A 144,179-nucleotide genomic window follows, 5' to 3' on the forward strand; every position below is an offset into this window, starting at 1 on the left:
ACTGGTGACAGGAAAGAGCTAGACCAGAATTGCAAGCTCCATTTAGTCTCTCTCCTCAAAATACACCAAATGGAAAAAGAAATTTGGTGCTAGGAGGTTCCCTTCATGTGTTAGCCCCCAATGCTTTTCTTTGTCTCTGTGCGGCTTGTAAAGCAACTTTTTTCCACCTGCTTAGACATGGCTGTAACTGGTGACAGGAAAGAGCTAGGCCAGAATTGCAAGCTCCATTTAGACTCTCTCCTCAAAATACACTAATTGGCAAAATAAATTTGGTGCTAGGATGTTCCCTTGATGTGTTAGCCCCCATGCTTTTCTTTGTCTCTGTGCGGCTTGCAAAGCAACTTTTTCCACATGCTTTGACATGGCTGTAACTGGTGACAGGAAAAAGCTAGACCAGAACTGCAAGCTCCATTTAGACTCTCTCCTCAAAATAGACCAAATGTAAATATAAATTTGGTGCTAGGATGTTCCCTTGATGTGTTAGCCCCCAATGCTTTTATTTGTCTCTGTGCGGCTTGTAAAGCAATTTTTTCCACCTGCTTAGACATGGCTGTAACTGGTGACAGGAAAGAGCTAGGCCAGAATTGCAAGCTCCATTTAGTCTCTTTCCTCAAAATACACCAAATGGCAAAAAAAATTTGGTGCTAGGATGTTCCCTTGATGTGTAACCCCCAATGCATTTCTTTGTCTCTGTGCGGCTTGTAAAGCGACATTTTTCCACCTGCTTAGATGTGGCTGTAACTGGTGACAGGAAAGAGCTAGGCCAGAATTGCAAGCTCCATTTAGTCTCTCTCCTCAAAAGACACTAATTGGCAAAAGAAATTTGGTGCTAGGATGTTCCCTTGATGTGTTAGCCCCCATGCTTTTCTTTGTCTCTGTGCGGCTTGTAAAGCAGCTTTTTTCCACCTGCTTAGACATGGCTGTAACTGGTGACAGGAAAGAGCTAGGCCAGAATTGCAAGCTCCATTTAGACTATCTTCTCAAAATACACGAAATGGAAAAAGAAATTTGGTGCTAGGAGGTTCCCTTCATGTGTTAGTCCCCCATGCTTTTATTTGTCTCTGTGCGGCTTGTAAAGCAACTTTTTTCCACCTGCTTAGACATGGCTGTAACTGGTGACAGGAAAGAGCTAGGCCAGAATTGCAAGCTCCATTTAGTCTCTCTCCTCAAAATACACTAATTGGCAAAAGAAATTTGGTGCTAGGATGTTCCCTTGATGTGTTAGCCACCATGCTTTTCTTTGTCTCTGTGCGGCTTGTAAAGCAGCTTTTTTCCACCTGCTTAGACATGGCTGTAACTGGTGACAGGAAAGAGCTAGGCCAGAATTGCAAGCTCCATTTAGTCTCTCTCCTCAAAATACACCAAACGGAAAAAGAAATTTGGTGCTAGGAGGTTCCCTTCATGTGTTAGCCCCCAATGCTTTTCTTTGTGCGGCTTGTAAAGCAAACTATTTCCACATGCTTAGACATGGCTGTAACCTGTGACAGGAAAGAGCTAGCACAGAATTGCAAGCTCCATTTAGTCTCTCTCCTCTAAATACACTAATTGGCAAAAGAAATTTGGTGCTAGGAGGTTCCCTTCATGTGTTAGCCACCAATGCTTTTCTTTGTCTCTGTGCGGCTTGTAAAGCAACTTTTTTCCACATGCTTAGACATGGCTGTAACTTGTGACAGGAAAGAGGTAGCCCAGAATTGCAAGCTTCATTTCGACTCTTTCCTCAAAAGAGAGGAAATGGAATAAGAAATTTGGTGCTAGGAGGTTCCCTTCATGTGTTAGCCCCCAATGCTAGTAGTAGTGACATTTTAGCAAAGTCAATTCCCTGCTGGGAGACATTCCTTTAATTTGTTATCATTTTTTGTATTAGAAAGCAACAGCCAAGAAAACAATGACTTTTTATAGTTATTTTGAAGTGCTCACGCATTTAACAGTTTATAAGCAACACAAAATGGAGACAATGGCAAGATGAAAAATTGTAAGGACTCTCTAACCGTGCATCAACACTGAGTTTGTTACTTGCTAACACAAATGTAGGTGCTAATGCCTGCATTATCACACAGTGATGAACGCTTCTAATCCTCAAGTCTCCCATAAGGTAGCTTAAGGAGTCTTTATACAAAACAACAGACACTTTTATACTTAAAATACTTGCTAGGAATTCCTCAGAAACCTTCCAGGCAACCATACAAGCACCAAGAGCAGAATGAAGAATGCCTAGGAACCTACTAAGTGACCCTTGTAAAATCCCTTACTGAAACACCATTTTTATACATGAACCACTTCTGAAGCACTATGAGTGCTTTACTTACAATGAATAAGAGTTGACAGGTAAAGCAATCATAAAAGCCACACTTCTGGAATAATGAAATGTGCAAATAGTGGAGAATATGTTTATCTACTTTAATTAAAAATGTACTTAGAAAAAAACAACCATTTTTTTCCTGGTTTTTTTTTTGTTTTGGGGTTTTTTTTTTTTTTTTTTGGTGTGTATTTCACCATGGTATCTGTATTTGACTTCTTGGAGGGTTTTGGGTTTTTTTTTTCAGCAAACCACACCTGAAATGGCTCATCCTGGGTAAAAGCAGATGATCTGTCAAAGCCTCATACACTCAATGGATGTGGCAGAGTGGGTGATGCAATCATGCGGGCAGTGACCTTTTCAGTTTAAATCCAATGCATCTTGGGAGGCCAAAGCTGGGTTTGTCTTTCAGTTCCTCTTTCCGTGTTTTCTACCCCCTACTGAGACAAAATTATGATCTTTATTTTCAGCACTCAGTCTGAAGACAGAGTTGCATGCAAATCCCTGTCTGTGGGTGACTTTCTTTTTGTCTCATATGGTTATTTGTGATGATTATTTTTGCTGCTGGAACAAGACACTGTTTAGTATTTTGTAGAATACTTCATACAGCTCTAGTGTAGCTACAAACCAGAAGCTTGATTTAACCTGGCTGAACAAAGAGCTCAACTACAAGCCTTTGAATGAATCCATATTTCTCCAGCACATGGAGTTGGTATTTTACATGGAGCCAGCCTGAATGTTTCCCAAACAAACTCCCTGGGGAGATTTTCCTGCATCACTAAGACTGTATCTGCCTACTCACGCTTTTTTGATTACTTAGTTCAAACACTTCACAGGTCAAAATTTCTCCTGTGCCAAACTCTGCTAAGGGCAGGTTATGGTTCCCTGAGTCTGCAGTGCACATGCAAGTCATGGGGCTGTCTCTGCTTCTGCCAGCTGGCACAGGGAACCAGTGGGACAGCTGGCAGCTAAGGCTGGCTGGAATGCAGGCACCCCCCAAATATCCCTTTTCTTGTTTTCTGCTCACCAGGAGACTTGAGCCAGCTCCTACCTGCCAGAGACCGATCAGATGCAATCTCTATCTGGCAGTGCTGATTTGCCCCAGAGGGGTTATTGCTGGAGGTAATCTGATGTTAGACTGCTGCAATAATGAAAGGGAAGGCTTTTGAAGCTGTTCTAATGGGATATTTGGATTGCAAGAGAACTAACTGCATGGATTTACGGATTGCAAACATCAGTGTTGCCTAATGCTGGTGTGAAAATTCAGCTCCTGAGGCCAGCAGAAAGTATTTTCATGTACTGCACTTTGGCTTCTCACACTGGAAAATAATTATAAATTACAAAACCATGTGAATCATCTCTGGCTTACATCAAACCACAAAGACACAAATATCTTTCATTGGGGGGTGAGTCTTGGGCCAGTTCTAGAAACTGATAGAGGTCAGAATTCCCATAATATGCTATATAAATGACTGCAAGGTCTCTGGAACACCCCTTTTCTCCAAAGCACATTATTTCTTGGACACAGTCTACTTATACTAAGTTTTAACAAGATTACAGTACAGAATTGTAGACTAAACATGTTGTGATCAAAACTTCTAAGTTTTTTTTTTTTTTACTTCCAAGAAGAAGCACATAAACAAAATGCAGTGCTACAGCCTAAAATGATGCTGCCAATATCAGTGTTAGGGTTTGTTTGTTTGTTTAAAAAAGAAAAAAAAAAAGAAGATTGAATGCTTAAATTTTTAGTTTTTATTTTTACTTAAATGCTTAAGTAAACTCTATACACAAGTATAGCTAGTTTACAGTGAGGTCTACCTATAGCAAATATTTTAGCAGATGTTCACCTGTACGTAATGGACTATGAGGATGACAAACACAGAGGTCATTTCAGTTCAGGGTCACTCAAAGTAAGATCTTGAACCTCTTAACACCCACACCTTTGAACAGGCCTACTGAGTTTAAGACATCTCTGACATGTTAGCACTTCAGATTCAGCACTTAGATTTAGTGCTGTTGCATCCAACAAACAATGCAAGGCAATAGTCAAGACTTGGTACAAGAAAGCACTCTGGGAAGAAAATGGTGTTTAGCTTTCATGAACTGTAACAATAGCAAAGTTACTTAAAGCAGAGTGGACTCCATTTATAGTGTTATTTAGAAACAGATAGCTTTGTATTTTGATGTTATTATCCGTTTTGCTGTACTGCAAGGTGAGTATATAAACCAGGCAAAATGTATCCATAACTGAATGTTTAAAAGTTGACATCAAATGCCTTGTTTAGGGCCAGCCCACTATCTCTGTCAGTTTGCAAGTGCTCAGGGGATCAGACATTGGGACCCAGCAAAAGATTTGCACAAAACCATTCCTAAAAATGTAGTCAGATTTATAGGAAGAGAAAAATACTCATTTACACAATTATGCTAGAATATCAACTATTCTATTCCCAGTTTGCTTCAGCTCCAATTTATGCTCCAATCTTTAGACCAGGTAAGGTCAGTAAAGGCTAACTTCAACCTGTAGCATAACCTGTTGTGAGAAAATGTCATCCTGTATGGCACCACACTGACTGTGTTAAAAAGCTGCCCTTAAGAGTATACACAGTAGAGAATATCCTTCTTGAGAATACTGTTATGTGTGTTTATTATGCAAAGACAAACACTTCTTCTGTCTGGATCCCAATGTTCTGGGTGCTGTACAAAACTAAGGAAAACACTGCCTATCCTAAAAGCTTTCTAAATGAGACTGATAACATACATATCTATTTAGGAAGCACTGTGAATGTCACTGTGAGACTGCTTATGTAAATAAGCGACACAGGTTGCTGACTCAGAGAACACAGAGTACTAGAAGAAAATTAACAGAGAAACAGAAGCAAGTAGGAAGAAAATGCAGCAATAAAGCTCCCATCTGCATAAATCACACAGGGGTTCTCCTTAGAAAATTCTTATTTTGTATGAAAATGCTGTACATTTACAGGCATTTTCTTTATTCACTCGTTGTAGATATTGTTTTAGATTAGACAAATAGTAGTAGCAGCCAATGGAATTGTTTAGAAGGGGATCTTTCCCAAGGGGCCTCTCTTCCAGGGGCCTCCCCCCAGACCCTCCTGGCAGAAAGCAGTGTTAGCTAAAGCAGAAAGTTGTTAACTTAGCTCGCCAAGGTCAGTGTGTTATCTTTAGCCAGAAGAGAAGAAGAAACAGCAAGAAACAGCAGCCAAACACCCCAGCAACTGCCCTAACTGCAGAATGTATAGTGCCCACTTTGTTTTGAGTAATACTTCTTAAACATTTCTATCTATCCAATGGAAGTGTTTAGAACAATCATTATTTTGCTTTCTTACACCCAATAGTGACTTATTTACATTCTTTCACTTTCTCTGTTTGAACTTGGCAAGGAAAAAATTAAAAAAACAGTTTCAAACCATCACAACATTTCTTAATAAGTATGTCCTTTCTGAAACAGAGGTAGATGTATTGTGGTGCAAGTTCATTCATTTTAACATTTGCCTAAGAATTTTGTTTCTGACAGTTATTACGCTGTCAACACACCTCCTTCTGCTTTGCAACCAGATCAACCTGGAGGAATAACCCTGGATGCTCACAGTACCTTGAAATTGCTCAAAGTACACTTTAACCAAATACAATAGAAGGATAATGCTGGACAAAAACCTCCAGAAATTATACAAAATGTAAAGCTTTTGGCCATTAATCTGTAATTAAAAGTCCTAGTGATGATTACCTAGTGATTTTTCCTTGGTAGCCTGTAACAATATTTAATTGCTCTTACATAATTTCTTACTTCAATTTCTACATCCCCTGGCTATGAAGTCTATTACTTCAATGGGCAATAAGGAAGTTTTACTTTTCTAACAATCTGCTATATATTGGAAGACAAATCATCACTCCCCAGACCTTTCTTCATGAAACAGACAATTATTTTGACTTTGCTTCACTGGTCATCTGATCTTCACTGTTATAAGCTTTTATGATCACACATGGATATTTTGCACCCAGTTTAGAGCTCACAACTGGACAAAGGGTTTCTTCTGAGGGCATGTAATTACTTACTCATTAGTAAGCTTCCAAATCTTAACTCTTCTTAGAACATTTTAAAATAGTGGTCTGCTATAAACCCCCAGGACTCCCCAGCCAGCTTCTGTTGTACCAGTTAATCCACACTTTGCATTTGTCAAGGGTGTCCTCCTTTTACTTTTGAGATGATACACTTTTCATTTTCTTTCTGGAATTTATGAAGTTACATGTTTTACTTTTTTTCAGTTGCAGCTAAGTCACAGCCTTCCACTAAAGAGGAATTTCTGCTGGTCAGTTGCACTTCTTCTGAACAACTTATTTCTAAGTCTTCAACACTGACTGTAGCATTGCACTTCAAACCTCTGTTTTTGTATTTATGAGATAACATATAAGTAATGTTACTGAAAACCAGGAATAAATTTCTCAATACCAATGTGCCATTAAGAAACAGGAATTCTTTATTACAGCACCGGAAGCACAGGGGATAGCTCCACCTATCATGCATAACAAACTTGCTTTAAGCTGCTGATTATATAGACCAACATGTTACATATTCATTAGATTTCCTAGAACATACAAGCAATTTACAGGAATAATTTCACATAAAACCCCTCCTCCTTGTGTGTGCTCTTTTCATCATCAGGGGTCTTTAAGGTGGTCTCAGGTGGTCATGGCCCCCAATGTTCCAGATGACCGCAGGTTGAACCTCTGGTTCTCTCTCCTCCTGATATGGAACAATGTTGGCTATTTTATAGATTGGACATGTAACACTCTTCTTTGCTTCATAAATAACTCTATCTCCTTGGTTGCATGTCCTTGACTACAGTTTAGACTAGACATAAACAAAAGATACCTTGCATCTTGTTTTAATTTTGGCATCAGGAAGATCATCATATTTCTACCACAATCGTCATAAAGACCTCAAGAAAATGCCTTCTAAAACTTCAGTTTTAACTCCTTTAAAGTGTGTTTTGCAATATCCTCTTCTTAGTGACTTTTATGTTTGTCTTTGAAACCCAGCCAAGAACGGGAGTCTTCTGTGTGGCAGGCATTGCAGAAACAAAGAAAATATTAACCCTACAGAGCTTTGTAAGGAGTATGCTTCAGAAGACCACAGGATAGAGCAATGGGGTATAAAACAAATGAACAGAAAAACAAAACAAAGCAAACAAACAAAACCACCACCAGCAAAAAATATAATGGTTTCATGTGGAACGAGAGAACAAGGCAACCAGGAGAAAGAAAAAAAAAAAAGTCAGTACTGACTGCATGGCGGGATGGGGAGCATGGCACAGGAAAAAACAAAGGGTTATGAGTCGAAGGAAACTGAGATAAACATAGTATGAAAAAAAGGAATGGGCAAAAAAATGTGACCAAGCAAGGACAGGGCAGTTTAAGTTCACTTAAAACTACAACATTCCCGGAATGCCTAAGCCTTTCTGCTTGTGTATTCTTGCGGCCATGCCTGCCTGCTGGTGTCTGCAAACATAAACCTCTGATTTACTGACCACTTTATCGCCTCCCTCTAAGCACTTCCATTCTCATCTCAGCAGTTTGCAACGCGGCAAAATACCTGCTAAATAGTACTGACCTCACCTGCTGACATCCTTCTTTGTTTACAATGAGCGTCCACATGGTTACTAGGAACGACAATTAAAAAGTGCGTATTCTTTGTGAGGGACAGAATTTACCCTCTGATCAGAACTGAGGTAAAGTTTCTGCGTGTACCACTTTTAGAAGGGGTACAAATAGAGCAGCCATTAGCAGCTCCCAGCAACTCAGAGGTCAGGTAAGAACTGAATACTACAGCAGTTAGACCCAGAATGAACGGTGTTTCTTAACCACATTTCAGAGATCGAGTGTAAAGCAACCAGGAAATATTAACAACCAGTCGATTTTTTAAAATTAGGAAAAAAACCTTTAAGCAGAAACTCAAGAGAAGCTTGCCTGAAGAGGGAAGCAACTTTTAAAGCTCCGGGGCTAAACAAGCCACAGAACACAAGATTTAAGGAGAAACCTCCACAGACAGAAAAGTTAGGAACATAGATCTGAAGATCTATAAATCCGATTGGACAAGAGGGTCACAGTGTGTGTTAGTAACAGAGCTCTGTGCACTGTTTGTACTAACAGATGGAAAAGGCAAATATTTTAGGAACTTTTAAAAACTGTCTCTGACCAAATCAGCTACGAAGGAACAAATTAGAATGCATCCAAAAAACGGGGAAGGATACTCTTACTAAACTATTAGGAGCCTGCAGGACAGCAAGTAACAGTGGGATATTTACCACAGGCAATATAGGGGAATTTCAAGGATTTTATTTTTTAAGCAAAAGAGGAGAGCTTTTCAAAAGGGCTGCCAGGTAGATGCTGCAATAAAAGACTAAAGGAGAATGGGTTTTGTGTTCTAGGATTAAAGGAAACATTAAAAACACATGGAGTCACTGATGGGATCTAACGCATTTCGGTGCCAGTTAAAAATTTTAATGGCACAGTAATTGTCCTATATTTGACAGTAAGCTATACCAGATACTTAAGAAACATTTAATTTTAAATTCAAAGTATTAACATAACTTCATTATGCCATGAGACACATTTTAAAGTAAGTGCATGTGAAATCCCAGGAGGGCAGGTAAAATCTGAGTTTTCCAAATTACTACCTGCAAATGGTTCAAAATAGTTGTACACTTTCTAAAGAAGCAAAACATAGGGTGAAAATACATTGATGGAAGGTTAAAGCTAAGTAACACAACCGGGGAGTTGGTGTGTGCCTCAGGAGTCAGATAAGAGTAAATATCAATACCTCGTAACTACTGTTAATGGAAGGTTTTTCGTTTGTTGTTGTTTCCCCCCTCCCCTTTGTCATTTAATGAATTTATACACTTTAGAAGAGCAAGTTCTCTATTCAGGGTGTTTCAGTCAGCAAGCGTGGCACCCCAAGCGGTACCTGCAAACCATCACCTAAAACAAGGCATGAGAACTGCACGTTTTAGGTCTACTCCGATTAAGGCGCCTCAACGTTTACTGTTACCGTTCCGAGGTAGTACACGATTGCTATACATGATGCAAAACTGCTTGGCAGTCGCCATCTCCAACCTAGAACTACAGCAGAGGTCGTTATGTTCTGTCACTTCGCACTGGCATCAATCCCACGTGCCATTATACCGCGGGGAGAAACGGTAGTAAGCGAGCCAGGGCTTTATAGGTCAGTCAGGCACACAGCCTGGCAAACTACTTCTGCCGCCGTGAACCAAGTCAGAGCAGGACCTGCTCCGTGAGTCAGCAGCAGCTCCTATCGGCCGGGCGGGCGGGCGGAGGAGAGGAGGCGGATAGAGCTAGTGCACGATACGCGCACGTTCCCAGCCACGCGTGACTCAGACACGCCTACACCACTGTGCGCTGCCTAATTTGAGGTCTAGAAGCGCCTCAACACCGCCAACCCCGACAGGGCCAGCCCCGCCGCTTGACACAGGCCAGCACCGGAAGTAACGTGACGACAATTCGAACAGCCGGCGCGAGACCCAATGCCTTGAGAGCATGCGCGGCCCGGCCGGCCTCTGGCAGGGCGAGCCTGGCCATTGGGCCGCGGCAGCCACGTGACCCGCGCCCCAGCGGCCGGTAGTAGGGCTACTGCCTCCGCCCTTTTCCCCCCATCTCCTGCTCTGCAACGCCGGCCGCGGGAGCAGTGGGGCGCATGCGCGGTGAAGGCGGCTGTGGGGACGCGGGCTGGACCGTACCTCTTTGGTTTTTCAAACAATTTTCTTCCCCGTTTTTCGGGAGGGGTAAAATGGCGACGGTCTGACGCCGGCTTAAGCGCCACCAACTAGCCGCAGAGGCAGAGAGAAGACCGTGGGATGGTGAGCGGGCTCCGGGCCCGGGCAGTTTACGACCAGACTCCGCCTCCTGCCGGCCGTAGCTTCGGCCCCACAGCCCAGCATCGCGTGGAATAGCCGCTCCGCACCCGCGAGAGAACGCACTGTGGGGTAAGTGGCAGCTCTGTCCTCCCTTCTCCGTTCCCCCGCTTCCATTCCTGCTGGGATCGCCCGCTTTGGTGCCTTTGACGTGCGCGGGAGGGACGGGACGCACCGCATCGCGGGGCAGGGCTGAGGCCGGCAGTAGGCCCAGATCTGGTGCTTGTGGCGAGCAGGCGGACGTACCGGCGTCCCAGGAGAGAGATCGGCCTCGTTCCCGTCCAGTTGGTGCCCCCCTTGGGGCGCCCGGCTGTGTGCACTTCCCGCCGCAGGCGGGAGTGTCCCCGCCCGGGCGCGCTCGCTGAAGAAAGCGCGTGGATTTCAAACGGGGCTGAAGAGAAGGGATGATCCGGCTGCGTGTGTCACCTGCGGGCCTCAAACAGGACTGCCAGCCAGAGAGATGCCGAGTAGGGAGGGAGTTTCCCCTTGGAAACTGCCGGCTCTCTAGGAGCTGGATCGCGGTGCTGGGGGCGATGGCGTTTTGGCGAGTTACACTGGGGCGGGGGAGCAGAAATGCATTCAGTTGTAAAAGCGCAGAGCTGTGTGCGCTGGGAGGGGGGAACTCCGCGTGTTACCGGGAACGGCAGCTAGCCCCTCGGAAAGGAGGCAAGCGGGACTATGCATATTAAACCTAGCCGAAAACGAAGATCTTCGGAGGAAAGGAGAAACGTGGGTCAGTGGCTGCCAGGCTTCCGCAGGCGTTTCCTGCCTCAGTGACACAACGCGGGACGGAAAAGTGTCTGCAGCGTTAGGCGTGCACCGCTTGTTTAGTCTTGTCAGTATGATGAGATACCAGTGACTTCTTTCGCTATCTTGGTTTTAGGTTGGTTGCTCCAGTAGTGCGGGGTTTGTAGCCTCAGAGAGAGATAGGTGACAGTGGTGGAACGCAAACGTTAAATTCTTGTCTTCAAATTGCTGCATTAAGTGGGGCAGCTGTAGTTGCTATATCGATTGTAGTAGTTCAACAATTTTTCTTTTTTAATAAAAAAGAGCTGTTTCTCAAAATCGTAACTCCTTCAGAGCATTTGCTACTAAACGTCATTGAAGGCTGTGAATATCAGAGGTGGTTTTCTGTTGCTTTTTATTTCACAGGTTAGAAAAATGTATCAAGGATTCTCTTGCTTATTCATACCTTAGATTCTGTTTTCTGTTTTCAGTGTTGATGTAGAGAAACCATGTAAACACGGGTAGCTGCAAAAAACCTGGCGTCAAGGCCAACGGGTTTTCCCCCTCTTCTATTAGTGGAGAACAGGCTTTCTAGTTAACGTGCTTGTCACGCTTCAGCGGCTAGGTTAAAAGTGGTAATTTGATCTTCCGTGGAATCCCATGGTGTAATTGTAGGTTTAACTAGCCTTTGTGCTCTGGCTGTTACGAAAGAGATGAAGTCTTGTCTTCCTCTGGTTGCAAGTGTTTGTATACACTTTATACCCTTGTAGGAAACTGGACTGGGGAGCCAGTATAACTTTAACTTTTGAGTTTTCTTGTTCCTTTGTTTTTGTTTGTTGCTGGGTTTACTGTTCTGTTTAAAAATATTTCACCAGCTAAAGAAGATTTCTGTAACCATGCATCATGACCTTTTTCAGCTCTGAAATTCAGCAAACATGTACTGTTACAATTTTCAGTTCCAAAATGAAACTATTGGTGGATTCTTTTTTTCTTTTTTTTTTTTTCCTTTTTAATCTGACCAGGCTGTACTTTAGTAAAATGGAATTCAGAAGTTAATACTGTTACAGACATTCCTTCTCCAAAGTTGATTTTCCTTTACATTACAACCAGCAGAACAATTATTGGCTGCTTACAGTAATTGCTGTAACATTCATGATATTCCTTGTTTGTGCTCTGGTGGAAAACCAGTCTGATTTATTCATAACAGAACTTTTCAAAGTCTAACTAGTAATATTCTCCCAATCCTGTCTTTTGTAGGAAAGCATTGATTGTAATCCAGGCTTTCTGTCCAAGTTGCTTCAGCAGGTCCTCCTTGCTGTTTGAGATGCTATAAACCAACTTGCCTTTCTCTTGCTGTTTACAAAGATATCATGAGGCAAGATGGAGTAGAATGTGGAATGTTTTAACCAGATCTTTTTTTCCATCTTTTAATTTTTTTGTCATCTATTCAGAATAAGTGGTGACCAGATACATAGGTCATGGGACTGAATTTCTCTAGCCAGCATTGATGAAGAAAATGTATCCCATGATTGAATTGCATGTTTCTGTTGTTTAAATTTAAGATCAAATATGACTTACCACCACAACTTCAATCTCAAGTGCTGTTGATTGTTGTTTCCATAATTATTATTAGAAACACTTAGTTTTCAACTGTCCTAATTTGACCTGCTTCTGTATTAACTCTGATTCACATTATTTGTTCTAAGTAGTGCAAATTGAAGATCACTGTTGCTTACACTGTAATTTCTATGCAATTAATTCAGTGTATTTTTTTTTCTATGCAGGTGTGTAAAAATGGCAAAGAGAATTGCAGAGAAGGAACTGACTGACAGAAACTGGGATCAGGAGGATGAAGCTGAGGAGGTAGGGATACACATTAGATTCCACCATCCACAGTCCCCATCCCTGTCCCCTGCAGATAGCAGGATAGCTAAATGCTTGTTAAAATGCATAATCCTCTTGAACACTTAAATTCATGATGCATATTTACTGAGTTCACAAGAAAAGGATTTCTTGAGACACAGTTCCTTCATGTCCTAGGGGTTTTTCTTTGGTTGGATTTTTTTGGTTATTTTGTTGTGTCTTTTCTTTTAAGTCAGCAAGAGTATTTTTTCAGCGCTATCTTAATTTGGAGTGTTTAGCTGAATGTCCCTACACAGCCAGAGGAATGTACTAAACAGTCAGATGTTCCATCTGATTGTAAGAGACCTTCACATTTAGTGTCTCATACTTAGTTATGGCTATATGGCTCATGTATTATCTCTAAACAAACTGTGCTAGCTCCTGTGGTAATAAAAGTATTTAGTGTAAAAAAGAAAATGAGCAGTACTCTTCCAGAAATGTGAATATAAGAAAACTCAATTTCCTCATTTACAGGGTAGTAATAAATGCTGCCTTTGATAAGACTTGAACTACAGCAGGTTGCAGGAGTCTGACTTACATCACACATCTCAATATACTTTCTCCAAACTGAAGGTTGTATGTAACAGTGTAACACTGACAGCAAAGATATCTTCAGCAAAGATATCTTACAGCTTTTTAAAACAAAGAAAATGTGGGATAACTTACTGTAATAAAACTGAGAGGGCACAAGGGAAAATGCAGTACAGAACAACACAAACAATTCTGAAAGCATCAACTCATGTCTCAGTAGCTGGCAGGCTAGTCACAGTACTGTATTTTCTGTGTTTGTCTTCTTTTTAAACTTCTTCCTGTATTTGCTAGAGAGCAGTGTTACAGTTCTGTTCAAAACCTGATCTTAGCCATCTCTGCAGACAGACTTCATGCATGCCAAGAATTTGACTAATGATTCTATAACTTTCTCCTAAAGGTGGGAACATTCTCAGTAGCTAGTGAAGAAGTGCTGAAGAACAGAGATATTAAAAAAGCAAAGCGCCGAAATGTCGGATCAGAGGTAATGTAAACATTGGAAGCAAAAATAATCTGAGCATTGGTGGTGTAGTTTGTTTGACTTCATTGCAAAATAGGACAGCTATGCCTAAGGTTTTATTTATTTGGGCTTGCAAAATTAGTATATAAAGCTATGGTTTAGAAAGTGTATGCCATACAGTCAGGTCATCTATGCAAACTAATTTTCGCTTGATTCTTCACAGCAAGAATAAGTCTAGAACAAAATATGGGTAATACCAATACTGGGTGAAGAGAGATGAGTGGTTTTTAAGTATAAATGCAGTGTTTCAGACACAATATCATCTGCAGATGGGTAAAATGACATTCCAGTTGCCCCAGTCTCATTCTTTGCAGAGATGGAAGCCTGGAAATTGAAAGCTACTGGTTATCCATACTGGAGGTCCAGGGTATGTCTCAGAGGCTAAATAAGTAAAAGCCAAAATACTAAGCTGCTCCGAGAATGGATAACAAATCTTTTGTTAAGTGTAATACTACTTCTTTTTTTTATCCACCCTATGAAGAGCTTTAGTGCCACCTACTCTTTGCAATAACAAATTGAAAGGAAATTGGTCTTTGTTACAGGTTTAGTCCCTGTGAAAGCATTATCCCAGTCCAATGAAATTGTACTCCTTTCAAAAATTGACTGATGCTTTGCTGAATATATATCATTCTATGAAACATTCTTTCCACAGGGCATCTTAGAAATAGGACAGAAACTTTACCTAGCACTTAAAATTGCTTTTGGATTGAATGGGACTAGGCACAATTAGGGACTAAATTATTTTCTCCTATGCTTTTGATTTTCTGTTTGCTGCCCAACAATGTAAATGAGGAAACTGTCTTATCCCACTTCTGCCTAGATAAGTTTTAGCCACAAATGTGGCAGACGGTGCAGTTAATGAAAGGATTGTACTGGGAGCAGGTGATGAAAGAAAGAAATCACAGCTTTGACAGGAGGGATTCAGCTGAGAAAGGGAACCAAATGATTGTAGAAATAGTCAGGAGGCTGGGAAGTCACCTGTTAGACATCAAAGCTGGAAGAAGAGCTAGGACAGGCTGGGCAAAGTCTAAAAATCAGAAGAGATGGAAGACGAGCTGAGGTCATGTAGGAAACCTTAAAAACATTTACAAAAAGGTGAAATTTAATGAAGTTCCTAAATGGAAGAGAAAGACTACACTTTAGTGTGAATGTCCAAAAAGAGAGGTAGGTAGGACTGATCAGAGAGGGTGAATAAAAATAGTTACCTGGAAATGAGAAACACAGGACTGCATCAGAAGAGGTAAAGAATGACAGGAAAGAAAAAGAGCTGATGTCCACAAGGCCAGATACTGGAACAGAACCTAAAATTGTTAAGTTTTACTGTTTCAGTGGCAAAAGCAGATGAAACTCAGAAGCAATTATTTTCCTCTGATGGCTTTCCACAGATCCTGAAATCAACTTCTAGTAATAAAACCTCATTACCCGAAAAGATATATATACTGCCTAAAATGGGCAGTGCTTGTTAATCACACTGTAGCTTTGAAAAACAGGTGAGAAACCAGTTTCTTACAAAGATAGTCTTCAGAACTAGGTAATGGAAAGGCTGCAGAAAGCATACAGATGATGTTATCAAATACACTCTATCTTTGCTTCTCTCATCAGTCACACTGGAGTATTTTGGGTAAATCACTGAAACATTACATAGGTGACTACGAAGGATGCTCTTTTGATGAGTGGCTTGAAGTGTTGGATTCTTAATTGCAGTTGTAACTGCTGAAAGTTGCCAAAACCAAGCCTGCAATTTTGTATTACTGTGTGATTATTTGAGGAGAACAAGACACGATAAATGTCTCAATAGGTAGTCAAAACACATCTGATGCTCTGAAAAACTTTTATGTATCTACTACCTAGATATAGTTAATTTTCATACCAGACATCTGAATCCTTTCAAAATAGCAGCAATATGTGTCGTAAGGAAGTTATTAAGTTTGTTTACATTGCTGACTTAGAATAATGCACAAAATGGCACACTGAACTACAGGAAAATAAATGGACTATCAAGTGGGGGTAGGATTTTTGTGTGGAGATGTATGTAACTGGTTCTCTCTTTTTCTTTTTTTTTGATCTTGTTGTTCCCCTCCCTCCTTTTTTTTCCCTACTCCCCAGTCTGAAAGCGGAGGAGCTTTTAAAGGGTTTAAAGGCTTTATATTGCCTTCGGGAAAAGGAGGAAGTGGCTTCAGCGGATTTGGTAATGGTGCAGGCATAAAGCCTTTAGAAGGGCTGTCTAATGGAAGCAGTAGTGTCTCTAGCACTCCTTCTTTCACCAGTTTAAAGACCACCTCTGAAACACAATCAGCATTTGGTAAGTTTACATAGCATATGACAAGAAATTCAGCCATAAAATCTGTAGGGTTAATTTAGTGATGGGGAAAAAGAAAATAAAACAAATTTAAATAACCCTGCGGTTCAGTTTTAAGGTTTTGAGACTTTACTCCTCTTTGTAATATTTCTTTAAAACATTTTAGGCTGCTGCTGTGGGACAGCTTATCAAATGCATGAAGTTGTAAGGGTAGAAAACTATATTTGACTAGTACTATAAATAAAAGCCGTATAGACACAAGTAGGGATGGAAGACATTGGCATGAAATACTCTCTGAATAGTATGAAGCAGCTGATAACATGTTCCAGTTAAATAGTCATCCCAGTTAATTGATTTAAAAACCCCAACAAACTAATGGAAAATGCCCATTTAGTAGGACTGCAGTTTCTTTGTGTAATTTTTTTAAGGCCTTATTTCTGCAATTTTTTTGCAGTCTTTGGTAAATACATGCTACATAATGTAGTTAAAAAATTAACCTTTTTTTGTCCTGTACATCTTACATGGCAAAGTCTTACCAGAATTTTGTCTATTACATTCGTAGCTACATTTTAAGGTGCTTAAAATATTTTTGGCAACTCTTACCTCCAGTCTTATGCTTTGGTAGTCCCTCAAGTCCTATCTCATTGTGTTGGAAATACAAAATATTAACCATGCAACAGTGATTTAGAGTCAGTGGGCCACAGAGTAGAAACTATTAGAGTAACTTAGATTTCAGTGAACTTAACTAAATTAGGAGAAACTCAAATATTTAGTGAGGATATTTTTAATTTGCTTGTAATGGCTTTTATATGGAAACCATGCCAAAGTGTGAAAATCCATGGACTTGAAAATTCAGGGGTTTTTAAAACACCATTAGTCAAGAAATGACTGAACTTTTTTGGTTTTGTTTTACTAACTATTACTGTTACAACTTGGTAAAGCTTGAATTCAGGTTTTGTTGAAATACAAAACTTTTTTTTTTAATGATATTCTGGAGAATGTTTCATTGGATTTGTTTTTATACAACTGTGTGCTCCATCTGCTTTGTCTATCCCTGAACAAACTTGCTATTCTAAACTTAGGAAGCTGAGATCTGTTCCCAGCATTGCCTTTACTTGTACCAAGGTATCTGGTGCACAATGTTGTGATCCAAGAGAAGGTACAGAACTGAGCAAGAAGGAATGATTTGATAAGTATAAAGAACATCAGCTAGGCTTTTCTGAGAACTCTGCTTTCTGGGGAAAAAAATGTTCTAATCCATGTTTCCTTGTAATAGGATCCACAATGTCAAATGGTCCCACTGCTACTACATTCACTGAGAAAAAGGCTACGAGTCCAAAGGCTAATGGAGGCAATCAACCATCCTCATCTGGCTATGCTCAGAGTAAAGTTTGTAGCTCTAGTGTTTACCACAAACAATTAGCAGCTTTAAACTGTTCTGTGCGTGACTGGATAGTTAAGCATGTAAACACAAACCCACTGTGTGACCTGACACCCATCTTCAGAGACTATGAGAAGTACCTAGCAAATATTGAACAGCAGCATGGAAGCAGTAGCGACAGTGGCTCCGAAAATGAAAGCAACAAGACACCTGGCACTGAGTCTGTTTCTGCATTTGGGAATTCAAAGTTACAGCAAGGATCATCATTTCTGTTTAACAACAACAAAAGTGGGGATACCTCAGAGAAAAAACCTGATGCTGCATCAGAAAAAAAAGAGCCATCATCAGAAGCTACATCGAGCGTCTCGTTTAATTTTGGGAAGAGCGTTGACAGTTCTGTTTTGGGTTCTCTTGGTTCAGGAGCACTCAGTAGTTTCTCCTTTTCTCCTGGGAGTTCAGGTTTGTTTGGAAAAGACACGAACCAAGCTAAGTCTGCCACTGCAGTATCCACCAACGTATTGGAAGCTCAGACAGAAAGTGGCAACAGTGATGACAAAGGTAAGTTCTATTTAAAATGATGATTTCAGTGGGAAGCTGTGAATGTATGGGACTTCATACTGCAAGCATGAAATAATCCTAAGTGGAATTGGATCATAATTGTTCTTCAATTTGAAATTGCAAAACTGTACTACTAACCTGGAAATATCTCAGTCTTGCATACTGTTTGAGTAACACTAAAAGGACATTGTTACCAAAACCTATGTATTTCTCAGATTTATACTTTAAATAAGAGAATATAATTCTGTAGCTGAGTACAAGACTTGAAATGATGAAATTTAAAGAAATGTTCATCTTTGAGCCTGCAGGACATTTCAATCCTGCTGCTTTTCCCAATAGGTTTATCAAGAGTTCCCTTCAGTAAAATGCATAGATACAGAACAATTTCATAGACCTCACTTAATAGAATGTGAAGCCAGAAAGGTTACACAGTAGTGACAGTTTTACTCTACTGTTTACCTAAGGTGGGTACAGTAAGCTGATACCTGCAACTATTTCCCTTCCCTCAAGTTAAATCTGGCTGGTAGAAGTATTGATTATGCTTTACTAGGACCCATTTGTTGAGACTGTTCTTTGAAAAATGTAATAGGTTCCAACCGAAGATTTTGACTTGTTTGACTTACTAAGCTGTTTTTTTTTTAATTATTTTTTTGTTTAATTGTTAAGTTGGGGTGTTCAGTATTTTCATCCCATTTAAACGGAGCATGAGCATAAAGTTTCTTGAAGAAAGTGGCTGGATGGAAAGAAAGTCAGCTTTTTCTGTAGATGAAGTGCTTCAAAGCTCAGACTGGCTTTAAATATATTTTGACAATCATTGCCAGGCCACAGGTCAAATATAGTTCAAAGAAGCTACACCACCAAAAATACAACTTTAATGTATTAAAATTTTTATTTAAAGGAGAAGAGGAGGAAGAAGAGCCACCAAAAGTCATTGTTAATGAAATAAAAGAGGATGATGCTTTCTACTCAAAGAAGTAAGTGACTTTAACTTTGAATAGTCAACAGAATTGTAACTTGGAGAAGAAAATTCATACCTGTGTATTGGTATTTACTGGAGAGCATAATTAGTGATGTATGCATTGTATGCATTCTTGATTTCCTACTTAATAAAGCTTGCTAGAAGTCAGAAAGAAAAAGAAGTTCCACTTTTCAAAGAAGCTAATTACAGACAGAAGTGTGTAAGATCTTACTAAAATTTTTTTATGTCTTGGACACAGCAGTAATAGCTAGTTTGGGTTCTTCTGATTTTAACAAATGAAGGTGTTTCTGCCTTCAGGGTTTTTTTAAGTTTAAATTGTAGGGCTTGTACCACAAAAATAACATACTGTACTGCTGAAATCAATCAGGTGCTCAGCCTGTGTTTTTGAAGGCTAAAATAAGACACTTCATTTGGAAAATGCTGATTGTTGTATGAAGGAGTGAACAAGTTGTACTTTTAAGTCGAAAATGAGACTTAGCTTTACTGGAAGCAGGCTTATTAGAGCTTTTGTCTTGGGTTAATGGAGCAAGACCAGCTCTAAAACTACTCTAAAAGTAGCTAAAGACAACTCCACACAGGATTTGGATAGAAATACAGAATATATTGCAAGATTAAATGGAAGGTGCTATTAATAACTACAAACTACAGTGAAAAACATATGAAATAACACAAATCCATATTCTGGGCTTAACACAGAACCCCCTCAGGCCAAAGCTTTCTCTAAAACCAGGCCAAAACCCTAGTGCTCTTTCTTACCTCCCCTATTTCTAGGCTAGTTTGGTCTGGCCAGGCCCAAACTGCCCTCCCTCCCTGCTTGCTCCCTCCCCAAGGCTCATCAAGGCTGCACTACACCCCCATGCCTAAGCCATGATTGCACAGTAAAAATACCAGGAGATAAGAGAGGTGCCTCCCTGGGACAAGAGAGGGAAGAAAGAGAGAAGAGCTGGCCTTGCTGCCAGCTTAAATAGAGTAAGATAACAGAACCATAGAATTGTCAGGGTTGGAAGGGACCTCAAGGATCATCCAGTTCCAACCCCCCTGCCATGGACAGGGACACCTCTCGCTAGACCAAGTTGCTCAGAGCCACATCCAGCCTGGCCTGAAAAACCTCCAGGGATGGAGCTTCTACCACCTCCCTGGGCAACCCCTTTCTGGTGTCTCACCACCCTCATGGGGAAGAATTTTTTCCTGACATCCAATCTGAATCTTCCAGGTTTGCTCCATTCCCCCTAGTCTTACCACTGCCTAACACCCTAAAAAAGTCCCTCCCCAGCTTTCCTGTAGGTCCCCTTAAGATACTGGAAGGCCACAATAAGGTGTCCTTGGAGCCTTCTCTTCTCCTGACTGAACAGCCCCAACTCTCTGAGTCTGTCTCCATAGGAGAGGTGCTCCAGCCCTCTGATCATCCTCATGGCCCTTCTCTGGACACACTCCATATTATAAACAAAAATTTGTCATATCCTGGGTCCACCCCTGGGACTCTCTACCCTTCCCTGCAGGACCCTTCTCTATGGTTAGACATCCTGTCTAAACCTACGTCAGCTTCACTTAAAAAGAGAGTTTTATATTTTACATAAAAATCCTATTATAACTTCAGAATGATATGACAAGTTCTTAATGGCTTTGTTGTTAGTGGTTTCAAACAGTAACTTACAGTTGCTACACCTTGTAGATCCTGAGAACAGCTTCCTGTGCACTTTACTTTTCACTAAAAGTCATTTCACTACCAAAAGAAATAATTAGCTTTCTCCTTCTGAACTGGAAGTACTATCTGTAAGCACATTAAACAAGGTCTGTAATGATACAGATTTATGCTACTCACAGCATGTTAACTCCTGATTACTGTGAGTCAGATGTATCCAGACCTATATGTGTGTGTGTTTGGGAGGTAGGTATCTTTGTATTTAATCTCTCGATACTTGTGCAAACAAGGTTGTTTGGATTGTTTTGTTGTGTAGTTTGCTGGGTTTGTTTGTTTGTTTGTTTTCTACAGGTGCAAACTGTTCTACAAAAAGGATAATGAATTTAAAGAAAAAGGTGTAGGAACATTACACTTAAAGCCAGCAGGAAATGAAAAAACTCAACTCCTAGTCCGAGCAGATACCAATCTAGGTAAGCAAGTTTCTTCCGGCAGCAAGTGTTGATGTGAGATTCCCTGCTAAGCATTAGGATTTGTTTTGTTCCATAGCACAACAGGCTCGATTAGTGAAAATGTTTCTATGTTTTTTAAATGTAAATTGAGTATTGGGACAAGCAATTGAATGCCTCTAAGGAGTATTACAAAGTGGTGCACGTGAAGCAGTGCAAGGAAGTAAAAGGTTATGGTCTATGTTTGGGTATTCTTCCTCCCCCCTTTTTTACTAACGTTTCTCTATCCCTGACTTGAGTGTTGCTTTCAAGTGTGGCTTAAGAGCCACTGTGAAGTACACATTAGGTGTGATGAATGAAAAACAGCAAAGATAGAATCATAGAATTGTCAGGGTTGGAAGGGAGGGACCTCAAGGATCATCTAGTTCCAACTGCTCTGCCATGGGCAGGGACACCTCCCACTAGATCAGGTTGCACAGAGCCACATCCAGCCTGGCCTTAAAAACTTCCAGGGATGGGGCTTCTACCCCTTTAGTGATGCAGGCCCAGTTTAATTTGTTTGCAATTCATCCTGAACATGCAAATATTTGTCCGTGCAGGCCTACATGCCTTGTACATGGGGGTAAAGGGCAGCATTACATGGATCAGGCATGCAAGATTCTGCTGTATGCATTGCTCTTAAATGCATGCTGATGTCCACCTGTGAGCTTCAGGTGGATCACAAATGGTAGATTGACTCTACAGAATTGGAACAATGTGTATGCAGTGTAATAGTTCCTCAGAGTATCTTTAGAAGTTAACATTAACATAAAGCTACTCTAAAAGAAAAAAACCACAAAACATTTCTTTTAAGCATTAGTGGGACTTGATGCATTAAGGTTTTTAAGGTGCACTGTTCTGGCTGAAGAGTGTTTCTACCCTCAAACTGTGCAAATCAATATTCTGATATTTGTTTTTGAAAAACCTTGCTTCTCTTCAGTACCTAATTCCAATAAACATGCATGTGAGGGTCACATGCACTTAACAGCTTCCTTAAAATGAAATAAACACTCTGCTTATACAGGATTTGAGGACTAAAGCCACACTGTGCTGTAGACCATTGGTATATGTGGCATCACTTCCACTTTAAAATTCACTCTGGGAAGTCAATTGAAGTCTCTGCCAGGCCCATTAGGGGCAATTTTCAAAACTTGTAAACCATTAACTTCTTTCAGTGGAGATTAGGTATGCCAGCTAAAGGACACTTCTAGGCAGTACAGCTGGAGGTGGTCAGGTCAGCATTCCTTGGGGTATTTGGATGTGTTGAAAACTTGCTTTCCTGGAATTACCTCCTCTTTAACACAAGTCTTGATTCTTCACTCAGCTGATGCTAGTTGTTACGGTGTTGACTTACATTCCCTCTACCTTCATCCGAGGTGATGTATGAGGAAATCTTTATTTTTTCTTCAGCTCATCCACTAAGACATTTCAGCTTGGTGTTTCCAAGCATTGGTTTCTGGAAGCTTCCGCAGTCATAGTGATGTACACTTACTTTCCTTTCTGCTATCTTCACACAGTGCTCTAATCCTTTCCTAAAAAAATCTCACTGTGTTGAAAAACTGAACTGGAAGGGAAGGTGAAGAGTGACTTTTCCCTAAATACTACTCCTGTGTTCTGAACCTTTACCAGGTTTACAAAACGCGTGCATCTTCCGTGGAAGCAGATTTGACTTTGTTTGCAGCTGTTTTAATAGACCACTAATACCGAAGCTGTCCAACTCACGATGTTGTTAGTAACCTGGTGGTAGACCCCATCAGATGCCTTGCACGATTTGAGGACACAGAATAGTTTTCTAGCATAGTTAGTCCGGTTTAGATTAACACGTCTGTAGCTGTGTTAAGGCTAACTTTTTGCTTTCGCTTATGACATGTGCGTGGTGGTTAGAATGAGTAACCTGCACAAGCTAAGCACTGTGACTTGATTCCTCATTTGCTGCTTCTCCCTTGTCCCCTTCCCCCCAGCCCGGTGTGTCCCTACTGTCACTTGATACTCTTTAGCCTCCTCCCTTTAAAAAAGGAGGACATGGTATTTTCAGACATTTCCTCCTTCATAATGAGGAAAGAAAGCTGTGAGAGCAATGGCCATGAGCAGATGGTTAGAGAAGATTAAGACGAGTGTGCCATGACACTTGTGAGTTGCCTTCCTGCCAAACACAAACTTAAACCCCATTTAGTAACTATACTAACATTTATACTGCAGCAAAAGCTGAGAAACTGCTAATTGTCATTGTTGGTTTTTTTCTCCCTTCCCCTCCTCATATGCAGGAAACATACTGTTGAATGTTCTCATTCCACCTAAGATGCCATGTACAAGAACCGGGAAGAACAATGTTCTTATAGTTTGTGTTCCTAACCCACCAATTGATGAGAAGAATCCATCTGTTCCTGTTACTATGTTAATCAGAGTGAAAACAAGCGAGGATGCAGATGAGTTGCACAAAATCTTACTGGAGAAGAAGGAGGCTTAATTAAGTTGCAGTCAGTGATTTGAGGATTTATTGCCAAACTGCTGCTGCTCTTTTTTCCCCTTCCATAACTTCACTTGAACACTTAACTCTTTACTCTGATATTAAGAACTGTTAAAGGAATTCTGGAAAGATTCTGTGAGGAAAAGCTAAACTAGCTAATAAAAGCTTTAATAGAACACGAGCCTTGGACTGTGCTCCCTCATTTTTCAATATCTATCTGTGTGTAGGACCTCTTCTGGATAAAGCACATTGATTTTAAATTAAACCATATATTTTTAACACTGGTCAGTTTGACTGAACAGACTGAAATCAGAGTACAAAATGATGGTACCAGAGCTTCCTCACAGACTGCAGTGCAATGCAATAACCTCCTCTTTTGAGAAGGGAGGATGGTGAAGTTGAAACTGTTGAAACTGTTTCTAGATTACAGATTTTTTTTTTTTTTTAAATTGTGATTGGTCTGTCATATTCTGGTAAGACTCAATTTTTCCAACTCTGTGACAACAATGTACCCCACCGCCACCAACAGCAGCGATATGATTATATATTGTACTGTGTTTTAACTCTTAAGAGATGTGTGCGCTTTGAGGACTCGGAGACTGCAGCTCCAGCTATTTCAAAGAAAACTTGCTTGCATAGTCTTGTTCACAGTAGCATTTTGTAGAGAGGAACTGTCAGTTCTGTCCTTACTGTAGCAACAAGGTCATGATGTGCAATAGTACAAGCAGACAACTGGAAGACTGTTTATCTTGGACCATAACCACAGCTGGTGTTCGCGGCCTTCTGACAAGTCAGAGGCAAAGGGTTGCACTTCCGTTGCAGTGTCCCTCCAAGGTGTTCTTCCCTAGTCCTTTGGGCTAAAACTGAAACCCGGCAGAGGCAGAGTTGTAAGTGTTGTATTTGTCTTGCTACTGGTACTTTTCTGAAGCTAGCTCTTTTCACAAACAGATTTCAGGATTTTTATAGGTCTTTATATTGCCTCTGGCCCTTACCAAGTATACATGCATAAGGGTGTGTGTCAGTAATTATTTTTGCCCTGTGCTAAAACTGCAGTACTTTACTGCATTACAGTAAGTAAAGCAGTAGTTTTCAGCTTTAGGAGAAACTTTCTGTGGCTAGCAGGGAGCACTGGGGTTTATTCATAACTTAGTTTTCAGCAGTGTTAATCAACCATGTGGCAATAATTCATGGATAAGAACATCATTCTGTTCTCAGTTTCCATCTCAACTTTATCAGACCTCATTTAATTATTTAATCCTTTTCTTTCTCAAGTCTTGTTTGCTGGAAACTCCTTCTTTAATAATTGTTCTGCTTCACTTCCAGCTCTGGTAACTACCCTAGAGCTAGATAATAATACTAACTTGAACTGCTCCTGGATCTGTCACACAGATCAGCTCTGGGGAGATGGAAGAAATGTGCCAACCTGCCTCTGGCTAATGCTGCACAGAGGGGAAAAATCCCATTCTTTAAAGAAGCAAGATGATGCAATTGTCAGAGAGGACCTGGAAATCCACGCTAGTATGCTGTGGGTAGGGACAAAGGAGTTAGTTAGCACCATTTGATTAGCTGCAGCACAACTTACCTGCTCCCCACTGCTCTCTGTGGCAGGACAGACAGCTGCCTTTGGTCCTAAATTCAATGCAAAATTCAGTTTATGGCCTTCTTTTTCTCCCCCTCTTTAACTGAAATGAGGAAAACCTTTCTAGTATCCATGGCTCTCTTGACCAAAGTTCAAAAACAAAGGCCTTTGTTCCTATTTCACCTACACTGAGATCATATGAATTGCATTTCTAACAGCCAAACCTAAAGGGAGCTCAGATACAATTTCAAATATTTGAAATACAAACTGGTGCCTTTTTTTGGTTGTTGTTTTGTTTGGGTGGTTTTGGTTTTGGGTTTTTTTTTTTTTTGCATCTGGCTCAGTACTTAAAAGCAAGTGACATTACTTTCCTCAAAATAACGTGCTTTTATTTAAAAACAAGTCTTGCTGATAGCTAAATCGGGAGGCCAAAAGCTGAAGGCATGCCTGTTACTTGTGTGTGAATGAACACGGCCTGAACATTTACTACAGGCTCAGGTTAAATGTCCAAGGGCTCAGTGAATTTTGCATTTGTCTGTTGCCTGGGTTTGTGTTTGTTTACGTCTGAAAGCTCACGGGTATGTAACTTTCTTCCTTCATTCAAACATGGACCAAACGAGTGAGGGACAAACTGAACTTCCTCTGTAGCCTTAGGATTTGCCCCTGCAGTGAGGCAGGCTGGGGGTTTTGCACGCACATAATTAGCCCAATTCTAAAGCTGGCAAAGTGATTAACACCCTGGTTTTAAGGGTGAGCTCAGACGGCAAGGAAAAATAAGTAGCATCATAATAAAGTGTGTTGGAAAAATGAAACCTTACAGCTCCATGGTAGCAAGTAATTCTTTTCTATTAGGTGTGACAAAGGCTAACAGGTGAAACACCTTAATTCCTCAGCAACATATGTACTTATCAGCTAGGGGATGGTATGTCAGTGGAATTTGGAGTTAATTAGAATGTCAGCTATATGCATAAACATAGGCTTTTAAACGTTTTAGATAAAGGAGGTTGCTACTACAAGAGCAGGGAGGGATTTTACTGCGAATCAGAGATTTTTAAATCAACACCTTTCATAGTGACCCTGCAGTTATCTGGACTATGACCCAAGAAAAGCTAGTCATGCACTTCCACTTGGTGTTCAGTTATAAAGCAGGAACCTTCTCCAGGCCTGTTAGAAAACCGTTTTTGAGGATTTTCAGTTTCTAGTTAAGAAAGACTAAAATACATAAATACTGTAAAAGGCCAGAGATTATTGTGAAGAGATACAGGCCTAAAATCAGTTAAAAGCAAAAAATTAATGGAGAGAGAGAAATCAATATACTAATTGCCTTTATAAGCAGGTGGCACTTACTATTAAAGCAAGGAATTTCTGTTGGAATTCCAACTGGGTGAGGCATTCCTCTGTCTTGGTAGATACTTAACAGCTGAATGTTAGATCCTGATGTTGAATATGCAAGCTTCCTCCCCAGTTTGAGTTAATGCCATCACTCTTTCAGCTGTACATCAATGTTGGAGTGTCTTATGGATCGTGCATTCTTCCTTCAGCTGTAATGTTGAAGTTTTCAGCTGCTTAGCATTCTTTCCCTCTCACCTCCCTCAAAGAGAAAAACCAGGATCTCTGCTTCTTTTAATTGTTAGACTCATCTGTAAGGGAGATCATTACAGTTGATTTTTATTTTAAAATAACAAATTGCTAAATGCAGGGTTGGGTTTTGGATTTGTAATGTACTTCAATGATCTATCTGGGAGCACAACAACATCTTACAATCCCTTTTAGCCAATGCATATGAAAGATGAAAATTTACAGTTCAAATGAACATGTAGAATGTAAACCAATTAGGAGGTATGCTTTACTCTTAAGAGCTCAGCTCCCTTTGCAGCACTGTACCAGTTAAAAATGTCCTTAAAGACTTACTTTCTGATGCCTTAACTTATTTGCATTTGCTAAAATTTTGTAGCTGGTGCCTGTGTGCAGGAATTACCTTTAACATTAAACAAAAGTGGCATGAGCTAGTAGAAATCCAATGGAAATGCTGAATGTGACGATTTGTAAATTGTTAACAGATTTCAAACTGCTCTGAATTTTTCATTGGATACTCAAGTTTCGCATAACTTGTCATGTAATAATGTTTTCATTAGTTCTAATACATTGAGGAAGTGTAAAAAAAAAAATCCATGGAAAATGTGAATAAATGAATGGGAGATAAGTGTCTTGTGTGCATCATTTTGACTGTGTTAACGCTGTACTCAAAATCAGTTTTACAGTCAGTGCCTTGCAGGTGAACTGCCTACAAAATCTTGTGCACAGCTTTAATGCTGCTAAAAAGAAGCAACGTCCTCCCCTGCCCCTTCCTCAAGCCAGCTGTGAAAGGTGTCATTGCTAAGAGCCAGCTCAAAGTTCTTGCAAGGCTCCCTGAGCTGCTTCAGATCAGTGGAAGGAGCTACAGCTGCTGAATGTAGAGATCGACCTCTAAAAATCTTTCCATTTGAAATGAGTTAAGATCAAAAGTAATCTGTTCTTACAGGCCAAGAGGATGTAGAGATCGACCTCTAAAACTCCTTCCATTTGAAATGAGTTAAGATCAGAAGTAATCTGTGTTTGCCTGATGACATATATAGAACATAGTTTTACATCTAGCCTAAAAGCACTGCTAAAATCAGTCCACAGGGTGATTCTTCGCTCTGTTGGTTTCTGACATTTTGACAAACGGAGGGGAGGGGCGGGGGGAGGAGGGAAAAAAAAGTAAAAAGAATAAAACTGAGACAGACTTTCATGAGAAGCACCAGATTGCCAAAACCTGAAACAAGTAACAGATTTGTTTCTGCTCTTGAGAAATGTTACTTTACTTGCTAGCTTTAGGGCTGCTGAAAGCTAAGGAGAGTCTGTAAGTACGAAGTGTCATGACAGTGCCTATTGCAAACTACTTTGTGCTATTTATCAGCCACTGTTGTACTGCTTAGCCCTACCTTCATTCGCTTTAGTTCTGGAACTACTCACTTTGTGCACATACATGGGAGCTACTTCTTGCATGAGGATACCACTACTGGTTAAAGATTACTTAGACAATGCCACATCACTATCCCCACAGCTACAAGGATCAGGAAAACCAAAAGCCTGTGCTTTAAGCAGGCAGCTGCTATCAATGGAACACCACATTTCTAAATTGTCCAATGCTTAAAAAAACCCCACAAAACCAAAAACCCACCAAACAAAAGCCCCCCCAGACTCCAGCTTCATGCAGCTGTATTATTGTGCATTTTGGACATCCCTTCCTTCTCAAAAAGACAGCTGACAACTGCTGGCAGACTCTCCTTAGCGTTCAGCAACCCTAAAGAAAAGCAAAGTAACACTTCTCAAGAGCAGAAACAAATTTGTTATTTGTTTCAGGTTTTGGCAATCTAGCACATCTAATGCTTAATGCTTTGCTAATCACCAAAGGTTTTAACCACTTGCAGAGCAGGAAGGGGCAGAAGTAAGAGTCATGAAAACACAGACTAAGAAAATGCAGCACTGCAAGAACAGTCTGCATTCATCAAAATCAGACTTTTTCCATAATCCAGCCAGTAAGAAAATGCTCCTCAAAGCAAATGAGTTCCAGCAACCAAGTCATACAGCAGTCAGAGCAGATTTACCTGAAAACACACATCAAGTATAAACTGAAGGCTATGTACATATCATCAGCTAGAAAAACTGAGAAGGTGACAAGTAAACCTTAGTCATGTCCCAAATGCTGCAATGACAGCAAAGTTGCTTGCTGTAATCCGGCTCCAGCTAAAGGCAGAACTGAAAACCAGATGAAGAGCAACAGCCAGCCAAGTAATTTTAAGTAGCATTGTCTTGCCTGTGGCACTTTATTTGAAGCTGTGAAGGACTTCAGTTAGGTAAACAGCTTGTTTTAGTAAAATACTTGCATCACAGGAAGGTCATATGACAGGCAACTAAAGCTGAGGTGGAGCAAAGCAACACTTTTGGAATTCAGTGTGTGTTCGCTGGATTGCAAAACTCTGCACTACTGCACAACTTACAGCATGTGACTGTGTAAAGCAGCCACAACTGACTGGCCATGGGGAAAACAGAAGGAGTGGCACACGAGAACCAAAGGCTGCACAAGATGAATGAAGAAGTGAAAGCAGAATTGACACCACTTCTGAAGATACCCACATTTCTCCTAGGGTAGTATACTGCTCCCTCTTTTAAGGCATCATACTCACTTTAGAAATTCTTCTCTGCATCTGAGCATTCTGAGTATTGTAGTAAAAAAAAAAAAAATATTCATGTTTAGCACTTTAGTGGGTATGACTGTTAGGAACAACATAACTTTCACTGAGAAGTGGATCGCCTCTGGAAGTCTGCAGAACCTTCAAAGACACCAATGGAATTTGCTGTCTTGGGCAGAACTGTAACAATCCCATCCTTCTGTGCTGGGGGGGAAATGGGAGGTGGAGAGCATAGGTGACTGAGTTATGAAATAGTTATGAATCACCAGAGCAATGTTGGCATAAACAGGTAACAGGGATTTTTAAAAAGCAAACAAACACAACAAACAAACAAACCCCCAAACCAACCAACCAAACAAAAAAAAAAAAAAGAAAATAAACAGGAACAAACACTTGAGACCTCTGCAGGGTGACTTGGTTTTTTTTGGAAATTATTAGCCAGCTCCAAGCATTTCAATAGGGGTTTTCAAACTCTTTATTCCCACCTTCCTTTAACCAATTTCTCTGCAGTAAATTCAGGGTCAGGGCCATGTGAATTAACTACTTACATACTTACTACTGCCCAAAGTTCATTCATGTAACAACAGCAGCATGATCAGCCCTGAGCAGCAGCCACCCCAAGTCCAGGGGAGAGGTCTGTGCTCCTCACACAAGCAAATCCAGTTAGTGCATATAATCACTTTTGTCCTGTTTGAACATGAAAATGGATCACCTGCCTTGGTTTTCCTACCACCATCTCAATCAGCATTAACCCTCCTAGCCAATTAGCCTGACCTAGGGAAGAGTTTTCTGGGTTAACCAATCATAAACTACTGATGTCCATCTTTAGATCCCATCCTCCCCTCTGTGAGGAACCAAGAACTTAACTGATTTTTTCCCCTGATGTATTTTGTTTCCTTTACTGAGCAGCATCTGCTACTCCCAGATTCTCATCTACACTGTGAACAAAAATCAGACCCACAGTCTTCCTGCATTTTACTCCCTTGCTTTCTGCAAACTTTCAACTACAAGTTTCAGGAATGACATTTCTGATAGGAGTACAAAAGTGACTATTTGCTATCAAAGATGCAAATTTTTTTGTTCAGTCTCCAAAGTGTGATTTTACTTTGTAAAACCAGATCTCATAATTTTACTTTGTAAAATCACAAACTCATGTGCCAAGCAATATTACAGTATTTCCTGGGAGCATCTCTCCAGATGATGACAGGCAAGACATGTAACACTAAAGGACATGAGTTAACTTGGCTCCCTAAAGTGAGGGAGGTTCTCTGCCCTGGTGAGGCCTCACCTGGAATATTGCATCTAGTTCTGGGCTCCCCAATTCAGGAGGGACAGGGATCTACTTGAGGGAGTCCAACAGAGAGCTACCAGAATGATTAAGGGACTGGAGCACTGCCTTAGGAGGAGAGGCTGCTTAGTCTGGAGAAGACTGAGAGGGGATCTAATAAATGTATATATCTTAGCATTCTGTGAAAATCAGGTGGAGAGGAAGGGTGCAGTGTCTTGCAGGTCTTTAAACCAAAACAGATTCAGTGTCAGTGTGCACCAGGGGCAGAGGAAGCCACGAAGAGCACAAACTCACACCGAAGCTGTTCCTGAATGTATCAGGAAGAAATTATTACAACTATCAGTCTCTCAGTGTAATACACTGCACAAACCTGAATGTGAATAACTACATAGTACAGTTTAAAACAAAACACAGATCAGTTTAGGAGGGCTGTTTTGGGATGGTTTCTTAGGATGCTAGCATCTAAAGGGAAAAGCAAAAACATTTTTAAAACAAATTCAAGAGTACATTGACTTTTACCTTCTTCCCAATTACACAATGGCAAGTTGTCACAAGATGATCATTGAAAGATTCAGCAAGCAGGGTCAGAAGTTGGGCTTCATTCCAAGTGGATTAAGAACATCGAGTACAGAGGCTGCTTTGCCTCCTGAGCCTGTATTCAGCAACGCTTACAATGCCATCAAGTGTTACTCTGCCATTTATGCTTGCCACCAGTAAGAAATACATTCAAACTCAAACACCAGTAGGCACAGTGAAGAGAAAACACTATTAACAGAAATCATGGTCATTTAAGAGGTCTGTTTATTGGCTGCAGGGCCCAACACTTTCCTCACTGCTGCCATATGTAAAGTCAACTTCATTTTTTGGTGCGCAAAGGTTCTCCTCGCTCTTTGCTCAAAGGGCTCAGTACAGTGCCAGCATGATTTTCAGCTCATCATCTTTTAATCAACACTGACGATTAACGAGGCAAAAAAAACCCCAAGCCATGCAACATGTGTTAAGTCTGGTAAAATCAGGTTGAGAAATATTTATATATTTACACAGAGAACGTTCAACATTGTCACCTGCTTGCAGCCTTGTACGATCTTGACCAAACATCCATACGGCTACATTCTGGTGTAAAATACTCACTCGTTTAAGGTTTGGTGTGAAAGCTACTTATTTCACAATGCCTTTAATTGGATTCTACTGCACTTATTTTTGACACAGAACTTTTACACACAAGTGCCACACACTTTTAGTCATACCTCACAAGACAAAATAAGGCATTCACAGATATCCCACTCCTGTGATCACAAGAAATCCGTTTTCCAGAGCTTTCAGCCATGACCCTTGGAGACCATGAGAGTTTTTCAAGCACAAAGGGTGAGTCTGTAGGAGACAGCCAGTTCTTCCAAGAATTATAAACTTGTCGTTTCATACTGCTGCTACAAGCAAAACAAACAGAATTTAAGACTATTTTATTCATTTCCTACATAAAGGTTTGTTCTTAAACCCCACTGGATAACAACAGGGCTTAGGCACTTCTGAAGATTTAATTTAATGTCTATCTTTAATAAGGGGAAGCCTCAGCCTACAAAATACAGGACAAACAATCACCTGAAAAGGGACAAATTAATGATTGGCAAGAAGCAGGCCAATAACGTAAAAGTGTAGACTATGTGGACTACACATCCATACAGAATTTCAGTAACCAGATGGGATTCTGTACATGAAGGTCTGTCAAAAGAAATCTATCTGCAGAGCCAAGGACTTCACTGCCTCAATTAAAACTTGGTGCAAGAATATACTTTATGAAAACCATTTTACTGTGAAGTCACCTGTGCAAAAACTCTCTTTGCTGGAAAGCACACAGTGCCCAGGAATGGAAAACTGGGTAAGAGCAATCCAGAGCCCAACATGCTCAAGCATTGTAAACAATGAAGACCAGGAGAATAAAAACAGAAGGAACATGAAACCACACAAACTGGATCAAGCCAAGACCAACTGAAAGATTTGTGGCATTACTAAAAATGGCAGCTTCTTTTAAAAGGAATCTTGGAACCCCACCCTGTACTGGCTGGCAATAAGAGAACAAATTTCACATATGTGGTGGTCTCTAAGGCAGAGCAATAATCTGCTAATACAAACTAATTTATTGAAGAGCATTCTTTAAAAAACAAAGGCTTCTTACTTGTTAAAATGATAGCAGTGGAAAACCTGTTAAGGGTGACAAGATTTACATCCCTGCATTTGACACTGATCAAGATACATCATCTGCGGAGGGTTCAAGTGGTAAGCCTCAATCTTCAGGCGGAGTGGATGGGCAGAAGAATGGAAGAAGTTAACTGAGTAATGAGGTATGGTGGGATTCTGTAAGTAAATGAAGCTGTCCTGTAAAGCTTTTCAAACTTGTTAAGTGTGGTGCATTCAAAACAACTAACAAAAGCCACTGTGCTCCAATGGTTGGGACACTGACAGCCATGCAGCCTTTATGGCACACAGAACACACCAGGTCATTCCTCAGCAATTATTTAAATGGCTAACAGAGGCTCAAAATGGTTTACTGCTTAGTAGCTACAGAATGAAAACCCCCTTGAAATTAAAAGGGCAAGAGGTTCCTATTAACATTCTCTTTTATTTTTGGTATAGTGCAATAGCATTCTTAGGGCCCAGCTGTGCCACCTTGACTTGAGCAAAACTTCGATCATCTTCCGTGTTAAAAGACAATTGATTCAAATTTTCAGGGTTTGTTTAAAGGCAGAACAAAATGTGGAATTTGTTTTACCCCCACTTGGTAAGAGAAAGTGGGAGAAGGGGCTATACATAAAAGTCTAGGACAGCTGTTTAGAGAAGGAATAACTGAGAATTCGGCACATCTACTGGTTTCTAAAATGCACTATTGACATTCAGTAGACTTTTTGACCTCTGCTTTCTATGGATGGCCATCTGGGCACATCTGTAGCCCTTTTCTATTAAAAAAAGTGAGTCTTCAACATACCTATATCATATTCACTAGCAAGAGACCAGAAATAAATTTACTTTAAGGACATTTACATTGCAGCCCTTAAAAAAACTTGACATCAAAGCCACTCACATACATACAATAAAGCAGACAATACCTCCTGCATAACAGATGCGGCCTCTCAATTGTACTTTCTGTAACGCTGCCTTTATACTGAGGTACTAGTTTAGAACCACTCTTCATTTGCTCTGAAATCTTAAGCAGCAAGATTTGCTCAGTCCTTCTGATCACACGAAATAAAGGTACCTAGATGAAGAAGTGTCACCAAGAAAGCCTTAAAAATTACTGTTGACTGAGCAATGTTCAAGCACCTACCGCTGGGGTTCCGATCTCAAAAAGTTTTCTTTTCACTTGCGTTACTCCTCTGGCTGTCTGACCAAAAGGTATCATCACTAGCAGTACAAATAGTAACCCTCTCTCCCTTCCTTCCCCAAAGACTATTTAAAGGAAAGCTGAGCATTGGTTTGTCCAGCAGTATGAAAGTGAGGAACAAGAAGCGTCTTGGGAGGCTTCAGAGCAGGACTGGTCTTCCAGCTGAAGAGTGGTTTAATTCTTGGCATGGGTCTAGAAAGAATATTTGTGCCAACTAACATTAGGCACACTACCTAGGGATCTCAAGTAAGGACCTAGGGTGCCTAGCAAGTTTCTTGAGTGCTGATTTAGGACTCCACCTCTCCTCCCTGCTCAGGAAGAAAGTCTAGACACTCAAGTTACATGCCTCAGCTTCGACCCTGTGAACACCCTCTCATGCACACATGTACAACCACACATTCCCACAGAGCAAAGTTCAAAGGCTGCAACGTGAAAAGCTGCTGTGCTGGTAATGACAAAGTGAATATTTTTCTGATGGTGCTGCAACGCATTTGAAGCAAACTAAAAACTAGTCAGCTGTCCCCGACATGCACTCATGCTGTTGGTGTCAGAAGTGCCACCACTGTGCTAAGGTGACTGCTTCCAGGCCTAGCCTCAAAGGAAACAAGACCTCCTTACCAGGCTGGATTCACCGTGTTGGGTTGAATGATAAAGTTAAGTCTACCTTTATGATGAAGCGGAGCTATTTCCGGGGAACCTGGCCTGAGGAAAAAAACAAGCAGGGAGTCCTATTTGAGAGATTTAAATCATCAGACGCTATTGAGAGAATTACGAGAAAGCACTCTGGGAGAGGCTGGGTTTGGAGACAAAGATCCAGGATGACAGCACATGCCATTGGGCAACTGCATCAACAACATTACATTTAGGAGCATGAAAAGTGACAAAAATGGCATCTTTGCTCTCCCTTTGTGCGTGTATTGGAGGCACACTTGCTCTAAGCAACAAGCTACCCCAACCATTACCCTGCCACTTATACAGTCATAAATAAACTGAAGTAGTGACTGGCTCCCATATCAAAACAGTGAAGCAGACTGCAGTAGTCTCAAGAGTTCAATTGTTTAGCTTTCAAATGTCAAGGACAGAAGAGTTTTGCTATTTAGAAAAAGCTGCATTTTACCTGTAAACATAAGGCTTTTTTTCCTGAGAGCTCCTGACATAGCATTTTCAGACCTCTCACTGTGCAATTTTTAGTCACTTTTCAGAGCAAAATTATATTTCAATCTTTTGTCTTTCAAGAAAACCCTCCATGCTTCGGCATGTACCAGTACAGTGAACCACCAGGAAATGAAGAGTCCAGGCAAGCTGCCCCTCTGTTAGTCGCTTCTCATTGCCCTCCTTGGCTACCAACACCACTGCAAGGACAACTCTATGTACTCTGAAATCCAGTGCATGCAGGAGGATATTGATTATTGGTAAGGTTTTTAGGTTTTGGAGTCCAATTACAATCTCCTTTAGACTCAAACTTCCATCGACTCAGTCAACAGAGAGAGATAAGCAGCATTAGTACAGGATATGAACCTCAGCTTCACAATAGCAGCACATTTTAGCCTTCTTTTCACTGGCTCGTTTTCTTAGCCAGCTTTTTGAGGATAAAAATGTTGCTGTTCTTTGGTAGACATGGAAATCTGTCAGCAGGGTTCACCTGTCCTAACACTGACATGAACAAATGGGAACATTTTCAGCCTCTTTTAAGCTCTGACCTGACCTGCTGCACGTACCAAAACGGCGATGTATCTCTGTAGCATCTTTTTCTCCTTTTCCTCCCTCGGCAGGAAATTATTCTCTCACCCCTTCAGTCCTCACACACTCACACACGCTCACACGCACATGAAGCCAAACCGACACGGCGAGCGTATGGGTGAGAGTCTACGGAACAACGTTCATTAGTACATCGTTACGAAATTCTCAGGTTGCTTCTCTCAAAGAATAGAAAGTTTAACACATTCTGTACACATTGTTGGTTTCTTAATTATAAAGTAAGCACAGTAAAACTGTCCATAAAGCATTGGTTCGTTTTTAAACAGCCCCTTCTCGTTTTTATCTTGCTGAAAGTCCTCTTCCAGTCAGAAACACTCAAGCGATGGACTGCAAGTGGGCATACGGTGCATGACAGCAGAGGAAGGAAGAAAGAGGCACTTTTGATCAGCTGGTATTCTTGGACTTCCCTTTTTCCTGCGGAGGTTTATGTTCCTGACACTAGATGGTAGTGTTAGCACAGAAAACCGCTGTGGTTAGGCACTTGGCAATACGGCTCCAAGGCAGTGCCTGGTCTCTGCTATGTCATCAGAATCGGTTTCTGCCGCACCTCCAGGATATCTGGGCAAGGAAGAGAAACAAAGAGATACAGCAAACTTCGGAGGCTTCTGAAGGTAACCACGGTACCAGAAAGCGTGAAGAACAAGAACTGCAACTGCACTGCAGCACAGTCTCACTGTTATGCTGCTAAAGGATTTTAAAGCACAACAAACATGCAACTTTGCTTATTAAAGTCCAACTTAATTCCTCCTCAGCTGCATCCTAGTTGAGAGATGGTAGAGCATAAACATAGCCCATCATGTAGAGACAACAGCTGATCTACTAAGTATCATTTACAGTGGGAAGAAGCAGTATGTGTCAGAGTGGCACAATCATTTCAAAGAAACAAGTGGAAGGACCATCACAGGAGATATCAAGGGGTTTCCTTTCCTTGAAGGGAAAAGTGCACCATCCCCAAGACCTCCCAAGACCCATAAAGGGAGTCTTGGCTCTGAAGAAATAATTCAACTGTTTCTTCCACTCAATAGCCCCAAGCCTACATTTCTGCACTCAAGAAGCTGCCACAAAACCCATACATTTTGCTGGCTCCTCAGCTCCATATTGGCCAAATGTGTCAGAGTATGAATCTGTAAAATATCTGTCAAAGGCAGGTATCTTTCCAAATGTGGACAGTAAAACCAGCATGCTGGAACTGCAGTACATAAAAATATTTGGCAACTGAGCTGCTATGTCCTTTTCAAGTATAGACAGAGAATAAAGAGCATGGGAAAAGAGAGCACATGCTTAATTAAGAGGCTGATCACACAGAGCTGCACAAAGAGGATGACCATTGGTAAAATTGATCCACAGCTCCAGAGGGCTCCAGCCACACTTGTGAAGAATGAAACACAGTGAAGCAAGTCCAGTGAAGGGCCACAGAGATGACTAAGGGACAGGAGCATCTGACATATGAGAGAGAGGTTAAGGGAACTGGAATTGTCTGGCATGGAGAGAAGGCTCAGAGCAAAGGAAGTCTTAGCAATATGTATAAACTCCAGACATTTTCAAATGCACTTTGATCACTATCACTGGGATTTTAATTTCTCAGTACAGGCTTCCTAAACCATCCAAGGGAGAGAGAGCATCTTTTCTACTTTACCCTGTCCCACATGTAATGCTCCTGCTTGCTGGAAAGCTGCCACTGGCACAAATACACTAATTACCAAAAAAGCACTGAAAATAGGCTCTACCCAGTGTGCCAAGCAAAAGCAAACATGGGTAGTGCAAAACTGCAGCTTACAATTCTGCCTTACAGCCCAGGCACTTCTGTGCATCTTAATATATACTGGGACTGTATGTTAAATAAATTCTTAGAAAGGATGTTTCAAGATCAAAGCAAATATTTGAGGATGGAGGCATTTAGGCCACCCACTTGAGCAAATATTAAATGTCAGGCGAAACAATGCATTTTCTGTGAACTCCAAAATGTCTGTAGTGAAACTGATCTTGATAATTCCAGTTAACTAGATGTAAGATTATCAACACAACCATCAAAAGGAGAAATCACATATTTTGCTGAAACATTGTTCAAAATCCAACCTTAATTACAGAGGACCAATTTTTATGAGACTTTGTTATTCTAAATTGAAAACAAGCTCTACACACAGTAATAGGGCAAATGTAGGAACAACTCTTTACTAAATCTAATAGCAACCTCTACTTTAGCAGCTAGAAGTTCCCTTTCTGCACAAGTAGACCAGGCTCTGACTCTGTAACAGGCTCTGAGACACTAACCTGCACATGAGGACAAGACTGCAACTATTATTATTACACTAGCTTCACAGAAGTGATGACATTAATACCCACACTATCTTCTAATCTCTTTCAGTAGCAGATTAACCTGTTTAAACAGCAGATTTCCCAACTCCTTTTCTGTTAGCCACCTTTCAGGAACAGTCTGGAAAGAACCACTGTGTAAAAAACCAGGTGTGTTTCCAGATATGTTCTCTTTTCACAGCCAGACAAGAAAATGTAGGCACTGACCAAAAACCCAGAGATAAACCTATTCAGAATTCATCTCACCTGCTGAATAGGAAGAGAATCAAAAAAGATTAAGTTCTTAAGAGGAAGTTAGAGTTCTCAGGGACTTCCAAGGTTAGAGATAGGGCTTTGCATTGTGCTGGGATCATAACTTTATTCCAGAGGATGTCATCTTTATTCCAGTCTAGGTTTTGGAGTTCAGCAATAGTTTTGCTTGAAAGGCTGCTGAGCAGCTGGATCAAACTTTCTTTCTGCCTCATATAATAAATGTCTGGGTTTGGTAGTAGACTAGTAATGGCTATATGAAAGGAAATGCCACTACATTTAGATGGTGGAGAGAGCCCTTAACCACCACTACTTTCTCAGTTTTCACAAGTATCTCAAAAGTCCCTCAGGATCCCTCATATTCCAAGCTGTATCCCTGAAAGGCTAGAGGCTTGCTGATAGAGTTCAAAGAAACCAGCCATTTTACTCTAGTCCTCCTGTTATCTGGCTGAAAACCAAGAATTCATCCCTGGCTGTAGATTGTAAACCCCAACTTACTGTGCTGTCCTAGCCCAGATGAACAAATGGGGAGCTGGCTATCATCACTGCACTACCTGACACAGCTAGACCAGTGACGTGGGGGACTCTATTATTCATGGTATAAGACACAAACATCCTTATGTCTAGTTAAAAACACTGGATATTTGACAGATTTATGGGCATCAGTGTGGGCACTCTGATCAGTCCAAGAAACCTAATCTAAGAGGCAAAGGAGGTTACTCCAAATTCCAGAGCTACCTTTCTGTAACCCTTCCAGTCACAGGTCTCTGCTACAACTACTGCTGTCAGTGGATGGGCTTACAATGAGTTCCCTCACACTCACATGATGAATGAACTTTATATTGCAGTATTAAGCCAACTCATGTTCCTCTGGAGCTTTGTTAGTACAAGCTACCAATTTGTTTGAACCATCACCAAGTAAACTGTCCCAGAGTCAGAGAACAGTTTGACAGCACTCCTCTTGTTGATACCGGTTTCCTGCTACGGTCAGCAAACGGAGATCTGCGAAGTGATGCTCCCTTACAGAGAAATACTTTCTTAACAGCAAAATCCCCCAACACAGAAGGCTGTCTGGGAACTGAAGGACTCCATTTATACGTGATAAACCTTAAAATTCACCTGTTAAGATTCGATGCAGTGGCAAAGTGATGTAAGTTAAGTGTGCATAGAGTAGAAAGTTCTCATCTGTTCTGTTCAGCTTCAGCCAGGAGCCCACCAGCGAGCGTCCTGTTCCAGACAAGGACCTCGACCTCAGATTCGTGGTGTTGTGCAGATCTGTAGAGGCAGAAGACAGCAAGCTGAAAGCAACTGGAATTTCTGCATTTTATTGAAACATGGTTTATAAGAAGGACGGAGGGAAAGAGGGAAAGAGGGAAAGAGGGAAAGAGGGAAAGCGGGAAAAAGAGAGAAAGAGGGAAAAAGAGAGAAGGAGAGAAGGAGAGAAGGAGAGAAGGAGAGAAGGAGAGAAGGAGAGAAGGAGAGAAGGAGAGAAGGAGAGAAGGAGAGAAGGAGAGAAGGAGAGAAGGAGAGAAGGAGAGAAGGAGAGAAGGAGAGAAGGAGAGAAGGAGAGAAGGAGAGAAGGAGAGAAGGAGAGAAGGAGAGAAGGAGAGAAGGAGAGAAGGAGAGAAGGAGAGAAGGAGAGAAGGAGAGAAGGAGAGAAGGAGAGAAGGAGAGAAAGAGAGAAAGAGAGAAAGAGAGAAAGAGAGAAAGAGAGAAAGAGAGAAAGAGAGAAAGAGAGAAAGAGAGAAAGAGAGAAAGAGAGAAAACCTATAATTCATTGCCTAGAAATAAGTTATTGTTCATTGTCTGGAAATAAGTCACATGCAGGACAGTATTATGACTATTTTCATTAAATCAGGCACCCCATTTGTATTGAAGCTAATGAATGGTATCAGCAGCTGGCAGCAGTAGTAAAGAACCAAATAAGCATCTGTTCACAGACTAGCCAGGATAGGGAATGAAGCCTTTGCTACCACACTGCACAAGCAGAATCCTAACCCAGCCTTCAAAATGGTAGAATATCCCTAGAATATCCCTAAATTTAAGTAGCTACCTCATGCAGAAATTCACAAGTGTAACAGAAGAAAAAAATGTTGCTTATGAACAAAACTGACATCTAACAGACAGGAGGAGAGTCAGCATTGATATGCCAATTCACTGCAGATCTCTATGCATTCCCCTAGTCAAACCTGGGACCCTTCAGCAGTGCCATTCTTCCCATATTTAGTTTAGAGGTCCATAGATAACTTTGAAAACAAAAAGACACTGAATCCACCATAAGCTAGAGGAGGCTTTTATAGCTTCAGGTCTCTCACATAGGGAGGGATGCATATGCTGTGTGTTCTGAGTGTTTCTAACCTTCCTTCCAGTTCCTTGCCAAATTGTTTCACAGTACTGAAAGCAGATATTGACGTGAACACAACAATACTGATCCAGAATACTCCATGCTCTGGAACTTGTTTGTTTGAAAGTGGGTCCAGATCCACAGAAAGAGACCCTAGCAAAGAGAAAATACATAGTGGCAGCTACTCTACCAAAGATGCATAACAACGTGGAAGGACCAAAAAAACCAAACCAAATCAAAAATAAACACCATCTAGATCTTCACAGAATCAGAATCACAGAAACATTCAGGTTGGAAAAGGTCCTCAGGATCACTAAGTCCAACCCACGACCCTACTCTGCAAGGTTCATCCCTAAACTACACCCTCAAGCAACCACATCCAAATGACCTTTAAACACATCCAGGGTTGGTGACTCAACCACCTTCCTGGGCAGCACATTCCAATGATCTTGTTCCCTCCTTCCCTATAAATGTGTATAGTAAGCATTCCATTCCCTCTCCCTACACGTTACCACTATGCCAAGAGCACTGTGGTGATCAAGTCAAAAGCACCTGACTCCAGTAGCTAGAATAAGCACAATTCTTCTGCAGTGTCATACTTGCACACAGCAAAAACAAGTGAAGTGGGACCTTATGGGCCACAACAGGTCTGCCTGCATTGGGGGCAGGTCAGTGGCAGCACTGGACAGACCAAGGACACTGCTGATCTTCAGACAAGTGGATTACCCTCTACCCATGAGGCCAAGATGCCTCAGAAAACTTCTGCTTCTACAAAACCCCTTCATTGGGTAAACTGAAGTCAGCCTTCCTGCTTTGAAGCAAGAATTTCACCACCATAGCTCCTAAGCAAATACTAGTGGGACACACAGATTTCTGAAATTCGTAAATAAATCTCGTTTAATTACTTCTCCTTGCAGAAATTTCTGCTCTGAATAAATTAAACCTCCTCGTACAAGCTGTTAAAATATTCCTCTGCTTATTTTTAAGACCAAGAACAATAAGGTCAAAAAAATGTGTAAGTAAGTGAAACCACACTTCTTGGTATTTTATATTCATGATTGGAATTTTATATGCAACCTGGCATTTGTTTACTTCCATAAATACACTGCAAGCAAATTAAGATAATAAGAATGTTCATTGTTATGCTTAAGCACACTAGGATCAGACCCTGCAAAACAATACTGAGCAGACAATACCATTACCCATAATGACTGCTGGATAAACGCCTTGAACTCCTTTCTATTCTATGTAACCTCCAGGAGAAAGATATCAAGAGCAGGACTCCATTTGGGAAAGCTGCCCTTCTCTCCTCACACTGCTTAGTAATCAACCCAAGCCTTATCCTTTGCCTAATAAAACATGCTAAAAACACATCTCATCTGAAACAACAGACATTTTGACTGGGCAAAATAAGGAACAAAAGAGATGAAGAAAGTTTTCTAATGATGGAACCCTAAATTAGTTACAACCAGTTTAAGTTGCACAGAATTTGAATTAAATATTATCATTTAAGCTTGTTTTTTGATGTGCAATTCTTCTTAGCTAAGCTGGTCCAGTACCACTGATAGGTAACACCTTGCTACTACAAACAGAAATTGTGGTCTGGAAATTAGCTTTGTGGTTATCTATCTGCCAAAAGACAGTTAGATTTTTTTTTTTTTTTGGCTTTTCTACTAAACTGTTTATAAACATAAGAAATGCAGTTTGGACTTTGACACTTGGTAATTTCCTGCCTAGCCAAACTGCAATATGATTGGATTCATACACTATATTCTGAATCAGACTCAAATTTTGACTCAGTACAAAACAGTCAACAAGGTAACTAGAATTCAGAGGAAGAGTTTCACAAGGCATTGATATAAACAAGTTCTTGAAGTTTTCTTCTTAGGGAGAAGTCAATTGAAGTAAATGCTTTTTCACTGACTTTAACCAACTCTTGATCAAATGAGGGCATTCAGAGAACTTTTTCATGAGCACATACATACTCTACCTCACTATATTGTGGCGTCTGGAAGAACCACCCAAAAGCCTGGTATCTGTGAAAGGGGAAAGATCTTTCCTGCTCAAATTTCTCTCAAATACTTACATAAAACATACACAGAAGTTGTTAGTCTGCAGACTTCAAAAATACAACCACAATCCTCACTATCAATACAGACTGGGGGATGAGGTGTTAGAAAGCAGCCCTGTGGAAAAGGACTTGGGGGTGCTGATGGATGGAAGGGCTGGACATGAGCAGACAACATGAGCTTGCAGCCCAGAAGGCAAATCATATCCTGGGCTGAATCAAAAGATGTGTGGCCAGCAGATCCAGAGAGGTGATTCTGCCACTTTACTCTGCTCTGGTGAGACCTCACCTGGAGTACTGTGTGCAGGTCTGGAGCTCTCAATATAGGATGGACACGGACCTGATGGAGAGGGTCCAGAGGAGGGCCACAAAAATTATCAGGGGGTTGGAACATCTCTGCTATAAGGAGAGGCTGAGGGAGCTGGGGTTGTTCAGGCTGGAGGAGAGGAGGCTCTGGGGACAGCCTTCCAGTACCTGAAGTGGGCCTACAGAAAGGATGGGGAGAGACTGTTTACAAGGGCCTGTGGTGACAGGACAAGGGACAATGGCTTCAAAGTAGAGAAGAGCAGATTTAGGTTGGATATCAGGAAGAAGTTCTTCCCTGTGAGGGTGGTAGAACACTGGAACAGGTTACCCAGGGAGGTGGTTGAGGCCTCTTCCCTGGAGATATTCAAGGTGAGGCTTGACGAGGCCCTGGGCAACCTGATCTAGTTGGGAATGTCTCTGCTGACTGCGGGGAGGTCGGACTGGATGACCTTTGGAGGTCCCTTCCCGCTGGATTATTTTATGACTCTCTGGTTCATTCTATGATTTGTAAGGTTTGTGAACAACCCCATTTTCAGAGTGGCACTGGTGCTGGACTTTCTGCAGAGCTGGGTTTGCCACACCCCAAACCTTCTGGAAAAATCCACCATTGGGATCCCTTTTCACAAGTGTGTGTTAGCTGGTATTACTGCTCTCACCTCCACCATCATCATCTCTGAAGAACTCCTCGCTGTCGTTGGCTGAGTGGGATTTTTTCATTTCAGCAATGCGATTTCGGGGCACTTTTCTCTTGAGGGATGGGGAGAAAAAGGACGGGCGGTTGTTGCGTTCGGGGGTTGGCGGTGTGCTGAAAGACGTGACCTGAAAGGGGAACAGAAGAAATATTAAGGGAGGTTTAAAAAGTTTGAACAGTTCTGTGCTTCCAGTAAGAAGTAATAAGTCTCAAATAGGTGCAACAAGGCAGTCACATGTGTAACAACAAGAATCGTGACTTGTTTTATCAGAGTGGCCAGAGAACGTCAACTGAACAGTCATCTCTGTTTCAAGATACTTATCAAGATGCAAGTATTCTGATACATTATCACCCTCAGCTGCTACATGACTGATGAAAAACTTCTATTCTAGGAGGATCACTTTTTTTCAAGAGGATTTGTAGTCACAAAGGAATAAAATGAATAATTTAGGCATGAAGAATGTTAGTCTTCTTTGTGTGTGTTGAAAATCAGAAGACTTAATAAGCTTAACAGTGTATTGTATTTGGCATGCTAAAGTTGTGCCTCTTCATTTCTTTGTCAGATGCAAGGCAGTGATCTCCCTGCTCAGAAGTAGGCCCGGTGGGATCGTTCTGAAAGGTCACAGTGCCTCTGTGAAACAGTGTCACAAAGCCCAAGGTGCTGATGCGAAAGTGAAATCCCTGTACAATCATATTTACATCAGATTTCACAGAATTGTCAGGGTTGGAAGGGACCTCAAGGACCATCATCTAGTTCCTACCCCCCTGCCATGGACAGGAACAGTTTCCACTAGATGAGGCTGCCCAGAGCCACATCCAGCCTGGCCTTAAAAACATCCAGGGATGAGGCTTCCACCACTTCAATACAGGATAGAGACAAAAAAGATGAGATGCCCCTGACTTGGACTTGGTTAGTCCAAGTAATAACAAATACAAGAATATAGTTGTCTGGTGAAACACAGTTTAGGGATGAAACCATGGAGACATCCTTCCTTCAGAGCAGTACTTGCTCTTAATTAAACCACAATTGTAGTCAAATATAGCTATTTCAGAAAGAATTGAAATGCAGTGCTTATGCACTATTTTTGCTAGTAATATTTTAATAGTTTCATTTCAAATAAAAAATTTCTTAACAGAGTTGAGTAACTTTTAACCTCATCCTTCCCTGTTCACACAGTTAATTTAACAATCCTTTAGCTCTCCCTGAGGTGCCACCTGATATTGTTCATATCTGTCCATACAAATAAAGAGGAAGGTGGCACATGAATGAAGATGACAGCCAAGCCAGGTTGGTGTTGCACTGCAGAAACACTCTGTGTCATCATTCTATCATCAATCTTAAAAAAACAAACAAAAAAAAAAAAAGCAGAAACATTCTACCACCCAACTGATCCTCTCTCTAGTGTACTTGACCTTTCTTTGTGCTTGTCTCTGTTTTTAATTCTGCAGTCATTTCATATCACACCTGGGAGGAAGCCCAGAAACAGACAAATCACCATTAAAGCCATTAGCAACAAGCAATGATAGTACATTGTCAAGCTTAGTTTGACATCTTTCAGTTGACATTGAAGTCTTCGAGCCAAAAGATCAGGAAGTCCCTTCAGGCCTGATTTCTTCAAGCTGTTTCTCTGTGGTAGAGAGCAAGCACATGCAGTTAATGAGCTCTCTGCTGGCAGGCCATTTAGCCTTTTAGGAATCCAGAAAGAAAAATCACACAGCTTGCATGGAGACATTTAGAAGCAGTCCCACAGACCTTTTAGCTGCACAGGTTAGCTGTGTTGCACAGGAAACCAGCCTAGAATCCATCAGGAACAACTCAGCCCAGATCCACACACATCAGGGGAGTATTATTAAAGACATGCTGCCTAATACCCATTAACTAGGTAAAATACCTTAATGGGAAACAAGGCTCAGAGGTGAATAAAGGCCAGATTGGCATCCATGGACTAATTCTATTGGTATTTTACTGCATTTGCATTAAAATTAAGTGCATGCCTAACTACCCATAATCTTTGCTTTAACATACAAGCTTTATGCTGGCAGCATTCATCAATGGCAAAATCTCCTAACAGTACCATTTTACTCTGAAATTTAGCAAGCAACCTACAGAATACACAAACTCCATGTCTCTAGGTAAATCCCATCTTGTACAGAAATGGAAGCTATTAATTTTCATAGAAAGCAGGCAGAATCATCATTTTCCCTGGCATCAGCGTTGCTGTTTCAACAAAACACTCCTCCAGAAGTATGAATCACCCAGTCATCTCTGTATTCAGTATGTGCCCCAGGAAAGCTGTGCTAAAAATCCATCTGCATGTACTGACTATGTTCAAAACACACGCAGGTAAATCTAAGTTCAGAACCTCGATGTGAGTTAATCACAGTTTCAGTCCATCTACTGGCTTTGGTACAAAACATCTTTGTGTTTAACCTTTAGTCAGTATTTCTGTCTGCTACTTACTCTCTCTTGCACTGGTGAGTCTGGATTTGAATCTTCTTCTGTCCCATATGGTGAAGTGTCACCAGTAGAAACTCTGCTCACTGCCATCTCTGCATGTCCTTTCCCTTGTGGCCCTTTCATTCGGACAAACTCCATGTTGTTATATTTATAAAAGCCAAAAGACATTCTTTGGGCCATCTTAGCTGCAACACTCACCTACAATGCACCAAGAAAGGAGAGAAAACCATGTAATATCATCTCCATGTTTTCAAAAAATAAACAATCTCTGAAAGCAGCTACCTGAAGTCAAAACCATAGTGAATAACTATCATTATCTTGATGTTTAAGAAGCGTTTTAAGCCACAATCTAAAGTGATCTCCAAAAGGGAAGCAGTTTTTACAGATACAAAAACAGAGGCTCAGAGAGGAATCAACTTCTTCAGCTATCCAAAATGCAGAGTTACCCAATGGCAAGCCAAGATTCAAGGAAAGGATTTTATGCAGACCCACACAACGTGGCACAGGAGAGCACGGGCAGGCATGTGCACAACTGAACACAGCCTGTGCAGGAACACTTGTTTGAGTCCAAACAGCAATCAAAACACAAACACAAGATGCTTCAGACTAGCAAAGTGCACTGCATGACTATAGCACTACTCTGTGGCAAGCCAATTTGGACATGCATGTCCACGCTGTCAAGGCCAAAGCATGGAGGATCAGCCCCTATGCACAACTAACATGCAACGCATTGCTCACCGCAAAACCCTGACAGCTTTTGAACCCTCTCTCAAGAGACAGAAGGGTTCAATTTCCAGTTAACACAACTGAACTCAAAACTGAACTGAGAACTGAAAAGAGGAACAGACCAATATGAAAACAGTCAAGGTTTTGCCGAGTAAAATAAGTAGAACTTATACATAAAGTTTAAATGGTTTATCACAACTTCCTCCAGTTTATAGCCTGAAAGGGCCAAGATGCTCATCATGTAACACAACTCATACTGGTCTAAGAATTAATACAGACACAGTTGAAATCAAGTAACGTTCAAAAGCATAGAGGGGCTGGATTTATTCTGTTACAAGAATGGTCACGTTTCAAGTTCAGCCTTCAGCCATAATTGAGCTAACAATTTTATTTCATCCAACAAAACAACGTAAAGTAGCTCTATGGTCAAACAGGACATTCTGAGGCTATAAGGTGACTTTACCACAGCAAATTTTGTCTTTCTACTTCAGGGCTTTTTTCTTATGTTGTCTTTAGTGAGTCTGCATTCCCATATATTTCAATAACCCACCTGTTGATTGTGTGAGGCCACAAGATGATGGAAGAACAGAGAAACAATTTCAATTTCACATTCTCCCGAGAAACTGCTCGAAGAGTTGTAACTACTCGAGTACATTTAAACCAGGGAGAAGAGAAATTATTCAATACCATTCCTAACAACAGTAGAAACAAAGGAAAATTAAGTTCACAGTCACAGTAGATATTGTGGGGATTTTATTTTTGTTTTGTTTTCTAAAATCTCTCAGGATTGTCTTTGTAACAAATTGTGAGAAGTTTACTGGCTCTTGCACTCTCTTGACTTCTGCACTATGTACTGAATGTGAAGCTGAAAGTGCTGGCATTTCATGTTTCTGTAGGAAAGCAAAGAAAGCTTTCTGCAGCAATGAAACAACAGTGATCTTTGGACAATTAGCTGTGAGTACAAAACACACTAAAGAAAAACATGTTTTACATATAAGCAAGGTAGTTAACAGAGTTTAAGATCTCCCTATAAAACAGGCCTTCTCTGACGTATCTATGACGTTTTCAGAAAATGAAAGGGCTCTCAGAACTCTTTTATTCAGATCCATTCCTGTATCATCCTCTTGACTACTTGTCAACCTCACTCTTTTTTCACTAACACCAGAGTAATATATCCTTATCTGAATACTCTCAGCTGACTAAGCCAAAAGCTTTAGCTTTCAGGTAACTTTCAAAACCAAAAGACAGATCATGATGCAGATGATCTCACAGGACAAAAAGCTAACAGCCTCAGAAGCAAGGAAAAACTGTGGTCAAGAGTATCATCATTATGAAGGACGTCTTTCAGAAGCATCTTACCCTGTTGTCATAGACCTTCTTCAGTGCTTCATAGCGGATGGACCCCTGAAAAATCACCCCTTGGAAGGTGTTGCTTTTGTCACTGGCCACCAGCTCCACACAGACCATTTCTCCTTCTCCCACAGTCATGTCACTAAAAACCTGCCAAAGAAGCGAGATGAAACATTTCAAGACAAACAGCAGCTATAAGAGTTCCAATATATGCATATTCCGATCATTCTCCTTAGGGCCAAGGCAGTTCCAGTGTAAATGGCAGAAAGCAAGGGAGCCGTATGCTCAACCCCAGCCTTGCAAAAAGCAGACTTCAGGCAGTGCATGCTGTAAATCATGTTCTGATATAAGCAGCTCTCACACTCGCCTGTATTGATTTAGCCCATCACAAAGACAGATGCTGAAATCCAGCTTTAGGCTCAGAGTTCAATCATTAAGGAAAGAAGAAAGTCAAGTAAAAAAAAAAAAACCTAAACAAACTACTGAAAGGTAACCCTGAATTAGCCAAGAACATTTGTACAAGGAAACAGCTGATCAGGACATAAGACTAGAATAGGACAACAAAACTCATCTGCAACAAGAACTCACCTCTTCAAAACTGTCAATCATGAAGAATATGTTTGGATAGCTGATCTTTGACTCCTCTCCTTTGCTGTCCATTGGGTGTTTGCTAGGAGACGCAAACACTTTCTGAGAAAGATGGAAAAAAAAAAAAAAAGCCAACATCTTCTCAGTTAAATGTGCTCGGGAAATGGACACGCTGAACACAAGGCAAGCAATACCAGAACACCACAATCCAACACTGCTCAGTCAGCCAACAGTTTCACTTACACTAGAGATGCTCAACATCCTGCAGGCAAAACAGAGCTGGTTTCTGGCTAAAGCATGTTTTGCAACAGTGACAACAACTTGTGAAAAAGTCCCTTGAGTTTTCACATGCAAGTTATGAAATACTAGTTTTTCTGTAGTAATCACCCCTACATGTACCTGACCTCTCACCTGACCTACAGTACAGCTAAGGTATCCTCCTTTTCATTAACTGGGAAAACTGCCCTTAAGTTACTGCAGTGTGGTGCAAATGAACACACAGCATATATGGCAGTTTAAGGCTGATGCCCAGGAAATTTTCCACAGATCTTGAGCGAAATGTGGTAGAATGTAAATAAATTACCATTGGATGTAATGGGAAAATAATGATAAGGTCTAAATAATCCCATTGGTCTGATAACTAACATCAATTTAGTTGTATAAACTCAACTCTTTCTCTTTTTGTCGTCTTTGCTCTAGCAGATAGTAGCTGGTGCCTTTGCTTGGCTGTTGCTGACCTTGGCTGTGTTCTTGTTGTGGCTAAGTACTACCAAGCTACTTTCTGTTCTTCTCTCTCTCTTTTCCCTTGTATGGAGGGCGGGGGGAGGGAGTCAAGAGAAGGAAGCTGTTGAAAGCCCGCTGGTGTTGTCCAGGAGGGTTCTTGTGTTGTTCATAAATTGTAAATACATATAAATATTGTATATTTTGCACACATTCATTGCATTCCATACTTCTAGATTATAGTTTTGCTTGTAAATACAGCATTTGCTTCCAACTGAGCTGGTTTGGCAATTTTATTTTGGTAATTTCAACCCACCACAGCGTAGGAGTTCCTGTGGAGTAGCTGCCTTATACAGTTTGTTTGTACAGGTAAATCCATTGTTATTGTTGCCTTAACACCATCACAAGATCAACATCACTCAGTAATGGGAAACATGGCCCCCAGGACGACAAGCACTTGATTTCTCATACTCATCTTCTGCTTCTGTTTGCTTTTCTACCCACTATGCTTCCTCTTACATGTTCCTTGTTCCTCCCTCTGAAGCAGCTCCTGAACTGCTATGGTTACTTTGCTCCTCAAAACAATCCATGTTTCAATAGCTAAAGGCTTTAGATTTTATCATTCCAACAAGATTAACAGGCAGGTAGGAAAAGAAAAACTCATGCCAAGTAGCTTTCTTTGCTTACACCTTTGTTTACAACCAAAGATTTGAATTCAAGAAACCTGTCAAATCTTAGTCCACTGTGAATGTGCTGAAATCTGAATCTGCCCAGATTGTCAGGCTTGTGATATTCTTGCTACAAGCCACTGAACAGAAAACATGATTACATCATCTTCCTGGACTTGTGCAAAGCATTCAACACTATCCTTGACATCCTGGTCTCTAAATTGGAAGGACGTGGATTTGATGGATGGGCCACTCACTAGATAAGGAATTGGCTAGAAGGCTGCTCTCAAAGAGTTGCAATCAAGGGCTCAACATCTAAACGGAGACCTGTGATGAGCAGAATCCCCCAGGGACTGCTGCTACTTAACATTGTGGTCAGAGACACGGACAGGGGGACTGAGCAAGTTTGCTGACAACACCGAGCTGTGTGGTCCAGTAAACAAAGCCGGAGGGCAAGGATGCCATCCAGAAGGACCTTGACAGGCTGGAGAGGTGGGCCCAAAGCCAGCCTCATGAAGTTCAACAAAGTGCAAAGCCCTGCACCTGGGTCAGGGCAATCCCAAGTATAAATACAGGCTCACTGATGAGTAGATTGAGAGCTGCCCTGCCGAGAAGCACTTGGGGGTGCTGGTTGATGAGGTGCTTGACATGAGCTGGCAACGTGTGCTGGCAACTCCAAAAGCCAACCGTACCCTGGGCTGTGTCAAAAGATGTGGGGATAGCAGGTCAAGGGAGGTGATTCTGCCGCTCTGCCCTTCTCTTGTGAAGCCCCACCTGGACTATTGTGTTCACCTCTGTAGGCCCCAACATAAGAAGGATGTGGATCTGTTGAAGAGGGTCCAGAGGAGTGTCACAAAGATGGTTAGAGGGCTGAACCATCTCCCCTACTGGGACAAGCTACAAGAGTTGGGGTTGTTCAGCCTGGAGAAAAGCAGCTTTTGGGTAGACCTTACAGTGGCATTCCAGTACCTGAAGGGGGCCTACAGGAAAGCTGGGAAGGGGCTGTTTACAAGGGCTTGTGGTGACAGGACAAGGGCCAATGGTTTTAAGATAAAGCAGGGTAGATTTAGATTGGATATTAGGAAGAAGGTATTTACCATGAGGGTGGTGAGACACTGAAACTGGCTGCCCAGAGGAATTGTGGACACCGCATCCCTGTAAGTGTTCAGGGCCAGGCTGGATGAGGCTTTGAGCAACCTGGTCTAGTGGAAGTTGTCCCTGCCCACGGCAGGGGTGTTGAAAGTAGATGATCTTTAAGGTCCCTTCCAACTCAAGCCATTCTATGATCGGATATCAGATATTCCTGAGAGGGTTGCTTTTCCTTATTTGTACTTATGAAGGCTACATGCACTTGGAAGTACAGATTATTAAAAAGAATGGTTGCTTCATGACAAGAAACAGCAATGGAAATTAACAAGACTCCTCAAAGATGGCATTTGCACCAATGCCTGAAACAAGGACGTCTAGACATCCTTGTTTTCATGCCATCCAACGTAAAGCACAAAAAAAAAAAAAAAAATCCCAAAGAACAAACCCCAAGCTCATCTCCATTCAGACACACCTGCAGAAAGTACATGTAGAGATCTTATTGTCAAGCCAGTAGAGAAGCAACGTAGTCTGCAAAATAATTTAGTGGAAAGTCAGCCTTTTTACACTGCTTTCTTGCCTTAGGTGCTCTACTGGTAGGAACACAATAGCTTTGTCATAGGTCTGTCCTATGCCCAAACAGGGCTTCTACAGCTGCACAGACACTTTCTAAAGGAAGAACCATCAGGGCAGTAATACAGAGAGAAAAAAAAGTTGGCTTCTATTAGTTTAAAGCTTAGAGTCTCAATGGTACACAATACAACAAAGTGTCCTATTGCAAATATGCTTTCCACAGTACATGCCTTTTCTCTCTCCATAGACCAACTCCACCAGGCTGAAATGTTACTAGTATATACTGGGAAGTTTTACTGTGTGCTCAGTTTCTCCTAGAAGAGGGGAGACAAAGAAAATGAATAAGGAGTCCCACAGTACAAGCCTGTAGAAAGGAGGAACAGAAAACTCTCTCCTTATTCTGAACACCGCTCACACAGAGCTAGAGCAGGGCTTTCATCCTTATCTTCCTAGTTTTCAAACCTGCATGCAAGATTTACACATTTTTCTCAAAAGAATTTTGCAGAAGTCAACTCAGGGTGAAATTTGGACTTGTAAACAGTGATAAAAGCAATGAGAAATAGAAGGCTTACATCAGTGGTGTAATGTGGTGACTCAACAGCACCAGAAGGGACTTACGTACCTACCTAATGCAAATTACAAATATGATAATCAGCATTGCCAGTTTTGTTTGTGGGCAAAGGAATGATCATTTTTAAATGGTAAAACAAAACGAAAGGATTAAAAAGAATTGGTTTATTTTAGGTAAAGCCACAAAAGCAGCTAAACAGAGCTAAAGGAAATGTCTGGGACAAAAAGCCTTTTAAAGGCAACAGGAGCTTTTGAAAGAATTTCTGCCAACTAGGAGAAATTGTTACAAGATCTGCTGGAGAATGAGTGAAGAAATCTGGGGATTCTTGTTCCTATTCCCTCCATGTTCATTATTCAATCTCCTCCACTATGATAAACCCTGGATTAACTGTACACTGCACACAAGCAAGCGACAAAAGCCTTCAGAGCAGAGATGGAAGGAATGAGCAGTTTGAAAGAGAAAACAAGAATCTCACAAAACAATAAAGCCATAAACTGGCAATCAGTAAAGTGTCTACCATTTATTAGCCCTAAATTATGGATGTATCCTGAAGGTTTCTTGTAACTCAGATCACACACAATTTCAGGTTTGCCTTCAGACTGGGTAACAGCTGGGCATACTCCACTCCAGCACACTCTTCCCTACCAGGAGGCAAAGATATAAATCTTGAAAGCAGTAGAAGTCTTTAAATCTTTTTTGAGGGGGGGTATAAAGAACATTTAGATCTCACATTTATATGACTGCCATGAAACATCACTAGACAAAGACTTGAGATGCTTCACAAAGGACGCACCTGTCAGAGCACAGCCTGAGAACCTGGTTTTGACACAGTTTTTAGGATTGGGATGCCACCCTCTTATCCAGACAAAAAGAGCATAACCTCACCTGAGATTTCTTTTTGTGAATGTGAATATCACCACCATCGGAGCGTGTGCACACAGCACACGTCACCACATAATCCAGCTAAAACAGACACCAGACAGAGAAATACAGGGTTAGAATCAGAAAACCAGAATATTCATGCACATGAAGCAGGGCACACTCTGTCTTAATTTTTTTAGCTGTTTAGCTAAATGGTAAGATGTTCTGGTATTGCTGTTTTCTCTGCTATACTGAAACTCCTACAATTTTCAAGCTTGTGTTTATTAACACAGTGATACCGAAATCTTTTGCGGAGATGCTTGCTGAGGTGCCTCACCTATGGGTAAAGAAACTCCAGTTGATACTGTTTAACGCTAGCATGCTGGTCAGCTGGGGAATAAGCATGACACACACAAGTACACTTTAATGTAGAAATAGAAAATATATCCTCCCTTCAAAAAGAGAGAAACAGAAGCACAAATGAACACAAGCAACATATTAGAGAGGTGAGACGGCATTAACCTAGCCTGTCAAACAACCTGAAAAAAACTTGTAAGTAGCAAGTATAGCTGTGGACAGCAACGCCCAGCTGTAACACCATCTCTGAATCCTGACTGCAACAAATGTATTGTTTTATTCAGCAACAAAGGTGCAGAGAAGTTCTGCAATGAGACTTTTAGGGGGAAGGAGAGAGAATTAAAACCATTTATTTTCCAGGATGTGCGTAATGAACCAGCAGTCTGAGATCATCATCACTAACTCCTAAGGGATCTCAGGTGACTACAGTAATGTTTAACTTCCCTAAGTGCCAATGTAACATATGCAATAACTAAACAACTTGTGAGTTAATTAAAGAAATAACTTGTTCCGGCTTCATGTTCTCACCACCACCACAAAAGCTTTACTAAAGTTCTGATGTCAAGAGCAGTGAACTCCCAGTATAATGCATGACAGCTTTACATTCTGCATTTCCATTTAGCAGTTCGCTCTCTCACCTAACCTTAACCCTGCACCAGTACTGTGAACTATTAGTGAAATACTTCCTGTTTAACAGTCTCCTTCACTCTCAAAAGCTATTAAATTTGACAAAGCCTTCCATATTGAAAATAAATCATTACGTGGCATAAAATTTGGCCCAGCTTTACTGGAGATATTTAAGTTTTTTTGAGGAAAGTTATTAGGACTCTACCAAAAATAATAAGCATCTCAGTTTATGTTCATTTAGAGTCTGAAAAGCGAAACTGAAGCAATTGTTTTCTGTATACCCAGAAATGTTCAAATCCCTCAAGCTAGGCAGGAAAGGGGACAGATCAAAGCCTACCCTGAAACCTCTCTAGCATAAATAATTAGATAAACATCACTGTTACCTTCTGTAGGATGAGGTTCAAGTAGACGCTCTCTTCCCAGTCTATGTCAGGGTCTCCCAGGCCGGGAAGCTTCTTAGAATCTCTCCGGTAAACTTCAACTTCAACCTGCTAAGAAAATATCACATCTCCTTCAAAACTATTAGCTAAAGGTACCTATGTGCATATGTAAAATTGACACTGGGCACTGTATGTTGTGTAGCTAGATGCTGTATTTTTCTCTTAGGATCAGATTTTGCTGACCATGGAAAGTCAGATCAAGTGGAAGACTATGCACAGAAGAAGTGAAGATGGGAGGATAGGGGATGTGAGGGAGGAGAGGTGTGAAAAGCAGGTTTGTGCCTGGGAATCTCAGTTTTCAACAGAAGCTTCATTTATTCATTATGATTGGTGTATTTTGGGAAAAAAATGAAATAAATACATTCTGCCATTCACACATATACGTACTTCTCTCAACACAACCTCTTGGAACCAAACATGTTGCAGGAATAATGCTTAACATTTTCTAGCTGTGATATCTGTTACTGGTTCCCAGATGTGGTGGGAGACTCTGAGAAAATGAAGGCCACTAATTCTTGCCTGACATTCTGGTAACTGCCCTTCTCAATGTTTCACACTGACATGTGAGATTTTCAGTGTATTAAAATCACAGAATCATAGAAAACACCCGGTTGGAATAGAAATAGACCTCAAAGATCATCCAGTCCAACCCCTAACCCAACACTGAAAGGTCAACACTAAACCATGTCCCTAAGCACCAGGTCCACAGGCTGCTTCAACACCTCCAGGGACAGTGACTCCACCACTGCCCTGGGCAGACCATTCCAGTGTTTGAGAACCCTCTCTGTGAAATACTTCCTAACATCCAGCCTGAATCTCCCCTGGGGCAGCCTGAAACCACGTCCTCTAGTTCTGTTGCTTCCCATCAAGGAGAAGAGGCTACCCCCTCCTCACTCCAAGCTCCCTTCAGGCAGTCACAGAGAACAACCGGGTCTCCCCTCAGCCTCCTCTTCTGCAGGCTGAACAACCCCAGCTCCCTCAGACATTCTTTATAGGCCATGTGCTCCAGGCCTTCACCAGGCTTGATGCCCTTCTCTAAACACACTCCAGAACCTCAATGTCCTTCCTATAGTGAGGGGCCCAGAACTGAACATAGTACTCAAGGTGTGGTCTCACCAGTGCTGAGTACAGGGGATGATCACCTCCCTATTCCTGCTGGCCACAGTGTTTCTAATATAAGCCAGGATGCTATTGGCTTTCTTGGCCACCTGAACACACTGCTGACTCATATTTAATTGACTGTACACCAGAACCCCCAGGTCCTTCTCAGAGTCCCAAATAATGCAAGAAAGCAGAAAGAGCTCTACCAAGGCAACTGAGATAAATAAAAAACTTGATAATGAAGTTCAGAGTTAAACAATAGTTTGACACTTTACACACACACACACAAAAATTTGCAGCATGGTTTACCCTCTGAACTGGTCTGTAATACAAAATAGGGTGACAAGCAGCACACCTAACAGATGTCACAGCTATGTGCTACCTTGACAGAGTACCTGGAAAAGCATTTGTTTTCTCTTTGTTGTCGAGTACCTTTCTGAGGGGTTAATACAGCAACACGCTTTAACAGACATTTAAGAAAAAACTTGGAATATTGTGACCAGTTGACATCAGACAGGGCAATCCTGTGCTTTGGAGGGACAGAGGAAAAAAAGGTGGAGTTAATTTGTTAGAAGATAGATTGTCATACAAGTCAGACTGTGTGATTGCAATCAAATGGAGTAAGATTAAGCTCTACAGTAACTCGAAATAAGATTCAGCCCTTTAGTAACTGTGCATTTATTTCAACTCCTCTGGGAAGGATAAAGCTACAAGACTGAAATATTATAAAGGACAGTTAAACAGTACAATATTTCAGAACTGACACTATCATCAGATATCTTGAAATTTGAATGCACTGATTTCTACCATTCATTTTTAAATTTACAACTACCTTTTTAAAATGCCTACAGACTCATATATCATAATTCCTTTGGGTTTATTTCTTTTAAAACCAACCATTACTTTTTCTATTTGCAATATAATAGCACAAGCTAATGAGAGTTAGTGTAAAAAAAAAAAATGTATGAGCAGCTGAGAGAAATAATCTCATTTAAATTCATCTCCAAATAAACAAAGGTGATAGTTGCACTTTGGTGCTCAAGAGCACAAAAACATCACATTCTCAAGATTCCAGAAATACCCTGTGAAACAAAAGCCATCCTGTCTCTGAAAGAAAGGCATAATGAGCAGACTGGGTGACAGTAGGACTGAGTAATTGCAGAGTAAAGCTCCAGCTCTTACACCAGAGTGAGACCACACAGACATGATCTCAGTCTCTTCTCCCTCCACATCCATGGAACCTTCCTTTGAATCCAGGCACAGTTAACAATGAAATTTAAACCTCCATTTACAGAAGTCAGCCAGTCAATTTTTCTGCTGCTGAGACTAACTCATGCTGCTCCTCAACAATTACAAAGCCATTGCACGATTCTTTGATGGAACAGAATAGGGCCTTTCTTTAATCACTTTTTCCTTACGCATTAATTGAGGGTAGGACTCCTGGCCGCTGCAGTCTGTGGGTTAGGGCATGTCGGATCTCTGTGATTTGCTGCCATGGCTGTTTTCAGAGCCCAGTGCTTAAGCACCATTTCAAAGCACACTATTTCAAAGGAAATTAATGTAAGGAATTTAAGGAATTCCATTCCAGGCAATAAACTGCACAGAGCATACAAGTCTGTTCAACAGGACAACTCAGACAGAACAGGAGAGACCTTTTCCCAGAGAGAAAGGACTCTTCAGCCACCAGAAGTGCCAGAAGCAGCACCTCAGAAAGACAGAAAATGGACCTCCAAACACTCTCCAGAGCACTAGCATCTGCTGGTCATGTTTTGCATCTCCTGCTCATGCCCAGGTAAGTGTCTTCAGTGAGCATCAGGGAACAAATCAGCTCTACCTAGCACTAGGGCAACAGTTAGACCAAGAAACCAGCGTTTGCTACAGCTGCCAGTAGTCTCAGATTCCTTGCCTTCTGCATCAACCACAGTATCTGCTTTATAAAACACAACGTGCCCCCACCTAGGTGCACACTGTCTGACTGGTAATATGCTTCACAGTGCAAGACACCCAAGCACAAGTCACTTTTGGAAAAAAAAAAACAAACAAAAACCTCACCCCTTATCTCATAACCACTTCCATCTGCAGCATCTCTCTTACTCATTTTTAAGCAGTTCTTCCAGAAATAGCAAGAAAGGCATCCATAAGGCGTCTTGGCACAAAGTGCTAAATCTGTGTTGGTCAAAACAAACACCACTTTCCAGGGGTTCCATTTCCCATGCATGTGCTGTAGCTCACAAATTCACCTCACCTACCCCCTCTGTTGCCATAATGCTGGACACGGGAAGGTGGCCACACAATATAGATGTGAAATAAATCAATCACTTATAGCAAATAATCCCACTGTCCCTGGCACACTGTGGAGTTTCATGCAGGGCCAAAGACATTGTAAAGACTATGGCTCACTCCATTTTGACCCTGCAGACACTTGTTCAGCATTAGTAAATAAGGGAAGCATCCAAATCGATCAGGAAAAAAAAAACCCAGAAAAACAAACAAACAAAAATACCTCCCAAAAAACCCCAAACATTAAAAAGCCTCACACAAAGAACTTTAAACATAGATTTTCACTGTTCTGTGCATCTTAATCTCTACAGTTTATAATCCGTAAACTGAATTTCTTGGTAGGCTGACCTAATTTGTCCATCTCCCAAGAAAGCCTGCTCAGCATCTGTAGGCTTATCTTCCTGATACTACACATTAGTACTATACAGTACTATACAAATGGCATATGTGCCAAGATTGTAAAACCAAAACCTGAAGCCTCAGAAAGGCACCTTACTCAGGTTCCTCAAGTGGAAAAGAATTGCAGTTGTAAGATCATGGAAATACTGCAGAAATGGCTTCCTTGTGTCACCAAGCCACTTTCTTCATGTAAGTCTCAATCCAAAAATCAAGGGGTAGGTACTGACCTTTCAAGTGAATGTAGGCATTTGGGATTGACAATACAGGAAACAGAAGACTCGTGCCTTGGCTATTCCGACCTCTGAGTGCTCAGACATCAACAAGCAGGAGTGATGTCAAAACCATAATGAGTTCCCAGTAATACAAACCATGATGCGAGTTTGGGTAAGTCAGCATTGTCAGTGCTAAGCACAGCATGTCCTACATGAAGAGAAACACCTGCCCTACCTGCCCTACACAAGTGCTGCTTTATATTTACATAGAAAGCATATGACAAATGCAAGCTTCATTTTTTTAATGTTTATATTTATATAAATGTGTGGGTGTGTGGATAGTTACATATATATATATATGAAATATTAACTATATAATGTATATTAAAATGCAAGATATGATTTCTTAATATACCTCATGCTTTTCATCAGAACATCAGTTTGTGATATTCTGGCCTTAATTCACGTTGTCACATTTGGCTTTCCAGGGTTAAAAAATCATGTGGACTGGAAAACACGCTGGGTTTCAGACAGCTGAGTCCTCCCAAGAAAACGAGTCTGTCTCAGCTGGGAATGCAGGAGACACTGGGTCTTTGTCCAGGTCTGCTGCTGATTCACTTGGCCATGCCTCACCTCTATGCTTGTTTATCTGGCTTTAGATTAGACGTGCCTTCCTCCAAACGTGAAAATGTAGTAATAGAAAAAACAAACAACTTATGTAAAATACTAATTATTTATTCCCAGTGAAATCCAAAAGCCAAGCTGGCTATTTCCTCATTCAAGTCAAGATGATGACCCCTCTACAGTTTCAGTAGGCTGAAATCCATAATGCCATCTTTATAAAGTCTTCATGGGGTTACTGAACTCTAAGGGAGAATTACATCAGCTTGGCAGACCACCTATGTGTTACACACATCTTAACCTGTTAGTTCTTCACAAAACCCAGCTAATTACATTTGACTAGACAGTGCCTGGGAAAACACCTTATTTTGAGAACTCTTTCCAATAATTAATTACCCTTTTGGCTAAGAATGTTCATTTACTTCAGCTGCTTTCTTTTCGCCAGTCCCTTGTTTATGTCATGCTGATTTCCACTATATTAAGAAACTCTTTAATACTCACTTTTGTTTGTGTTCGGTTTTGGTGGTTTGTTTGTTTGGGTTTAGGGGTTTTGTTTGGGGTTTTGGTGGTGTCTGTTTGGGTTTTTTTACTTTTTCTGTTGTTGTTTTGGTTTTGCCATTTGTTAATCTTTCACATAAACCAGACAAAATCAGTTTAGTAGGTCTCTATGCCTTCCAACAGGCCACCTCCACAAAACTTGCTCCTTCTCCATACTCTCAGTATTCCATCAGCACTGGAATTTTCAGATACCAGTACAATGCTGGTGTATATACTCCTACCACTCCCTTTTTCTGCCCAGCAACACAACTACATGATAAATAACTTGCACTCTGTGCCTTGCCTCCTCTTTCCTGAGCCTGTGTGCACTGCTGACACTGAAGTATTGAACTCTAACAATAAATGGATCCAGGTTTCCTAGGGATCAGTCTGTGCAGTCTGATGGTCATGCCCTCATAATTTATGCAGCACCAATGTGTGTGATGTCTGTAAATCTGAAACCACTGTAATTTTGTCATTCCAGTCACTGATTTCTGCAGAACCCCCTTACTAACACATTCATCTATGGTTGCTTCCCCTTTTGCTGGCTCCCTTTTACCACTGCTGCTAGCCAGGACCCCCACCATCATCCTGCAATCTCCTCAGTCCATTTTTTATTGTGATTGGCAAGTAATCTGGCTACCTTCATGCACAGCTCTCACATGCTAGTATGGTGCATCTCTAGGACTTCATGGGCTTTTGTGCCACAATGCTTAGGTATTCTAGAGTGACATTAGAAGTCCTAAAGAGTCTCACAGCTACTTGCATCTTCAGCTGCTTCCACCCACAACACACAACTACTGAAAATTGTGAGGAGTTATCATCTGCTCTAAAAAGAACATCCTAAGTGCAAAGGAGCAACTCATTGCTTAACAGTGATGTACTTTACTCACAGAAATACACCTGTTAGAGATCTACGTATTATAGAAGGCCAATGGTATCCTGGGGTGCATTAAGAAGAATATGTCCAGCAGATTGAGGGAGGCTCTCCTCTCCCTCTACTCTGCCCTGGTGAGACCCCACCTGGAATATCGCACCCAGTTTTGGGCTCCCCAGTTCAGGAGGGACTGGGATCTACTCAGGAGAGTCCAACAGAGGGCTACAAGGATGATCAAGGGACTGGAACACCACGTTATGAGGAAAGGCTGAGAGACCTGAGGCTGCTTAGTCTGGAGAGAAGACTGAGATGGGATCTAATAAATGTATATAAATATCTGAGGGCTGGGTGTCAAGAAGGAAGGGAGAGCCTCTTCTCACTTGTGCCCTGTGATAGGACAAGGGGCAATGGATGTAAACTACAGCACAGGAAGTTCCACCTCAGCATGAGGAAGAACTTCTTTACTGTAGGGGTCATAGAGCACTGGAACAGGCTGCCCAGAGAGGTTGTGGAGTCTCCTTCTCTGGAGACTTTCAAGACCCATCTGGATGCATTCCTGTGTGACCTCTGACAGATCATATAGTCCTGCTTTGGCAGGGGCGTTGGACTCGATCTCTTTCAACCCCTGGCATCCTGTGATCCTGTAATGCAATGCTTCTCCCAGCTGCTTACACAATATCTCACCTGCCTCTCTGTCCTGACTGGGTGGTGTGTAACAGACTGCCCCACAATATCAGCCTTGTGGGCCTTCCCCCTGGTTCTGAGCCATAGACACTCAATCCCATCATCATTACAATTACATCCTAAACATTCACAGCAGTCCTGACCATACAGGACCCCCCCGCCACCTCTTCTTCCTTGTCTATCCCTTCTGAAGAGCTTGTAGCCATTGACTGCAGAGCTCCAGGCATACAAGACATCCCACCACGTTTCTGTGATACACACAGAACACAGACACACACATGCTACAAGCTGAAACACTTCATACAGCACCAGTAGTGCTACTATAGCAAGAAAATGTATGGACGTGAAGGAGAGAGAATTTGTGACTTGATCAGCAGCTTTTTATTAAAACCAACTGGTTAGACAGCAAGAACAAACTTTAGGGCATAATCAGTCATCTTTGGCTCCTTCTGCTACAATCTATTTTTCCCTAGCTTTAGCCAAAACATCAATTCTCATTCCTAAACCTCATCTCTCCAATAACCTGAAAATACAGTACTTTCAACAGAATCTCAAAACCAATATACTTGTAGACTTCTGCATCATCTCCATGACTAATGTCAGCAAGGCCATCATTGACACAAATGCACTTTGGAGGAAGCAATCAAGCTGTAATAAGCTACTGTAATGCTTAGAAGAGGCCTAAAAAAGGCATATTGAGAAAAATCCAGGTCCTCTGATATAAGTGAACCTCCACTGGAATGGAAATCATAGAATGGTTTAGATCTTTAAGATCAATGAGGTCATCAATTGGATGACGAAGGGCATTTAATTGTTCTGAAACAGCAGCATCACAGATCTGTGTCACAAATGATGAAACCTTTGCAATGTCTCTGGCTTTAGCACCTCCTCCATCCAGTTCATTGGAGGAACAAGGCTACCTGCACAGAGAAGGACCTGCCAAAAATCTGTCAAAGAATATCCAAACTTTCCCTGCAGCATGGAGCCACCATTACATCAGTGTTTGTGTCTTTGGGCAAAAACTCCCCACCTACAGACCACTGAGACAGGTCAATCCAGGTCAGTGCCTGATTCCTAATCTACATACTACAGTGCATCAACAACGTGATGCAAAAGAAGGAAAAGACAGTATCCCAGGATCTGCAAGGACTCTTTGGCACAGAAATATGGCATTTTCTCAAAAGAGACCACCATGAATGGCATGGAGGTCGCTCACCTTCCAAGACTTTGCCCTCACATGTACTTAACAAGCTGTAAGAAGTCCTGTACACGGAGAGGTGTTTTGTGTTTCGTAACAGGCTAGTCCTTGTAGAGCACACACCCAGTAAGACAACATGAACTGATTTGAGCAAGTCACCCATGAAAATCCATCTGCTCACCCATCCACTTGGCATTGACAGATCTGTCTTTATGAAATGGGAAGAAAATCAAAGAAGTCTGGTATTCTCTGCAGCATGCAGAGAAGCCCTATGGGAAGGGTGCATCCCCACTTCTGTCACATAGAGAGGGACAAGGACATTGACAACAAATTACATTATAACCCTTCTCCAGAATATTTATATCCAAGATAAAAGGGGACAAACTGTATTTAGCAATGCAACAATGTCCTAAAATGAAAAAGATTCTTTCAGAAGTCATACAGAGCTTTCTTCTTAGGATTATGACTACGGTAACTGTTGAGGACAATGAGAAGAAAGCTCCCCAACACAAAATTCCAGTTCCATTTTCCTTGATACTATTAATTATTCAGAAGTTGCACCTGATCCTCCTGAAGCTCACATCAAGGCAGCATAATGCCCAGTAGCTATGGCAACTTAACACCCACCTTAGCTATAAAACTGAAACAAAGCCCACTGCAATAAAGCAACTGTAAACTGTTTTGTGCAAGAGAGAAAGCGCAGCTACAGACAAAAACATTGATTTTCTAAAAATCTGCTTCAGTACCAATTTCTTAGAATTCTCTCCCCACAACCACTTTGTATAATCAAAGGTCAAACTGAGAGCAGTAAATGATCTAAAAAGCTGACTACAATTTCTGTAGTGTTTCTGTATAAATCAGAACAGCAAGAAGATATCTCAGACTTGCAGAGATCTTGCAGAGATTCCTTCAGAGGGCAAAATGGGACAAGATGCACACCCAACAGTAGTTGTTCACCTGATGCAATTACCTAGGACAGTCTATTGTCTCTTCAGGAAAAGACATGAAGAACTCCTTCCATTTGCTGGCATGAGAAATGCTTAGTGACTGTAACTTCCACTACTCATTCATGACCTGCAGGCAAGAAACTTTGCAACCCAGATCATCCCAAAAGGCAGTATTTATGCCCTAACTCTGCTAAAAGCTGCAGGGTTATTGACATAATGGTGCATATAATGGGAAGGAAACCCAAAATACCTCCTTTAAGTAAATGGGACTTACACAACTGAGCTCCTGCCAAGTTCCACCCATTTTTCAAATGCACTGACCAACTTCAGACAGAGTTGACAGAAGATTCATGGATTGTATCATCATGAAAAATCAGTAATTGGGCACCTCCATGTTACTGCTACTGCTGGAGAAAGACCAAGGAAGTTCCACCTTTTCCTCAGGCCCCACTTGCAATGAACCTCCCACATTACCAGTTACCTTTTACTTTGATAGCGAATGAAAAAGACAGAAAAGGACTACACAGATTGGGAGGTATGGGACATTGCTGGAGGGACACTGAGGACAGAGTGGAGAGATGAGCTGTACTTTGGAACAGCCCAGAGACTACTGCAAGAACGGAGTCACAGGAGACAAAAAGAGAAGCAGGATTAGTCCAAGAGGATCTTTACTAGAAATCAGACGTATCCATAGACCTGGCTGCACTATTCTGCAACTCAGCTTATTTTGTGCAGTATATATTTCCTGAGAATGCAGTTCTTGCCCACTGAAGTGAATGGCAAAATTTTCGGCAACTTCATAGGAGCTGAGATTTCACCTCAAGATTTTCTAAATATTTGTAATTTACACACACATGCCTCAGGGTAAATTTGACATTGATGTATCTACAATAGTCATCGAAATGACAGAGAAACAAGCACATCACTGTAATTAAGATCAAATTCCAAAGAGGAAAAAGTACATTAATATAAAGATTCATTAATATAAAGTCCATTAATATAAAGATTCCCCACATAGGACCTTTTCTTTTAGACTAAAGTCATCTGCTGTATTTACAATTTTTTAATTTACTGTCCTATCACTAAAAGCTACAAACCTTGTAAAGCTTATTAGTCTTCATGGGAGAAATATATAAAGCAACAGTAATGATTTTAACTAAAGTAATAAGTAAAACTAGAAAGAAAACGTGGTTGTACAAAACATTATTTGATATAAAATTACAAAGGGCTGTAAAATATTGCATTTAAAATAACTAGTTTATATTTTGCTGTCACTTAAAGACTCCACTTGCAATTATGAAACTGGACAGCTATACTTGGGAAAAAAATCAACCATTGCAAGGAGAATCCTTAGCATGAATTGATATATGTACCTTCTTTTTTATTATGTTTATTCTTGAGGATTGTTATCAGTTAAGGAGGATAAAGCAGGCAGTGATTTCACCATTACTTGATAAGGTGCAGCATGGTTCTTAGTCACTTAAGTTTGCCTTTTATCAGGCAAAGAGCTAGAAGCATGCTTTCTTTCCACAGTTAATGTGGGATTTTAAAGAGAGGAAGACTACTAGCCCCATTGCTCTCCCTCTTAATGATCAAACAAGAATTAAATCATTCAGAGAATATGATCATAAACTAGATGGCTTGGGAACTTTTTCTTGTGATAACCAAAAGCTTTTAGGGAGATGCTTCCCACACTTGTAAAGGGGAGCAAAGCAGGGCTTTGTTCCTTGAACAAAGCTCTGAGCAAGAGGTGCTTATATTTCTAATCTTGCACCACTTCACTTCAAGAGGACTCTCTTGTACCTTCCATGGACTAATGTACAGTAACTCTGAAAGGTTCAGATTTGGGATAGCAGAGATAACTGTACCTGCAGAGCAGCTGACTTATCACATGTTCACTGAACAAATACAGCTCCAATTTAAGTGTGAGAACAGCAAAGTCAACTCATATGTAGCCTTTAATCCTTCCCATTTCTTTGCCTCTTGATATTCAGTTCTGCAAAGCTATTCCAAATACTCACACGTTTCAGTGCTGCTGTAATTGCTTACAGCCTAACCTTTGTCCTGTCATTTATTGATCTGGTTGCAGATGATGGCTTAATGACATAATACTGCCCTGAGGTCAACATTTTAGTCTGTTTTAGAGTGAAGTGCATGTATTTGTGAAGTACAGCCTCTGAAATTCATGGGACTGAGCCTTGTTTATAACAAACTGTTAAGCTAACACAAACCTGCAGATCATACACACTATATGCTCTGCTGAACTAGTAGCCTGGTGAGGTTTTCATTTCAGGGAGATAAAAGCAGACATTTTTACCGTTTCCAAGGTACAAAGACCAGCCTAGCAGGGCTCTCCTGTCCCTCCAACCCCCCCAGTGACTCAGATATGCTGCATATTATTCATTACAGTTTTATCAGATTGAGGAACTGGCTCTGGCCACCTTTTCCTGCAATGAAGTTTCTCTCTGCCACAGAGAAAAGAGAACTTTCAAATCCACATGTCTCAGGGCTGCCATGTTTCAGTGCAATTGTTATTAAATTCACCTCCGATTCTAGCTTTCTTGTCACCCTATTTGACTGCTTAAGAAGACTTCTTCAGAGACAACAATAAAAAGCAAGTCATTAAAAACGCCCCTGCAGCCCACATCTTCCTGAGTCCAGAGTTTACCAACTGTGACATCATGAGGGTACTTCATCTGTATGCTCACTTTGCCTCAGACACAAATTTACTCTGGAAATAGGACAGAATATGAAAACACCTTCACTCTGAATGCTTGTTAGCCTGCCAAGTATATTTCAGGACATAGACAACTGGGTCCAGTTCTGTGTAGGAAAGAGATGTTCTTGTCACATCCGTGGCAGTACTCCTCTCTCTGCTTTTGTCAAGGAGTCTGCCACAACACACAGGAAATGGAGATGGTTTTGCAATTAAAAAAAAAGGCCCCATCAGCAGAGGCTCTCAAGTAGCAGCTCCTTTATGTTCACGTATTTAGACAGGCAAACGTCAGCAAAACAACGTGAGAAAGCACAGGAATTTCTGAGAAGGCTAATCATAAAAGAAAAGCCAAATCTTTGCACTTAAGATTACAGAATCAACCAGGTTGGAAAAGACCTCCAAAATCATCAAGTCCAACCACTCACCCAACCCTAACTAATCAAGTAGACCATGGCACTAAGTGCCTCATCCAGTCCTTTCTTAAACACCTCCAGGGATGTCCCACCCCACCTCCCTGGGCAGCCCATTCCAATGAGCAGTCTCTCTTTCTGTGAAGAACTTCTTTCTAAGATCAAGCCTAGACTTTTCCCTGCACGGCTTGAGACTGTGTCCTCTTGTTCTGTTGCTGGTTGCCTGGGAGAAGAGACCAACCCCCACCTGACTACAACCACCCTTCAGGTAGTTGTAGACAGCAATAAGGTCTCCTCTGAGCCTCCTCTTCTCCAGGTTAAAATCATAATATCAATCTCAATGCCAGTGTTCCTTCTTCATGTTTCAAAATGAAAGTGATGTGCTTATGCTGTCGTCTGCAGAAGCCACTGTTCCCACTCACTGCAACACCTCCACAAAGAGGGCACATCAGAGGAGCTGAGGCAAAACAACTGTCTCTGTTCTGGCTTGCACATGTTGCAGTCATTGTTTGTTCCCATGTACTATCCATACACAAGGAGAGAATTTATTTGAAAAAAAAAATGCATTTCTCTGGCCATTTGTTTTTTTGGTGAGTTCAGATGGTGATGTGGAACTGCCATGAAGTATACCAAACAGCTCTCCCAGAGATAACCTCTTTGCTCACAAGAAACCCTGCTCTGGAAGGTACAACAGAGACAGAAATGTCAGATTTGGAAAACTTGCATTTCTACTAGATGCTGAGTTCAGGCTGCCAAAGCTTCCAGCCAGACAGATGGTGACAGTGAATTAGAGATTCAGCTATGAAAATCCTGTGATTTTTCACTGGAATTCATGTGCCTAAAGTTGGTTAGCTTTGGAAACTAACTAGTCTTCCACCACAGCCAATATTTGTTGTGTTACAGGTCCACATGCACACAAATGTGCAAACCATAGCTCCTGCTCAGTGCTGTTTCTGAAGCTGCAGCCACAACATCAGTAGCTTAAGGTTTTTGAAGTCTTAACAGCCTTAATGACTCCCTCATGCATCTGGCAGCAATTCTACTCCACACTTATAGAAAGCTGAAAACAACAGGACCGACTCCAAAATCCAGGCAAACTCAGCACAGATACCAACATCATCATAAATTTCTCTCTTTTTACTGCTTCGCCCTACAAATACAACATCCTTTTAAGGTGACAAAGCATGATGCAAGGCTGAAGGGGCTAATATAACCTAGCTCTGCTGATCTATCACTGAAGGTTTTACCTTAGTTTCCCTGCTCAGCCGTTGTCTTTTAAAATCCTTACTATCACCTTCTGTAATCCCATAAGAAAGTAAAGCCTTCTCCCTACAGAAGTTCAGAAGCTTGCAGCTGTAACAAAGCATAATCCTTTAAAAACACCTTTTGCACTGGAAAGAGTCAAGAGATACTAAATTTTGATCTAATACCATTTTAAAAATCAGACACTCAAGTCCAACCACTTTAAACTTTTAAAGCTGTAGTTTTTGGCAATGTGCAGAATCCTTTGTGAGGATCAGCGCTTACCTTTTCCAGTAGGTCACAGCAACTGGTGTGTGAGGCAGCAGCGGAGAGATTTTTTTGAGTCTTGACCTAAAGGTTCATAAAGAACAAGCCAAAGGGATTCCAGCTTAAAAAGCCTACTAAATCCCTTAACCTTGGTGGCAGAGAAGTTTACCATCACTACCAAGGTGTGAGATTTATTACCTCAAGCTGTTGTGACCAAGGTGCATCCAAAATCCTTCTCATACAGCCTCAAAATTGAATAGAACCTCTAATCTCGATCCTGCAAGGGGTTTGCTGCCTATCCTCTACTACACTTCAGCTTAAGCTCAAATGCTATTGCTCAAACTGTTCACCTCCGGTAAGCACAGAAAAAAAATCCAGACAGGAATGACTTTTAATCACACAGCACAGCCATCAAAACCTGAAAACCTTTCAGTCAACTGACACTTGTTTTTAGCTGACATGAATCATCACACCACGGCATGCAAAGGATGTGAACACGCCGCATGACCTCACTGCCTCTGCAAACAAGCATCACCACTGTCAGCATTCAGACAAACAGCCCCTCCCTGCTCAGTCCAGTTCTGTTGTCATTGTCATCAGTCTTACAGAACATTACTGTGCTCAGAGCTCTGCAGATCTTATTTTCATGAATACAAACTAATGCTGTGAGATGCATCAGGAGGAGTGTGGCCAGCAGGTCAAGAGAGGTGATTCTGCCCTGTTATTCTGCTCTTGTGAGACCCCAACTCAAATATTGCATCCAGTTCTGGCATCCCCATCATAAGGAGGACACAGAGCTGTTGGAGCAAGTCCAGGGGCACAAAGATGACCCAAGGGCTAAAGCATCACTACTATGAGGACAATCTGAGGGAGCTGGGTTTTTCAGCCTGGAGAAAACTCTGGGGGGACCTTAGAACTGCCTTCCAATACCTGAAGGGATCCTACAGGAAGTCTGAAGAGGGTCTTCTCATAAGGGTGTCTAGGGAAAGGACAAAGAGGAATGGTTTGAAGTGGAGAGAGAGTAGGTTTAGGCTGGATCTTAGGAAGAAGTTCATCAGTATGAGGGTGGTGAGACTCTAGAATAGGCTGCACAGGGAGGTTATGGATGATCTCTCCCTGGAGGTGTTCAAGGGTGGATTGGATGAGGCCTTGAGCAGCTGAGTCTAGTTGAGAGGTATCCCTGCCCATGACAGGGAGGTTGGAGTAGATCTTCTCTAAGGTCCCTTCCAACTTCAGGCATCCTATGACTCTATGATGTCATAGGACAGCGATTCATGTCACATGTTTCTGCCAGCACTCCTCAGTCAGTCTACAACTGGTAGGCAAATGCAGAGCACATCTACAGTGTCTATATAAGAACTACAATGACCTTGCTTTGCTTTGTATGCCCAAGCTACAAACAGGCCCACTTCTACAATTACCCAATAATCAGCTTCTGCATGGCACAAGGAGAAAATCATCACCAAGACAGTTTGGCACACCCTGGACACAAGGCAGAAGCCAACAGTACAGCTCCAGTTCTAGACCTTCATGGTCCCAAGCAACTCGGAACCTCTTCCCTTCACTTGCCTTTTCTGTTTACCTCTCCCCTTCACCTGCCTTTACCTCAGAGGAGGTAAATGACAACACACAGTTTCGGTGGCAGGGATACTTGCAGTTATATTTGACTTCTATAAATATATATTAAATATAACATAAATATTTTTAGCATTTTCCCCTTTTAATGATATGACCTTAGTATTTTGACAATATATTTTAAAAAAAATATAAAATTACAAAGTAAAATAAAAACCTGTCCAGTCATAATTCAAAGAGTATGAGCAGTTGTTTGGTGTCTCAAACACTAGATACAGGAGGAGTTGGAATGCAAAGCAATCAGCTAAAAATCAAACAGGAGGAGAGCTGCACAGACACCAAAGAATTACCAAACTATGCTGTTTTGCAAAGCATCTGAAGTACTTTAAAGTCACAGAAAAAGTTCATTTCTCAGAGGCTGAGCAAAAAGCAGTCAGGGGGTTGTTATAAAATAACAGTGTGTGCTATAGGGCACATTCCCCATCTTAGTTGTTACAGCAACTGATTCACTAATGTTGATACATACTACCACTTATGAAACCCCCTCAACTAAAAATTATGATGGGGCTTAAATAAAGCATTAAGAGTAAATGCAAGGGTTTCTTTCACTCTCCTCTCCCATGAGTGGTTCAAGAATTTTAAACAGAGGTTGTTCAGGGGTTTGTGAATGAATTTAAGTGACCAAGCTTCCTCTGAGGTTCACCTTCCTTTTTTTGGAAGGATAAGAGGGCAAACAAGCAATACTTTTATTAGGCTGAACAAAGCCACAATATTGTTTGATGTGAAACAGGAATGCAGTTAACTCCAAAAGTCTTAAAGCTTCAAGTACACTGGCTGCAGACAACTAAATCACTCATCTGATAGAGAAATAAAAATGTTTTTCCACCTTCTCCTCAGTGGTTGCCATGATGGAACCTGATTGGAGGGGTGAGGGGAAGAGAGAAGATAATTCTGCCCATTTCCTGTAACTCCAACAAAACCATGGTAAAATCTGGAATCCTTTTCTCATGGGAGATGACAGCTATGGCTCTTTATCACCACATTTAAACCCAAAGAACTCTGGTGTACTTGATTGAAAACACTCTTGCATATACCATGTGCATGTATCTGTGTCTCAAAACCTGTGTAAATAGCTAAATATGTCAGAAAGTGAATCCCAGTTTTACTTTCCACCATATTCCTGCTGTTGATTCTCTGCAGCCATATCTTTAATGCCCAATAAAATCGTAACTTGTCTTGCTTCCATTTCCCCCAGCTGAGATGAAAACTACTATGAAATGCTGAGAAGTTTCTCAAATCCTTAATGAGAAAATACTTGTGCAGTAGCACCAGGCTACCTGATTATACAGTCTCAAGAAACAGTATATGAAGGCATATTGTTTTAAATGTAGATTGTGGAAATATAGTAATTTCTTCACTTTGTCATTGTTGTATCCCAGCTCCAGAAGACTGCATGTATTCTGCTTCTAAGCACTCAAATAGGTGTTAATTCCTGATACTTTGGTGTCTCAGGAAGTGTTCTAGAAATACCAGAGTGACCATCTTCCTTCTCTTTTCCTCTCCCTTTCTACAGATTTAGACATTCATTTTAAAAGGCATCATTGAAAACCAAAACAAAGATTTGCATGGCTGTCCTCTCTGTCCCCTTAAATGCAGGCTGACCAACAGAAAAGCGTCCCCAAAAAGCAACCAAACTCAAGTCTGTGACAGTGAAGCTCACTTACACTGCTGCTGATGTTCACAGTGTTAACCACACTATTTCTCTGTGGGACAGTTTTGCAGAACTTTTTGTGATGTGCAAAGCTGGAAATCCCTTATCCCTGGGTTTATAGTTACTCAGATATGTCACAGAATCACAGAAACATTCAGGTTGGAAAAGACCCTCAGGATCACCAAGTCCAACCCATAACCCTACTCTGCAAGGTTCACCCCTAAACCAAACCCTCAAGCACCAGATCCAAATGACCTTGAAACACATCCAGGGTTGATGACTCAACCACCTCCCTGGGCAGCTCCTTCCAATGCCTGACCACTCTTTCCCTGAAAAAAAATTTTCCTAATGTCCAGCCTAAACCCACCCAGAAGTAGCTTGAGGTTGTTCCCTCTTATTCTGTCACTAATTACCTGTGAGAAGAGACCAGCACCAGCCTCTCTACAATGTCCTTTCAGGTAGTTGTAGACAGCAATGAGGTGTCCCCTTAGCCTCCTCTTTTTCAAACTAAACAGCCCCAGCTCCTTCAGTTGCTCTTCATAAGATTTTTTCTCCAGGCCCTTCCCCTTGTTGCCCTCGTCTTCACTTGCTCCAGCACCTCCACATCTCTCCTGTATTGAGGTACCCAAAACTGAACACAATACTTAAGGTGTGGCCTCACCAGAGCTGAGTACAAGGAGACAATCACCTCCCTACTCCTGCTGGACACAGCATTTCTAATACAAGCCAGGATGCCATTGGCCTTCTTGGCCACCTGGGCACACTGCTTGCTCAGATTCAGTTGCTTGTCAACTAGAACCCCTAGGTCCCTTTCTGCCAGACACCTTACCAGCCACACTTCCCTAAGCCTGTAGCATTGCTTGGGGTTGCTGTGACCCAAGTGCAAGACCTGGCATTTGGCCTTGTTGAAGCTCATCCCGCCAACACTGGCCCATTGATCCAATCTATCCAAGTCCCTCTGCAGAGCCTCCCTACCCTCATGCAGATCAACACTCCCACCTAACTTGGTGTCATTGGCAAACTTCCTGATGACACACTCTATGTCTTCATCAAGGTCATCAATAAAGATGTTAAATGAAGTGATCCAGAACACCAAATCCTATGTTACCTTCAAACAGGTTAAAACATATCATTACTCACCTTTTTCCCCTCTGTACTATCCCCAGTGACATAGGAGAGTTTCCGGCGGACATAAAAGAGCATGTCATCTTGCCGGGGGGCCCATTTCTCCATGAAATATGTGGAAAACATCCAAGTCCAGAACACAATACGGTCATCTTTGAAGCACCCTAAGGAACATGAAAGAAAGGACAAATAAGACTTGTGGAATTAGTATACCTCATTTGATCGTGCTTGACATGACACCCAAAGTCTTTGACACACATGGTGCAGCTGAGCCAAACTGTAGCATCACTAAGCTTGCACAGCTCGGAGTAAGATTTTCTACAATGAACAATATAACCCCCATTCAGCATGAAACCATCATAGCCAGCTTGGGCCACTGTCAACCAAAATCACCTTCTGGCAACCAATTTGCTCCTGTGCACAACAAATGCAGATCCGTCTGGAGAAGACTGAGAGGGGATCTGATCAATGTGTATAAATATCTGAGAGGTGGGTGGCAAGTGGAGGGGGCCAGGCTCTTTTCGGTGGTTCACAGTGATAAGACGAGGAACAACAAGTTCAAACCTGAACATAGAAGATTCCACCTCAACATGAGAGGAAACTTCTTTACAGTGAGGGTGACAGAGCACTGGAACAGGCTGCCCAGGGAGGTTGTGGAGTCTCCTTCTTTGGAGGCTTTCAAAACCCACCTGGATGCATTCCTGTGTGGACTACCCTAAATGATCCTGCTCTGGCAGGGGGGTTGGACCTGATGATCTCTTGAGGTCCCTTCCAACCTCTGATATACTGTGAGACTGTGATCAGGGGTCACCAGTATATGGTGGCTACTCCTGTACCATAGAGAGCAACAGCAGCAGCACACTGAGTGAGAACGCTTCAAAGAACTCCAGGAGTAATGTCAAAGGCATGTAGTGCCAATATATGCTCCTGTTAATGATATGGAGCCATCTGTTTATTATGTACTCTCAGGAAGTTTGGCTGGAGCACCTCTCCTATGAAGACAGACAGAGAGTTGGGGCTGTTCAGTCTGGAGAAGAGAAGGCTCCAAGGAGACCTTACTGTGGCCTTCCAGTACCTGAAGGGGGCCTAAAAGAAAGTTGGTGAGGGAGTTTTCAGGGTGTCAGGTAATGATAGAACTAGGGGGAATGGAGCAAAAACAGAAATTGGTAGATTCAGATTGGATGTTAGGAAGAAATTCTTCCCCGTGAGGGTGGTGAGACACTGGAACAGGTTGCCCAGGGAGGTGATAGAAGCTCTATATCCCTGGAGGTTTTTAAGGCCAGGCTGGATGTGGTTCTGAGCAACCTGATCTAGTGTGAGGTGTCCCTGCCTATTGCAGGGGGCGTTGGAACTAGATGATCCTTGAGTTCCTTTCCAACCCTAACAATTCAATGATTCTATACCTTCCTTCAATCAATACATAAGAGCATATTCATGTAGTGGTAACTGTAATTCACCCTCTCTGACAAGGAGCAAACCCCAACTCTTCTTCAAGGAAGTTTTGAAGTCCTGAACCCCAGTTAAACAAGAAAAAACAGGAAGAACAGGTGAAATAGGAAGATGCAACCAAGTCTTGTTCAAGGAGCCAGACAAATTACATCAGCATCAGGAACAGTATGGCTGTTGACCTCTCACCAGGAAAAGGAGGCACAGCAGAGGTGACATCACATTTTGTGAAACTCTTCAAAGCACTTAACTATAATAAACCAGCAAAAGGCACTGTATCTCTTCTGTGCTGTCATGCTTTCATACTGTTAAAGACCAAAATTTATACAGACTAGGAGAGAAGCCACTACTGTGTCTGGTGACAAGGGTGCTAAATCTCTCCTCTTCTGCTCAGTCCTACTGGAGTCTCATTGATAGGCGTAATTGCATTCCTTCCCCAAACCCCTACTGAGAGAGAACTGTGGCTGCTAAGCAGAGTTTTAAGACCTGGGAAGAGAGAAACCCTAAAAAAAAAAAAAAAAAAAAAAAGTTATATTGATGAGAAAGAGCAGAAACCTGAAATGGATGATGGATGGTAGTGTTACATACAAGACAGAGGGACAGGTGGGGGTATATGTACATACATACATGCAGCTGACAACCCAGACTCCAGAACATCTTTACAGTGGTTTATTTCCCTAAAAGCTATAAAGTGGCTGCCACATCAGTGTACACATCTCTCCCCAGCCCTCAACTACCATTCAAGTTGGTGGGTTTCCCTCCCACCACATGTATGAAACATTTCTGGAGAGAGAAGAATCTTGCCTTTTATCTGTTGTGTAAATCTTGTTTATTTACAGTGATTCCTGGATTAAGCCTTAAAATACCTTCCAGTTAATTGCCAAGAAAGCTGACCCATGCCAAAACAATGAAAACAACTGCTCCTAGACACTGGTGGCTCACGTCAGGGCTTCATAAATCAAGCAATCAATCTTTTAAACCTTAAGTGTAACTCAGCATATTTTCCTACTTTATTGCGTGTGCAGCATTTTCAAGTCAAATCTTTCTTCCAATCTTTAATTATTGTGGTGAGCAGGAGACTAAGCTTCCAAATTTTTTAGCAGATAAATAGGTGACTGAAATCAAAGTCTTACGTCTCTCAAACTAGATTAGAAAGGAATATTGAAAAAAAATTTAAAAAAATAAAATCAATGAGGGACCATGCACTGAATATATTAATCAACATAATGTAGAATGGTATTAGAAAATGTGTATAATTGATTATACATATATATTTTTACAAAAAAAAAAAAAAAAGCTGAAAGAGAACAGAAAAAGGCCATGATAGATAGTTCCCAGTGCAGGCTAATTCCAGGCCACACTGCAATTGCTTTATTTACATGGCTGCAATGAAATAATTTCAAGTACCTAAGGTGGCATAGACCCTAATGTGCAAATGTGAATTAAACCTGCATTGCTTTTAAATATTATACGGTTTTTCCAGTGAGAAATTCAATCAAGTGCTGGAGAGACCAGATCCAGGGTGCTGGGCATCTGTACCATCTGAACCCCTCCTCCCTTAAGCCTGGGTGAATGGGACTGTATGGAAAACAGCCTACCATGCAAGAGTGGATTAAAGTATGTTTAAACTCCCAAAGTCAGCTAAGAAAGGACAGGATGATCACTTGCCAGTATATTCACAGATAAACAGAGAAGATAAAAAGAACTATTCAGGTTTAAGGCTGTATCACTGACACAAGGACAATTGGCTTTAAACTAACCACCAACACATACGGAGGTTGGAAATTTAAAGCCAGTTCCTAAAGCATTTAAGCCACGAAGTTCAGGAGCATCCCCTTCTGTTGCAAGAGTGAAGGAAAAATCCTTATAAAATCCAGCTATAAAGATAGAGATCAACTGTGTTAAGTTCATGTGGTCCCAGTGACAGCTGAGGACACCATGACCCAGTCCCACCTTTATATTTAGCAAATACTAGGAAACAGGGCATGTGTTCCTTGTGATTCACTAATGGTCCCAAAGAAACTTATTAAATCTCATAGGCTTTGAATACCTGAATTCCCAGCCTCAATTAAATGGAAAGGGGACAGGAAAGGGGGAAAAGAGGATTGCCCTGAGTTCACCTGGAGTTCTAAGAAAAATCAAAGGAAAAAGTTTTCCTTTAAGAAGAAAAAAAAAAAAAATCACCAAGTTATCTGAACCCAGCATTATAAATGAGGGCTAAACCACTTTTAGATTCTGGCAGTACTTGCAAAACTCTGAGAAGCTGTCATGAGACCTGGTTCCATCATCAGATACCTTTTGCACAATAAAGCACAGGAGTCAATATGCTCTTCTGAACTATTTCTGGGTGGTTAAAACAGAGCATTTATACATGCAGGAGAACAGCAGAATAGGGTGAGGTAGGAGGACTCTGTGTGTGTTTTTACTCTTGCTGGGGAATGCAGGACAAACTAATTCACTTTCATTCAGCGTTAGTGCAAAGAGAAAACCAGGGGCTAGAAGTGCTGCAGCAGTGAAGCTACTCTAACACTGCAGCATAATGCAGTGCTAAGAAAACCTGAAAATCCCTTACAGCAAAGTTGGATAACCGTCAATTCAAAACTCTACCTGCCACAGATTAGATGCAAAATCATCCTCTAAGCTTCAGGGATAGTTGCAGCAATTGCTGTAATTAAACCAGCCTGAGGATGCTCTAGCTGTTCTGAATGCAGCAGCTAAAGGACTTTTCTTGAAGCCAAACCCAGCCCAATCACTGCAACACAGCAGGAAGGACGGGGAACAGAACACAAGGAGAATTAACCTTTAAAATCTATTATTAAATAGCACTAACTTGGAAGGGAGACAAGAAAATTTGTAATTGTAATCCAGACTTTTTTAAACCTGAGAGCAGAGAAAAAAAATTATTCCAATTTCAAGTCAGAAACTGCCAGATCCAGTATGTCCAACTCAAGCTTACCTTCAACTCTTAGATACCCAAAAGCACAGCATACCCAGCACACCCTTACAGTTATTTCAGTGGTTTACAGCAACTCACTGGAAACCTTCCAGCTTTGCTCAGAAGAAATTTCGAAACTGCTTATAAAATTGGTTTGGGTAGTTTTGAAACTGTCAGGTTAACAGCCCAGGAAACAAAGTTACTCATTTCAATAGACAGAAGAAAGCACAAAGCCTTAACTTCGTATCCTGCTGTGAGGCCTCAGCTGCACTCAGCATAGCAGGGGTCAGAGAAGTTCTGCCCTCATTACATGCCACCCACCCAGTAAGTGGGCAGAGTCAGCTTGCAGTTGGATTGCTGATGACCTTAACTCTCTGCTACTACTCTCAACACTGTTTCTACCCACCTGGCAAGGACTGAGATCAAAACCAGAAGGCAGTTTTTCACAGGCCAGACAATCATGAGTTGGCACAGGTGTCTATCACATTGGCCCATCACCATGTGCAGCACCCTCAGAAGGTGTGCATACACACATACACACCACTGGAAGGCCCTAATACAACACCTGGCATTTAAAAGCCCTTAAATCTTTGATTTCAGTATTCAGGAAGGCCTTTTAAAAATGCTAACTTTTATTTTTGAGAGAGGAGAATTTGTGCCTTCTGCAACACCAGAATTAGATGATATTTGCAAAGGAATCGAATTCCATCTATAGTTGGGAGCATGTGGCAAGACAGCATCCTGGAAACACTCCTCCCCTGGAAAATTCTGCTTTTAAATTAATAAAGTGGAATTAAGAGTTCAGACTATAAATCTTAATACACTAAGAGTTGATTATATAATTATGAGACCTTTGTCATGAATAAATCCTAATTACAACAATGAAATGATTCATTTATATGGATTTTTATCCTTATTAGAAGCAAGATTTATGCCAGCTAATATGGAATAAATGCCCTTTTTTTTACCTATTAGATTTTTATATTGAGCATTCATTTCAGGGAATGGATTCCAGATCCATAAAAAAAATAAAACCAGAACTTCTTATTTCTTAATTAATGCTTTTCAAAAAAGTCAATGGATAAAGAGAAATGTCAATGTATTCTTCTGCTTCAAAGGAATAGAAGAAAAGATTTCCCATTCAGTGAACAATGATTTTTTTCAGCATGTACCACTCAAAGCTTAGAGGAACAACAATTGCAGCTAGACAGGGTTTCATCCTATGCTTTTATTCCTCTAGCCTGCCATGAGCTACTCTTATCTGTGAAACATGAACCTCATTCCATCCAATTCTACTACAGTGTTATCCTCTGTAACATGAGCATACTTAGATGTTCAAGGGTTAATAAAATACTTCTGAAGAGCTTTACAAGCCCAGCATGGAGAGCGAACTAAAGTTCTAAGAAATTCACACCATTTAATTTTTGGGTTGAGAACACTGCAAGGACAATATGAGAAGTGCTTCATATAGATTAAAACTACCTTTGCCACTGTAACAGTTATGACTGCATAAAATCAGAATGGACACTCTCTATACAGGGATAATTGCCATCCAGTCAAATCATTAGAAAAATAATGTTCAGTCACAGAATTATAGAATGGTAGGAGTTGGAAGGGATCTCTGAAGATCATCTAGTCTAACCTCCCTGCCAAAGCAGGTTCACCCAGAACATGTTGCACAGGAACACATCCATGTAGGTTTTGAAAGTCTCTAGAAAATGAGACTCTACAACCTCTCTGGGCAGCCTGTTCCAATACTCTGTCACTCTCAAACTTCTTCCTTATGTTTAGGTGGAACTTCCTATGTTCTATTCTGTGCCCATCGCCCTTTGTCCTGTCACTGGCCAGCACTGATGGTGATGTCCAGAAAAAGCTCATATTATCAAAATCAGGTAACCACAGAACCACAAAGTCAGACAACCATGAAGACTCTCTTTTGAAACCATGACACCCAGGACACAAGGTCCCTGAGAACAGAGAGCTGTAATCAGTCTAAGTTAACTACTTGTGGCATTGACTGTGGGCACTGTTTTCGTAAGGTTTGCGCAGGAGCTGTAACTGAAGGCAAGAGTGATCACAAGCCTACTGATAGATGATAAAACCAAATGTAACTTTTAGTTGCCTTAAGGCACTAATATAAAATCATCACAATATAAAAAACCTGCACCTCCTAGCTAGAGATGCCCTCTACCCACATAAGCCCCTTACCCTCTCAGCATACGCAGCAACTTTAAAAGCAGCTACACCTTTAAGAAAAAGCAAGAAACTAATCAAAATGGCTAGTTTGTAGGTGTTAACACTAGGCATAGCTAATGTATTTTATAAATATCTGCTGTGAATTTCAATCAGTGTGCTATCTTTGAGGAATTACCACCTTTTCTGTGCAGAATTGGGGAAAAAAATCCCCCAAAAATCTCAACTTTGTGTCAGCTGGCACATTGGCTAAAGAATCCTGATGTGGGACAACAGAATCACAGACTGTTCTGGGTTGGAAGGGACCTGCAAATGTCATCTAATACAACCCCCCCTGTTCAATAAGCAGGGGCATCCTCAACTAGATCAGGCTGCCCAGAGCCCTGTTGAGCCTCATCTTGAATATCTCCAGGTACAGGGTCCCAACCACCTCCCTGGGCAACCTGTTCTACTATCTTCATGGTAAAGAACTTGTTCCTAACATCCAATCTAAATCTGCTCTTCTCTAGTTTGAAGCCATTGGAACAACAACAGGACTTCTTTTCCATGTCTACATAAAAGCACACCAATCCCTTCAGCCTGACCTTACAGAAAAACAGGACTTCACTAAACTTTCAGACATTCACTGGCAACCAGTAATTGGAGAGCAGACAACACAGAGGGAACGTATTACCAAATGAGAGGCCCCCAGAGTGCGTCCTTGCAGCATGCCCCTCTCTCCAGTACAGGGATTGGCAAAGGAGCACCACTGCTGATGCCAGCTGTAATGACACAGCAGAGTAAGAAGCATGCCTTTGCAAGCACACAAGTCCTAAATCTGTCAGAAGAGACAACATATACTTTCAAAGTAAGTTTTGCTGGCAGAACTCTAGGGAGAAAAAGGAAGGCATCACAGTAACAGCAGCAACAGGGACAAGAGAGATGTTGCAGGTTAAACACCCTATTCTGCCACAGATAGAACCGTCTTCTTTCTCTCACCCTAAAATTGAAGGTAATTATTCTCCTATACCATCAGGTGCTGCATGCACACATCCATTAACACAATATCAAGAGGATAAGCAGAAAATAAAGATGAAAACATGATTTTATAACAAATATAGCATGTGCTTCTTTACTAACAGACAGTAATTTTCAAAGAGGATGAATGGAAGATCATTTGAAGTTGAAACCAAACAGAAGTGTCACTGCTCTTCCCTTTCTTTCCATGGGCATTTTAAGAATATGCCCTCTGTCATGCTTTCAAACATGCACATAGATTAGACATTTTTAAAGTATTATAATGGATTTAAACCTTGGCTTCATAGCATATCTATAAGGGAGCCAACAAAATTTGAGCTTCAAGCATTGAGTCATCAATGTTAAAAGGCTGAGAAAAACATTGGGCCAATTAATCCTACAGGTGCTGTGCCATACTTAATCATTTACCAAGAGATGACATCACCTCTATCATATTTATCACCTTCTCTACACAGGACTAAATGGTAGGCATCACTAAGAATCAATACTCAGTTTCACTGCACACCTCGAATTTACAGCCTGTTCTCAACAGATAATTGATTCAAAGGCCCAAAATAACATCAGCTAGAAGCTGTTGCTTGGATCAAAGACAAATGTGGTCCTCTGTGTGGAGAGGGAAAGATAAACACATTTCTACATTCAGCAATAGACTTTAAAGTCTTCCTTGAAGCCTTGTGCCTAAGTCTTATGCTGAACTATGAACAGCTCCACAAAATAACAGGTGCAAAACACTTGAGATTCAGAGAAACCAAGCTCCTTTTCAACTGATAACTTCAATTTCCTACAACGTAAAAATGACTCAGAGCTGACTAAAAAGTTGTGTCTTAAAAGTCTTACGATGAACTGAACAACAGTGCATGAAATACAATTCTGTGATCTTTAGAACAGTTTAACCCACCCAGGAATAGCTTCCTCTCCTACACCACAGAGCTTTAACTTTGAAACCCTATGATAAAGTCAAGCCATGATGTGATGCCATTTCACAGTCCATACTTGTAAAGCACCTGTTAATCACATTACATTTATCTATTCTCTACTTGAAAAGTGATGTAATTATACCACTCTTGGATAACAACAACCAAGAAGGAAATTCAACAATGAAAAAAAAAACCAAACTTTTCATTCTGAGGACCAAAGTATAACTTGCAAGTGTATTTGACATTCACTAATGATGTCTCTCCACTTCCCATGCTCCTCCTGACCCCTCAGACTGTCCCATAACTCTAATACAATGAATTTCCATTCATATAATTAGATACAGGCTCAGCCAAATTCCCAATTTTTCTCTTTTATCCACAGAGGCTATAAAATCAGGGTCAAGGCTGATGTGTCAAGGCGCACCTGTCACAGAGATGGCTTTTAGGGGTATAGATTCCCTGCACCATAACCAAACTTCTAGCTAGCTACTTGCTCCTTCATTAAATGGGATAGATTTGTGCCACAAAACGTTAAGACAGAAAGCTTTCATTTCAGTACAGCACAATTTCCAAACATCTGAATACTGGACACTCCAGAGATAATTTGTCACCACAATTTACTACCTTCTTCAACATAGTCTGTATGTCAAGTAAAGTCAGCTTCCTATCTTCCTGGAAAATATGAGGCAGTTCATTTCATAACTGTGGCATCACTTTGGGCATCACAAACAAGCTCCTCCTTTCCACCCAGAAGGGAAAGTAATTCATGAAAATTAAAATGCCTCATTATCTCCCAAGGTGATTAGGAGTGCATATTCTTCCCAACTAAGAATGATCCACAAATAACTTTAAGACCACAAAATGTACCTTATCAAAATATCCAATAGAATGGAGGTAGACAACAACTAGACAATAAAATTTACATCCTTCTATCATTTAGTTAAATGTTCCCTTTTTTGGGGGTCCCTTTTGTGAAGGGTCTGTAGAAAATAGTACAAGGTGCATTACCATAGAATCATAGAATGGTTTGGATCAGAAGGGACCTCCAAAGGTCATCTAGTTCAACCCTCCTGCAGTCAGCAGGGACATTTTCCATTAGATCAGGTTGCCCAGAGCCCTGTCAAGCCTGACCTCAAATACCTCCACAAATGGGGCCTCAACCACCTCCCTGGACAACCTGTTCCAATGTTCCACCACACTCATGGTAAAGAACTTCCTCCTAACATCCAACCTACATCTACTCTTCTCTCATTTAAAACACTGCCCCTTGTCCTATCACTAAAGGCCTTTGTAAAAAGTCCAATACGCGTGCTTACATTCCAACAGCAAGAAAAGACACGGTTATCAATTTCCAGAGAAATTATGCCCCCACAATGACACACATTTATTTGGCCTAGAATTTCGAGCAACATCTTCCCCATCCAGCTAATTCATTATTCACTGAACAGTCCATCCATCAAATCTCCAACTTGGTGAGTAAGATGTTGTGGGGGACCACGTCAAAGGCTGTGCAGAAGTCCAAACAGATCACATCCATTACCCCGATTGTAAAAAGGAACAATTACACAGTAAGTAGAAGCTGCTCTACACTTTTTAGAAAGAATTTTGGCTTCCAGCTGGTGCTTTTTGATGCTTTTCAGGTCACATAATACAATGATTAATTTAGCAGCATAGACAAGATATAAATATTGAAGTTGCATGCCAAAGAGTGATCACTTTATGGATAAGTACCTACAGGTTCAATTAGGTCACTTGAGATGACAATGACTAACTTCTCTTACATGAAAAAAAAATTCTAAAGAAATTCAAATGTTTCAAGATGAATGATTCAATAATGCACTCCTTTTACAGAAACTAAAGAGTCTCCTTTTTCATACTAGTGTTAAAACGTGTTTGCCCTCTTGGCAGTAGTATAGAAATAGTACCTATTAATACGAACAATAACAGAAACCACCAGCTCTCCATGGGGAGCATTTGCTTACTGAAGAACAAAAATACTTGACAATAAGGGTTTAAAACAAACACACACAAAAAAACCACAACTAAAGCCTATCTTGAACTTGAAAAGATGACAGGGAAATACTTTTGAGGAAACATGTGAAGAATAAAATATGAAGACTGCCATTCCACTTCATGCCTGGCAGACCACAGAATTCTACAATCACTTTGGTTAGAAAAGACTATTAAGATCGAGTCCAACTATCTTACTCTACCCAGTCTGGTGCTAAACCATGCCCCTCAGCACCACATCTCTGCCTCTTTTAAATACCTTCAGGGATGGGGATTTAACCACCTCCCCAGAAAGCCTATTCCAGAGTTTGAGAACCCTTCCAGTGAAAAACTTTCTTCTAGTATCCAACCTAAACTTCCTCCGGCACAACTTGAGCCCACTTCCTCTCATCCTACTAATTGCTACTAGGGAGAAGAGACCAACATCCACCTCACCACAAGACAGTTGAACAGCAAATACCTACACAGAAACAAACCAGAGTTAAGAAATTTTGAATGTCTTACACAGCATATAGCAAAAGACACATGCGAATAGGAGTATTTCTCTAAAAGAGCACTCACAAGTAGAAGGGAACAGAGAGAGATAAACATCCTGGTAGAATAGCATCATGTCTTAAAACTCCTTACATTCATACACTTCAGGAGCTTAAAAAGGCCAGTTTTAAAGCAAACAGGTAACTGAAGGTAGCAATTGTAATTATGCTCTCAAATGCTAACAAAAGAGCCCACCAATCTACCTCCAGATACTGAACTTCGTATCTTACTTTCTTGTTAAAACCAGCCACGTAGAAGGAAACAAGCAAGAGGAGTTCAAAAGTAATAGGTGGCATGAAGAAGGCTGCCATCATGGCCAGGACTAAATTGCTCACTAATGCTTTGCTTTTGCTTCTGTTGCAGGCTATTTTGGCTACTGTAGGAAGCTGCCCAGTTTCCTCTCATGAAAACAGGCTAAGGGACACTGTCTCTTGTGGTTGACTTTGCGACTATAATTTTTATTATTATTTATTTTGTTTTTCCTTTTCAAGGCTTTGTATTTCTCGATCTCTGAAATCTCCTCTAGTATAATAATGCATGCAATGAAAGCTATACTGACTAAAAAAACCCAAATAAGGTGAAACCAAAGCATACCCCATCCCTACTTCAGTATCATCCTGTGAGCTTTAAGATAATATTTCAAGACCTTTAACAGTCCTTTCTGCTTGACAGTTGTATAGATGTCAGTAAATGTGCAGCATCCCCACATACACACACCTTAACTTGGCAAGCTTGCATGCTCTGCCACTGGTTGCCAGGACATGTCAATACTGCTTCCCATTCCCAACATAACTGTGATACTAGAACTACATGTCAGCTCTTCACAGCCTGAATAGCCAAAATTCATTACACTCAGGATGCAAAGGATAACCCTTCCATCTCTTTATCTTTTCGTTGTAGCCTTCTGTGGGGGGTTGAAATATTTTTTTTTCAATTGGAAGCAAATGAAAGCTCTATTTACAAGCAAAACTACAATGAAATGTCATGAATATGTACACATATGCAATATTTACATATTTACAGGTATTTACAATTATTGAACAGCACAAGGACCCCCCGGGTCAAAGACCAGGGATGCTGCTAATAGCTTCTCCCTCCCTGCCTTCCCCTTACCCCCTGTACAAAAAGGACAAGAGAAAGAGGCAAAACAATGTAGACATGGTCAAGCAGAAGCCAGCAGAAGCACAACGTTAGTATCTCCCAGAGCAAAGAGGTGAGGAGAGAGAGATTGTTTTGGTCCAACTAGTTTAAGTCCCCTTATCTCTCCAATGGGATTGTTCAGAATTATTATTTTCCTTTTTACACCCAGTAGTGATTTATTTACATTTTACTACTTTCTGCTCAAGATCTGTGACAAAAATTTTAAAGGCATAGCCTAAAATTACCACACCTTCTAGCTGTGAGACTAAGCCAGAACCAAGCTTTCTTTCCAAACTTAGTATATGTAGCTGCTCCAATATCTAAACCACACTGAGATTTTATTGAATACTGCTTGAATGTTACCTGGGTACATCTGAAGCAGGGTATTAATAAAATACAAACGGTGATAGAATCATAGAATAGTTTTGGTTGGAAAAGGTGATGACATCATCAACAAGCAGGTAACTGACAGAGAAGAGCCCTCAACACAAGCCTGATTGCTAAACAGCTGAAGTAAACTACACAGAAGCGTAGAACAAATCAGATTGGAAGCGACCCTTGAAGGTCATCTTTTCCAGTCCCCCTCCACTGAGCAAGGGCATCCCCAACTAGATCAGGTTGCTCAGGGCCCCATCAAGTTTGACCTTGAATGTCTCCAGGGATGGGGCCTCCACCACATCTCTGGGCAACCCATTCCAGTATTCCACTGCCACTATTAGACGGTGCAGAGCAACATGTATTTTGTTGATAAGTTGCCCTACAGCCAGTGTAACCTACCCTCAGTGACAGTAGCAACGTTAGGAGTACAACAGAAACAACAAAAAAGAATGGGAATACGATTCATCTTACATCTTTTTACTTCATTTTGTTGGTTTTCTCCCCACAAAGCCCAGATTTATGGCACTACTGCAAAGTGAAAACTTCACCCATTTACCTGTCCTGCACATCAACATGCAGTTTCCTCTAGTCTATGTATCATGTGAGACCATGAACCAAACACCATAGATATTCCTGCACATTTTGGGGAAAACATGGAATCAACCATCAGGCTTTGAATGCCAGTTTGACACAAATACTTCTGGCTACATAGAACCAATTAATTTAAGTCAATTAATCTTAGCCATACACGAGCAAGTTTCAGAACATCTGAAAGATCAAGGCAAAAAAAAAAACAACTAATTTCAGGAAGGGAGAATTTAGTATTAAGAGCCATAGACACATAATTATTCTACATTTCAACACAGCTTAGAAATGCCAGGCATTTCCCTGAAAGGCATTTGCTGAGTCAACAAGAGAAACAAAGTCTTTCTGGTTTTACTGTTAGTGAGCAGGCCACCTTTTCTTGCTTCTGGTGAAGAAAGAACTTCATTCCACTAAAGAATACACCTAAGGAAACGTATCTGAGTGACTGGGTGGTGTTTTGGGCAAGAAGAGAAACTGGAAGAAAGGACTATGACAGAGTAGGAATAAACAGTTTCTGCTTTGCTAAAGAGGGGAGAGGGAGAAAAAAAAATTACCATAAAGACCCAGCCAATGTGCTTCACAAATCTAAAAGCTCAGTTCATACCTCTTCCCCCCACCCAGCTTCCTTTTGTGTAGGAATCTGACATCTTGATACCTTTGGCATATGTTTTTTTTTTCCTACAGGAAGGAAAAAAAAAAAAAAAAAAAGCTTCCTTCACAGTGTATCAGTTGTCAAGCTGTCAAGATGACTAACATTCACATCACTGCCACATCTATTATTGTTGTCCTGCCAAATTAAAAAAGGAAAAAGGAAATACCAAAAAATCATTGTGAATGAAGACTCCCAGCTAGAAAAAGAAAAAATAATCACAAGCTAAGTATGACATTCTCTCTCCTCCAAATATTAACATGGATAATTGTAATACTTAAAAGAAAAGCCTGATGTATTAGGACAATAAATTGCCATAAAGAAGACGCTTGTTAGAATTTTGTACAGTTAGCATAATGAAGAAAAGTGGAAGAAAAAATCCACAGCCTTCCTCTAGCACAGCACTATTTGGATCACTAGCACAAGTGTCTTCCTTCTCCCATGGATGCACACAAGGTAACTCCAAATACACCCAGAAAAAAATCAGAGGCTGTCATCTGTGGCTGATACTTTCTTCTTCCATCACAGATTACTGTTGTTGGAGCAGGAACAGCAGAACAGGTGCTGAATTTGCTCCTCAACAGCTGTAGTTCAGAATATTAACACGACTATTCTGCATCCTCTGCTATGGAGGCAATCATCTTCAGCAGACAGCAGGGTGGACACAGCTGGGGCTGGCAGCTTCTCAGATCTTCTCAGTGTGCATCTGCTGATCATCTGCTACCTGTCTTTTCATGTTAATTACAGGTTTTTCTTCTCTAGAATCCCAAGATGGTAATCTCACACCTAAGTAGCGCTTACAGGAGAGAACTGCCTTCTAGAGCTCCTACAAAAAGATGGGAAATTAAAGGCACTGAGCTAATAAAATAATCACACTCAATATTATCCCAGCAAGAAAAAGTGAGATCTCTAGTTTATCCAGAAAACAGTTGTAGATGAGCCAAGAAATCCACAGAAGGGTGTGTAAGCCAGCTGCAGTCAACCAAGTACTGATTTCAAGGAAATCCATACCTACTCACTGTGCTATAAAGCTGTGTAATTACAAATTCAGAAGTCACCCCACAGCGTCAGTGAGCTCCTACCAAGTCTGTGGCTTGATACCAATCAAATCATCTGGAGAGAATGAGAATGGAAAGACACTGCCCACTCTCTATTAACACAAGGCAGAAAGCCATCAGCTGCAGTTCCTCCCCTTGAGTCTGGGAGGATGAGCTTCCTTCCTCCTTTTCATTAGCTTCAGAACACTCCCCAAAACAGATGTGGCTACCCAGAGTTGCAAGAGTAAGCAGAAAGGTTAAAGAGCATCAGGGAGGCTAAGAAAGAGAGACTAGTGGAGCCAAGCTCTGCCCTTTCTGAGACAGAAACAGAGGTGCTCACTAGAAAATTCCCAGAAAATACCACAAAACCAAGGAGATCAGACCATATCTTGGGCTATATCAAAACAAGCATGCCCAACAGGTCAAGGGATGTGATTCTACCCCTCTACTCCATTCTAGTGAGACCTCATGTGGCATACTGTGTCCAGCTCTGGAGTCCTCAGTACCAGAAAGACACAGGCCTATTGGAGGTGGTACAGAGGAGAGCCAGAAAAATCAGAGGGCTGGAGCACCTCTCCTATAAAGAAAGGCTGAATTGAGGTTGTTCAGCCTGGAGAACAACCTTGCAGCCTTTCAGTATTAAAAGGGTCCTATAGGAAAGATGGGGACAATCTTTCAGCAGGGCCTGTTGCAACAGGACAAGAGGTAATGGTTTTACATTAAAAGAGGGGAGATGTTTCTGCCCACGGAGGCGGTGTGCCCCACCACTTGGCCAGACTTAATGGGGCTCTGAGCAACCTGATCTACTTGGGAATGTCCCTGCATATGGCAGGGAGGTTGGACAAGATGCCCTCAGGAGGTCCCTTCCAACTCAGTGCATTCTATAATTCTATGATCATCATCTGCACTGAAAAAATACTTTAGAAAACCGCAACATCTTCCTTTTACTACTCAGTTGTCATGGAACACATTATCCTATGATAAGAGAGGTAAGAAAGGGGATAGGAAAGCCGAGCACTAAACAATCTGCTTAAAACCTGAGGTTCCCCTGGAGCTCTCCTGCGAGGAGGCGCGTCCGCCTCAGGACCAGGGACAGCGGCCCCCGCCCCGCCGCGCCGTGGACAACCCCAGCGGCAAGGAAGCAGCTCCGGCTCCTCCCAACACTGGGAATACACACATACACACACACCCTGGCCAGGAAAACTTCCAAATGTCTCATGCTCGACTGAGAAGGACCCACATGGAACACCCTGAGCTCAATGTGGCATCCTTAGGCGTATCACAAGGCATGAAAAAGTAACATCAGCAGCTTCAACCCCCACACACTGATGATTTTAACCGACATAAGTAAACTTCAATCAACAGCTGTACCAAACTGGATTATGAAGGATACCACACTTAACCTTGCCCTAACATTTTACAGACCTTTTGAAGCAGAAATGCACATTGGAAACTATTTTAGCCCCAAATCTGAAACACAGCTTCATGCAGGCTGCTACAAAGAAAGTTAACTCTGCCCAAGACAGGCCCAGTACACCTGTCTAACCTGCTGAGATGGCCCATGTGGTATTTAGGCCAGAGACCTCCAGTATGAGCACAAGCTGTGGCAAGCCAGGCTGGGGGAAAGTCCTTCAAAGACACCAGAGGAGACCCACTGGTCCACCCAAGTGCTCAGGAGGCCCCCAATCCAGTAAGTGCCTGAAGCAGACAACCTGCAAGTGAGGGGGTGACTCTGGTCCAGAACCACAGGACAGTCCCACCCAGCCCACACTAAGAGTGGCAAGACCACCCCAGTCACCAATGGGACACAGTGAGAGAGCACTCCCCTCTTCCTTCCTGCCCCTGCAGCACCACGGCAAGGACAAAACTTCAACTCACCTTTACCACAGAATCCATCTGGAAAAACAAACCCAAAGTACCCAACAAGCCCAAACTGCCTAAAAGCTAGCCCCTTCCTCACCAGTCAAGAGACAAGGGAAAGACCTGCCTGGTGGCATCCCTTTTTCTCTGTGTCATCTGCAAGTAGTCCCCACCTTGGTCTCAGTGCCATGTATCAGACAAGCGCATAAAGCAAACCTGATGAAAGATGTGGTAAAGCAGCACTGCATTCCCCTCCCAAAAAAAAAAAAAAAAAATCACATTGAGTTTTATTACAGAGATGTCCTCGTGCTGCCATCCTCCATCAAACCCCTTCATCTCTTTTAGAAACATTTCTGGATTTTGCTCTAAGCCTTTGGAAAATCCCTTGCAAGTGATTGGGGGATCACGACAACCAGCCTGGTTACTCAAGTACAACACAGGGCTCTTCTGCAGGCTCCACAGGAGAACTACCAACAGCTCAGCAACCACACATCCTGCTTCTCCCCATCCCCTTCCTGAAACAGCTACAGGCAAGGAGGCAGGAACACCAAAATCCTTTGCCCAGTTGCCTTCCCATATTCAAGCATTACACCAGGATTTTGTGTAAACATGCCTTGATTAATGAGAAGCTTGGCTACAGAACTGAATTACCAAAAATCAAATAATGAATGACAAGGATAGCTGGTGCTAATCTAACACATCCACACAGAGATTCTAATAAATGTAATTACACTATTTCTGTAACACGTTTTGGTTCTTTCTTTCTGCCTCCTAATTAGCCACTGGCAAGCAGGAAGAGGAGTGCAGACACAATGAGTGCCAAGACATCCAAGCATGCCTCTTCCATGAATCTGCTTTCATCTGACTCAGTACTGCATTAGCAGAAAGGAGACATTTAGGCTGTTTATTCACGAGTTATTTCTGATCTATTCATAGTACCAGTAATGATCTACCAAATAGAGAGGACTTCTGGCAGGGAGACTTTGGCCTGTTTTGGAGACTGCTGGGCAGAGTCCCTTGAGAGGCAGTCCTGAGGGGCCAAGGAGTCCAAGAACACTGGACTCTGTTCAAGAGGGAACTCTTAAAGATGCAGGAACCCATGTTCTGAAAGACAAGCCAGCACAGAGGAAGGCCACGATCTTACTGAAAATGTTAGCATTCCAGGAAAAAACATCTCAAATCAAAAGCCAACAGAAGAGGTTTTTCCTCCTCCTGCCTTTTTGTTTGAGTAAGTCACTTAGCAGTCCTGCTTGACTCTATTCCACCTGCAAGGATGGGGCAGTATTTCTATCACATCACGGAGAAAGATCAGTTCATAAAAAACCAGAACCCTCCAAAGATTTCATTTGTAGTTGAAGAAAAGGGGGTTTTATGTTATGCTGTCTAAAATGCTCTTGGTTTTGTAGGTTATGACTACTAAGTGGCATAAGCATAGATGAGCCTAAGAGCATCTTTCCTACACAGGAAAGGTACCAAAGATTTGTTTAGACACTGATTATCAACATAATTGTCATCAACCATCTAGAACTACCACTTTAGGTATGCTGACAAGACACCACAAAGTTGCACTTCCTTCTAAATGAGCTCCATGCCAGTTGCTTGATCTGCCTTGGTTAATTACACAGTGACATAGAAGAGCTTACTTATCTCATATTAGCTGCTTAGAATTAACACTGAAGTATTATTCTGTGACATGATTCCTAACATTAGGTTTAAACAGTCAAAGTTATATACCCAGTAACTCCACAGAGTTACTAAAAGAACGACATAAAAATAGCACAAAGAAGCTAAATTCAGATAACTAAGAAGCATAAACAATGAAATTAAAGAAAAGAATATTTTGGTTGCCCCACAGTTCAAGAAAGATGTTGAGTTGCTCAAACATGTCCAGCGAAGGGCAACAAGGCTGGTGAGGGGTCTGGAACAGAAGCCCTATGAGGAGTGGCTGAGGGAGCTGGGGTTGTTTAGCCTGGAGAAGAGGAGGCTCAGGGGAGACCTTATTGCCATCTACAACTACCTGAAGGGTGGTTATAGTCAGGTGGGGATTGGTTTCTTCTCCCAGGCAACCAGCAACAGAACAAGAGGACACAGTCTCAAGCTGTGCAGGGGGAAGTTTAGGCTTGATCTTAGAAATAAGTTCTTCAAAGAAAGAGAGACTGCTCATTGGAATGGGCTGCCCAGGGAGGGGGTGGGGTTGACATCCCTGGAGGTGTTATAGAAAGGACTGGATAAGGCATTTAGTGCAATGGTCTAGCTGATCAGTTAGGGTTGGGTGAACGGTTGGACTTGATGATCCTTGAGGTCTTTTCCAACCTGGTTGATTCTATGATTCGAATTCCTTCTATATTAAGCCATTACGTAGTGAAATGCTATGCATTCCTGATAAGAAAAATCTCTTTGAGAATGTTTTCCTTTCAATTCCAAGGAATACAAGACCAGTACACAGGAACTGCAAGAGTAAAGACCAAAGATTGTTCACCCTGTATCATGCCTTAACCAGTAGGAAACATAAAAGGACAGGGAAGAGTAGATGACAAAAGCAGGGGTACATTACCTTTCTTCTCATTACCCTCACAGCCTGCAACAATTTGCAGGTCAGTGACCTTCTCTGCCAGAGATCTGCATATGGGGCAGCTTCCTCTGGATCTCTTTTACTCACCTGTTCATGTTCTCCTTGGACCCATATAACCTATTTTGCAACTGACAAACCCCTGTGACCATGAACCCCACAGTTTTTACTATACGTTGTGTGTTTTGGATTTGAGGTTTCTTTTCATACCTATCAATTTACAATTTTATGCAGTGGCTTTCTTCACAGAAGACAGAGCAATTACTACCTACACATTGTATTCACACCACCCACCTTAGGAGTCCTTATCGCACACAAGACCTGAAACAGCCTTTTTCTAACGTGAGAAGTCCTAGCCTAACAGTCAAACATTCCCTGTATAGAACTCACCACCACAGCACCTCTGCTGCCTTTCTTTGAACCTTTTCAAGTCTGTAAGACTAAAGATGAGCATGTGCCATGGAATCATGCTGTATCACACTTCGTAACTTCTAACATCTGACTTCCTCTGCTGCTGCTTCTGATTTTGCTCTGCTTTTCTGCAAAACAGGCTAAGGTAATTGAGCATCATATTATTTCCATCAACCTCCTTATCTCAACCATAGTGCTTTTTGTGTTACTTTCCCTCCCAGTCTTTGGGGGCAGAGGGGCTTGATTGTGAGAGCAGACTGTCTTAAGCCAGGACATATACCAATAACACATCTTACCTATGCCCTCAAATGCTTTCTAGAGTGTTTCTGGTCACCTTAGAAAACTTCACTTTCTAGAACACTTTTGACCCCACAGGACTTAATAACATCAACTACTGTGCACCATCTATAGACACTCGCTTTGAAAAAGTGGAATTCAAATTAGATCATAAAATAATTAGAGAAACGTTTTCCAAGACAGGGCAATTCCAGATGTTAAATTTAGAGAGACAATTGAACATCGTATGTCAGCATGAAATACCAAATTGAGACAGCCTCTTAAGGGAATCTGCCAGTTTCCTCTAAGTATCTGATGACAGCAAGGGTCAAGACAATTAACAGGATACAGTTACCTGTTATTGAACTTTAGGGAACAGAAATAAACTCATTTTCATCCAATAGTTATCAGCTACTTTGCTGTATTTCAGCCTTTCACAGTGCATGGTAGTTTAATTCCCCAGAAGCGGCATCCTAACCTTGCTAAAAACCATGTGCAATTCCATGAGGAACTGAAGCAGGTCTTCTAATGAATAAATTAAATTCATGGGATAACACCAGAGGAATCACCTAGTTATGCATTTTACCAAACAAACTTATGTTGAAAGTTTCTGTGTTTCCTAACTGACATAACTGTGGGAATTTACTGCAATGTAACCATCCTCCCTTAATAGAGGCAACCTTGATTATTCCACTGGGTGACTGCATTTACACCCAATGGAAGAGGGACAAATGGCTATGCATTCACTACTGCTGCTTCCAGAACCACCCAGCAATGGTCCCAAACTTTTCAAGACCAAAACCCAATCTTTAAAGATCACCTGGTAACTTCTGAAGCATGCTGGCACTGCAGGAGTGCAGAAACTTTGTAACAGAGCAAACTTGCCTTTTCAACACTACATACAGACTATTTTTGTTCTCTGCCAAAGCAATCAGTCTCATCAAAGACTGCTAGTCCTCTAAATTTGTGACAGCCAGTGTCCCTGTTTTCACACTTAATACATACCACTGTCAAAGCACTATCTAAAAGACTACCATGGTAGATCAGGTAAAACCAGCAAACCTCATTTTGGAAGAATTCTGGTATTACAAAACTACTTATAGTGTTACTGAAGTATAGTGCTGTTACTGTTTCAGGTATGTACCTCCCCCAGGATCATATATTGGCTACAGGCTACTAGTTAGCATCATGCTGCCAAGGCAGAAAAAAAGTGCAATTACTACAACAGCAGTTTGCAGGAAAGCAGAGCTATTACTTACACACATCTGCTATCACACACTGGTACTTTCCAAATACAGTTTCCTTGTTCTAAGGAGAAACAATGGCAGCAGCTCTCCAAGTGAGCACTTGGCAATTTCACACTGGAAGTCATAATTCTCACTTGCCTTCTAGATCACAAACCCACCCACTTTTATAAGCTGACAACCAACACTTTCACCCATCTTACGGCCAAGATTTAAAAACAAAACACCAAACAAAAAAAACCCAACAGCAAAAACCCACAACTGTTTGACACTGCATCTCTCTCAACTGGGTGTCCAACTTGACAGGAATACATAAGAAGATTAGTCCACAGAAGAAGGAACGTATTTTAAAAAACAAGACCTTTACAAATCCACTTTGCTTTAGCCTTCATACTTTAGAAAGCAACCCAAAGTTTTAGTTAATGATGTATCCAACAAACCAAATGTCTATGCCAGTGCCAATGTATTTCAGAGTTGACTAGGCAGGACTCCCTTTAGCATTTCCATTATTATTAACATAAGGCTTTTAAGATAACAAATAGAGCTGGCTAGCTAAAAATGAAAGTGTCTGCCCACTCACATACATCCCAGTGAAACCTCCTCTTACTGCAAAAGCATGTTGGTGCTTTTGCACAAACCACATTCATACGAGGAAGAAAAAAAAATGATTCCTCTAAGAGCTTATCATTTCACTGTCAGACCACCAAAAGGGTAAGAAACCAGTCCAAGGTGGACCTGCATGCACTGCATGTAACTTGCAAAACTAGATTTGGAAACCACCAATGCCCTTGACAGCATAGCAGCTTTTCATCATGCAGGCACATTGTATGGGTGAGAAAAGGCATCATTCCTCAACAGTCCTAAGTGAAGCAAAGGATTTTAATTTAGTCTACAACAGAACAACTGAAAATGAGGAAAAAAAAAATAGTTTTCTGGGGAAACAGTCATTACTCGTTAAAAGGGGGAGGAAGAGTAAAAAGGAATTTCAGTAACATCAGTGACCAACTAACTTCAGTCAGAAAGAATTCAAAACTGCCCTAAACCCACTAGCACCTTACTCCTCAAGAAAAAGAGTAACTACTCTAACACTACTATTCTGTTTAATAAGTGGAGATTTACCCTACCATTAACTGCTGAAAACATGCCAACCCTTTCCATTTGTAACTAGCATCACTACTTCAATTTGCCCTCCAAAGAAGAGACTTAAACAGCTACAAATCCCTGCAGAACTCTGGAGGACTTGCACATGGGTGTACTTCAGTGAAGTGGCCCAGGGAATGAGATAATAAGACTTAATATTTGAGAGGCTTTCTAGCTTTTTGCCTCCAGTCTGCAACATGACCATAATTTGACACTTCTGCTCTGTTTCTCCTGCCCTCACTCTCTAGGTCTCTCTCTCATCTACCACATGACCCCCAACCAGCCTCTCTCTTCAAACTTAAACACAATTACAAAATACAGTTTATAAAACCAGAAACAGTTACAACATTTTTGTTGAGACGTCACTACCTCTGCCTCATGACAGTTGCAAGGTCTCAAGTAGGAACACATGAGCTGAGAGAGAAAGATCTTATTTAGAAAATCCCTCAGCAAAAGCACAAGAAGGCAATGTATTTTTTTTTCTATTTTTCCCCTACCACTGGGCTTACAAACACCCTTCCCCTTGTGATTCTGGTCACACAGTTTACTGCTTTTTGGTGATGCCACTTTACTTTAAGTAAAGAAGATAAATCTTAGCATTCTCCCATCCAAATCAAAGCACTAAAGTGTACATCTCACATTTGAAAAGACGCACAGCATCTCTGAAGCACCTAAATCCCTGAAGCATCTCATGTACACCTTTACACCTTGGTCCTTAACTGAAAGGAAAAAAAGCTGCTTATGAAATACAATCCAGTATGAATTGTGAGAAATCAGACGAAAGAACACAGCATTGTGTAACCCATGCTTGCAATATCCAAGATCAAAGGGGATGAAATTAGTTCCCCTTTAGTCACATAAAACATGGCCTAGCAGCAATTCATACGACACTTTGAGTGAAGTTTAGTCATGCTCATTATGAAAAACATGGGTCAGCCACTCAGATCTTCATTATTTAGGCAGAATTAAACTTCTCATTAAAACCAAGTGGGGGGGGTGGGGTGGAAAAAAGGCAGTTAAGCATTCCTATGGCATATATAAAACATGGACTTATACAGAGCTTTATCTCCAAGCAGTTTGCTTGGAGTTTGCTGCTTTGTTTCTGAAAAGATAAGATCAGGCAGTAACATAGTAGAAGTGACCCTTAGGACACAATAAACTAATCCCCTCAAAACTGACTGCTTAAATCACACTAAACACCTCCATTGTTATGGATTGATGAGCGTTATAAAAACTTAAAATCCACTTCCCAAGGTCTTTTAAGGCAAGTAAACAAATATATTCCTTACTGAAAGGATAACATTGCTAGATATTCAGGAACTCATTATTCTCTGAAAAAGCGGAGGAACAAGTATATAGTGAAACCCTTCACAGCTTTTAGCAGAATACCATAAAGTAATTTCAAAACACTTCCCTCATCTTTGATGATGTTTCAGCATCTCCAGGCAATTAAATTCTTCATAGTGCAGAGATAGCTCAAGATTCACTGGCATTTTAATCCATTACTCAAGTTCCTGCTGATCAAGTGGAGCCCTCTGAGAGTAGACCAAGAACTCCCAAGTCACATTTTATCCAAACTTAACAGTTACTATGCAAGCAGAGATTGGAGCTAAAGCTATCTGTGTCACTTCCAGACAGAGATACTCATGAAGGACAAGTGCAGAGTCCTGCATCTGGGGGTGAATAACACCAGGCACCAGTACAGACTAGGGGCTGTCCTGCTGGAAAGCAGCTCCATGGAGAAAGACCTTGCCTAGTGGACAGTAAATTACCCATGGGACAGCAATGTGCCCTTGTGACCAAGAGGGTCAATGGCATCCTGGGGTGCATTAAGAAAACTGTGTCCAGAACTGTGTCCAGCAGGTCTAGAAGGGTTCTCCTCCTCCTCTACTGTGCCCTGCTGAGACCACATCTGGAATACTGCGTCCAGTTTTGGGCTCCCCTGTTCAAGACAGAGTCCAATAGACAGGATGACTGCAGGACTTGAAACACCTCTCCTGTGAAGAAAGACTGAGAACAGGGGCTGAGAAGGGATCTTATCAACATCTATAAATATCTGATGGGTGGGTGTGAGGATGAAGGTGATGGTCTCTTTTCAGTGGTGCCCAGTGATAGGACAAGGAACAATGGGTACAAGCTAGAACCCAGGAGGTTCCACCTCAGCACAAGGACACACTTCTTTATGGTGAGGGTGATGGAGCACTGGAACAGGCTGTCCAGAGAGGTTGTGGGGTCTCCTTTGGAGACTTTCAAAACCCACCTAGATACACTCCTGTGCAGCCTGCCCCAGGTGATCCTGCTATGGCAGGGGGGTTGAACTCAATCTCTAGAGGTCACTTCCAACCCCTAACATTCTGTGATTGTAATCAAGGAAAACACCTCCAAGTGTTCAAAGGCTGAGTGCTGCCAGTTGTCCTACAGTAGACCCTACATGCTGCAGCCCCAATGGATCAATGAAGCGGCAGCAATGCCTAATGAAAATTTCCCAAAATTGCGATTCCAGGGACAGAGGCAGCCTCTGGCAATTATTGATTTCCCTCCTCTGCATGGTAGCTTACAAAAAGCTAGGTCACTATTGAGCTATAAAGATTTTCATAACACCGACAGTAATATCAAGACCAGGGGCAGCTTCAGCCCAATTCAATAAGCACAACCTGACAGGAAGGGGAGACACAACAAGTCCAAGAAAGCAATTTCCCACAAGGAGAGCCAGACACTGCAGAACAGATCAGGTGGATTCAAATGCACTTCAAACATCGAGCACACCTGTATGTGGAAACATCCTGGAATGCTTCAAAACTGGTCCTAACATGAAGGACTATTGATTGCCTGCCACATGCTATGCTTTCAGATAAATCCAGTTGTAAGAAAGAAAATTATGCAAAGAATATTTTGAAACACCAGATTCAGCCTAAATACCAGCACCAGTAGCCACTTCCTCATTCTTCAGTGGCAGAAAGAATAAGGTCCCAAAAGGAATGGCTCTTGGTGTCACAACACACTATCTACCTGCAAAACAATACATTCACCTCAAAGGGATTTAACTCTGAGACCCTCAATGTAATATGTTTAAGGAACCCCCAGAGAAGGAGGTAAAGAGTATTATTGTTTTCAGGGTTCAACTTCTACATAGCACACAGTCAGTATTTCAGTACCAGAGAGACCAGGCAAATCAAAATCACAGGAACTTCATTTTAAAGTCTTGTTTCTAAAACAGGACTGAAAACAACTCTATAGAACCTTAGGTGTAGCATTCATGACTTGAACAGTAAGAATTTGGAAGCAGGGGAGGGAAGTTAAAAAATTACTTAGGACTGTTACTGCATCTGATTAACTTCAGTCAACACAACTGCTACTGAAGTGTGCCCAGGCTCTATTGAAGTGTACCACAACAGCTCTACAGGAGCAGTATGATGCTCTCTATCCTAACTGTATTTTATTTCACACACAGAGACAAGTAATCAATAGATTCTTTGAGATAACACACACAAAAAAAGAACCCAACCTTGGTTCTCTAACAGTCATCCTGTTAAGCCCAAGGAGCTGCAAACAGACCAAAAGTGGCCTGTTTCACATTCTTTTGAATACTGACAGGAATAAAGTAGCTTCACTATTCTGTAGGCTGCTGAGACCATGAATTGATTTTTGTACAGAATTTCTCCCTACATCTTATCATTCACTTCAGAGTAATACTTCTAGTGTCCATGAGCTGTTTTCGAGGAAAAGAAGATTCATCAATCATTACTATGTATTTAATCACAGGGGTTTGTTTTTTTCCCAAAACATGATCAAAATGTAAGACATACTGGAGTTTTACTCCTGAAAAGTTTGCAACCTCTGAGCTTTCTCTATTGATCAGCATCCTGAACACAGAAGAGAGGGGAGACCAACATGCTTCACCCTTCCGGAAACTAAACCTTCCATTTCTTTGGAAAGAATGCAACCAGAGATACTGTTAAATTCTTAGAAGATCCATTCTGAACTGCAAAGGTAAGCTGTATTTTAATTCCTAAGACAGATCTCTCATTCTTCCTACAGTACAAAAGCAAACCCAGGCTGGAACCCCTCTCCTATAAAGACAGGCTGACAGAGTTGGGGTTGTTCAGCCTGGAGAAGAGAAGGCTCCAGGGAGACCTGAAAGGAGGCCTACAAGAAATCTGAGGAGGGACTGCATGTATCAATAGGACAAGGCATGATGGTTTTAAACTGAAGAAGAGCAGATTTAGATTGAACATTAGGAAGAAGTTATTTCCCATGTGGGTGGTGGAACACTGGAACACATTGCCCTGGGAGGTGGTGGGCTCCCCACTGCTGGAGACATTCAAGGTCAGGATGGAAGGGGCTCTGAGCAACCTGATCTCCTGATCTAGTGTGGCAGTTTGACCCTGGCTGGGGGCTAGATGTCCACCAAAGCCACTCTATCACTCTCCTTGTTAGATAGGACAAGGGAGACAGAAAAGGTAAGAAGCGGCTCATAGGTCAAGATAAGAGCAGTTCAATAAAGGGAATGTTGGGAAAGCACAGCCTTGGTGCCGTGCGAGCACCGCTCAGCAGTAGCCAAAACATTGGTGTGTTAGCAACACCTCTCCAGCTGCCACTACAAAAGATGCTATGGGGAGAACTAACTCCATCTCAGCCAAACCAAACACATCTAGTTAGCAAAGTCCCTCCTCACTGCAGGGAGGTTGGACTAGATCACCTCTAGAGGTCCCTTCCAACTCAATGATTTCTATGATCATATGATTCAAAATAGATTGGTGACTAGTACTAGGAGATTGGACTAGATGACCTCTAGAGGTCCCTTCCAACTCAATGAGTTCTATGATTATAGGATTCAAAATAGATTAGCAACTAGTACCCTGTTAAAGATTTAGAGAACAGACTGATAGACCAACAAAACAAACAGTTAACAGTATCAACTAGAACTACAATATTTAACACATAAGAGATGGCTGGTTTAGAATACCCTGACTATTCCCTTTGTCAGGCTTCCTGAAGGACTAATTAAAAAAAAAAATATCTGGGTATCCAGCAACTGCTGTTAGCATCCAAATATTAACAGCAGCATGCCTTGTTTTAAAAGCTAAACTGCTTACCTAGTTGTGGCTACAATGTTCTGACAGGTATTGTGTGGGAGAGTTTCTTATTTGTTTGGATTTGGGTTTTGGGGTTTTTTTTTGTTTGTTTGTGTGTTTTTTGGGTGTTTTGGGTTTTTTTTTTTTTTTTGCTTTTGCTTCCTTACTTCAGAATCTCCACTCTGATTCTTATAATTTGAACATGTATCATTTGGGCAGGACATGAAAATCTCATAATGCTTCTCTCCATTAAAAAGAGAGAATAAACTAATAACCCAACTGCACAAAAAAATTGTAAAAGTTACCAAAATCAACCCCCAAAACCCAACCACCCTACCCCCCAATCACCACAACAACAAAACCCAACCCACATTATATGACTGATCAGGGATGCTGTCTGTCAAGCTCCTGACAGAAGCTAATCTTCTGTCAAATTAAAAATCCCTTGACACACTGGTGTGTAATAGAAAGCCTGACAGGCCATTAGTGACAACAGCATGAGCAAGGTTCTAATAAATAACAAAAATGGAATTTTAAATAAACCACCATATAAAACACACCAAAAAAAAACCCCAACCCGGGGAGCTGCAGCCCCATAGTTTACCCCAGACTGCTATTCTCTATGTTTGATCTTACACAGATACTCTTAAATATCCCATGCTTGATTGCACAAGCAGCAGGATGGGATCCTACAGCACAAGACTTCAATACTCCTTCTGATACTTGTTATTTTCTCCTCAGTCTTAATAGTAAAGATCGTAATTTGCCTTTCTATAATGCTATATAATCCTAATCTCAACAGCACAAGGCATCCCAGTGCGAGATTCTTATTTGTCCTCGTCTCAGCCCCCACCATCCCAGCACAGAAACACACCACAGCAAAACCACAGCCTCTCTTCTGCCCTGTGACACCAACAGGAAGAAGCCTCATCAACAAAAAGCATGCCACTTAGCACAGCCCTGCCAGAAAGCAAATTTCCCAGCAACCACCTTCAACTGCTTTGTTCTTACTGATGCATTACAGAAAGAGACATACCTTAAGAATTGGCAGTGTGTCCTGGCTTTAAAATTACCTGCTCCAGCCCTGATACAAGGATCCAAAATTACCGTCCCCCCCCCGCCCCAGACTTGCCCAATGTCGTTGGAGTAAAAACAGTACTCCTCACAGGAGTGTCCCAGCCCAGCATCATAAACTCTTCTCTTCCACAGCATGGCCAGACATGCTTCTTGTCCCTGGACCTTGCTGGGATAGAAAGCAAGACAGATCCTTTGCAGGACCTGGCAAGCACATACCCTCTCCCCATCAGTCCTGCACACAGGGCTGCTGGAAAAGCAGAAGCACATTCTCATCCCATGACCAAACCCACTGGCTCTCAGAATTGACTTCAGCTGTGGTTTCTCCTATACCACTCTACCCAAACACACAACCATACATCAAACATCTATGTGCATGCTGATTTCAGAAATTTCTCCCAGACAGTTCTCTATGTCAGGGAAAGAAAATTTAAAAAAAAAAAAAATCACGAAAAGAACAACAACAAATAACTTTAAAATCACCTTCCTCTTCTACCTCTAAAAAAACCAAACCAAAGAATAACCCAACAACCCACCACCATAAATCACACATTGGAATTTTCACATTGGAATTTCTCTGCATCTTGCTCATCTTTCTCAAACACAAATCTGAGGTTCAGTGCCCAAGGTGAGCTGGTTAAATTGCAATGACTAACTCCAATTTAAATAAACTGTTCTGATCTTGTCTGATCTTGCTTTGCATTTCTATTTTCTAGAACTTTTTCCAGAAAGAAATACATATTATTCCTGGATGGAATACTTTCATATTTTTTTTCTTTTTACTGATTGGAAGCTATTCTAGAGATTTTTTCTAATTATTATTTTATTTATACCTTACTTGCATTAATATTTTCTTTTTTTGCCTCTTCAGTATTTGACTACCTATTTTTTTATTGAACATTACATATTTACTAGATGAAAAACATTTTATAAATAGGACAGAAGAGCTTGTACAAATATTAAGGTACAAATAATAAAAAATGTATTTTAAACTCAAATTAAATCCTTCTAAATATGTTGAATGAGCTAATTCCAGGAGGAACTATGAATGAAAAAATATGTTTTCTTTCTGCATGTAAGTTACTCTTGTCAAACCAGTTCCGTATTGCAGTAAATTCTCAGGAGACACTTTCACCTACTCAGTGGCCACACTTTCTTCAAAGCTGCAGAAGCAAATATATGTTTCTTGAATATTAGAATTTAATTAAAAGTTATTACACTATGATAAAGGCCTGAATTAAATACTTTCAAATCCAAATTATTCATTCTTCTTTTTAATTCTACATTTTAACCTCTTTTGCTTTCCAAAAATTCCTTCCACCCATTCTTCATCCTTCTGCCCACATTTTCCCACTTGAGTCTTCATGTTTCCATTGTATTTTTACAATACTCACATGCACAAGCACTTACTTCATGCCAGGTCACCTGTCTTTCTCCCAGGAAGGCTAGAGGTCTATTTATTTCCAGGACTTACTCATCAAGATAATCACCCCACTGACTTTACTCACATGACAAGCCCTGAGGTACACTGCTGCACAAACAAGTCCAAGCAATTCTCACACTTTGAAGATGAACCTTATTTCTCCTGCTGTCCCTATGCCAAGTTCACCCTCTTCTCATTAACACTCAGTCAAACATGAGAACACTTCCCCTACCACCAGGAACCCAAACAGAAGAAACACTTCATTACTGGTATCAGGCCTTCTGTAGGGTCCACCCTCTCCACTGGCACCTGTGACCACCACCATGGTGTACAGACCTTTACTGCCTGGTGACAGCAGCTTTCAACTGCTTGTTTATTCCCAGTTTCCTGCAGCCCACTAGGCAGCCACCTGTTTCTCATGTCCCTTACAATTTCCCCACCTGGCTACACATTTCCATGACCAATCAGCCATGGTTCAAGACATTAGTCAAATCTACCTATGTTTATAAATTCCAGCATGCACAAAGTCACACCTCCACTCAAGCACACTCTGCTACCCTAAAGGCACAGAAGTTTGCTACTGGAGGACTGAAGGATGGAGGGAAATTGATCATCTGACAAAATAACACAGTTGTTTAAGGTACAACCAAAAATAAAACCCTCCCAGATGAGGGTTCTGGTCAAAAAGGAAACTTCAGAGTCCTATGGACTGCCTGGCAGAGGAGACACACAGCAAGACTGTCATTCCCCCAGAAGAAGAACCATTTTGCCAGTGAAATATTCTAACAAGCAGCATTTCAGAGTGACTTTTGTGTATGACACTAGTGTAGTACTCTGCCCTACTGTATGACACTAACATCCAGCCAAGACTTCAGAAAGGCATCACCCTTTCCTCTAAGCAGCTTGGTCAGGAATTGCTCATGAGTCACTATTCTGAAGTACAATGCAGGCTTGCTATATTTTCTATATTGCACAAACAGGACAATATGGAAAATCCCATGCAAGGGGATTTACATTTTTGAACACTATCTGTCCAAATGCTTGTGTGATAGTTTTGAAATAAAGCACTTCCTTCTCACCAAAAGCCAGTGACAGCAAAAATAGCTATTTTCTCCTTAGACTGGGAAATGGGAGATCACTTCAAGGAAACACATAAAGGGAGAGACTCAGTAAGTCCCATTTTACTATTGAGGGGTTAATGCCAGTCAAGGGATAACCTAGAATTTAACATGATCAAAGTCTTTGCCAGCTTGATTTCAAGAGAACTCAGAAAAATCTCACAAGTTTACTTTATTGACACAGCTGAAAAAGATTTGGCCGTTAGAAACAAGAATGCTGCTAATGTAACACCAGCTGTGGGCATGCTTGTCCTGCTGCCCAACAGGTGATGTTCCACAGCCTGGATCACTGGGACTGTTTTGAGTAACAGTACCCAGGTACAAAGAGCAGATAAAACCTCTGTGTTAGCCACCTGAACCCATACAAGACTGTGACTAATTTCATGAGTACTGAACTCAAGGAAAAGCCTTTACATTTGCTGTGCTGCTAGTGTCCAACATACCCTGGAACAGCCCAGCCTATTTCAACTACATTGCATGCTCTGCAACAGCATTTGCTAGTAAAATGTATAAATTTGAACCATAGGATTACAGATGACAACCTTCTGTTCATGTACAGTTTATATTAAGCACCACTCCTAAAGCTCAATGTTGGTTGTTTTGGGGTTTTTTTCTAAGAGAGCTCCCTAGTGAAAAATCACAACACAGGGAAAAAGAGTACTCATTCACTGAGAAGAACAATGTCAGGTAACATTCAGCACAATGAAATGAAGATCTTGGAAAACCCTTCAATATATGAAAGTAGAGACTCACAGCACAGACAGATTCTGCCTCCTAGGGATTAAGGAAGCTTCCTGATATGTTCCTCCCAAATTTGAACAACATTTATAAATCTTAAAAAGCTCATCAAACACTGTGACAATATAAAGGTCCCTATGGCAACCTGAGTTACTAATCTCAAATCCTGAGAGGGGTCCTAGTTTGTGACTGTGTGATGGTTGGGGATTAGCAAGGGGAGCACCAGCAGGAACTCATAGGAGCAACACTGCTCAGAAATAGCCATCACAGAACTCCCTGCATAAAGATAGCCACACTGTCCCACAACCACTGCAGATGATGGTCCATCACATACACAGTTGCCCAGGGCAAGGAAATCTATGGTACTTCTCCATCTGCAAAACACAGAACATGGGGGGAAGGCTTGGCAAACTACAGTGTTTTCAGCTAAATCATAGAATCAGAATGGTCTGGGCCAGAAGGGATCTCCAAAGGTCATCCAGTCTAACGTTCAGCTCTCTTCCCTAGGTAGAAAAATTGAAGATACAAGGCACTCCTGTGGTGACATATACCCTATTTCCACACAGGTATAGACAGGCAGATCTCCACAACCCCTTTGTGCAACAGCCCCTCTGTGCAACAAGCTAAGCAGTTCTTCTAAGGTTTTCCTTTCAAATCTTCATGTGGTGGAAAAGAAGTGCAATGCCATCCTATTACTATGATGAGCTATTGTGGATGTGTGCTCAAACACAAGTGGAGAGGAAGCATTGCTATGCTCCTCTCAGCCACCAGAGTTTTCCCATTTCCCAATTTCTATTCTTACATTTCTATTCCTGCAACTCTTCATTTTCATTCAAACACAGTAAGGTCAAACATGCACTGACAACAGCTTTTCAATGGATGCACTCCCACAGGCATTTAGCTTTTGTGGAATTTGTTTTTCCTGTTTAGTTTCTTTGCCACAACACTTTTTTTTTTTTGTCACTGTAATTTTGTTTACACTACAGTAAAGCATTGAGATCCAATTCCATTAGAAAAATTAAAAAGCATGTAGGAAGCAGAAAGATTCATTTCTCTTTGTTTGCACAAGCTTTCATTATACAAAATTTAAAAATAAATAAAGGGGAAAAGGGTAAAAATAAACTCAGGGAAGACCCCAGTAAGCACTGGAAGGCAAACTGATATATAAAGGTCAGACAGAGAACCAGAGAGATTTCCCCATGACAATCCACATCACAAAGCCAGTAAAATTCAAATCCAAATGCACTCCAAGTTTTATAAGTCTCTTAACTGGAGACTTTTGGAACCTTACAAATAAGGAGGAGCCATTAATAAAGGCCATGCAAGGAACAGGAAAAGTATTGCACATCAATGTTCATAGTTTAAAGCCCTAATCCTGCAAGGACTTCTGGGCGTTCAACAACTTAGTGCACAGGTTCATTCCAGAATATAAAAAAAAAGTTTTGAATAAGGGAGAAATCATTCCTCACATCAAAAACTCACATTATGATCTCTACTGTTGCACGTAAAAATTAATTCTTTCCATTCATTAGCTTAACCAGAAGAGTTTCCTGATGCAAAGGACTTTGGTTAAGGGAGCTGTTGTACCACGCTGTTGCCTGAAGTCAATTTCAACTTCAAACTTCTATTTTGCAATGCATAGGCTATGCCAAAAGCTTAGAGATGTGTCATGTAAACAAGCAGATAGAAAACTAAAGATTAAAAACGTTAAGTGATGACCAAGAACCACAACCTTATGTGCTTATTAGACCATGGCAAGCAGTGTGAAGTCATTTAGTCAGAGAAGGGAGGTTTCTGACTCAGAAGAGGAAAAAAAGACTACCGAGATCATTTGAGACCCATAGGATCTCATGCACCGGCAAGAGTAACCAAAAATGTGTTCTGTTTGTATTCCAAAACACATAATACATGGTTTATACTTAAAAAGCCCCACAAGGGTCTGATTTGCGTAGTGTCTTCTGACCATTTTTCTCCAAGGGCATTTCAGACAATGAAGCAGACAGATGCTCCCTCCAGTTCTTGGGGACTTAGGAAGGAAAAAGGGCCCATCCCTACGACAACAGCACAGCCTGGCATCACACAACAGGTTTCCAGGCCACTACTACCGGCTGCACACGGAGAACCAAGAGACTGGCCCAGCTCGCAGTCGTTCAGGGTCCCCGCTCCCGCCGGGGGCCGCCTGGCCACGGTAGTGCGAAGGAGAAGCCACCGTCGCCCGTTTCCCGCCCCCCCACCCCGCCCAGCTCAGGCTGGCCGGGAGGGCCCGGCCTCCGACTCACCGAGGCCGCTGATCTCTTGGCGGAGGCCGGCGCGGCTCCTCTCCTCCGCTATCGCCCGCAGCATCTGCTGCAGGGAGCGGTCCAGGTCGCCGTTGGCCTCCTCGTCTCTCGGCCCGGTGCGGCCACCGCTCCTGGCAGAGGCCATGCTGCCGCTGCCGGCGATGATCTCATGTCAGGCCGCCCCGCGGAGGCGGCCGCGGCACCCGGCGCTGCTGCTACCGCCGCCGCAGCCCCCGCCGCCCACCACGGCTCTCCCGAGGGCCGCCCAGTAGCAACCGCAAGAAACCTTCCTGGTCCGGATTCCTCCGGCTTGGCGAAGGGCACGACCCTCCCTGGTTCTCCCTCAGAAAGTTTCCCGGGCGTGCCGGTAGCCCCCCGGGACGCCGCGGTCCTTTCCACAAGCGCTACTCAACCGTGCTCGGCTGCTTCCTGCTACAGCAGCCGCGGGGGCGGCCCCGCCGGCGCCTGGCCCGGCCCCCGCTCCGCCTCCTGGGGCCGGGCCAGGCGCCGGCGGGGCCGCTCCCGCCGCGGTTGCTTTACCGTTCCTGAACGGGACACCCACGAGTATTGCTTCTCGAATGCTGTGCTAGGGAAAAATAACTTTTCCTATAGGAAGAACCAAACACGTCACAGGACCTCAGAATCATTAACCTTGGATCGTCAAGTCCAGCCATCAACCCAACACCACCATCCCACTAAACCATAGAATCTATTGCTTGAGTTGGAAGGGATCTTAAAGATTATCTAGTTCCAAATTCCCTACCATGGGCAGAGACACCTTTCACTAGACCAGGTTGCTGAAAGCCTCACCTAGACTGGTCTTAAACATATCCAGGGATGAGGCATCCACAATTTCTCTGGGCAACCTGTTCCAGTGTCTCACTACACTGTTCTTCCTGTAGTGAGGGCCCAAAACTGAAACCAGTATTTGAGTTGTGGCTTGACCAGTGCTGAGTACAGGGGCACAATCACTTCTCTACTCCTGCTGGCCACACTATTCCTGATACAGGCCAGGATGCTATTGGCCTGCTTGTCCTCAGACACAGAGCCAGAGAGATTTCCTGCCTTTTACAACGACACTGACATTGAGATAAGTAATGATGAGCTTGGCAGAGCCTTGGGCAGGGCTGCCCATCCTGAGCCAGAGTGGCTCCTCCCTTTGTCCTGCTCTCCTGCCTTTTAGAGCTACACAGACAGGTAGACACATGGCACGCTTCTGTCCTCAGACGCACAGGTAGAGAGATTCCATACCTTCTACAAGGACACTGACATCGAGTTAAGTAATCAAGAGCCTGGCAGAGCCTTGGGCAGGGATTGCCCATGTTGAGCAAGGCTGGCTGCTCCCTTTGTTATCCTGCCTTTTAGAGCTGCAGATTCAGACAGGCTCAGGACCAGACTGGAGAGCATGTCTATCCTCAGCCACACAGCCAGAAATTTCTGCAGCTTTCAAGAAAGTAATTTACCTAAGGATAAGGAAGCACGCACAGCCCCAGTCTGCACTGCACCATGGTCCCACTGGCAGCTAGAGGCTCCCTTGGCTGTGGACTGGGAGATCCTCCATACCACCTGTGCAGTGTGTTTGAAATCAACCTTGAAATAAAATTTTCTGATTCATAAACCATTCGATAGTTCTTCTGCTTTGTGTGGTCTTTCAGAGAAAATTTTCTAGGCCTTCTCTTTTTCATTCTTACTACACCAAACTGAAGATGATGGAGAGCCGCTGAGCAATGACTTCTGCTAGCTCCCTCAGCACGTGCAGGTACATCCCACCAGAACCCATGGACTTGTGGATATCCAGTTTATTTAACTGATCTCTAACTTGATACTCCTCAACCAAGTGAAACTCTTCCTTTTTCCAGACTTCCTCTGCTACCTCCAGGGACTGAGGGCCAGCCTTAGCAGTAAAGATTGAAGAAAAGGTGGCATTCAGTAACTCCCCCATCTCCGTATTCTCACCTGGGGCTTCTACCCACACTTACAGGCTGGGGATTCTATTTAACCTCAGCCCTGAGGTTGCACCTGAACTGTGGTGAAAGTGGCATTGGTTTTATTGTAGCTAAGTCTATGTTTGGTTATGGAGCTGTTCATCTGGACCCTGACTTACAGGCTGACCTCAGCTTGGCCATTGATCTGCCTTGTGACCATGGAGGTACCTATTGACCTAGGTTCTGATTTATTCTGTTCCCTTGCTTACATTCTGTGGAGCTAAACTGTGGCCTGCAATGGCCCTGCCAACCTGGGAGCCTCCTTCTTGGAGTTTCCAACCTGCACAGTGCTCTGACAATAGATCCCTGTCTTTTCTTATATAATCAAGTACTTTCTGTCCTGATGTAAAATATGTCTGTTGATTAACAGGTTGGGTAGGCTACGGATCACAAGATAGGCTGGATGCCTCATTTTAACTTATGCTGTGTGTTCTAGACAGCAGGAACCTAAACCAATGCAAAACCTCAGGTTCACTGTAAGTAACCAGCTGGCTTAATGTCGTGAAGTATTTCTCTTGAATAGCAATAGTGAAGCTTTGCTACACCTACACAGAACTCAAACAATTTTAGCCTTATGTGTGCAAGGCTAATGGTGATAGTCTGCAGGGCATAAGACCACATGAGGCATCACAGAATCACAGAATGTTAGGGGCTGGAAGGGACCTTGAAAGATCATCTAGTCCAACACCCCTGCCAGAGCAGGATCACCTATACCAGATCACACAGGAACACATCCAGACAGGTTTTGAATATCTCCAGAGAGGGAGATATCTGAAGATTAAAATAAGTTTGCAAGTTAGTAGATATGGACTTATTTAATGCATTTGAATGTATTTCTAACAGATGAGTCCTATACTATATATGCCTTGCAGTACTGACCTTGTCAAAACTGTGTAGCTGCTTATAGCCTGTCAAAGGGATCCTTATTACTTATGTGCTTAAAGTTCTATAGGTGCTTTTGCAAGAACAGACTTACTGATTTTGAAGCTTTGAAAATCCTATTCAACGCACTATAAGCATGCAAATTACCCTCATGTTTTTAAGGTCTTTACTGATAATAGTAAAATCAGATTTATAACAGCTAGATGTGCAAATGAATGCTATATTCACTTTAAGCACACAGAGCATGAAATGCAGTTTTGTGCTGAAGAGATTAAGCCATTTGCTTAAAAAGTCCTATTCGTATTTTAATCACAAATTGGTGTATTTTTATCTTCAACAGTCTAGTTTCTGCTAAAGGAATGCTTGTGGCTCAGTGGGCTGTCCAGTGATTTTATATGCAAAAATTAGTTGTGCCATGTATATTTAATTGCCTTCCCAACTGCATCAAGGAATTTTGACTTAGGACACAGTAGTTTGGGGCCTCCCATTATAAATTGTATTAAAGTGGCTAGCTTGAAAGATAATTCAAAGTTACTTCTGCAGTTTTCCAGAGTTTAGCATAGGTGTAATTCTGCTCCCCAGATTAAATCTACAATTAAAGCTTCTGAAAGTTCTAACTATAGAATGGCAGAATGGTTTAAGATTAATTTTTTTTCACCTAAAACTATTCTTTGTAGTTATTCCTCTGAATGCAGAGCAGAGTAATTAAGGTCGTGTACATCCGAAGTTAGAGGTGTTCTACCTCTTTAGTTTTCTTTTGTCCTTTCCCCTTTCTTTGTACTACTCTTGTATGCCTGTCACTGCTTTCATCAGTTAATTCCTACAGGGTATGCTGAATGGAACCCAGAGATGTTCAGTCTTGCACTGTAGGAGTAGAAACATGTCTGAATTCACATTATCTTTCAGTCCAGTCTGACTCCTCTCTTTTGCAACCAAAACCACTGAGCCTTCTGCACCAGAGCCTTTTATCCTAGGTTGCTCCTGTGCTGCTCCTGAGAGTGTAATTATCTTAATAGGATTGAGATATGAGCTGTACTCTTTATGATAACAGGCTCATGGGTTCTATAAGCCACTTGCACAAAATTCATATTTCATTGTTTTCTATGAGCTGTACTCGTGTTGCATTCAGAAACACCTCACTACTTAAGGACCCACCCCAAGCCCTCCATCAGCTAAGCAAACTTGAAATCAAAGTAAGAATTATTTTTTTATCACATAGCTAAACTCTTGCCTAAAAGCAAATGGGGCAGTCTTTACCCCCCCAGGTAAGGACATACTCCATGCAGAAAGGCAGCCCCTGCCAGTTTGGTTTGCATTCACGGTACAGGATTTCACTGAAAACCAGAACTGATTGGGAAGAAGCCTCCAACAGCAGAGGCAGCATGGAATTTGCACAGCCCAAGCATCTGCTGAGATGTCTGTCCAAAGTAGTGACAAAGTTGGCACTGCTTTTCACTGGAGTGTTACTTGATGCCAATATATTGCTAAATTCCCTCAAGTGTTTACATTGTCTATGTCTTGTCTCTATGTCTCTGTACTCTTTAGCCTGTATCTGTGTTTCAGGCTTTGGGTGCATAAGCAGTAATAAAGAAATGTTAACTGCTTCTTAGGGACAGAGGATTTCTGAACATGTAAAAGAGTGCTCAACCATTACCTATATCATCTGAGATGGCAAGTATGGTTGAAGATAACTGGCTGGTGAGTCTTCAGTGATTCAGCAAGAACTGACCTTGTGTAACCCCAAGCTGTACCAATCTGGCTGCTGTCGCTGCCAGGATCTTGTGTATTTGCTGTCCATTTTGGATAATGTTGAAGGCTTGTGCAGGATCTGTTTGTAACCACAAAGAACAGGTTTCAGCGTGCCTTAAGAGGAGCCTTAAGTTCTAAGAGGCTGTAATAAAGAGTATAAAAGAAATTAGTCATCAGAAAAGTGATCGTGCACAGTTAATAAAGAACGCAGTGATTAACCTCTTAATTATTCTGGGAAAACACGCACAACAACTTTCAAAAGATAAAGTGTATTTTCAGCAGTATAGTCTTAATAATTATATTGGCATTTGGAAATGAGATTTCAAACTCCTGAATGTTTGTGTGCACTTCTAGACACATTACATTATTAACATTGATATATTAAATTGATATATTAAATAAGAAAGAGCCTGTAAGGCAAGAGCAAAAGAAACTGCACTCTCCAGAAGATCTGCTTTTATAGGCTGGATTGATGTCATATATGGCACAAGCAGCAGATCTAGATAAAGAACTTGGTATGGTGGGGGTTTTTTGATTCGTAGTCACTTAAGCAAACATTCAAGATCAACTACATTTAGGGAACCCACAAGAAAAGGTGGAGGGGCTGTTGAGAGCTGTGAAACTTAAGAATCACAGAATCAATAAGGTTGGAAAAGACCTCAAGGATCATCAAAGTCCAACCTGTCACCCAAGACCTCATGGCTACTAAACCATGTCACCAAGTGCCACGTCCAATCGCCTCTTGAACACCTCCAGGGATGGTGACTCCACCACTTCCCTGGGCAGCACAATCCAACATCTAACAACTCTCTTCATGAAGAACTTTCTCCTCACCTCGAGCCTAAACTTCCCCTGGCACAGCTTGAGACTGTGTCCTCTTGTTCTGGTGCTGGTTGCCTGGGAGAAGAGACCAACCCCCTCCTGGCTACAGCATCCCTTCAGGTAGTTGTAGACAGCAATGAGGTCACCCCTGAGCCTCCTCTTCTCCAGGCTAAACAACCCCAGCTTCTTCAGCCTCTCCTCATAGGGTTTGTGTTCAAGGCCTCTCCCCAGCCTTGTTGCCCTTCTCTGGACACATTCAAGTATCTCAATGTCCTTCTTAAATTGAGGGGCCCAGAACTGGACACAGTACTCGAGGTGTGGTCTAACCAGTGCTGAATACAGGGCAGAATGACTTCCCTGCTCCTGCTGGCCACAGTACTCCTGATGCAGGCCAGGATGCCATTGGCCTTCTTGGCCACACTGCTGACTCCTGTTCAGCTGCTGTCAATCAGTACCCCCAGGTCCCTTTCCACCTGGCTGCTCTCCAGCCACTCTGTCCCCAGCCTGTAGCTCTGCATGGGGTTGTTGCGGCCAAAGTGCAGCACCTGGCACTTGGACTTGTTGAATGCCATCCTGTTGGACTCTGCCCATCTGTCCAGCCTGTCAAGGTCCCTCTGCAGAGCCCTTCTACTCTCTAACAGATCAACACCTGCTCTCAGCTTGGTGTCATCTGCAAACTTACTGATGATGGACTCAATCCCCTCATCCAGGTCATCAATAAAGATATTGAACAGGATGGGGCCCAGCACTGATCCCTGGGGGACACCACTAGTGACAGGCTGCCAGCTGGATGTGGCACCATTCACCACCACTCTCTGGGCTCGGCCCTCCAGCCAGTTCCTAACCCAGCAGAGTGCTGCTGTCCAAGCCACAGGCTGCCAGCTTGGCCAGGAGTTTGCTGTGGGGGACAGTGTCAAAGGCCTTGCTGAAATCCAGGTAGACTACATCCACAGCCTTTCCCACGTCCACCAGGCAGGTCACCTGATCATAGAAGGAGATCAGGTTGGTGAGGCAGGACCTGCCCTTCCTAAATCCATGTTGGTTGGGCCTGATCCCTTGGCCATCCTTCAGGTGCGCTGTGACTGCCCCCAAGAGGATCTGCTCCATAATTTTCCCTGGCACTGAAGTCAGGCTGACAGGCCTGGAGTTTCCAGGTTCCTCCATCTGGCCGTTCTTGTGGATAGGCATCACATTGGCCAGCTTCCAGTCTTCTGGGACCTCTCCAGTGAGCCAGGACTGGTGGAAAATGATGGAGAGAGGGTTGGCCAGCTCATCTGCCAGCTCTCTCAGTACCCTAGGATGGATCCCAACTGGTCCCATGGACTTGTGAGGATCCAAGTGGCTCAGCAAGTCCCGAACTAATTCCTAATGGAAGTCAGGGGTACTACACTGCTCCCTGACCCCATCCACCAGTTCAGGAGGCCAGTCCTTACTGTTGAAAATTGAGGCAAAGAAGGTATTTAGAACCTCAGCCTTTTCCTCATCTTTAGTTACAATGTTTCCCTCCGGGTCCAATAAAGAGTGGAAGTTCTTCTTGCCTTGGCTTCACTGACCATGAAATGATAAAAGTTTAAGATCCTCAAGGCATCAAAGAGGGTACAAAGAGAATTCACTACTCTGGATTTCAAGCGAGCAGACTTCATCTTTTCAGGGATCTGCTTGGCAGAGTGTCATGGGATAAAGCCCTGGAGGGAAGAGGGGCCTAAAAAAGCTGGTCAGTATTCACAGACCACCTCCTCCGAGCCCACAAGAACCCCGAGAAGGAAGAAGGCAGGCAAGAGTGCCAGAAGGCTGGCATGGATGAACAAGGTGATTTTGGACTTCCTTGGGCAAAAAAAGGAGAGTCTATGAGCAATGGAAAAAAGAATGGACCACATGGGAGGACTACCAAGCAGATGTCCGTGCAGCCAGAGATCAAGTAGGAAATTAACAGCTCAGATAGAATTAAAATTGGTTCTGTATAAGAAGAATTTCTTCAGGTAGCTCTGTGACAAAAAGAAAGCTAGAGATGATGTGGAACCTCTCCAGAAAGAAAACAGAGACCAGACATGAGGGATATGGAAAGGGCTGAGGTGCACAATGACTACTCTGCTTCAGTGTTCATTGGTAAGACACCAGAACAGGTTGCCCAGAGAAGTTGTGGACACCCAGGAGGTGTTCAAGGCCAGGTTGGATGAAGCCTTGAGCAACCTGGTCTAGTAGAAGGTGTCCCTGCCCCTAGTAGTGAGGTTGGAAATAGATGATATATAAGGTCCATTCCAAGCCAAGCCATTCTATGATTCTAAGAAAATTAAGGTAATTTTCAACACTTTACCCCAGGATAAAGTTTTTCTACACAGATCACTTGGCTGAAATCTGCTCAGACCCTCTTCTTTCACTGATGTCTAATCAGAATTCTTCTTCACCCTTGCAATTATTCAGGTACTCCTATAAATATACATTGTATAAATACGTGAATTAGGGCAATCAAGTTTCAAATTAGAGAATTTATTTGCTTAGAAAAAACAATTTTGATGAGAGGAAGTTCTTGGGTGAAATTTGGCCTTACTGACTCAGGTTTGTAAAAAAGAAGGTGCCAGTGGGTTTCAATGAGATCAGGACGTCATCTTTTGATTTTTACACTTACTCAATAATTTTCTCTGCAGAAGATAGATAATAAATGTCTTACAAGACATCATATTATTTACATGTGCAAGGAATACAATATCTAATTTTGTGATGCAGATGTTGTGTTCAATTTGCAAAGTAAAACAAAGAAGCAGAAGGCTCAAGACACTAATAATGGTTCAAGCAAAGAGTATGAAACGTTGCCTCTTTCAGAGTCAAAATGCAATGACCTCCTTTTGTTAGAGGTGGAGGAAGGAAGCATGAATTGCATTGGTGATTTTGAGTATTATTTATGATGGTATTATACATTTTTCTGCACACTAGGTCAAGCTTAGATGCCAAGATATTAAGCCCACTCTTCTGTCTTCATGAGATTTTCCTCTTCTGCCAGTGCTAATGATTCACCAGTGGGGAATTGAAAATATATAATTAGCCTTAAACTGTGAAAATGGTCTCAAAAGTTTACTGGCTTGTAAAGCATTTTATTAGTGACCAGAGTGATTATTACTTCTGGGAACTCTTAGCTATACTCTTTTCAGTGAATATTTGGAAAGGAATTTCATCTGCAGAAAGTGAAATTTCAGAAAATAGGTAAATAATTCTGGTAATCCTTAAATCCTGGTAAAACCTAGATTTTTCATGAAGCCTTGGACTTTACTAATCCAAGAAGAGTACACACCTACAAAAAGTTGGTCCTCACTAAACAAAGAGCTTAACAGATAGAGAAGGGAAACTCAGCAGAGGGAAAGCCAGTGACATTGGAGGTCAGGGAGAGTCCTGATTTTTTCAAGATGGACACAGGAATCAGTATGTCACTTAGACTATCATATTAGTCTGGATTACTTTAGACTAAGTTTGCATGAAATCCATAAGGTGTGAAAGTGCAAGAAGCTTTATGCTAGCCTCAGTGTCACCAATTGCCTATACTGGCTTATTCTGAGACAGAAAGATAGCTTATTTTGATGGGGGAAAAAATAATGCCAAATTCTAGTAATGGCTTTGAAAGAAACCTAGACTAACTCATCCTTTTTGAAGACCACCTGTATACAGTGAAAGAATCTGAAGAGTAGCAGGTATGTTTCAGCACAGACCTTGGTTATTTACACAGGCATAATCAGTGACAACAAAGGACATAAGCTTCTTATAGAGCTGGAACAGTGGAACCACAATGACAAGTCTTTAGTACTACCCACTTCTTTTTTTTTTCTTTTGAGCTCTGGGTTCCCTATCCACATAGGTGTGTGTTATTAATTGAATACTTCATTAACAGTTGTTAGCATTTTCAAATTCTCAGCAGAAGCAGGCTGTTGAGACAAAGGAAATATTTTGAGCAAATAATTCTGAACTTGGCAGAAACAGTCAGCTTCAACTGAAGGAGATTTCCATGACCTGTTCTTACCTCTTAACTTTCCACAGCCTATTGATATGAAAGGATCCAAGCTAAGTTCTCAGCATTTCCTGTCAGCCTGGTATTTACAGCTGGGGGCAACACTCAGCTCAGATTTTTTCAAATAGCTTATCTGTGTGTGCTGTATATACAGATAAACTTCCCAGTGGAGCTGGAGTAGAACTAATGCTTTCAAGATCTATTAAGATGTCTGGGTTTAAACATTTTCATTCAATCAATGTCCAGACAGCTAAAAATGCTATCCTAAATCATCAAAGTTAGAGTAAGTAAATACATGGCTGGCTTACATCTTTGTCACCTTTCTTTGTCTATTGATGTTCCAGAAAGTGTCTTGATATTTAGAGATAACGTACTTGGTTTAATTTCTCCCTTTTAATCTCACTCTTTATACTTCTCTCAAGCCATCAGTGAAATCTTTCTTCCTCATTGTCTCCATTTTACTTTTAATCTCTCATTTGTTTTTACTCTTTGGTAATACCGTTCATTCTTTTGAAAGCCACGTGCTTCCAACTCCTCAAACTCCACATCTTCTATCAGTGCCTTATTTCTTTCTTTCCAAGATACTGTTCTTTGCCCTGAGGTGCCTGTTCTGCATACACTTCCTCAGGTATTTACCTTTAATCATCAGGTATTAAGCAATGACCAGACTGAAGTGACAAATTTTAAGTAACATTGGCTTATTTCATCTACTTGTTGTGTACATAAGTGTGGTCATTTGATCGGTACATGTGTTCACCACCAGGATGCTTTGATGGGAAAAACTGGAGCTATAACTGGTATCTGCTGAACAAGCAGAGAATTTGCTGCTCTTATTTGTTCACCTTGCTGTTTTATAGTCGTAAGTTTAGCAACACAAGAGAGTTTTCAAGACAAAATGAGCCAATAGCTCATCTCATCTATTTGTCTGTACGTCACAGGCCATTGAGTTTCATGCAATAAACCCTGCACGAAGCTCAGTGAAACCAAAGGAAAATGTTAATCATTTCACTAAAGCTTAAGGCTTGAATATATAATACCTTATCCAGGGGTCCACCACTGTGAACTGTGATGAAATTCTTTTAGTCTTCCATTTTTGAACAGATGTGCTGGTATACATAAACCAGAAGTTATTTGAAATACAGTACAGCCACTTTCTGTGGTTGGGTATTATGGTTTTACCTCTGAAGAGGGTGTGTGTGCTTTCCTATGGTGTTTACACATTGTCACCTATTAAAAGCAGTTTATATTCAAATGTATAAACATGCATAAATTTAAACTAGGCTTGTGCCCTTCTTTCCCAATGCACAAAGAATTCCCTAAATGGTATTTTGGAGGGATTGTGTGTCTTAGAAGTTTTTTTACTGTTTGTAGACAAGCTCACCCTCTGCTGTAGGGCATCTGCGTGACCCCAGGAGTAAAGCTGAAACATTTGAATAGTTCAGCTGTCTAGTGCTCCATGTGACAGGTTGTTCACTAGTCAGCTGTACATTCCCACACTTTGCTAGGGAATGTTGGGCTTCAATGAGTTATCCTGTCTGTGGTGGGTTGAAATTACCCCCCAAAATAAAATTTGCCAGACCAGCTCAGTTGGAAGCAAATGAAGCTGTATTTACAAGCAAACTAAAATCTAGAAATATGAAATTCAATTAATATGTACCAAATATACAATATTTACATGCATTTACAATTTATAAACAACACAAGAACCCCCCTGGACAAAACCAGGGGGTTACCAACAGCTTCCCCCTCTCTGCTCCATTCCCCCTACCCTGTAAAAGGTAAAAGAGAGAAAGAAGAGCAGAGAGTAGCTTGTTAGTACTTAGCCACAACAAAGAAACACAGCCAAGGTCAGCAACAGCCAGCAGAAGCAACCAGCTAGTATCTGCTAGAGCAAAGAGCTAAGAAAGAGAAAAGAAATGGTTTATATAACTAACTTTATGTTAGTTATCAGACCAATGGGATTATTTAGACCTTATCATATATATATTTCCTTTTGCATCCAATGGTAATTTATTTACATTCTATCACTTTCTACTCGAAATCCATGGAAAATTTCCCAGGCATCTGCTTAAAACTACCACACTGTCCTAGGAATCATATTAAGATTATTTTGTCAGGATTAATAGCAAAAACAAGTAACTGTAAGTTAATTATTACCAGAGATGAGATGCCTTGCTTTCCTACAGCTGTGACTGTTCTGAAACTTTAAAAGTTTGTGTCCATCTCTGCATGCTACTAGCAGGGAGAAGTGAGGTTAATGCCAAACTAGAGCAGTCGGAACAGGAAGAAATGGTTTACATCATTAACAGAGTCTAAGGTCATCTTGGGTTTCCCCTAGCACATCCTTCCTTCATTTAGTGGTGGTGTTTCTCAGCCAAATATTTTAGATTAAAAAAAGAAGTGCTCCCCAGATCAGCTTAAAAGGTAGAGGCATCTGTTAGGTTTAGGAAGCTTATTATGTGCTTATCTCAGGCAGAAGGCAATGGGATTTCTTTTCCTGACACAGTGTAATGGAAAAACAGGCAGTTAAGGAGTTTCAGAAGGTGAGATGTCTCTTTCCACTGAAAGAAGGCTTCTTTTAGCATATTTAGCATAAATGTGCTTAAAACCACCAATTTGAATCTCACAGTTCTAACTATTTGTAGAGCACTGAGTGATTTCTTGATGTCATGAACTCAAGCAGAAACTTCACTCTTGAAACAGGAGTTTGATTCCTAAGGCCAAAAGCAACAATGTGTTGCAAACATCTCTTTCTTTTTCAGTTCACCCAAAATGTGGCTGTCAGCTTCTGTCCTTGAAAATCCTGTATCTAGTAAGTGTTACATGTCAGGAGTGCCAAGGAGTGCTGCTATGGCTACTCTGAGTCAGACTTTACTGCGAATGTCAACTGTTACTTCTAGTTCTAGCTGCTTACAGGGACTGCTGAACTTTTATGAGCTTCAAATGTCAAATGCATGGAAGTATTTCCTGTATCTTTCTAGTTCTTTGTGGAAGCATCAAGGGAGAAAAAACATTTCCTGTCAGGCAGAGCTAGTGCGTCTCTAAGTACAAGTACTGTGTCCCTGCAAAACAGTGGTTTCACATGCTCTATCTACTTGCCAGACTCAATCAAGTAGATGTAAAGACTGGGTAGGTAATTAGCTACTGCTTCATTGTCTGTTCAAGGATGCCTGGCTATATATTAGCTCTGAGAAATGCTCTCATTCAGCAGTGTAATTGATAACTGCTACAGTTTCTCTTAATGAGCTGGTTTGATGTCATGCTTTATTATAGTGGCTTGCTTGCACCTTTGCAGATAAGCTGGGGACAAGACTCCCATTGTAAGTCCCATATGTTCAGAGGCATCAATACAGCTGTGTTTGCAATAGGTAGAAAAGGGCAATTCCGTTTAGGAAGATCGTATTCATTTTTGGAGCAGCTTGAAAAGAGTAAGGGTAGTATTTTCAAATTAAACTAAAGGAAAAACACCATGCATGTAGGTTTGAATGTTCCAGTCTCCCATGCAACTTCTAGAGGCTCTAAATTATGGTGGATCTAATTATTATCCATGCACAAAGGAAGAGATAGCCTCTGTCCTGAAAAGACTAAACTAGCTGTTTCTTATGCATAAAGCTGTAGAAATTAGATACTACAAGTCTATCAAAAATCAGACATAGCAATAATCAAGACAAAGAAACTGTCATTACGAAAGCATCTCAAAGCGTCAGATCTTTCCCATAACTTGAATGTCACCTTATGTTTCATACACAAAAATCTGCCTTTCACATATCTGTCTGCAAGCCTCACTTTCATTTCTTCTTTTGTAACCTTCACCCCCCCCCAGCCACCCCATTCTCCAACCTTTTTGTCAAACCCAGATTAATCCTCCAACCCATGAGAGAAAGGAAACCAGTTTACAGCTCAGTCTGTTCACTCTTTTTACCACATCTTTACTAGCAAACCACGCAGACATAAGACTGGGCCTGAACCAAGACATACAACTCTTCTTGCTGTTGCTCTGGGCTGAAAGCATGCTAAAGATTATATTAGCAGTACAATTGTAAGGACAATTATGTGCCAGTGCTCAGGTTTATATCCTCAGCCCATAAAATGTTACTTTTGTTCCTAGTCACTCCAGGCTATGGATTTCTGTGCCTCTTCTGTGTGTTTCTGTGGAAATATGAGGTGTAGAAGTAAGAATTAAGTAGAATAATCAACATCCTAAACTTGGAAGCAAATCAAGTTTCTCTCTGGCTGTGATTTACACACAAAGTTCACACCAATACGGACAGCCATGGTACAGTGCACTTCTGAAACTATTGCTTGGCCAGGGTGTTGAAAGTAACTCAAGCTCACAGCTGAGTGGGGTTTTCAAAAGTATTCCATACCTCTGGCAGTGACTTCTTTTGAAAGAACGATGACAAATGCCACAAGTGTGAGTTCTGGTTGCTGAACTCTGAAAAATGTTAATGAACCTCTGGTATCAGGCAGATAAAACTCCCATTTTCAACATTTTTGTTTGAAGAGCTTACTGAGACTTCTGCTGATTCAGAGATGTAAAAACCTTTCTGCAGAAAAGCAAATCTCTTGTGTACAAAATATAAGTATAAAATATGAAAGGATACAGCAGATATGCCTTTTTCTTTTCTATGCTATAATATACTCATGTGTTTCATTAGGGTGATTAAACTATTAGGTCAATTTGCCCATTAGGGCAATCTGATGCAAAGATTATAGGAAACCTGATCAAAGTAAATGAATATACTAAGAGGCAAAAAACCAAACCAAACCAAAACAAAAAACCCCAACTATTTCCATCCATGTGGCAGGCAGCTGCATACAAAGGAAGGTCTGCCAAAGAAAGTGTTGTGTAGAAAATGTTAAGATACATTACAGCAGAGGTGTATAAAACAGGCTATGAAAGTCAGCAGAAAGCTTGGTAAAGTATTGATAAGAGCAGGACAGAACATGGAAAAGCACAACTGCTGTTCTTCCTGATCAAAAAAATGGTTAACTATTATTTCCTAGATGAGTTTTTATAAATAGACACAATTCCCCCCAAAATTTACATTCTTTGACATCAATATTTGATTCAAATGGAAATAAACCTGCAGCTCTGAATTTTGGAAACAGCAATATCCTGTATGCTGAGAGACAAAAGTACCATGGTTTGTGGTTTCCAAACAGCTGAAAGAAACCAGGATATAACTGATCATCTCTGGGCACATTTCTTCATTACAGGAGATTGAAGGAAAATGGAATCATGGAATTGTTAGGGTTGGAAGGGAACTCAAGGATCATCTAGTTCCAACCCCCCTGCAGTGGGCAGGGACACCTCACACTAGATCAGGTTGCTCACAGTCACATCCAGCCTGGCCTTATAAACCTCCAGGGATGGGGCTTCTACCACCTCCCTGGGCAACCTGTTCCAGTGTCTCACCACCCTCATGGGGAAGAATTACTTCCTAACATACAATCTGAATCTACCCACTTCTGTTTCTGTTCCATTCCCTCTAGTCCTATCATTAACTGACACCCTGAAAACTCCCTTGCCAGCTTTCTTGTAGGTCGCCTTCTGCTCTAGTTAAGTAACCATAGAATAACAGTGCTGAATCTGGCTTACAATTCTCCAAGAAATGTCATATATGTCTATAGCATATAATCCGTAGAAATGACACAAGTAGCTTGGAAATTCTGGTTCAGACTCGATGGCACTAGCAGAAAATGCTGCCTCGGCAAGTTCACCCAAACTTTGTGCTAGGTTGGAAGCTGCTCTGCCATGTGTTTCACTGAAATGTATCCAGACCTGCACAACTGTTCAGACTTCAGCAGCATTTATTTGGCTAAAGGGCATAACAGGTCTGCATGTTTTCTCATATTAGCTGCTTATAAAACCAGAATTTACAGCATGACAAAAATCACCAAGAATTGAGATCAGAACTTGATCAAGCTTGTTCTCTGGATAAGTGCATTTTAAAAGGCGTAACTTTTGTCTTTTTCTGCTCTGTATCAGTCAGAGAAAAATAGAAGTTCATGTGCTCTCCTGGCATTGAATCTGAAGTCAGAACACTATCTCCACCACTGTCATCTGCATCCAGTTTCAATGTGTGGCTGCCTTCCAGTGATGGTTCAGCATTTGTCTCCCATCTTAACAGGATATTATAAGCTTAGACTGTGGGCAGTGCAGGAAGTGTTTTCTTCCTGCTCTGATACCACCAGTATGATAAGCAGCCCAGAGCAGTACGTTATTGCCTTATGACATGCACGCTGCATTCTAAGCATGGCTTTAAAGAAAGGACGCTACATAGCTCTGCAGCATTTCAACTACTACCCTGCCTTACAACTAAGGCAGAAAATCACTCATGCTGGACTTTGTGCAACACGATGAAGCTTAACAAAAAGACCAAGTAGGTGAGGCCCTCTATAAAGCAGATAGGAGCAGCTTTGAATTCACAAGCCCTGGTCCTCATGGGAAATTTCAACCACCCAGATATCACAGTACCACAGACCGTTAGAGGTTGGAAGGGACCTCAAGAGATCACCAAGTCCAACCCCCCTGCCAAAGCAGGATCGCTTAAGGTAGTCTGCACAGGAGTGCATCCAGGTGGGTTTGGAAAGTCTCCAGAGAAGGAGACTCCACAACCTCTCTGGGCAGTCTGTTCCAGTGCTCTGTCACCCTCAGTTGAAACTGAAGTTCATGCTTTTTGTGCCCAGAACAAACGACAATATAAGAGAAGTAAAAAAAAAAATCTATCTTTGTGGTGGGTTGAAAAATTCCCCTCAACATCAAATTTTGCCAGACCAGCCCAGTTAGAGGCAAATGAAAATGTATTTACAAGCCAAACTACAATCTACAATGGAATGCAATGAATATGTATAAAATATACAGTATTTACAATATTAACAGGTATTTACAGTTAATAAACAGCACAAGAAGTCCCCTGGCCAAAGACCAGGGGAGCTGCAACAGCTTCTCCCTCCCCTGCTCCCCTTCCTTACCCCCCTGTACACAAAAAGGGACAAGAAAAAACAGCAGAGAAGTTGTTGTTAATACCAGTAACCACAAAGCAGTCCAGCCAGGGTCCAACAGAAGCAAGTTAGTATCTCCCAGCCCAAGGAAGTGAGAAAGATTGTTTTGCACAACTAGTCTGCTATCTTTCCAATGGGATTGTTTAGAACTATCATTATTTTCCTTTTTACACCCAATAGTGATTTATTTACATTTTACCACTTTCTGCTCAAGATATGTGAAAAAAATGTTTAAAGTCACATCCTAAAACTACCACAATATTTCTTACTTTTTCACATGGGATATTGCAAATTTTGGGTGATTCTTTCCATCCCTCAGCCTTCCAAGGGTAAAATGAGTATTTATCACTCTTTCATGTAAAAATATTTTATGAAAATGTAATTATTGATTGTTAGGTAATCAGATAGGTATGATGAAAACTCTAAGAATATATGCAAGAATATTGACTATTCTGTGCTAAAACGAGTTTGAATTCATCGTAGTAAGACAGAGTCAGGCAATAGTTATTCCATTTACTGGTCATAATCCACCCTGTTCTATGAAAGAAATAAGGGTCCAAGGAAAAACAAAAGCATAGGCTATAATGATAGACTTTGAAATCTGAATGTTTCTGTATATTTTTGCAATTAAAATGCTTTCTTTCTATAAACTTTGAAAATGCAACTATAATAAACACTACTTGCATGCAAAACCATCACATACATCCATCAAACATTGTTTCATACACAGATACACAAAATGAGGGCTTTTCTTTTATTAAAAAAACATAGAAGGAAAATAAGGAAGAGTGAAGAAAGAAAACTTTAATTTGATCATGATTATTTTGTGACCATACTTGGGGTAAGATTCTGAAGGTTAAGTTCTCTGTTGGATTGTATTGGCTGTGTACTAAGGGGGCTCTGCCAACCTACAAGTGCTAAGAATATGGCCATGTGTTAGTAAATATCATAAATCTTTAATATAACTATCTTGGATACACTATCTGCTTTTCATAGCATGCAATGTTCTCGGGGTTTGGTGGTTGCTGAAGGTGGAGTGAAATGTCACAGCTGATTTTCTGAGGTGCTTATGAAATTTAAAACCGAAAGGGCAGCTATAAAACAATGCACTGTTTCAGAGCTGAAGCTTATGTTCTATTGTAACCACCTTTTTCTTTATGTGGTTTTTTGACCTGTGTCATTTCTAACAGGAGCTGCCACACTAATACTATACTGCAGTGATCTACTTGCACCGTACTAAAATTCAGCAAACAGACTGATAAATCAAAGTAACATTGACGGCAGAGTGCTCATGTACACACACACACACGCTGATTTTGAAGCTAGGTGAGGTCATTTCTCGCAGCCAGCCCCTTGCTTTACATTTCCCAAAAAAAATATACTTGGCTTCTGAAGTGTTTCTCGATTAGCAAAGTGCTTTGTAGAATTCTGCCTTTCAGCGTGGGAAGCCCTCACCTCTCCCTGTTGGCTTAGAGCCTGTGGTGCTGCAGGAAAGCTAAGGACAGCCAGGTCTCCTGGTGCACCTTGTCTCACTGGTTACTCATTCACAGGTCACAGTGGAATGGAGCTTCTAAGCAGTGAAGCATTTTGAGATTGCCTGAAATGGATGTGATTAGGAATCTGCACAGATTCTTTCTGGTCTGTAAGAGGATCCAGCAGCTCAGTATGCATCCTTGTGCTGCATTTTTTTTCTTGTCACAGTCTAGGTTCAGTAATGACCAAGAGAAATGCTTTCTTATAGCTATCACCCTACGTGGTCATCTTACATCATCATTGTGCCTCAGGGAGCTTTTGTGAATACCAAAGCAGTGAATACCAGAGCAGTGCTTCATCTCCTTCCCTCTTCACTGCAAACAAAGACCTTCAACACACCTGTCTTCCCATTGCCTTCAGTCCCACTTACACTGAGTATTGAAATCCTCTGTGAATCCTGCTCTCTGAGCTGACATGGGAAAGAACCAAGGTCCGGTGAACAAGATACCAGCCTGCTAGCCTGGAGAGCCAGGCCTGACCTCTGGCTGCCATTGATGCAGTATGTGTGGTTGGTCAAACAACTCCACTTCTCTGTGAGCTTTCACTAAGCTTTAAGGAATATTTCTCCTCTACTAGGCAAAGCTAGAGTGTATGAAACCAGCCAAAGACAAACCTCACAACTTCATGAAGCTACTAAACTTCTGCTAAAAGAAAAGACCATAAGAAAAGAGAGACTGAGATACCTGGGGGTGTTTAGTCTTGAGAAGGGAAGACTGAGAGGGGATAAATGTCTGTGTATAAATATCTGAGGAATGGGTGTCAAGTGGAGGGGGCCAAGCCCTTTTCGGTGGTGCACAGTAATAAGACAAGAAACAACAGCTTCAAACTTGAACATAGAAGATTTCACCTCAACATGAGAAACTTCTTTACAGCTGAGGGTTACGGAGCACTGAAACAGGCTGCCCAGAAAGGTTGTGGAGTCTCCTTCTCTGGAGGCTTTCCAAACCCACCTGGATGCATTTCTGTGCGGACTACCCTAAGTGATCCTGCTCTGGTGGGGGGGGTTGGACCTGATGATCTCTTGAGGTGCTTCCAACCTCTGATATAGTGCGATACTGTGAGAAGCTGATTTCAGTATGACTTAGTCTAAGCAATGCAAGGGGGCGCAGAACAGTCAAAGGGACATCACTCAGCTTTCACAACACACGGTTAAATGTAGGCATGGCTTTGATTTACAGATGCACCTGTGCTACTCTAAGTTTAGAATACATCCTGGGGCAGACTGGGGGGTTGTTTATGGGCAGCAAGCCATGACTGCAAACGTGGCCTGTGATATTAGCAGTGCTATTGCAAGAATCCCAGATCTGGCCTCTGCCTGGCCACGCTTGACCGATCCAGGAATGACTCAGGTTATACGAATATGTTTGTGTCTACACATACATGTGTGCTTGCCAGGCAGGGACAAAGCCTTTTTTTATGTACAATATTCACTCTTATGTACCTATCTGATCAGGAACAGTATTAGGGTGGGACGCTTATCTATGTGGGCTTTATTGCTTTATCTTGATGACTAGTAATAGCTACATACCTGAAACAGATTTTTTTTTTTTCCTTTCTGAGATGAGATCCAAAGTGTTATACCGATTTCTCAGTCATACCCAGTGGAAAAAGAAAGACCTAGTTTTCACTTTCCTGACTGTAAGGACGGAATTAAATGGCTGGAGAAGTAATAACATAAAACCAGTCAAACCCTCAGTTCTAATCCAAGAAATAAAAGCAGTGTCTAAAAGTCATATTTCAAAATAAGATTTGGCTGGGTATGTGCTCCCTTTTCATCTGGAAAGAAATTCCCAGACAGTACTAGTTCCACACAGCCTGAGAAATGCTCTCAGCCTGCTGCTATACAGCTTTTGGATGATTTCAGTTTCTATAAAAAGATGATGATCTCATCCTCAGTACTTAAAGATGTATCACCCTGTCCTTCCCCTTGCCCAGCACAAAAGGAAATTTGAATTTATGAAGCCTGAAGGGACTATAAATGGATTCACCCAAATGACAGAAAGGCATTAGCTTTAACCCCTTCTCCACTTCCAGCTTGTACATGCTTGTGTCCTGGCAGGAAGAACAGTCACTGAAAGCAGCCAGGAATTGAGGTTCATTCAAGGTTTGTACAGCGGGCTGCAGAGACACTTCATTGCTCCACTGCAGACAGCACTGCTCCCTCTGAGCTATGCTATCACTGACCTGTGGCAATACTTGTGTGAATTCAGTAGATAGTGTGTTCATCTCTAGAAAAATACAGGGATAGACCATCAAGTGCATTCCCTGGATGGACTGTGAGAGTTCTGGTAGCCTTCCAGAAGAGACATTCTATATTACAGATATTTATCAACATTTTTAGAACCAGGAAAGTACACTTGAACCTGAAGTCACATTCTGGAATGTCTACGATGTGATTTTCAAAAGTCCTATGACATATTGAAGTGAGAAATGTTTAGGGTGCTTAGGCTTTCAAGCTATACCTTTAGGGGCCAGACACTAAAAGCTTTTTAGGCTCCAGAAACCTCTTGATGACAAATTTAAATAGAGGATTTAAGAACCTAACTCAAAATATTTTGGTGTGATGGGGTTGTTTTGGCTCCTGGGTATGCAACAAGGCTGATTGCAGAGTAGCTGTTTGACCTTAGCTACCTGCTTGCATTTTTATAAATGCACTCACAAGAGTGCCTTTTTTCAGGGTCATTTAGTAAAGTCAGTCTAATTACAAAAACACACACACATACAAAAACTAATGCAGAAGAGATAGATATCATGTTGAGAAAAATTTTTGTGCAGAAGGCCTTTAAGATCCAAAGTTCAGAACTTTGTGTATTCTACAGTAGTTGTCCCCATGAAGACAAGTCTCAAGAGAAGGTAGACTAATGCAGAAATGGTCAACAATACAGTAGTTATATTTCCTAGCTAAATAGTAACCTCTTCATGTATTATCACTATTTTGTTCTTGTCTACCACTGACAGTGCATAGCTCAAACTACAATCCACTCCTATGTTTACATTTCAATCCCTCCTATTGCTTTGCTTAAGAAATTTCTTAATCACTTCATCCAGTAGTTCCAAAATAGGCCAAAACAGATACTGAATTATCCTGAATATAACAGATGTACTAACAAGAAAGTTTCCAATAACCCAAAGTGTCTTTTTCAGGTTTTGCCCTGAAAAACATGAATCTTTCAAGCTGGTTCTAACCAAGACTGTTTAGTCATGTCAATTTACCTCAGACAGCACCACAGTCAGAAAAGTTACTCTATATCAAAATTCATTTTTTACTGCCTTCCAGTCAAGGCTCAGATCTCACTGCTATGTGTAGCACTTCTCATTGGGAGCATCACTGTTAATTTATTACAACAGAAGAGACAGCACACATGGAAGTACTGTAGAAAAGGGTGGCTTCAAGTGGGAATTATTTTATACTGTGAGCTGTAGATGCTGATGTTAGGATTTTGTTTGAAGAGGAGAGAGAAGCTGGGGATAACTCTTGCATAAAGCCCATTTTCCCTTAGGTTTCTCATTACTCAGTCCTCAGTCTGTCACAGAGTTCAGAAGCTTTCCAAAAACGTCATTAAGGACTCAATTTCACATATTAGGGAAATTCATAGGACAATAAAAAATATTCAGTAGCAATTATGAATAAAAATTCTTCACATTTGTATAATATCTTTCAACAAGGCATTTAAAAAAAACAGACGTTTTTAGCATAAGTGAAGTCCTGAATATCTCTCAAAAGAGGATGAAAACTGTGACACCAGTGGTTTGCCAGTAAAACATAACTGCTGTCATGGTGAAAAAAAAAAAAACCCAACAGATATGTAATAACTTGCTGTAACATCATAGTTCAGAAGGGGAGGCATAAGGATTCTGCAGCTGAAAACATAGGCTGAATTACCAGGAGTAAAATACAAATTTATCTCAGCTGAAAGCTGGCCAGAACTTCAGAAGTTACAGTCTTGTGAGATCTTCAGTAACTGACTCAATGAGCAGGCAGAAACCTTGTTCTGTGTTACAGCCTAACTGGGATGTTGCTAACAGTATCATAAAACAGTAAATCCCTTCAGATTCTGAATAAGAGGATGCCACTAAACCCTTTTTATTGATACCATCACCGGAAGGGAACAGATACTTTATTAAAATATAGCTAAATATTTCAAATTTTGAGGACAAAAAAAAAAAAAAGTATGTTTATGGAGAATAAAGCCATCATTTGAGTCTACTTTTGAGCTTAAAGCCTGGAAGTTTGGGTTTTTACATGACTTTTGCTACAAACACCAACACCCAAATTAAAAGCACATGTTTACCCCACAACCATCCTAAGTAATTTGCTTTGGGGGTAGCTAGGGGGAAAAAATGTAGTAAAAAATCAACTCTGAAGCACCAAATTCTGTTCAAATTTTAAAGATGATACAGAAGTAAGAGAAAACCCCCAAAGAATAGTCAGAAATTGAATTTGCAGTTAAATGTCCAAATTTGAAAGATGATACAGAAGTAAGAGAAAATCCCCAAAGAATAGTCAGAAATTGAATTTGCAGTTAACTGTCCAAATTAGAATTCTTTATTACTTAAATATCACTCATTGAGTGTTGTTTTGTGAAGAGATGCTTGGATCTGTGAAGAACAGAGACTTCACTTGCAAATGAATCTTCTCCCTTTATACTAAAGCCAAAACCTCTGTTCAAAGCATTTGCTGCTTATGGATTGCTAAAAATCTAGAAGCAAATACCTTGAAACAGGATGCTCCTTAAAACTGGCACCTCATTTTATGGTGCAAATGTGTTCCCTCTGAAATGTCCATAAACCAGAAGGCAAATGAAACTGCTACACAATAAAAAAAAAAATCTCCTGCATTTGTCATGTGATTTGTAAAATATACCAGAGTAAGTCTGCTAGTCAAAAGACTTCTTAAAAGATAAACATGAGAAGAGGAATGGGCTTTCTGAATTATTCCTCTACCCTTCAAAGGCAGTCACTCTCAGATAAACTTAAGAGCATTCTGACAGCAGTCTCTCAAATGCCCAAGGCAGCGCCTCAGGCGAGGTCCTCTGAAAATGGGATTTTTTGTGGTGGACTTTGACATTCATTGACATTCAAGAGCAATCAGGAAACCTGGGATATAAATGGAGATGAAAAAGTAACCCTGGTCAACAACCTTGAGGTGGAGCTCTGTTGAGAGAAGCCCTGCTGACTGCAGTTAAGAGGCCGGACAACAGCAGATCAAAGTCTAAGGTTATGCATATTCAAATCCTGTGTTTCTTCCTTTTATTTCAAGTTTTGAGTGCAAATTTATCTATCTTTCTTGTTTGAATAACCCCATTAATTTTGAGGTGTTTTGCTATTTAAAATTAATTCCAGTGACCTTGATGGATTAGGAATGCTTCTGATTTCTCTAGAGGCTCAATAGAAGCCAAAGCAGTGCTGCAGATAAACCAGGTGGGCATTTGAAGAACTGAGGTATACCTTCACCCAAGCTGAAATGCTAATGTGAGGCAGGTATTGTCAAGGGCTGGAGAGGAGAAGTAATCCATGAACTAGGAGAAAGACAATCAACAGCTTCAGAAAGTCTCAGATTTAATGCAGTTTGCAGATGATCCTGAATCAGCAGTATTTGTTTGCCGTGAATGCAAGGAAAAAGTAAGTTGGTTTTTTTTTCTCCCTTTCTTCCCAGCTTTTTCTCCTTTTTTCACAAAGAAAGAATGATGTTAATGACACATTTTTGAAACTCATTACCTTGTGAGCTAGAATGCCCAGCTGAGCTTGCTGGAAGTAAGCAACCTAAGGATCAACGAACTAAAGAGAAAGATGCTAATACAGAGTTTTTCGAATGACATTTTTGTGGGCCCAGTTTTCTGTAATTGCAGAACCTCTAGAATACATTATGTTACAGTACCTGAATAATGAATTTTTTTAAAAAATAATTAAGTCAGATCATACAAATATGAGTATATAAGAAGTCTGTTCTACTGCCAGTGGAATAGAGAGTGTGAAAAGGTGTGAAATACATCCAAATTTTTAAAGAGAAAGAACTGTTTAGACCCATGAGAAGTACAGTTTGAAGTAATCATGAGCTTTCACTTATATTAACTGAAAATACAGCTACCCCACACTGCTGAGAATCAGTTCTTAGCCATCTAGCTCTGATCACAAGTAATCCACTACTAAAACAATATTTCCAAATATTTACTTTCATAAAATCATAGAATCAACTAGGTTGGAAGAGACCTCCAAGATCATCCAGTCCAACCATCACCCAGTGCTATTCAATCAACTAGACCATGACACTAAGTGCCCCATCCAGTCTTTTCTTGAACATCTCCAGGGATGGCAACTCCACCACCTCCCTGGGCAGCCCATTCCAATGGGCAATCACTCTCTCTGGGAAGAACTTCCACCTAATATCCAGCCTATACCTCCCCTGGCACAACCTGGACTGTGTCCCCTCATTCTGTTGCTGGTTGCCTGAGAGAAGAGACCAACCCTTACCTGGCTACAACCTCCCTTCAACTAGTTGTAGACAGAAATGAGGTCATCCCTGAGCCTCCTCTTCTCCAGGCTAAACATGCTTTGATTTCATGAAAGAAGACTACTGTCAGAAGTTTGAGGGGAAAAAGAATACCTTTAGTACAGTAATAAGTCTAGCATCTCTGTGTTTAACAGCTGTTGTTTTGCCTAATCAAACCTCTTCTGGCATCACCTTTATCACTGCTGATGCCATCTTGCAGAAAATATGAACTTGAAGCTAGTGAACTCTCCCTAGATTTTTGTCATTGCTGATTATTAAGACTGTCTTTCTGGTTAGTCTTAGACCAGCTGTTTTATAACCATGTTGGCAGGGTGGTTACAATATCATTAATAAAACCTAAATCATGCTTACTGTTTTTAAGCTGCCCGATGCCATCTATACCAAATGTTGAATATTTTCTCACATAATTTACTCATTTTCATAATGCAGCAAGCACTTCCATAAGGTGAAATATGACATTTTCCATTTAACACTGAGTTGCATGTTAAACTCTTCACTAAAGCTATGTTTACTTGAAATATTAAGCTAAGCCTTGCTATAAAACTTTTGATGTCTATTTCTTCCATTGGATAACATTTCAAGATGTTCCAGAATTGACATTCATGCTGAAGCCTGTCAAAAGCTTTCTTAAAATATGTGACTTTTGAGTAGCTTTTGCTATTCAATTATCTTATTGATGACTATTCTTAGGGTAAAAAAATCTGATGGGCACATGGTTTTCTGGAAGGAAATGTGTCTTGCTCTTCCTTTACTTTTGAATTGGTTCTTCAGTTCCCTTCAAGTGAGTACTGACTCTCTGCAGAAGATTGAATGGTTCCTAAAGGCTGCATGGTTGTTGCATATGCTTAGGTCATCTTTGACATTTTGAATGAAATACTGGTTTCACATTTATGTAAAAGTTCCTCCTAATCTCACAGGGTGGTTGTTCTGCTTTTACAGTTTAGTGATTTTACTGATAACTTCACCAATTCCAGCCTCTTCTGATTGCTTGCTTTTAAAACTTTTCATCTTTACCTGAAATTCCATTGGCTTTGCATTTTATATAGCTTTTTCACAGCTATTTGTGATGTGAAATGATTTGGGGGTTGGCTCTGACTGGTAATCTCCTTCTCAATGTCACTGGTGGGGCTTTTTTGGTTTTGTTTATTTTTTTTAATGTGCTGCTTGCCAGTGTTCCATCTCTTAAGTAGGCTTTTGTTTGGTTAGTTTGTTTCATTGGGTTTTGTTTGGTTTGTTTTCTGTTTCTAAACTGTTCCTGTTTATTTGTAACAGGTCTTGCAGCTGATACACTTGCCAAAGCTGTGCTTTCCTGAAGTGATTTACACTGCTGCCTTTCAGAAGCTTTTCCAGCTTTTGTGACAATGGTGATTCACATGTTTGTTCATTTCTCCTAGCACTCCTTCTTCCCAATGTATGTTATAGGAGGGTTTTTTTTTGCCAATTTATTTTTCCAGAGGCATTTTTGGGACATGGATGCTACCTTCAGCTTGCAGCTTTCACAGAGCTTTATGTGTCTTCACTCAAACTTTAGATATGTTTAGAAAATCATTGCAATTGTAAAGGCTTTCTCAATTTCTTTATACTAGTTTAACCATCTCAAAACTCATCTCATTTTTAGGTTCAGTTTTATATTAGAATCATAGAATCAGTTAGGGTTGGAAGGGACCACAAGGATCATCTGGTTCCAATCCCCCTGCATGGACAGGGACACCTCACACTAGATCAGGCTGGCCAGAGCCAGAGCCTTTTTTTATGCTTCTATGTTAACTTTTTTTCTCCCCTCTGTAAAATGTTGAGCTTTGAGGATTTATGTGTTTTTAAAAAAATTAGTCTCAAATTATTTGTTTCCACATCAGCACCTGTATATGCCCTGGTATTCCTGGAAGATTTCTGCAATGAACTTTTCCATGGAAGTTCTCTGGATTAACTACAGCCTTTTGTTTCTGAGGGGTTGATTTTAACAAGAACCATTTCACTGTTCACCTTCACAAACGTTCATGCAGCCATAAGAGACAACAGGTGTGCAGTGACAGGCAAAGATAACACATAGGGTGGGAACACCTCTTTAAGGTACAATGATTTATGTTACCTAGAGCAGTCAGTGGAGCTCTGGTGTGAGGAGATGGTCCTCTCAGCAGCACTGTCAGTCAGGATCTGAAGGCAATTTTGCTGCTGATCATCTGTCTCAGCTGCACCCTCTATGAGTGCTCACCACTGCTCAACTCCTCTTGCGTGTCATGGATGGTGTTTCATGCAGGCCTAATCAGCTCTTGGATTGAAAATACTTTTCTGTTCTGAAAGTACTAATTAATACTAGTTCTACTGAGTTTTGCTTCCCTTAAAATTTACACCTCTCAATGACTTCTTTTTTTATCAGCTTCTAAAAGTGATGTCTCATAAAATTTGTACATATGTTTGCTACCTCGTGACCTAATTTGCTCACTGCCTCAAGCCTACTTGGCTTTGTCTTTAAAATGAAAGATTCTTAACGCTGCAGTTACCTAGTAGCTTTTACAGGCTTATCAAGCCTGACAAGAGAAGATTCCCTATTCTCAGCAGGCTGCTTGCCAGAATGGCTATCTTAATGTGTTCCTGTATCATAATTTATTTCTACTGAGATAGTATGTGACCTTAAGATTCAGCTTATGACCTTGACAACCGCTGCATTTGTGGTCCCTAACCTCAAATTATCCAGTTTGTACAGCTCTGTCCAAGCTAAGCATCCTGCTAGCACAGAAACAGGTAAGCATTTTCACTGATAGAAAAAGTAGTATGCCTTGAGCAGCATGATTGCTCTCCTAGAAGGAAATCAGGTTACAGCCCTTTTCTAGCAATCTCTCTCATCCATTTGGAGTAAAGGAATAAAAAAAAAAAAAAAAAAAAACACCAACTAAAATTCTTATAATTTCCTTTTTTTTAATTAGCTGAAACAGTTTGGGAAAACTTAAAGCCCATCTGTTAGGCTCAAAAAAAAATCAGACTCAGATCTGCTGAGATGTACTGGAAATATTAAACCTGTTGTGTAGGTTAACCCACCTTCACCTGCATCCCACTTTCCCTTCTCAGAGTCGATGTTATACTCTACAGTTTCTAACTTCCAACGTGATACAAAGTTCTCCATATTTTCTTTCTAGAAAACACATACCATTAATTCACACAGCAAGCTCAGTCAAATACCTTATTAAATATGAAAATTAGAGCTGCTCATACAAATATCTTGGGTAGTCTTTCGGAGAAAAATGACTCATTGTCAGCCCTGAGCACAGACAATCTAAGAAATTCTGTAACTTGTCAACCAAAAAAGTATCTCACCTTAAACAAATAATATACCAAACAAATACTTATCCACGAAACCCAAATTTTGACAGGAAACGTTCAGCAGCCTTTATGTGGGCAAGTGACTCTCTTTTTACAACTCCCACCTCCTTCCCACGGCCTCATCTGCTGCCTGCTCACATGGGAGCCTGCTAGTACCCTGTACAGAATGTAAAGAGAAGGCAGTAGAGGACAAGAGAGTTGCATAGGATTCTTCTTGGCATGGTCTAACTTTACCCCATCAATTGTATTGCTTCAGAAAATAGAAAGGAGGCAGTGAGACCTCATTTAGAAGACAGTAAAATGCCTTTCCATCCATCCCTTTTCTGGCACTGATGAGGCTGATCTCACACACAAAATGCAGACACATGGTAGAAGTAGTTAGTCTGGAGTTACACACGTATGGGCACTGCTGAAACTGAGGTACTCTGATTTTCACAGGGAACCTTTATACACTGCATAAAACAATAAGCTACTTTATAGATTCACAACTGCTTGAGATGATAATATCTCCAAAAAGCAACCTGCTCATGAGCCTCTTTCCTCAGGCCTTTTCAGAGGAATTTGTTGACAAATAACTATGGACAAAGTCATAAGCAAGAACCTGCTCAGGAAAACACTAGAAAAAGAAGTTGTAGAGGCAGCATGAATGGCTGATGCCTTGCAAACCAAACCCAGTCATTAACCTTGTTACTGTGGTGTCCCAAGTGAAGAGGGCAGCCTCCATGGCAGATACACATGTGCACAGAATAGTTACCAAATGCTGACTGAGGCACAAAAACAAGGCAGAAACCCCCTCCCTGAAGCCTTTGGGAGAAGCTGACAGAAACTGCATAATGACTGCTTGGAGCAACAATTCAGACACCCAGCTGTGCCAGAAACGTGTGCAGTCTTAACAAGACGTGAAAGGGCTGGGATGTTCCATTACTGAGATTCCAATTAGCTAAAATGGGGATAAAATTGGTTAATACTTAAGCAGATTCAATCAGCCATCTTTAAGTGTGAAAGCCAGAATAGTAATCATTTCAAGCATGTTCCCAGCCATGCAATCACGACAAGCTGGGCATAAGCCAATTCAGAAGATGCATCCAGTGAAGCCTGTCAAGAGCTGGTTGACACACATAATTTGCTTTCTATTTTGGCTTCTGCCTTTTGAGTCAATCATTTTTGCATTGAGAACTTGGAGAGACACACTCAAAGCACTGACTAACTACCATTAACTATGTAAAGCTATATACATCTCTTACACATCAGTAGCAAAATGTTTTTATTTTCTTTTTGATAGGGCCTAGGAATCTAGGTATGTGGCCTCTCTTCTAGTTTTGGTAGCTAACTCACTGTGACAATGAGCACATACAACTGTGTGGTTTTTAACCTCCTCTCCAAGTCATCCAGATGATGAGTCAGCTCCCTTTTGGCAGTTTGTTCACAGTACTGACATGACACAGTGCCTGAACTAATCTGCCTGGTTCTCTGCAAGCCCCTTCCTTAAACTCAGCATTGCATTAACAGAAATTTTTTGGTTACCAGTCCTATGTTGAGCACACACAATATCCTTGTTCTGAACACAAGCTGGACACGTGTCCCGCTCTTTACATTTGTGTCAGGCACTTGGAGCATGTCAGGCAGCACACACACACATGGAATTGTCACTCAGTTCATGCCACTAGTCTCCTTAGCTGTTTAGTCCAGCTTTACAGGCCCTGAAGAAACTGGGGAAAAACCTACTGAGAAAAATTACAAATGACCTGCCTCTTTAACCCACTGCTTAGTGATTGCTTTGTGCTTTAACTTCTCAATTCGGTTGCTGCTGTTTCACTGTGTCATTTACAGCAATGGAGGAGAAAAAGTAATAAAACTTGCAGGCTGACAAAAGCCTCTTCATACCTAGAACAGCAGACATCCTCCTCTTCAAGGTATCCCTTAGCTGCTTATTACAGATGGTTTGTACATTAAGAGAACACATATTGTGTTCTTAGTAGCATCTTTGACCTCTTCCTGCAGTTAGCATCTGTGTTTACTTTTAGAACCAAACGATGTGGTATTGAAATGTAGTGAACCTTTTGAATGTGCCATTACGCTTGTAAAATATTTCATGTTTATCGCTAAACAGACCAATTAAGCTTTGAGAAATGATTAAAGGTGCCATATGTCAGTTTATCATTCGATTCCTCAACAACTGTTCTTCACTCATCTGAAATCCTGGCAGGCTGTGGCACAGGTTTACCTGCTCTAGAAGCTGTTAGAGCCAACTGAAGAATATGGAATATTTTGGAGCTGTGCAAAGTGCTAGCCACTATGTTTTCATTGATATGTTACATCATATATTCACCTACACATTCATTCTGAGGAATATCCCTGTGGTATTGCACAACACTAGCAAGCATAGCTTGATTACGTCTCATTCTACATTATCTGACTGTTCTCCAATACATCTTCATAGATACTCTTTAAACTAGAGTGTGCCAAGTACAACACAGAAGATGAAGCTTCTCTCTGTCTGCCACAGTACAATTCACTGCAGTAAATCACTTACCAAAAACCATTTCCTGCTTGGTTTTCTTTTAAATTTATTTAATTACATTTGCTTTCTCTAATAAAGATAAAACGTCCCATTTCAAGAGATATCCAGTGCAGTGCAGACCGTACGCTGCTGGAGGGCTTGCAGTTCTGAATCTGGTGTCTAACTCTTCCACTGACTTCCTGTGACCTTTGGGATTTTTTTTTTTTTTTTACCTTTTAGATCTTACTGTATCACTTTCTTCTCCTATCTTCTCTTTGTGATATCAGCTAAGACTATATCAAAACAGTCTCTTACTTTGTGCATGCATTATAATTAAAAATAGAATCTTGGGAAGTGATGAGCCAAGAAAACCTTTGCATGTTTTACATGCTTGGAAAGACAGGATAATGCAAGCAGTACTACACAACATCACCTTATCAAATCTGATTGTTCTGCTCCATTTTTACCCCCTCACATGATGCTGTGGCATACAGAAACAGAGAAATTCATTTTGTTTCACAAACCAACCAAGTTTGACTCATATTCATAAATGTTGATTGTCAGTTGGAAAATCTGGATGCTGTGCTCACTTCTGTTAGTTCCTTCTGTGTTTTGCTATTTAAAGTTTTCTTCATGGCAAAAATCAGATTTCCACTCTTCAGAATTCTATTACAATGTCCTTTTTCATTTCCTTGAAACACTCCTAATCATTTTAATAGGTCAAATTACAGTAAAATGTATGCTATGTCCTAACCCAGATGCTTCACATTGTCATGTGACTTCTGGAAGCAACAGCTTGGGAAGTGTCAGAGCTGAGTAAGAACATGCGAAAACAAAGGGATAAAAATAAAGCAGAGCAGGAAGAACACTAAAAGAAAAAGAAGAAGAAGAGATTCATTTATTTCTTTTTTATAAAAAGGAAAAGTAATACAGCAATACCCACAAATCCACTATTTTCAATATGCTTTCCCTTATGACCACAACTCATGCATACTACATGTGATTTGAAGATGTATAAGTTGGCAATACAGAGATACCAGCTGAAGTGCCAGTCAGAAACTGTAACTGTTTAAAGCTGCATGAGATTAATACATATGAAAAGCTATTATGATGTACAAAACATCCATACCCATAACTAAACATCTAGGAGCATCTGAGCTGCACCTGGACTCTTGCAAAAACAATATAGCCATCACAAATTTCTACTCATGTTATTAGCTGTGGAAACAGCTTGAAATACTGCTGGAGGCAGGATGGACTACTAAAGGAAGCTCTAGAGAAAACATTCAGAATGGCTTTGAATATGAATGCTCAAGCAGTTTTCCCCCAAAGTATGTCATCTCTAGTCAGTCCCATGGGAAATAATTTGCCCAGAAAAATGCCCTTGTCGAAATGTGGTCAGTAAAACTAGAGGAACGTTATTAGTTCAGCGCTTTCCAGGCTGATGAACATTGGCAATGTCAAGAACAAAGTTTTTCCATCTGTGTTAATCCTGGTCCATGCTTTATGTATTTTCCAGATTAAACTCAATACACTTTCCTTTTCTCTGTTCTATTCAGCAGAGAGATTCTTTTGATCGACCTCCTTCCTTTTATTCTTGGACTGCCCAAAGGCATGCTTGTCACAGTAGATATTTTGGCTTCATTTCTCTTTGTGTCTCCCATAGTAACCTCTCACCTTTACCCAGAGAAGCTGGGTAGTGTGGCAAACACTTACTAAGAACTCATTGTATGCATTATTTTCCTGAGATACTTGTCTTCAGTAAACATTCTGAGATGTTTCAGAACATTGGTTGATTTCCAGGTTTCATACTCAAAAACAAAGGGCAAAATAATCTTTGAGTTCAAGACTTATAATTCATTTTTCCTTTTGCAGACTCTGTAGCCTTTTTGAAATTGATGACAGCACCCCTTGCTTTGTCTGCTTGTAATATGATTTCTTTCCTTCCTCATCAGCTTTAAAGCAAGCTAGTTTATGACCCAGTTCAATTGAGATGTTACTGTGCACATGCACCAAGAATATGACTAAGCTTAAGATGGATTTAATTCACTCCTAGTTTAATTTAAACTATGCAGCCTAACAATACTTTCTAGGATCTCATCTCCTGGATTCCCTTCCATCACTCACAGATGTCTTCCCCACCCCACAGTAGGTAAGGCAGCCTAGGAAATGTTAATTTTCAGCCTGCTTAATTCTCTCCAACATCACACAGGAAGGCTACATGAATCTTACTGTATGCCCATAGTCACATCCACATCTTCAACTGTGCAACACTTACAAAAGATGGCTATAAATTAATTTGCTGAGCAGTGCCTTTTGGCAGTGAAGACATTTATATCTCTCAAAAGAAGCTTGGATTGACATTGTTAATCTAAGACACCACAGAATAAGTTGGAATAATATTATTTTCCAGTTCAGCTACTGTCTCATTCTCTTCCACCATCAGGGGAAACTTATTTTCCATGACTGCTTTACACTGTGTTATTCAGCACCTTGCAGGTTGTAATGTTAATTAATACCAATTCAGAAGGGAGAAGTAATAAAATAACTAGATAAGAAAACATTTCTGCATTTATAGCTGTGCCAAAAGTTTTTGCAAGGGGTTTATGCAGCACAACTATCTATAGCCATGACAACACAGTTTGTATCTCAGTGTTCAAAATAACTGGTGATTCCTTTCAGGAACACCAGTTCCCTTTTGTGACTGTTGTATTTATGATTTGTAAAAATGGAAAATAAGAGAGAGGAGAGGCTCAGGAGCTGGAAAAAGAAGTCAATGCTAGCTGGTACAAGAGAACAAGTTGTGCACTTGAAATTAACAATCTCAAAGGCAGAGCAGTATTTAGAATGCTAAGAGTTGCATGTGGTAGTTTGACAGCCTCTATGACAAACCTTTCCTCCTTCCTATGTTTAACCCATAACTGGAACTAAACTCTAGCAGTTGCTCAATCACCCAATAACCCCTCTGCAGCAGAGAAAGGGGAGTCAGGAAAAAAAAAAACACAAGCTGAAATTAAAATGGATTTCACAGAAGAGCTAAACTAATACCAATATAAAGTGTATGAAGTCATACTCAGCCTAGTGAAGGTGCAGCAGTCACACTACGCAAGAAAGGAGTCCTCAACAGCAGAAGAAAGGAAGGAAAACAGTCCTTGAAGGGCCAAATTTCCTCCTTTACACTGTGATGCTCATGGTCTGGGATACACCTGTGAGCTAACTCAGATCAGCTGTCCTGGCTGACTCAGAACTGCTAATGGTCTGCAGCCCATGGCTGGCTTGGGATTCTGGCCAAGCAAAACCAGGACATCTCCAAACCGCTTAGAACTCTCATTTCTCCTTCCCCTTGCCAGGGAAGAAGCGGAAACAGGTTCCTTAGGACTCAACACTCTTTTGTTTGTGTGGAAAGGCAGAATAAGAGTTTAACTGGAGCACTCACAGACTCCTCCTCAAGCCCATTCTTATCAGCATAGGTTCAAGAAGCCCAATGGCTTCTCATCCCGGCTGCAGGAGTATGGTTTGGTTAAATGGCCAGGTACAGAATACGAATTACAGCTGCATATAGATGCGTTTTAAGCTTTTTTAAAGCCTCAGGGATTTAGATCCGAGTGTTTTGCTTTGCAATTAGCATGTGGTAGTACTAAATCTGGAAAAAAATGTTTTTTAAGGCTGTTCTGGCAGGAAAAAATGAAAGTCCCAATGGCTGCACAGGTGTGTGTCTGGTGGGAGTGCAGATCACTAGAGGGAGCCATTGTTACTTCATATCAGCTACACCAAAACCAACCAGAGGCGACACAAAACATCTGGTACAGAACAACAGTCTTTTGATGTCCTCTGAGTCACTAATTTTCTTCTGTGTGAGACAGAGTGACCCTGCTTTTAGAAGAAAGGTAGGATAAAAGGCAGAATGATTTTCTGAGGGGCTGGCAGTTAGCCAAATACTGGATACAACAATAAGAGCTAGGCTCTTCTGTACCTAGATTGCTCACCTCACTCTCATTTGAGACCTCAGCTCTTTTAGTCTCTTTCCATCTAGTTTTAGTCCATTTTTATACATAATGCAATCGAGATGAAGAGCATGACCTTTCTTCCTATAAAAAACACATTACAACTTTCCCTGGAAGAACTCTGTTACACTCAAAGGTGTCATTTCTTGAAAACTGAGATGAAGAGTGATTACTATTGTTAGGCAATAGCTAAACCTCCCCAAAATTCTTGATCAGTGAAAAATAAAAATAACTGTAATGAAAAGTCAACTATTGCCTACCTCAGAAGTAACTCAATTATGCTAACAGATAACTAAAGTGTGGTCCTGGCTGGGGGCCAGATGCCCACCAAAGCCACTCTGTCACTCCCCTTCTTAGGTGGACAGGAGAGAGGGAAAATATAACAAGAAGCCCATGGGTCAAGACAGAAGCAGTTTAATGAGGCAAAAGCTAAGGCCACGCACAGAAGCAAGAGCAAACAAAAATATTATTCACTACTTTCCATCAGCAGATGATGTCCAGACACTCTCCAGGAAGCAGGGCTTCAACTGAGGCATTACCTTGCTGAGATCTTTCTTCTATTGATCAAATTACTAATGTGTAAAATTCAGTGTCTCCCACAGAATCTCTTAGGTACCAATGCAAAGTAATAAGGCTGTAATTTGCAATAGAAATGTCATCCAACTATGATGAGTTTATTAATTCTTATTTTCCCAAGGAGCAGAAATGTAGGGAGTTTTACTCACCCTGTATTCCCTATTGCTCTCGAGAACATCAAAGCATAAAGGAAAATAGTGGGAAAAAAATGAGGGAATCCAAGCCAGATGGGAAAAAAAAAAAAAAAAAAAAGGCACAGAGAAACCAGTCATGCTTTGTTTTAGGAAGAGAGGGGTGACTGCTGTCAATCTGATATTATTATACTCTCTGTCTGTTGACAAGTTCTGTGATGTCTGTTTTGTGTGGCTACTTTTTGAATAATAAAAGTGCAAAGCATAAAGACCAGTGGCATCCTCAGGACAGAGCAGTTGAGGCACATCACAACTTGCCAAAGCCACACCAAAAGCTAGAACAGACTCAGGAATGGGAGTTCTCAAAGACAAATTTAGCATCTTAGCCAGAAGTTCTCCTTGTATGACAGCCCTTTCCTGCTTCTTCAGGACCACAACATGGGGCAGAATTAGGACCAGTCAGAAGGGAGTTTCATTATTCCTGCCAAAACACAGTGACAGTGACTGAAGGAGATATTTACTTCCCAAACACAAGAAGGAGAAGCCGTTTTATGCATAGTAAGGACAGGTGGGAGGGAGGCAGCAGGAAGACCAAGATTTGAAGTGGCAGGGGGAATAGAAGCAGAGATGAAGAAAGAAGCCAAAAATGCAGACAGGGCAGGGACAGATGAAGCAGCAGCTTGCTGTTGGAGAATAAGAAGCAACAACACATTCTACTTTAACCAGTGGGCACCTAGAGAACATGAGTTAAAATATATGAGCCTGGGAGTTTATGAGAGTTTTTCTGAGCTTGCCTGTGCTTGGCCATATAGCAGAACTTGAAAACGTGCCAGAAAAAGCTCTCTCCACTCCTTTCCTGCAATGGTTACATTTTCTGGGTTTCTCTTTTGTTTTGCCTCAGAAGGGTAAACAAAAATCCAAATGCAGAGCAGGCATGAAATCACCTTACCTTCACTAGGTGGCAATACAGAGTAGGAAATCAGTACTAGAATCTTCAACCAGAACATCTGGTTGGACCTTCAGAACTCTCATGCCCCTTCATTTCCACCAAACTCAAGTTCTGGTGGATCAAATGACCACATTCTAAACACTAAATAGAATACATTCCCTGCAGATTTATAAATATTGTCTCTGTTGGCCCGTACTCATGCTGACTGACTATCACCACATTTATCTGGTTTCACTCATAGCCACCTTTACACGGCTTTGATGTGGCGTAGAGGCTACCAGCTTTGACGTAAGCCTTGGATTTGTAACTGTCTTTGCTTCCTGAAAGCAGTGCAATTACTTTCCAATCAAGGAGCTTAGGAGTGAGGAAGAAAGGAATAATTCATTTTCTTGAAGTATAAATCAATTACATGTGTTGAAATGTTTCCACTTTAGTGAATATGGGTTTCCAAGGGAGCCATGGGTTTTCTCTTCCCTTGTTCTCCTAGACTAATGGCAGCTTTAAGTCAGTAAACAAAGGAGCACAGGATTAAAATGCATATTTTTCTTCCAGCTTGTGGCAGTTTTGGGCTGATGCCTAGGAAATTTTCCACAGATCTTGAGCAGAAAGTGATAGAATGTAAATAAATTCCCATTGGATGTAAAGGGAAAATAATGATAAGGTCTAAATAATCCATTGGTCTGATAACTAACATCAAGTTAGTTAGAAGCAACCAGGCTGGAAGAGACCTCCAAGATCATCCAGTCCAACTTATTACCCAGCCCTAAGCAATCAACTAGACCATGGCACTAAGTGCCTCCTCCAGTCTTCTCTTGAACGTCTCCAGTGATGGCGACTCCACCACCTCACCGGGCAGCCCATTCCAACAGGCAATCACTCTCTCTGGGAAGAACTTCCTCCTAATAGCCAGCCTGTACCTCCCCTGGCACAACTTGAGTTAGTTGTATAAACTAACTCTGTTACTCTCTTGGCTCTTCACTCGATCAGACACTAGCTGGTTGCTTCTGCTGGCCTTGGCTGTGTCTTTGTTGTGGCAAAGTACCAACAAGCTGCTCTCTGCTTTTCTCCTTTCTCTTTCACTTGTCTGGGGCAGGGGGGAAGAGGAGGAAGCTACTGGTAGCTCCCTGCTTTTGTCCAGGGTTTTTTTTTTTTCCTGTTGTTTATAAATTGTAAATACATGTAAATATTGTATATTTTGTACATATTCATTGCATTTCTTGTTTCTGGATTGTAGTTTTCCTTGTAAATATAGCTTCCTTTTCTTCCATCCCACTGAGCTAGTCTGGCAATTTTATTTTGGGGGGTAATTCTCTCAAATTAGTTGGGGAGG

General features: G+C 41.3%; 2 protein-coding genes across 2 annotated transcripts; one reads left to right on the forward strand and one right to left on the reverse strand.

The window, feature by feature from the left end:
* The first annotated feature begins 10,234 nt into the window (after window positions 1-10,234).
* Window positions 10,235-23,940, forward strand: NUP50 (nucleoporin 50). Its single transcript, XM_054399571.1, has 8 exons — window positions 10,235-10,311; window positions 12,750-12,828; window positions 13,796-13,879; window positions 16,022-16,217; window positions 17,491-18,153; window positions 19,052-19,127; window positions 21,126-21,244; window positions 23,524-23,940. Exons 2-8 carry the CDS (start codon window positions 12,760-12,762, stop codon window positions 23,724-23,726), a joined length of 1,410 nt encoding a protein of 469 aa, XP_054255546.1. The 5' UTR covers window positions 10,235-10,311; window positions 12,750-12,759; the 3' UTR covers window positions 23,727-23,940.
* A 12,518-nt stretch (window positions 23,941-36,458) lies between these two features.
* KIAA0930 (KIAA0930 ortholog) lies at window positions 36,459-107,032 on the reverse strand. The gene is made up of 10 exons (XM_054399832.1): window positions 106,888-107,032; window positions 72,855-73,003; window positions 54,881-54,988; window positions 53,538-53,615; window positions 49,035-49,136; window positions 48,456-48,596; window positions 46,374-46,568; window positions 43,878-44,040; window positions 39,623-39,778; window positions 36,459-36,499 (listed from the first exon to the last, which is right to left on the reverse strand). The coding sequence occupies exons 1-10, from the start codon at window positions 107,030-107,032 to the stop codon at window positions 36,459-36,461; spliced, it is 1,278 nt and encodes a 425-aa protein (XP_054255807.1).
* Window positions 107,033-144,179: the final 37,147 nt, after the last annotated feature.

Source organism: Indicator indicator, chromosome 3 (assembly GCF_027791375.1).
Source record: "Indicator indicator isolate 239-I01 chromosome 3, UM_Iind_1.1, whole genome shotgun sequence".
NCBI lineage: Eukaryota > Metazoa > Chordata > Aves > Piciformes > Indicatoridae > Indicator > Indicator indicator.

Coding starts and splice junctions, on each gene's coding strand:
- NUP50 (XM_054399571.1), top strand. CDS start 12,760: ATGGCAAAGAGAATTGCAGAGAAGGAACTGACTGACAGAAACTGGGAT. Junction 13,880..16,021: donor GCCGAAATGTCGGATCAGAG/GTAATGTAAACA, acceptor CCTACTCCCCAG/TCTGAAAGCGGAGGAGCTTT. Junction 18,154..19,051: donor TGGCAACAGTGATGACAAAG/GTAAGTTCTATT, acceptor TTTTATTTAAAG/GAGAAGAGGAGGAAGAAGAG.
- KIAA0930 (XM_054399832.1), bottom strand. CDS start 107,032: ATGGCCTCTGCCAGGAGCGGTGGCCGCACCGGGCCGAGAGACGAGGAG. Junction 53,616..54,880: donor TGAACCTCATCCTACAGAAG/GTAACAGTGATG, acceptor TGTCTGTTTTAG/CTGGATTATGTGGTGACGTG. Junction 39,779..43,877: donor CAGAGATGATGATGGTGGAG/GTGAGAGCAGTA, acceptor CTGCCTCTACAG/ATCTGCACAACACCACGAAT.